This window comes from Poecilia mexicana, unplaced genomic scaffold, assembly GCF_051168715.1.
Source record: "Poecilia mexicana isolate PSO_F unplaced genomic scaffold, ASM5116871v1 scaffold_2, whole genome shotgun sequence".
In the NCBI taxonomy this organism is placed as follows: Eukaryota; Metazoa; Chordata; class Actinopteri; order Cyprinodontiformes; family Poeciliidae; genus Poecilia; species Poecilia mexicana.
The window spans coordinates 36,602,597-36,733,030 of record NW_028263371.1 but is presented as its reverse complement, the minus strand read 5'-3'; the positions used below and the strand labels follow the sequence as shown (position 1 = coordinate 36,733,030).

The following is a 130,434-nucleotide window of genomic DNA, read 5'->3' as shown; positions in this document are numbered from 1 at the left end:
AGACACTCCATATGTAAAAAACAAACAAACATACAAAACAAGATGGCCGCATCCAGGTCACACGCTCCACTAAAATATATTCTAACTCAACCAGGATCCTGCCCTCATTTTATTTTTCATGTTTTACAGACAAAACCAACAAATGTAACAGAAAAATTCTGCCATGCATCCAACTTAAAATGTTCTCCTCAGATTAGTAAAATACACATTCATTTGTAAATAAAATCAGAATACAGAGGACAGTAAAGAACAAAGTGGTCCTCATCTTCCACAATAGTAAAGTCACAACAGACAGACTGGTTCTGGTTCTGGTTCAGTTCGTGTGAATCCAACCCAGTCATGCAGGCAGATTCAGTCCAGTTCATCTTCAACGTTAAGACATTCAGCCTCGCTTTATCTCTGCATATTTAACGTGTATGTAATGCCTGAAAACTAGAGCCCACCTTTGTACCACCTTATTGTAAATTACAAGCATAGAGCAATTATCCATGAGTCTTAAAAGATCCGACACTGAGCTGTCCTCCGTGTTCAATTTGGTTTAACAAGAGCAATAAAACCATCCAATAAAACAGATGAAAACAACTTCCAGCAGAAGATACTGCAGACCTGAGTCATTACAGACTTTTGTCAACCTTTGACTTCTGTCAACAAGGGAAGAACACGTCTTAACCAAACGAGTGAATCACATTGCTGAGCATTAAGTGTTCACTGTGGGAAACGGTTTCTTAAAGCTGTGTTGCCATTAGATAATAAACATAATAGAAAATACATAATATAATATTAGAAAGTTTTTTTTTGTCATGACTCCAGTGGTTCACATAATATTCATTTAGCCTTTTTGTTTTTCTATTTTCATAGTTCAGTTTTTTATTCTGTCCTCCATCTTTGATGGAAAGCATTCCAACCTCTGACTGACTGGTGATGGAAACGGTTGAGTCCATCAACACATGTATAAATGAAACATTGCATTATTTGTGCTTTTAAATATAACCACAGAGAAACAAAGAAAAAATGCCTTCTCGATTACCGTACTGAGCATTAAGTGTGACTTGATTGCAGTGTGACAGTGCTGCTGTTACAGGATTGGAATGTAGCATTTAATGAAATGCATGTCTGAAACTAAGCTTTGTGTTCAATAAAAAAGTCTGTTTCTGCCTGCTTTATGAGAGATTAAAGTCTCCGTGTTCTGTTCGGACATCTAGAGGCCTTTTGACCAATTGTTGATGTTAATATTCCCGAACCAGATGAAGTTGCCACACTAATTTCACACTATAACCAGAGAGTTTAATCAAAAAGATAAAAATGAGTGCAGCTGATTTGTATTCACCCTCCCCAACCTGATACCTCAACATAACACACAAGGAGGAAGATGCTCTGTTTTTCTCCTTTCGAGAGTAAACTTCCCAGATGAATAATACTACAGAGCTCCACCATCTAAAATATGAAGCCAGAGAATTTCTGTGGTGGAATGAGGCTTTGAGAAGAGAGAGAGAAAAAGCTGAACACGTGTCGGTGTCGCCGTGCCAGCACCCTACTGGGGTTTTGAAGCATTAAGAAAAACAAATTTCTTAGTGGACGATAGAACAAATAGTTGAATAACATGTTCAACATCCAGCCCGTTGGCCTAACACCAAACAGTATTAGGATGATCAATCTTCTCATTTAAAACAACAGTAGAATGGAGCAGAAGTTCCAGCAAAATTAAAAACAAGTCAGGAAAATGCTTTGTACGGAAAACAAAAGAAAACGTTTCAAACAAACTGATATGCCAGCATTAATTTCAATGAATGTATCAGGAAACAAAAGGTCGCATTTTTGTGACCTTTGGTAAATTGTTATAGAAATAGGAGGATATGACAATGTTCTTGTTACTTCTATTGGTTTTACATTTTCTCTTTTCAGTTGAAATCTTATCAGTGGCTGCATGTGTAAATTAGCTTTTGGAGCTTTAATCTGGTGTAAAGCATGTTTCCCTTTTAGATTAATGCACCATGTGCATTATGGTCCCCATTTAATAAACTAAAAAAAGCAAACAAATAAATAAAACAACATTCCAGTTCTCATTAATTATAATAGAAATTGTATGTTTTTATTTATTCTGTCACTAACGTAGTGTGCCTGTTGTGTAAAATATTCCTCAGGAATAATAACTTACAAAGTCTCTAATGAATTATAATCACCTTTCTAATTGCATGCCACCATTATGTTTGAAGTAATCTTAAATTTTACCAACATTTTTTTTCTTGCATGAAGCATTACTGCTTTAGAAAGAGTGTGGAGCACACTAAGGATTCGGGTGATGGCAAAATCAAACTGCTTCGTTGAATTGAAAATAGTTTAAATCTAAATCTAACAAGAGTGTGACTAATTTTGGTCCCAACGGTGGAAGAGAACATGGTAGATGCTGAAAGCGATTTGAGATTGAGGTTCACTAATGATTAAAACAATAACTTCTAACACATGAAATGGTTTAGAAAAGCAGATTCATGTGTAAGACTGGCCCAGTCAAAGTCCACAGAGAGTGAACACGTTGTCATAACTACAGATTTGTCTTCAAGACAAACTAGAGCAGCTATTTCAGATATTACACTTGTTTGGTTATCCATCTGAAATAAACGTGTACAGTCAGACTCGGTTAATGATTATTAAGCTCAAATCAGGGGGAAGGCGACTTTGTCAAATAGACAAGTTTTGTTAAAGAAAAAAAAACAGATTCACAAAGCTTTACCTCTTTAATATTTGAAAAAACAATCATACGTTTTATGGCTACGACAACATACACACAGCACATTCCCATCAGTATAAAGATTATGAATCAGATCAGATGGAAATGTACTTTTCCTTCCTTTTTAAATACTTCCCCAGACACACACACACAACTTAGATTCCAGATGGCTTTTTGAAGAACTATTCGTCCTAGTTACTAAAGGAGATCAGTGGAAGAATGAAGGTTAAACATCACTTCAGTTTGACTAGGGTTGGGATTCAGCGTTTTTGTCTAAATTGGGACGCAGAGCATAAAGCACGCTCTCCAACGTCCACAACTAATTGCACTAAACACAGAGCTTTTGCGTTCAGTGTTTGCTTTTAGATTACTAAAAATGGGCACAATGAAACTTAATGTGGCTGAAAAGTACAAAATTGTTTGGAAAACTAAACATTAGAAGCACAGCCCCTGCAGCTCCAAAAGGCATTACCTGAGGCTGGCCGTGTGTTTTCAGCAGCTGGAAACTATTTTAATGGGAAACACAGGGATGAGCAATAATGAAAAAAAAAAAAAAACAAGAGTTAAGAGCTACAACTTCCCTCCTCTCCAAGTCCAATTAGGTGGTGGCCTGTTTCTGTCTTTCAGCAGGTTCCCACTGATTCATGGTTCATCACTGCAGCAATACCACCTCTCCACTAAGCAGAGAAACCTCGTCAGGTCGGCCTTCAGGAACTGACACTTTGTGTTTGACGCGACATGCCAGCTGGTGGTGAGCAGAAGCATTATGGTTTAAATTGCAGAATAATGTGCTCGTTTGTAGCTAATGAAATGCGGCGAGGCATTAAGTCGACGGTTGGAGACGTGGCTCTGACTCGACTGCAGCTGCACGTGCAACGTATCCGCCGTGTGCTGAGGACGCTTCCGGGCTCGTGCAGGTTGAAGTTTGGGCCCCGTGGCAAAAAAAAAAAAAAATCACGGATGTGTATCACTTGTGTTTATTTCCTCCTGACAATAATTCACGGAAGACGAGGACTGTCTGATTGGATCCATAGGAACAAGGCCCGAAAGAGGAACGCTGCCGATAAACACTGGTTACTGTGAAACAGATGTGCGAGCGAACTTGTCTGTCTTTTAATTTACTGCGCGTGAGTCATGCAGCTTCTGCATTAAAGGATCAATCCCTCTTCTGCGGCTTAGTTTGACTACCTTCGCACCAGGAGCACCTGTTTCTCCGGCTGTGGTTTTCCCCGTTTTTGTTTATTTTTTTTAAGTTGGATGTCAGGATCTGGGTTAAAATAGATTTAAGGGTTGGCCTATTTCTGGAGCGTCACCAGGTAAAAGGTTGTTTTTGATTGAAAGCGTCACACAGAAATTTGTTCTGTTTTTTTTTTTTTTTTTTTAATCTCGCTGGAATCCGAGGTGGTTTAGAAAATAGAATAGTTTTTTTTTTTTATCTTATTGTTCCTCGGCTATGGGGCCTTCTCCGTTCAATGGCTTGTGGTAACTTACCGACAGGATTTCTTCAAATAATGACTTTTCTTTCACAGGTTTGTGGAGTGCTCAAAAGAAAATAGTTGTACTGTCAACAGATTCTCCCACCCAAGCTTTCTCTGCTCTACCTCATGTCTTTATATATCGAAATTGAGCCATATTCTTTCCTTTTTTCCCCATGATGGGTTGAACAGCGAGATGTTTCAAAGCTCGCCATACGACATGCAAACCTTGTTTCAAACAAGGTGGTTAAATGGCGACATGTACACGGTTAAAACTGCACAAGCGTGGAGCTTTCGTCATTAAAGCCTCTTGGAATTCATGAGCATGACTAACTATTTCCACAGACATTCATTTGCATTTTTAAAAAAAAAAGAATTCCTGCAAGTACTTGATGGTTCTCATTAATCATAACTTTGAACATTTTCCAGTTTCTGTTGTTTTGCAGAACAGTTTTCCTTTTTCTTTTTTGTAAGTCTCCCCAGCAGAGCAGAGTTTCCTTCTCACTGTGAATGACTCAGTCCTGTTGTGATCAGGATAGACGGGAAACATGGTAAACAACTGCTGGCCAAGTTATCCTGAGTCTTCCTGCCTCCTTGGTCCAATAGTACTCTGACGCTGATCGCTGTCCTAGAACAAGAGTTTGACGCTTAAGAACAAGACAACCTCTTTGAAGACCTGTGCTTCATGATGACTGTAAGCAAACGCCGTTGTTGGATCTAAACATGTGTACAGTAGAAATAGCCGAGATATGTGCATTACACAGCAGTCGCCCAGAACTGGGATCGCTGAGCCACTCAAATACAAATCTGAGTCACTAAACAAGCATCAGATTTTCACCAACTTGGACCTCATAAATTTCAGTTTCAAGTGAACATTAAATTGCTGCAATGTAGTCAGCATCATATTTGCGTCAGACAGACATTAATTATGTCACTGCATGTGGTTAAACAAAGAACACAGCGTTCTTCGCACAGCTCTGTCTTGTAACACCTAAACAAATATCTTTTGAATCGGTCTGAATATCTGAGTGATTTATTCTTTCATTGTGTGAGTAGCTTCTACGTCAGATTTCCTCATATCTCTCTTTATTTCTCTATGGGACCCAGGTGTAATCTGAAATTGCGTAATCATAAAGTTCCCTAAATGCCCACCAAAACACTATTACGAGCACGTCTCGCAGTTTTATGGTGTTTAACAATTATGGGCTTTAAGTAAATGATGGTCCAGCAGCATCACTTCTCTGCACGTCTGCGACTGTAGCACCAGTGGGTTTATCGGATGCTGCTGAGATATCGGATGTGTTGGAAATTCTGTGGAGTGTTGCAGCATCGAGACACTGAAAGTAAGCATAGATTGCCATTTACAAAGCACAACCTAAAGCTTCTCCTAATGGAGTATGTTTGTTTTTATTATGTTTCTTAAAAAGACAGAGGCAAATTTCAAGGTGTCAAATTGCAAAGTGAAATTTCTTAAGTCATCTCTGATATGCACAGCGTTTTTATAACCACCGAAGGTAACATAGTTACTTGATTGTGCTATAAAATGGCGCTGTGTGCCTGGAAAACACATAATCCCGCCCCTTTAAGAGCCTCTGTGGACGGCGTAAATAGCCACAGGTGGCTCCGGAGCTGCAGCTTGCATACCGCTGGTGTTGAGGATTGATGTCTGAGCTCAGATGGCTTGGTGATACTTAAGACTGAAATGTTCTCCTGCTACAGCAGCTGCAGCAGCAGCAGCACACGGCAAACTTTACACTCCACACCGAAAGGTGTATGCTCCATGCAAAATGGGAACACATCAAAAGCAACTTTCATATCTAAAAATGTATTTTTGAGATTAATTTCTTTATGTTCAGACTCGGGTCATTTGGTGGGCTGTATTCGTTATAATAAATGTTAATACACAATAACCTACAAATTTTATTCTGATTGTGCAAGGCTGTATTTATGCTTGTAGTTCCTTCAAAAGTCATATTATTTATAGTTTTGCTTTACTTTCCCATGATTTATGAATAAATAAACAGTCCCTGCTCCTGCGGCGGCCTTCCATCTGCAGACGAAAAGACAGACAGATGAACCTCTTTGGACACCTGGTTAGAGTTAGATTCATAAATATATCTCTTACGAGGTGAAACAAGGACTGCTCACTAAGCTGAAACAGCTTAGTGTCTTTTTGTCATCTATCACATACTGATTTACTCTGGATGCTGTCCATGGAAATTCTCCATTGTTCCAGTTTGACTTCACTTTTAAGCTCGCAAAGGACTGACGGGAAAACGAAAAGCAGAACCGATACAGTATAGTATAGTTAATTTTTACGATTAGGGATAAACTGCATTAAAAGTGTCAAAATCTTTGCTTTTTTTTTTTTAAATCTAAAACCGTTCGTTTTATTCTGTTCAATCCAAGTTGTGTGTCCAGTCATAAAACAATAAATAGCAGAATTTTCTGTAAGAACGTGGGGTGAAATGAACCTTGTTATCAGACTGAACCCACCTAGTTGTTTTTGAGTCATCTCCAAATGTTAAATTATATCCAACTCACACAAATTATCACAATAAATAAAATACTAACATACTCTGTGCACAAAGACATCAAAACAATTGGAGTTTTCTCTGTGTTCATCCTGATCTGCTCTGCAGGACCTGCATACCTGATGCTGCAATACAAGCCTTTATTTCCGTGTGTATCTACAAAATCTGTTTTTCTCAAGTTGAATAGTTTCCAACATGCTGAAGTACAAAAAAAATGATTCTAGCGCAATGATTTGTGATTTTACATAACGTGTGTTATGTAAAGCGTTCCTGTTTTAACCATTGGTAAAGCTGTAGCTTCCTCTTGAATATCCTGTGTTTTGATAGTTAATAGGCTTTTGAATCTGTGGAGAATGTAATGTAAAACATGGATCGCTCTCGGTTTATGTTTGCTTTAACTTACTGTTCCTTGCAAAAGCACTCATGCCACTTAAATGTTTCACATTTTGTCACACATTCAACGTAATTTATTGGGTTTTATGTGGCAGAACAACGCAGTTGTTCATAATTGTAAAGCAGAAGGAAAACGATACATGGTTGTCACTTTTCACTGTAATTACAGCTGCAACTGTAGACTGATTCTCACATTCTTCATTGCACACTAGGAGAGCATTTGTAAACATCTTTTTTTGAAGCCTTATCAAAAACTTTCAGTTTGATTTGGGTGCAGACTTTAACTGGGCCATTATAGCATAATTATGCTCTGATCTAATCTACTCCAGACAATAGCCACATGTCTTGGGGTTTGTGTGTACATAACCAAGTTTTCTAGAAAAAAAAACTTATTTCAGAAGAAGAGTGATGTTTACTGAGGCAAATATAAAGACTCTATTGTGGGCATCTCAAATTCCAGTAGATGGGAATCTGCTTTAAAAGATCTGAACTGTAAAGGACAAAATAATGGCAAACAAAGGTCTTGATTTCCCAACTCCCCAAAACGCCTCTACACAAACGTAATTTGTGTAATTTGATTATTATTATTATGAGGTTTTAAAACTTGAGTGCATGCTGAAGTGCACTCAATTTGATTCAGCCATTTGATTCAGGACATATATGACCAAAGACAAACCTAAAAGTTACTGGACAGCTTTTAGATGGAGGTGTTTGTGACCGCAGCTGTACAGTATTTCACACATTAAAGTTGATGACAGTGCAGTTATAAAATGTCTGAATAGTTGTAGCTTTTTTAGTGGATAAAAAATATTATCTTGGTATTAAATCTATAGCAGTATACCTGGGGGGGAAAAAAATCCCCCGTTTTGCAATAGTTTAGTCAAAGTCCAGACCTCAAGCAGATTAAAATGCTACTAATGGGATCTTTGAGTTTGTGGGTTTATGAATGTAAAGCTGCAAACTTCATTGGACTGAAGCAGTGATGCAGATTAGTCAATCAAGTCATTTTTTAAAACAAATTATACTTGTACGAGAGTTTTTGAAGTCAGGTTTACGTCTGGGTCATCTTGCAGTTCTTGCTTGATTCAGTTTTCAATATTCCATCTTATCCTCCTGTAAAAAGTGACTGCTGTGAGTAAAATTGTGAAGAAGTGATTAACAAGGCAGCTCTTTTTCTGTGTCTCTGCTGAATCACCAACATACTGCAGATAATTCCTAATACTTCAAGAAAAAAGTTGATGTTATCTTTTGAATGTTTATCCCACAGGAAACCCAGAATACTGATGGAGGTTGTTTTTAGAGTTACTTATATCTGCCTAAATTGAGTGGTGACTCACTGTTTGATCAGTGAGTCCTTAGGTAGTGCAACATATAAACTAAACTAGCCATTTCTTGATCACAAATCTTCAGCTATTGCTTTTTTTTTTTGTCTTTGTCAGTTGTTGAAAATATTGTTAGGTGAAACGCAAAACAAATTGTGTAAAAAGTGACACTCATGCGAAGCTGAAAGATGTGTTATGTATTCCTGTGAAATTTACAGATTATTACTTTAATTCTGGGGATTTGTTTGGGATCCTTTAAGCTGTCAGCTTTAAGCCGCTGGCTTCACCCTCCCATTTAATGTGGTAATTTATCTCCCTGAGCTTTCCAGTGTCTAAAATATGTGAACTCTTGCACAGGCACAGAAAGCATGCACATTTCTACAGTCAAGCACACAAAATGAGAACCACATTGGACATTCAGCGTCTCTGTCATGCCCTCTGAGACAGATTTAAAACAGGTTGATATACGATTCCTGCTCTTTTCCTGTCCCGTTGTCTTTCTAAGTGGCCTTGCTTTATCACTTCATCCCCCCTCCCACTGCCTTCCAGAAAATGACTGCTCATTACCACATGGAGGCTGGCAAAAACTCCTTTTTGAGGGGTGCGGTGGGGCTCTTGACAGTAGGGTTGAGGGTCTTGTGTTTTTGAAGGATTTGTGGTTAACACTTTGACCTCATGAGAAGACAGCTTTTGATTTTGGCAGTGTAGACCTTCTGGTGTACAGTCTGAATACATTCTGTCATTTGTCAAGAAGGAATATGTGGTCGTCTTGTGATTCCGAATGTATTTTTTTCCGCTGCATTATCTCATGTCTCTTCTGTTATGATGGACGCTGTTGCTTTGTCCCTGCAACAACTAGTACCCCGTGCAAGCTAATTTTGCTTGCAAAATACAATATGTGGTGGAAAACTAACAGTGTGCACATGTCCTTAAACACGCCATCTTGACAGCAATATGTGACGGTTGCAGCATCATTGTATGGGAATGATTTTCTTTAGCAAGGAAAGTGATGCTAGTCAGAGTTAATGGGAAGATGAATAGAGCTAAACATGAGGCAACAGTGGAGCAAAACCTCAGAGAAGCCACAAAGGACCGAACACTGAGGATGGAGGTTCGCCTTTCAGCTGGACAGTGACCAGAAACATGTAGCCGGAGCTGCAGCTAAACTATTTAGAGCCATGTATATTCATGTGATACTAGTTAACCCTTTTGCTACTAAGCCTCAAAACTCCTTCTGGATATTTTTGCTTATTTTAATTGTAAAAAGTTATTTAAATGTCCTGTTATTTAAATGTCCAGTTGTTTCCAAAACAACTGGAACTTTCAATATCTATTTACAATTTACAGTCTATTAAATTGTCTGAAACCATTCGTAGACAAACTGTACAAGTGGTTTCCAATTGAGAATGTGCTACAAATCTTGAACATTTCTGTTCAGTGATGCTACTTACTCAACCTGAGCTAATTTACAAAGGAAATGATCAAAAACATGTGGCTCAAGTCACCAGTAAACAGGTTTACTTGGGACTAATGACAAACAGGCATGCAGAGAAAGATAAACCTACAAATTACTGATTGTAGGAAAATGAATATAAATTCATTCCAAACTTCCAATTATATTTTTAAAATTAGAAAATCTTTTTCCCTTCCACTTCACTGTTGCTACTTTGTGGTTGTCCATCCTGCTGGAGCAATTATTAATCTTTTTTCCTTATACATCCTCTATCTTGCCACTGCTGCTGTAGAGCACTGGTACCATGCAATGCTTTCACAGTTTTACTTTAAAACAAACAGCACCCTCCGCTGAGTCATCGTCACCAGCAGTTCTTACATTGCTTTGGTGCAGAGAGCTTCAAATAGTTCCTTCAGCTGCTCACATTTTGTCCTGGGACTTAACAAGGAGCATTGAAACGAAACACCTGGGTCATCTGAATGAGACGCTTAAACATCTGTGAACAATTGTGTGATTTCATCTGATTGGGAAATCTGCCCAGCTTGATATAAACATGAACCGTTACACCAATGGGGTATCCTTGAATTAGAACGTTTTTGGAACATTTGTCCATGTATAATGTACAGAACCTATTGACTGTACTTTAATGAGGTTTCATGGGTTTTAACCTGAAAAACAACAAAAGTTGAACACAGTTAAAAGTTCTGTCATTTGTCTCAAAAGTTGATAATGATCCATCAGTGTGACAACAGGAATGTGGTTGACATGGAGAGGCATGATAAAACGAAAAGAGGATCCATATTTTAAAGTCTACAGCAGTTTTCTCTTCAGCTCGTATGGAAACCTGAATCTTACCAAGACAGTCAGTTAATGATCTCATTGTTTCGAAAAGTGAAAAAAAAAAAACAACTCTCCGTATTCAAAGTTACTGTCTGTCCAAATGAAGAATCAAAACTGAGCTGGGAGGAACCTGCTGCTCTTGGCTTCAACCCGACACATTTTCCAGCTTCCTGCACAGACTGAATGCAAACGTTACAGAGTAAAAGTCATGATCCTACAGTTTTACTATGTCTGCTATATAATGGGAATTGATTGGTGAGGTCCCCTTTGACAGATTTTTTTCCATTTTAAGATTGTAGATTGGGATTTTTGGATAAGCCACAGAAAGTCATCCCCTTCATTATTTTCAAACCAAATGCAAAAACATTTGAGTTTGTGGGACCGCTGCCTTTTCCCCCATTTCTGATACAGTTTTTTTGGCTGACTGGTCTACATGTTGGCAGACTCTCATGAGTTTGTGTCAAAAATGTATCCCATGGAGAAAAGGGAGAGCAGATCAGTGATGAGAAAAGCAGAAGGAGAATAACTTCCCCGATCCTTTCTCCTAAAGCCTACTCACACCTGACTACCCATGGACAGAAGTAGAAGAACGAATAGATTTCTAATCAGGTCGTTACCTTAATTGCAAATCACTTATTATGTACACGGCTTAATAAAATGCCAGAGAAAACATCGACCAAATTGAAACCAAACATCAAGTTTTTTACTTTTCTCTATGGTGGGAAAGCTCATGAGAAAATTCCCACAAAGTGGGATAACTAGTGACTTTCTATCTTTTCTTCTTCACATGTACTCAGACGTATCGCTCATGACGATATTTATTTCCCTGACCGAACCTGAGAAATGTATAAAAAGAAGAGATAACACCATAATCACACATTCACAATACACTTTATAAGGTGAAGAGCTGATTTGTCCAGTGAGGATGAGGAAGAGGAGCGTTACCATGGAGCTCTAACGTGACAAACCAAAGTGCTGAATAACCGCGTGCGACAAAAATTAAAATGGTGAAAACTAAAATCGTGGTAGATTTCCGTAGATGTTGTAAATATTCTTTGCGTCACTACTCGCACAAACATTTCCAAAATACCTGTCAGTAGGGAGCCAAGCAGGGATTGCGTGAAATATGACAACAATAAATGGAAGGAGCTGAAAGTCTCACTTTCCAACACACGAGGCAATATTTTTATACGAGGCAATATTTTACGTTACGTTTTTATGAAGCCACAGTCCATCTGTCAGTTTTTATACAACAGGTTGTTTGTTCCAAAATAAAGCTGCACAGTAGACAATAGGGATGAGTTAAAATACTGATGTGTCTGTAGTCAAACACTCATTCATTTGGCTCATACATTGAGCAAAAACAAATTGTAGTTACTGCTATATATATTGAGAAAAATCCATCCGTCCTCTTTGGATGCCTGCCTCCACACATTCCCATTGTGACAGAAAAGTTTGTTTTATTAAAGTAGCCTGCTTCGAAAACAATAAAATAGTTGATTGTGGTTTATTTAAACGCTATCAACATCTTGAGGTTTTCAAACACCGAAATGAGACGAAACATGCCTGTTAGGGTGACTCGGTTCATAATTACGAGCGGCATGCATGTGTTTGTGAATGATGATGTTTCTTGAGTCATGTTATCCTAGACACCAATTATTCATAAATCACCATTACCACGCCTGTCAAAGCGAATTTTTTCATTATGTATGTTTTGGGGCAAGAAAGCTTAGCAGTGGTCTGGGCACGATTCCATCAGGACATCGTCTAAAGATTCAATGTTTACCAGAATGTCATAAAATATTTTTCGCTAATGAAAGATGAAATGATGACTACAATTAACAAAAAAGGATGTAAAAAAAGAGAAGAGGAATTACATCAGGAGAAAAATACAATGAAATATGGATGAAACAAGTAATAGATATGAAAATAAGTTTATTAAATTACAATGTAAAGAGTTTTCTGATAATAAAATGAATGTTTTAATGGTTTGGTTTGATTATTTTCAAATAGCCTATGATTGATGTGTGCAAAAAGCATTCTTTGAATATTTTTTTTAGAATAAAACAAAAAGTCAAATGAGTTTGAGACTCAAAGCGAGACTGTCAAAAAGTTTCAATATTTAAACAAAGCTGACATGGGAAGGCAGTCAACATGGTAACCAAAACAGAAAAGCCCAAAAATCAATGAAACGAAAAATAAAACTGAACAAGAGACTTTCTAAAATGTCCAAGTTCTCCAAAACTAAAAAAAAACTAAATAAATGTCAGAAAAAATATACATGACCATCTAAAAGATTATTTTTTAAATATGGCACAGCAATAACTACGTACTCGAGAACTCGCTAACTTTAAGCCACATTGGCATTTCACTTTTATGTCTCGCTAAGAGACATTTAAAAGCTGCGGTGCATTCATGAGATTTGCTCTAAAAATACAAAACTGTACACTCAACTTCCAAAAAGTTTGAGCTCACTGAATATTTTCTTCTCCAAAGTCTCAGGATCATCACGATGCTTTTTGGGAAATGCGAGACGAGTCGTGGTGGGCCGTTTCCCCCGGCCTGTGTCATATTGTTGAATCATGACACGAAACACTAATTTTAACTGAGGCAAGTGAGGTCTGCAAGGCTTCAGATGTTATCATTGGCACTTTGTTAATGTACTGGGTAAGTCATTGGTGCACTTTAGTAATTTTGACAGGCTGGCTTCTCCTGGGAAGGTTCATCACCTTTGTGGATAATGGCTCTCACTGTGGTTGAGAGGAATCCCAAAGCATTAGAAATGTTATTTTTTTAAACCCTTTCCAGACTCACTGGTTTAAGTGACTTTATATATTACCTGTTTTTGAATTTTACTTTTTATATTAGAGGTTTTGTAGCAAACAGGTTTGAGCATGGAAGCCTGTACATAGCTTCCATATATATATATATATATATATATATAGAGAGAGAGAGAGAGAGATTAAGAAATTAAACTTTGTTTTCTTGGTTTTAGAATTGTGCTTCATATAAACTTACCAGATATAGTTATATATTTGTGCCTGCTACTTAGTGTCATAGTTGGAGAAACAAGCAAACTTTTCAGGGTTTTCAAGACTTCTGGTCCGCTGTAGTACTTGTATTAAACTGCTGACTGTAAAAAAACAAAAGAAATCAGTATTTGCACTGGTGATTTATTCAGGCTTCAGCCTCTCAAGTGACAAACCAGGTTTGGAAAATACCATTTTAACAAACGAATAAACGTTGTCAACCAACGTGACACATTTACTCCAATAGCATGCTTTGCATATATGAATAAAATTACGGCATAAAAGACAAGGAGGTGATTCTGCAGCAGAAATAAACGCTGCTTGTAGGTTAGTTTTGTAGGAATTTTCAAACTGAAACTTTATTTTATCAGGAACTAATTTGTCTGTGTGAAATAATTTTAAAGTCTTTCATCGGTGGAGAAAACATTTGCCGTGTTCCCCCCTCATCTCAAGCAGAACCCAAATCAGTAGTGCAGTCATTGCTTGTCACAAGTGAAACTTTTCATTATTTTCCTTGTGTACAGTGTATGATTCATCTGTAATAATAGACTCTGGCATGATGGAGGCTGGAATACAAACACTCGGTTCAGGGACTTCCCTGGGAAACACACCTCCTTTGGTGGGTGACATCATTTCCTGTCTCGTGTGATAACATGTGAAACACGGTGTGGAAGGGTGGAGATATTAAGCATCCGATGAAACACATATGCAAGCAGATGTGTGTGTCCCTGAGACCTCGCTCAGGGAGAAACTTTTGGCAGACAATAATTAAAACCGCCTCAAGAAAACGATAACACGTCATTTTCACACACAAACGTGACCGGCTGTTAAAGGGGATACATATTAACACTTGGAAGCTGAAGAAAGATCGTGATGCAACGCTGTCATCATGAAACTGCCAGGCACCTACTGATGTCTGGTGCAAAAAGTACTTATTATTTAGTAATGTAATGCATGTGATGTTAGTGTGATTATCATTACTTACTGTGAGGACGAGGAAAAGTAGGCTTCACAGTGTTGCACAGAAAGAAGGTGTTGGGTCTGAATCTCATCGGTGTCTTTTCAGTGTGACGTTTGCGTGAATCTCTCCGGGGTTTTTCTGTTTTTTTTTGGGTCCTCCAGCTTCATCCCATGTTGCAAAAACATACATGATTAAATGATTGGACTGTGTTCTGCACCCGCCTAATCCTCGCAAGTTCAGAGTGGGGTGGATAATGAGTGTGTGTAGAAAAAGGGCCGTCAGATCAATTAGGAAGAGTCCCACGATAATACTGGAGTAGGCCTAGCTGCAGATATCCACAACTCAAGTGGAAGAATCTGTTGTGCACTACAAAACTCAACCTTTCTGGAAGAATGACTAGCCAGCGTTCAATAAATGCCATAAGAGTTTCGTCAACTCGTACAGAAGTTGCTTTGCCGTGAGCCAAAACAGGAAACAGCAAATGTATCAGAAGCTGCTCTGTTCAGATGAATAAAAAATATGATTTTCATCTTACGAAATGAATCTGTGTTTGGTGAAAAGCTAACAAAGACATTTAAAACATCATTTGGTGACACATGGAGTTGGTAGCATCATGCTGAGGTAAAACAACAGTTTCTAGATTTTCATCCATAGGTGTTTTGAAAACCATCTACAGTTTTCTTCCATGTCAAGATTGTGTTGGCCTTTCAGAATGAAGTTTGAGTTTGCAGTGTGACAAAATGAGAAAAACGTATTCATGGATGGATACTTTTTTGGACGTTGTTGGAAGCAGGTCGTGAGGAGTTGCTCAGTTTATAGAAACAGAGGTGGCAAACTATAGTGTCAGGATTCTGCCTTATAAATGCACAAATGTGACACAACTACTGATGTACTGAGCAGCATGCACAATGATAAACCAGCTTTCTCAACTTCCAGTAATCACAATCAGAATCGAAGAACTGTAACCGTAGATGGCACATGATGTGTGGCAAGCAAGAAAATGAAAAAGAAAAGAGGGAGAAAAGAGGAGATAAGAGTTGTGAGGACAGAGGGTGTGTCTTGTTTTGCACGTTCCCTCCCTCCATCACAGAGTTATAGATGGAGCAGAAGCAGCCTGCAGCATCCACACCTCCTGGTCCTGACAGCGCCACTCGTACCGAGAGCATCCAAAGAACTCAGAAAAGCCACCTGGATTCCTGCGGCTGAAGCGTAAACTTCCCACAGCGCCTGTCTTTTGGAGTCAACCCCTGATCTCATTCGCATCGCCGCAGGCCGTTTCCACCAGAGACTGATAAAGATGCCGCGGCAGCACTCACACTGCTTTCTGCTCCTTTTCCTCACGGCTTTCCTCATCGGGACGGCTCTGTCTCTTCCATCAACTTCCCACAGGCGCAGGGGTGAGTGAGAGCCGCACTGGCTTCGTCATGTGACTCATCTGCATCGGGGGACGCACATGATGTGATGAATTTGATGTGTTTGTCTTGGTTCTCATGAACTTCTTGAGCAGTAAATGTCCATCTGCTGCCTAAGACGAATGCATAAGGAATCTGTTTTTCTCGTGAGTGGTTTGGTAACATACCTGCACCACTTAAGAAGATTTAAGACTGCATAAGATGTAAATATAGTAGGATAAGCTGGGAAAATAGCACAACTTAAATATGCAGAAAAATTGATGATGTTTCCAAACACTGAAGGTATGTACAGAGAAATAAACGATAATTTCAATGTAAATATTACATGTATATTTAGGTGAGCAAAAACAAAGATGATCTGTTTGTAAGTCATGCATAGTTGTTTGATTGTCTTCTTCCCAAAACAAAACAAAAAAGTGGATTTGATTCAGTTTTTTTGATTCTCTTAAATGTTGCCAAACTCAATTTCCGAAGGAGAAACTCTATTTAAAGTTAACCCACTTTGATGAAAGTATTATTACAGTATATTTTGGACAGTTGAATCTAATTTATCCACTTTCTTTTTTCGCACATTGAAATCAGAGTGAAATAGTTTCCATGTTAGTGGTCAATTGACATGTGAAACAAACTAGTTTGATTGCTTTTGTTGGAACAAATCTCACCCACGTTTGCATATTAGGTTTGTTTTGTTTCCTAATAATTTTGAAAACTGTAATCTTTATTGTGAGCTAATTTTTCTATAATGAAATAAACAAATAGTTTTAACAAAGTAAAAATAAGCATGACTGAGCGATTTTTAACACATCCATTTGAAGTTGATCAGTGTGTATGAACTTGTATTAAGTTTCCCAGGATTACAAATAAAAGGTGTCATGGTGGGCTGCACAGTGGCGCAGTTGGTAGAGCTGTTGCCTTGCAGCAAGAAGGTTCTGGGTTCGATTCCCAGCCCCGGTCTTTCTGCATGGAGTTTGCATGTTCTCCCTGTGCATGTGTGGGTTTTCTCTGGGTACTCTGGTTTCCTCCCACAATCCAAAAACATGGCTGTCAGGTTAATTGGCCTCTCCAAATTGCCCCTAGGTGTGAGTGTGTGTCCTGTCCAGGGTGTACCCCACCTCTCGCCCAGAACGTTAGCTGGAGATAGGCACCAGCAACCCTCCTGACCCCACTGAGGGACAAGGGAGCAAAGAAAATGGATGGAGGTGTCATGGCCTCTTTTCAAAATGAGAAAGACAATAGAACATACAATACACATAAAGTGTGTTGATCTTCATAAAATCAAGACATTTCCACAAAAATGTACCTGCTTGACTGAACTCCCCTGATTAGTTACAGCACCAATTAAAAACCTTAAAACAAGGGAGATTCAATTTTATGGCAACAAATACTGAAGTCGGGTCTGGCAAGAAACAAAGACTAAATAAAGGCTACTGCTACACATGGTGGATGATCTGTAACGCTGTGGGTTTTGTTTCTTTGCTAAAAGCTATGCAATGCTACACAGAGTGGTTTGAAACATCATGAGACTTTTAGACAGAAATCTTGTGTCCTCTTCTAGAAAACAGGTAAAACTGGTCAGAGGATCAAAACAGCAGTAGATCACCAGACACACACCCATCACTGCCATCTCGGTCCCAGAGCTAAAAGTTGGAGAAATCCTCTGAAGCGAGTTGAAGAGAGGAGAGCATAAAACAGGATGAGGAGTCTGCATGATTTAGCAAGATTGTGCAAAGAGGAATAATCAAACGTCCTCCTGTCTGTACACTCCCACCTCGACAAGCATTATAGAGGAAGACTAAGTGCTAGCTGTCCTGCTGGGAAGAGGGAGTCATAGAAGATATGGGTGCTAATAATTCACACTTGTAAATAAATGTGGCCAAACTACTGGCTGATCTCAGAGGTGTTAGTATTTTTGGAAGGCAACGACATAGCTATGGGTAAATATGATTAAACTTTCAGTCTGTGTTTGACAGCTAAAGGCTTTCCCGGCTTTTATGTTCAATTTCTTGTACTTTATTTTACATGCTAGTAATTTAAGTAAGTTAAAATGTTGTTCTTTTTTTGTTTTTGTTTTTTTCGGTAGTTGGAAAAGGAACCCAAGCATGAAACATAAGAACATCAAAAGTGCATTACAGCTTATTAAACCTCCTCAGCCTGATTAGGATTCTTGCTACATTCTTGGAAAGGAGATGAAGTTTCCACAAATGTTTTCCATATTGTCTCATTGTCCTCTTACTGTAGTTTTTGGGCTCTCACATGTGAATTCTTGTGATAATGATTTCCATTTCCAGCTCTGTTCTCTGCAGCCCTTTAAAGGCATTATTGGCAGTAAGACTGATTCTAGCTGAGGTGGTACAAAGCAGTCAGAACAGCTGACTAAAGTTTGCTGGTGTTTTTTCTGGCTGCTGAACTCAAGAAGCTTTTTTTTGTGTTGCTGCGCTCTGACCAGAGTCAAATGTCTTTGTCTTTGAATCTAACAGTAAAAAAAGAACATTATTGTTAAAGTATTGTGAATTTTGGGATGCATAGCACTGGTGCCTTGCAGCAAGGCGGTCCTGGGTTTGAATCTCAGCCTGCTGTCTTTCTGGATGGAGTTTGCTTGTCCTCTCTGTGTGAATTCATCGGTTCTCTCTGGGTACTCCTGCTTCCTCCCACAGTCCAAAAACATGTTAGGTTGACTGGCCTCTCTTTTCCATCTAATCTAAATATACGTGCCAGTTCCAGTACTTAGAATAATAAATTTATTTTTACAAAATAGTGAAACAAACTTGAAGAAACACACTTTAAATCTCACGATCTCACTCAAAGAAATGCAATCAGTTACCACACAACACCTCTGAAGCAGCACTGTGATCTCCATGGCTTTATTTAATTAGCTTAAACACATATCTGCATCTTAATGAGTTTCTTCACCTGTAAAAAGTAAAATGAATACCTCAACATTTGTTGCACCTTGAACTTTTTTAAGCCCAAGGTGCAACAAAACATCAGTCTAGTTGATTAAAACAAGATAATTGTGCAGTTGGGAATTTGTGTCCGTCCCCCTTTACTTTAACACCCCTAAATCAAATCAAATTGGCACCACCTACTTAGTAACATAAGTGCACTTTTTAAGTAATTTAATCCAAGCATAAATAGATCTGTTATAACACTAGGCATCATTTTAAACACACCATGCCTACAGTGAAGCATGGTGGTGGCTGCATCATGCTGTGGGGTGTATTTCAAAGTGGACTCTCCGTGTCCTATATGATTGAGATGTTGCATAAGGAAGAATGGCTAAATCGTGTCTAAATTTCCTTAAGCTTGCCCTCCACGTCTATGTAAACGAAATCTCAGCAAAATATGTTTAAGGTTGTGGTTTTATGGTGAAAGAATGTAAAAAAATATATATATATTTTTTTGCAGAGTATGACTGACACAGTTTAGCACAAAATACAGTCCACAAACTACAGAGTCATGCCAGACAAAGCAGAATCTCTTGTCATCACCAGACTAATAAAGTGGCGAGTCTGGCATGAGAGGTGAAAGCAAGAGATTCATTATTTGGAAAGTCGAGGCGGGATCAGGTCAAAGGTACGATGACACATGTAGGGCAGCGGAGACGGAGTGAGGAAGGAGAAGGATAAAGCAGCCATACGAGGGAAAGAAGAAACATCTGCTGCTCATACAGCTGAGTCTGACACTGAGGTGGTGATGTAGTGTGAGAGAGGAGAGACCCACATGGGAGCAGCATGACTGCTTGGGGTAAAATATGAAAATCCAAGGCACGACTTTCTGCAGCCAGGATTTTAAGGCGATGCCCGCATCCAGGCCCAGATATGTGATTATTGATGGATGTGGCCAGAGAGACGTGTGCCGAGTTACAGGAGATATTCTTAGTTGCAGAATTACACCCGTCTCCAGTTATTCCCATTAGAGCTTATGTAGGTCAGGTCTCGTGTCGTTAAATCACCCGCTAACTTATTTCAAAACCTCCCCCGTCTGACTGACGTGAGGTTCTGAGGGATTTTCCCTCTTCATTTCCTTAACTGGACGGAACCGCTGCACCAAACAACACAGTCAAACATCTGTCTTTATCTTCACAGCGAGGAGATCCAAGTTTTCCTTCACCTCCTCACTTCCAACACAGAGACCTGAGTCTGTGCGGTGCTGAGCCGCGTCTCTCCATGACTGAACCCTGCGGTTAAATAAAGGCTGGGTACAAATGTGTATCTACAAAATTTTTCATATTTTTCACGTCAACCACAAACATTGACGTATTAAATTGGAATTTTCTGCGGACCAACACAAAATGACATTTGTTTGTAAAGTAAAAAAAATGCGGCCACCATCAGCATAAAGATATTTCCCCATCAGAAATAGCATTTTGCATTTTTAGTATTTAGCACACCTGAGTCAACACAACCCTTTTCTGCAGGTACAGCTGTAGGTTTTATTGAACGTGCCAATAACACATCATACTAAAACTTTTAGGGTTTTGTCCCCCTGACTATAAACAAAAATAGTTCAGTTTGTAGCTTAGGCTCTGTTTATTAAAATATACTAGGCTCAGTGAGATTGGGTAGGTGACATCCTTTAATATTAGCTTTCAAATCTTGCCACAGATCCCCAGTTCTATTTATGTTTGGACTTTAACTGGGCCATTGTAACACGTGAATGCTCTTTGCCAGATCTAACTCTGCTGGGAAATAAACCTCTGCTCCATTTTCCTTAACTTATCTCCATCAATCCTCCCATCAGGTCTGATGAATTTCCTTATCCAATCTCAAAATAAACATTTATACATCATGATACTGCCGCCACCATTTGGTGAGATGATCGTCAATGTTCTCCATTAAACCTCTGAGATTTTCAATACATTATTTTTCCTGCTGCCTCTCAGTTATGCCCCATTTCGTTTAGATCTATTCTTTAAAACATCAGCATGCTATGTTGGCCGAAAGGCGAAACTTTCGACAGGTTGTCATAGGACAGATCCAGTGTGTGTTTCTTCTGGATATCAGAATTAGTTTAAGTTTAGAATTAGCTGGCAGTCTTTTCTCAGTGTGTCAACTGTTTTGAGTCTCTCATCCTAAGAGACAGTCCCTGTTGGGTTTCAATGGAAAAAAAACAACAACAAAAAAGAATTCAGTGTTGATAGGAAACAAACCCTGATGGTGTTTTTCAAATCCAGGGCTTCCCCCTCTCTCGCTGTCAGTGCCTGAGCTGGCGTCCTGCAGCGTCTGGCACCGCCGCTAATGCAAAGTTCCACTATTTCATTCAGAGCTGCAGCCCGAGCCAAGGACATGTGCAGAGGAGAGCACAGCGCGGGTCCTCACCCAGGCAAACACCCCATTGTTTAAAGAGCGGAGGTTTTAGGCAGGCACTTGGGATTTCCACCGCAAAATAATAATAAAACAAGATCAAAACAAATAGAAACAGAAGTGATGGAAATACAATTAACAAAATACCTTTAAGTATAAAACTCACCATTTCACATCCAAGCCTTCCTGCGGGGTTATTGTTTTCCATGCGCCGCAGCCAGCTCTCGGTTATAACTCTCACCCCTTGTCAAATCCAGTTTGTCTCAGTGCTCGGGCTTTCAGCAGCACATCTGGTATGAAATGACAGTTTTTCTATCGCAGACAAAAAAGTGGCAAAGGAGACTTACTTTTTCTCGTTTTGTGCCAGTAATGATGGGGGATTCAGGTCAATTTATTGTGCATACTGAATGGAAGCGTGCACATAATGCTAAGGTGACTGTGCTGTTAGAAGCAACAGTCTGCTACTTGATATTTCTGAATCAGAGTCTGCTTCATGTATTAACAAACATGAACCTGTACATGATGTTTTCAGAAAGGGCTCGTTTCATGCTCGGTCAAAACTTTATCAGCTGCAAACATTCAACCTGTTAGCGTTCCTGTGTCTCCAGAATGTTACCAAAAGCAACGTTTTGTCCCTTGGAGGACGGTAGAGACATTATTGTCCTGCTGCAGTGGGAGTTGGGAGAGGCTGTTCTATAGATTATCAAGGAGGAGTTCTCAGACTTCATGTTCAAAGGTTCAAATCTGATTTCTAGATTGGGTTGTTTTAAAACCTTCCTGCTTGTAGCCATTAGCTTTGCATTCTCTGCTTGATAATGCAACTCATAATTGTTTTGGCATCGGTCCCTGGTCTCCCCTGAGCTACGCCTCAGCTGAGTGGACTGGGCCCAGACTGACTGGCGGTTCCGTAACGATTTGTCTTCCAGACTTTGAGAATCTCTGATGCGCTGTGTGGTGTCTCCTGACTCTGCTTCTTCTGGCACATCTCACCTTCACATGATAGGAAAACACGTGTGGGACGTCTGACAGATTCAGTAGCTTCACCTGGTTTTGTCGCTTCCTCTCGCAGTCCAAAAACATTCATGTTAAAGTAATCGTTCTCCCTAAAGTCATGTGTTCATGGTGATCTGTCAAGTTTATGTCTCTGTAGTTGTATGTCATTACACGAATGCTGAGAAAATGGACGTCCCTTTACGGATTTCTTCAAGCTAATTTCAATAACAGACAGAGATCATCTGAGCGAACACGAAAAGCCAAAAGGGCACTTTGTGAAAATGTAATATGGCCCCCTGCCATTATTTTTCAATGATTATTCTCACCAGCCAAACCCAGTCCTGATTTCTGCCAGACATTAAATATCAAGAAATCACCTATAAAGAACTTGTCTAGCAATGTGTAGCAGGCTAAAACTTGCACATGATGCTCTGATCCAAAGAAATTCAAGATTCAAAGCCACTGTTTCCTGTCAGTCTTGAAAAGTTAAAACAAAAAACATTTGTAATCCTTGAGGACTGAAGTGAACCACAGAAGGAATCTTCAGGGGGAGATGAAGAAGAACTAGAACAGAGCTAAACCTTCCCAGGTGTGGCCAACCCTCCGAAAATTAACCTGGGAGCTTATTGACGGGTTATCCAGCTGGATGAGTCAATGATGCACTGAATCACTCGACTCACTTAAGATTACTGCTTATAGTTGAATAATGCGAAGATTATTGAATGATTCAATGAACAAAAATGACTTCAATCAGAGAGTTTGAGGGGGAAGCGGATACATACCAAAGAGGCCTGCCTCGTTTTTCCCAAATAACACCTCGGTGATCCTCAATATATTTGGGAAAATGTTTTATGTGCTGTTGAGGAAACGTAAATGGAACTTTTTGAAAGGTGTGTATCCTGTTTCATCTGGAATAAAACTATTATTTTTCAAAGATGACGTCATACAGAGACAGTTACTGTTTTCCTGGACAGCTTTCTTTACCTGATGTAACCATCCATTCTGCTCCCCAGAGTACTTATCATTTAATTGCCCTGACAAAGTGAACAAAAAATAAGACCGTAAGATTTTTCGGTTTCCATCCAGCTTAAATCCGTTCTCTAGTTCCTGTCATCGTCTGACATCTGTTAGCATATTCTTCTTATTTGTACTCTTTCTGAACAAGTCATTTCCAGCAGAAATGTGGTGTAATTCTGTTTCTGTCACCTCATGATATTTCATTCAGCTCTACATGAGAGTAACGCTTCTACTCTCACCTCATATTTTAAAAGCAAGTGTTTATTTCACCTTCAAGAAGATTTCATCGCACCAGTTTTACTCCCAAGCTCATCATCTGCATGTCTCAAGTTGTGATGGTGAAATCAGGATGATTTGATTTTAAAGTGAACATCCTTATTTATCTCTACACGCAGCAGGAATGATTGTCTTACTCTCTGAGGAATCTGGCAACATGAGCTCTTATTTCTCATGTACTTGCAGCTGCTTTCACTGTAAGTGATAAAATGCAGAAGAATTTAAGTTATAAGAATATAACTTGAAAGCAGCTTCCTTCTCCCACATTCTTAAAGTTATAGTTTATTGTTCTTGGTATTTATGTGTGCAGATTATTTGTGTGTGTTGTGATTTTGGAAAATGCCCTGCCAGTTTGTGGAACAATAAACCCTGTTAAAGTTAGCTAATAGTACATCTATCTGGAAAGTTAATGGAAAGTTCCAGAAAAGGTCATGGAAAGTTTTGGAAAATGCATATTGCTGAAAAGCAATTTGTAAATTTTGAAACTTATTTGTACCTTTAGGAAAGTACCTAGTAGGAAATTCTTAGTTCTTGACTAAGTCAGAGAAAGTATCTGTTACCCTCTGGAAAGTATCCGGTAAATGTCTGAAATCTGTAAATTCAAGAAATGCACAGGGAGTATTGGTGGAATTTATATTCTGTCATGATATGTTGTTTTTATTGCTCATTCAATAGTTTTCAGTGTAAGAAAAGGTTTGTCTTAAAGTGTTTATTGTCGATCTGATCAGTGGTTCCCCTCCTGCTTCAATAGTGAGACGTCAGAATATGAAAGTCCGCATCAGCGCCTCGGGAGACACCATTGTGATGAAGTTCCTGCATCCTAACACCGACACCAAGCTTGAGGGCTACATCCTGGGATACGGCAGCAGCATGTTCTCCAAACAGTTCATCCAGTTGCCTGAAAATGGACAGCCATATGAGACTGAGTTTGGTAAGACTGGAGGGGTGTTTGTCCACAATCAAGTAATCTGCCTGGATTGTTTGACTGTAAGCTAAAAGAGTGAATTATGAGAGCACATTCACACCCAAACTCATATTTTCCTTGTGGTTAGATGCTGAACCAAAGTACCTTGTAGCTGTCCAGCCAATCCCAGCCAATGAGGTGAAAAAGCAGTGCAAAGGTTTGTGTTTAAAAAAAAAAAGTAAAGAATCATCACCAAAACTACACAGCAAGATATTTTAGTGATTTAAGTATAAAAGTAAAATCCTGCTTTGTTTTTACAGGTAAAGTGGAACTGCAAAAGCCTCTGCATTTGGTCATCGGGTCTGTGACGCCCACCTCTGTCCTCCTCTCCTGGGGGATGCTGCTGAAAACACCCTTTGAAGGGAATGTCATGAACGACTGCCTAGAAGATGGGTGAGTGTAGATAAAGTTTATTTTCTAAAACGCACCGTGACACTCAGACGCCCGTTCATAAACAGACGCACACAACACATAAATCCAACCAAAATTGGTCATCTTTTATATATTTTTTATAAAAAAATAATGCAGCAGTCTCTAAGGAAAAATTGATTTCTACAAAGTAGTGACAATTAAATAAAAATATTTAACATAAGTGACTGCACACATCACCTCCTATGTTTTTATTTTTTTGTAAAATTTTGTCAAGAGGGTGAATGTTTTTTTATAAGCACAGGAAACGGTTTAAAATCGACACTGTCCCAGCCATGTGGCTTCTAGAAAACCGGGCAGATAACTCTTAAATTGCATACCTCATGTGAGAGTTGTCCCTTTTTTCAAGGAAGAGGGAAAATAAATGTCTGCATATCTTCTACATCTTGACTTTCCCTTGGAATACTTTACCTGAACTTTATAAGTAATTTGGATGTGTTTGAGTGAAAACAATCCACGGTAAGTGTGATGGAGATGTCCTGGCCAGTTACAGTAAAAGACTCCCTGACGTCTCTCGGGTTACCTAGCATTGGATCCAGAGCAGCTGGGTGTTTGAGAGAGGAGTCCTCCCACACGACATGCAGCATGCGTAAAATATTTAGTCTAAAATTGGAAAAAGAAAACTGTACAGGTGTCATTCGCCTAGTAATATTTTCACATTCAAACGGAGGAAAGAATTAAAGGAAAAGTCTCTCCTTCACAGTCAGAGCGTAGCATGGCGTCACTAAGCAGCACAGAAAAGAATCTGTTCAAAAATGTTAGTTTTAGTTCGTTCTTCATCAATTTAAACTTCTTACTCCACACGTTTACGAGTTCTGCTCTGTTCTCCTCTCAGACACTATACGGTTCGTTACCGCGAGAAGAACAGGAAGTGGAACTACCAGACCTGCCCAACGAGCGACACGGTCATTGACAACCTGAAGCCCCATGCCGTCTACGAGTTTGGAGTCCAGCCTAATTCCAAGGACGGCGCCGGAGCCTGGAGCAAACCCGTGCTTCACAACGTCAGCACTGCAGGCGTCCAGGGTATGTAGGATTTCTTTGTGTTGCTCAAGTACCTCAAAGTTAATCAGTTTTCAATAATCATTCAATTCTTTTTTTTTTTCTCAGTACAGAAACAAAGACTCACCTGTGAGTCATGTAGGCATCTAGAGGATCCTGAACTCAATGGATGAACCGATGTTGTGTCGACTAGTTTTATGTTTACCTTAGGTTGTTTGTTAGTCTGTTACAATAACCATTGTTGATCCATTTGATTTGTTTGCGTTTTTTTTAAGTTAACGATTCTAGTGTTGGACAATGTAGGATGGTGTCTCGCAGCAACATGACATAATGTGGACTGAATAACTGTTATCTTAGCACTGCTCTAGCTCATTACTTTGAGTTTTTGTAAAGTAGCAGGAGAAATTTTCTGATTCGAATCTTTTTGTCAGTGTTTGCTCTTTTATCTCTACTTGTCAGTCTCACATTCCAAAATGTGAGACTTTAAGTGTCTTGAGTTGGGGACACTGGTCCCATAACGTAGAGGGGGATCCCAACATTTCTACTTGTCACATTTTTTTTTCTTTTTTTTTTTGTTAGGTTTTTCTTTAATTTAATTTGATGAGGATATCAGAAAATACATGGTGTAGTCATGGTAATTACAGGTGCAAATGGGTTATGCACAGACTCAGTCTATAAATTCAAAATATTACTGAAAAGCCCATTTATTTCAGGAACTTTTTCAATAAGTGAAACACATTATATAGATTAATTACACACAGATGGTTGTTTGAAAGCCTTTACTTCTGTTAATTATGATGATTTTTCACTTAAAGGTAATGAAAATGTGACATTTAAATTAGGATATTACATCATCATCAGACCAGTGAAGAACATATTTAATGCAGACATGTGGGCTTAATTAAAAGTATGTTTATTACCTGCCTGCTAAAGGTTATTTTCAAAAAGTGCTTTTAATCTGACAAATGGGCGTCATCTGAGTGCATATTCTGGAGATGACTGCTAATTATTAGATTAAATAAAGTAATTTTTGCTTCATGAAGTTGCAGTGTTATTACTGAATTGACTTCTTTTCTTTTTTGTGATTTTAGAAAAGGTCATCAGAAGAATCTTAAAGTATCCCATCAGCCCTGTGGTATGTAATAAACACGTTTTATACTCCCCCCAAAAAACAAATATTTTACCATTTTCTTTTTAATATAGCCTTTACTGGCTATTCTGAACTGATGCCAAATGCAGAAAAAAAAAAGAAAACAAATGGAGTTAGAAATCAGACTCACCTCGTCTTCTGCAAATATTAAACAAATAAATGACATTTGAAAACTGGGTGTGTATGCTGAGCAGATGTTCTCGCTGTGGAGTCCGTGTTATAAACTTTAGTGAGCCCATGCTATTCTTGGGCTTGTTGGCTTGTTGATTTTCCATGGAACTGCTAAATGGAAATGACATCAGTGCAGCCACGACTAGCCAAGCCACAGAGCATGGTCTGTATCTCACTCTGCAGTACAAAGAGAGGAAATCAGCAGATAGGTCTAAGAGGACCACATAGTACTTTCTGTCATGTTGTGTGACCGGGCTGAGTGAGAGACCTTTGAACACCCTGCCTCTCTCCGGGGACTCGGAGTCTTGATAAGCTATGCACTGCAGACAAAGAGACAGTTGACCATAAATACTCACATACTGGTGTCTTTAAAAAAAACAAATAGCCTCTTCTGTCCTTTCTTTTCCTCAGAAAACCTTCACTCCTGCTCCTCCGTCCTTCCAGTTTCCTCTTCAGCACGGTAAGCCAAGAGAAAAAAGTAGTGTTCTTACGGTCTAAAGCACTGCATGTTTAATTAATTGATGGTGTATCCTCTTTTATACATTTCTGCTTCGGGCCTTCTCCGTTTCCCTTTGTTTCTAGGCTGAGCTCTGATATGTGATTTGTTGTGTTGCGGACCAGATCATTTCCTCACAAATTACTTTTTCACATGTGCTCTTTGCAGCAGATGGCTGCTAGATATTCCAAAGCATCATTAGGATGTTGACACACCTCTGTGTGGATTTTGGATGCTTTTAAGGTTTAATGTCTCATCGGACATTCTCAAACCGATTCAATGACTCAAGTTCAACGACCTGTGAGAGCCGGACCATCTGTTGCAAGTTATAGAATAACTTTGGCGAGTGATCATTTGTCAATAAGATGTAAATATACATTTAAAGAATAAACTCAACTCTTTTGACATGGCTTGTTTGCTTCAGTTAATCAGTCATGTCTATCATTGTTTTAGAGCAGCCTTAATTAGCATTTCTTCCTCTAGAAACATTTTAAGACAGAGTGGGCTTGAGCTGCTGTGAGGTTCTCGTTGCTCCTAGTCGCTCCTAGTAGCAATAAAAAATCTGGCATGATGTAATTGCTTGTCTTTTGAAAATGGGAAAGCGGCAATTATTCCTTCTGCTGCAAGAGATAATATAATATATTGATGGATTACTTATGAGAAAAGTATATGGATGTTTTGATTTTGATTAGCAGGTTTATGCACAAATGCACAATGAACACCCACTACACTGAGCAGTAGTCTTCAACTGATTATTGCAGAAAATGTGATTATAATGTACAAAATAGTGGATATTTTTCTGATTTTTGAACATTTTCATCTTGACTAATTGCTTTCCTAAAAGTTTCTGCAACAAGGCAAGTGTAAACCCATCTGAACCGGTCTTTCTTGCATATGACAGAATAGCTAGGAGCCAGCTGACTGGCAGTGTGCACCACTGGGGAGGAGAAGAGTCCTCTTGTGCTCCTTTTTACTTCAAGAATCTAGTGAAAAGTCTCCGTACGGTTAGAGAAAAGGACTTTTTAGCATCTCATCAAAAGGGTTTTAAATCTGAGGAATGCTATGATGATAAATCATTGCGTTTTTGAAATCCTAATTTTTTAAAACCTTCGCATACCTCGATAGTAACCACCAGATCTTTCTTCATGGACATGAGTGATTGCTGGCGCTTGTATATTTGTTTGCATGAAAAGGCATAAACATTGGGGCCAAAATTTGTAAAATTTGACACAGTTGAAGCAAAAGGCGAGGCGTATCGTCCAGATACCTTCGTACCAGCAGCATTTTTAGCTAGATGAAGGCTGCTGCTTTTATTCGAGGACCTCAAACCTCAAACTTCAAACCTAAGCAGCTGACCGCCAGTGTCTCGATAGGAAAAGCTGAACTTGATTTAGTGACTCAAAGGATTTTCCAGATACTTTAGCATATGATGATTCAAGCAGACGTTTGCGGTCACCAAGCCTGGCAGCATTTTAGTTGCAGTGTTTCAATTTTGTAGCATTAAACAATTTTGAAAATATATTTGTCAGAATGTGCTTTACTACTCCACAGTTTATGCAAAGTAATTATGATGCAGTATTTTGCTGGTTTGGACTAATTAAATGTCGCTCAGCTCCTTAACGTAATACATTCTTTTCTCCTCCTGATTAACCATGTTCTGTGCTGTTTCTTTTTGTCCCTGTCAGCTTTTAAAAACAGGACGAGGACCAGAGTGTTCACCTCCAGAATCAAAACCCCACAAACAACCCCTGGTAAAGACTTTTCTGGACCGATTCAGTGGTCAGAGACAACCCTGAGCATTTGAACCGACAATTTTACTTGAATTCTGCATATTTCTTTGCAGGAAATCCTAACTCACTGTTTGCTCTTCGTGCAGGGCATAACAAATATGTTTTTACGCAGGTCTACTAACGCTCACTGTATTTCTCAGCTCCTACAACAGCTGCTAAACAGAAAATTCTGCCAACACCTGGACCAAAACTACCTGTGATCAACAAGCAGCCTATCGGTAAAAAGCTCTTGTTGTTTTTTTCATATATTTCATTCTCGCTGTTATGGGCAATCATAGGAATGATAACAGGCAAGATATTGGAGGCTTAAGGATGCTTTTGCTTTTGAAACAGTTGCTTGAACTGTCCTGTGGATCCAATATGACTCTACTGAGTCATTTCAGCTGTGTGACAAAAAAAAATTACAGCATAAGCAAACTTTTGGGGTTGCTCTTCAATAATTTACTTTGTATACTGATTTACATAACTTAAATTAAAAGCCATAATCTAAGCCTGCAAACCAGGTTTTTAACAATAACTGATAAAGAATGGGAGCTGCTTTCTTTCTGCATTTCCCGTATTCTTTTTGTTCTGTCCTAACTTATATCTCAATGTTTCTTGTCCATTTTTTTTAGGATCTACAGTTTAATGTTTGCAACTGATTTGTTTTCCTTTAGTAATTTGCAAGCAGTGGCTGTTTAATTTATGCACAGTCAAAAAAACTTCTCAATTTCTTTTGCCTCTAATACAGATGTTTTTTTTATCTCATCAAAGGGATAATTAGACTGTCATCATAAACTACTTTTTCAACAGCCACTATTACTTGGTGCAATAAGCATGCACTAAAAGCGACAACAATTGTACAGATTTTGCTCTGGAATGAAACAATTAATAACTGTGGGCACATGGTGAAAAAGTAAAATAAAACTTGAGCAATTATTCATCTATAAACCATCTAAAGTGGGCATCTGTGTCATTGTTTTTAAAGGTTTCTCCGTATATATTTAGGCCACAAGCAATTTTTAAAACAAAACTTTGGAAAGATTTCTTTTTACAGTCTTACCTTAAGATCCACTTTGTGTTTCTTTGCCCTCCCTTCTTTCAACAAGGCCTACATCTCACCAGATGGAGTTACCAAGAAGTGATCAGTCAGAAATTATTACTACCTCATATGTCACAGCATTTCAGGGCCATAGCTAATGGATTTCAATGGCGATCACTCATCAGCAACCAGGCCTCTTGCTGAATATATGTGTAATAGCATGGCTCTTAGACTTCAAATACCTTCAAATGGTTTGCTTATAATCTTGGAACTGGACCAATCAAGTTTTTGTGTTTCTGTGTGACGTGTCAGACCAAAGGTTGACATTTGAGCTTAATTAATTAATTGCAACTACCTTTGTTGTTATTTTATTTTATTTTATTTTTTTACTAGGCCATCTCTGCCAGTGATCTTGTCTTACGTGTTTCAGCATGATAGCTTCATGGCTATATTTTCTCTCCCAGTCACACACAAACCAGGAAGAGAGGAACTATCCAGACCTGTCTTTACTCCTTTCGCAGAGGCTCCTATGGCTCCGAAGGGCCACCCCGAAGGACTAGGTGAAGTTACCATAGCATCTGTGCCAGTATACCAAGGCAAACTGGAATACCACGAAGACCATCCAAAAGAAATCCCCCCTCCTGAACTTAAAACACAGACTGAACCAAACTCAAAGCACCTGCAGCACCCACCCCAACCAACAGCCAAACTTCTCCAGATTACACCGAAACCACTTGATGAAAGCATGTCACAGCCACATACAACATCCCCGAGTGACTTCCACACCAAACTAGAACCTCAAGTTACAATTCAGCCTGTGCAACAGACTGACTTAATTTCACAACCTAATAAAGAATCAAATTTCCAATCAGTTCCTTGGACAACACCAATGATTCGCTCTGAACCAAAGCCACGACCATCAGTCAAGACCAAACCACAGAACGAGCAGCTAATCCAACTGCAAACAAAGACCCAGACCAAACTGCAAGCGCAACTTCAAACAACCACGCTTCCCCTCCTGGTGACGCATCATGAAACCACGCAGTCAGCGCCTCTGTCCGTGCAGCATGAAGAACCGGCACCGACAGAGGTCCATCCTGAACGTCCACCTCACACACAAACCCCATCACCACATTCACCAACGACACCTCAGACACAACCTCAATTAATCCAACCAACGCAGAAGCCAAAGGCAATACTTCACCAGTCCAAGGCCACCCCACAACATCAGCCCAAGAATCTGGGAAAAAAGCAACAGAAACCTACAAAAAAGCCCAGAATTAAGAACCAACGTGGTGTGGCAAACCTTCAATCACGCCCTCAGACACAGTTTCCAAAAAAGGATCCATTTCAACCCAAAGATCTACCAAAGGAGCATCAGCCAGGATTTCAGACTCAGCCACAGACCAGGACCAAGACTGATCACTCCAAGGGTTCGTCAAGGAAGACAATTCATAGGGGTAAAGACCCATCGACAGCACAAATACTTCGTTAAAAAATAACACAATGAAGGGGGCATGCCAATCTATATTTGTGATTATTATATCTGATTAGAATTGTAACATCTCCAGCTCATATGGACAAGACAAGATGAGATTTTAGCTATTCTAAGTCAAGATTTTTAACAACTCAAAGATGTAGCTGCTAGGTTAGGAAGAGCTGAAGCAAACCAAGTCAGTAGCTAACTATTAGCCAGTCAGAGCATTCTTGATGTGCTAACAAATTCTTTGTAGATCATTTATCACTCTGTGTATCAAGTGTCAAAAAATCCTGCAACATAAACGCATGCTGTTAGCCAGCCTGACAAGAAGTCTTTGCAGGGTGTTTGCAATAGCATGTCAGATAACTTCTCTTCTGGAGGACATGCAGACAAGAGCAGTAACCAGACACTGCTACTTGTGAGGTTTTAGAACATCTTCAACAGTGCTTGGGCTAGATCTAGGCTTTTCTAGTACTTCTGTAGACTTGAACTGGGCTTCTACTTTTCAAAAATAGTTTCATAGTCAATGTACATACATTTGCAAAGCAAAACTCTAAGCCAGGGGATTTTATATTTGGGCCTTTAGGGCTGGTGTTCTGCATCTTTTAAATGTGTTCCTTCTTCAACAATCCTGAGTCAAATAATTAGTTCATTAGCAGGACTCTGGATAGCTTGACTGCATACTGAGGAGGCAATTCGGCCCTTTCATTCAGAAGTGTTGGACCATGGGATACATCTAAACGTTGAAGTCCATAAGTTCAGTGTTTCCCAAACCTGCATGCTTTAGATCAGGGGTGCCCAAGTCCAGTCCTCGAGAGCTACCATCCTGCAAGTTTTAGAAGTGTCCTTACTCCAACAGACCGGGATCAGCTCTACAGAGGCCTGATAACGAACCATTCATTTGATTCAGGTGTGTTGAAGCAGGGATGCATCTGAAAGTTGCAGGATGGTAGCTCTTGAGGACTGGACTTCGGCACCCCTGTTTTAGATGTTTCCCTGCTTCAACACATGTCATTCAGATGATTGCAGTTCAGCAGAAGCCTGTTAATCAGCCGTCAATTGAAATAATTTGTTACATATGAGTTGAATATTTTATTTAAATGAAAAACTGATGGATATTAGTATTTTGTCAATAAGAAAAAAAAAAAAAAACTTTTATTTTGCTGGAAACAACAGTCTTGTTTTCCTCTACGTAGTCTACAGACATATTTCTTGCCAAACAGTAAACCGTCGGTCATACGCCACATTGACAACTGCAAATAGTTGCCCAATCCAAACATTTCATGTACTATAATTACTCCTAATTTAGACTGTATTTACTGGTGTGGATCTAGTCAATCTAAAAGTTGGAAATGTCTCCTAAAACCCACCTTTTTTTCCTTTGAGATGTGATTTAAATACTTTATTTCTGTGATGTGTGTTGCCATGGTTAGGCTTGCTCTTTGTCTCCCAAATCGTCTCTTTACAAACACCCAGTCAGGTCACTCTGTCACGAGAACAAGCCGAATCAAGTATCCACACCTCGTTACACACTATGAAACTAACCGTTTGTGGGGGGTTTTTACACAAAGAAACAAAGGGTATGCCCCCTTTAGAATGTGTTGCGATACATACCAATGTGATCCAAGATAAATTAGTACGTTTTCTTTCATACAGCTCCTAGTCATCCAGAAGAGGGCAAACCTCTGTCAGGACCTGGCCTGGCCACAGAGAAGGCTGGTAGTTACAATCTTGATAAAGTGCCATGCCAAGTTCATGTCTCATCACCATTTCAGCTTTTTTTTGTCACGTCGCGGAGCACTGTGTTTTCCCCCGCCTCCATCTCCATCCTGCCAGCCCACACACCCCACCCCATTGTCGTGAATGTTTCCATGTTTGTGTCCATTTGCAGCAAGGTTGTTTCACACTTGACCTCTCTTAACCACACCAGTCTGGCAAGCTTTGGATCTTATCATTTATTTATTTATTTTTTGCCTTTCTGCCATTTCCTCTACTGTCCACAATTTTCACTTTAGCGATTTGAATATCTGTTGGAGTTTCCGTGCTTTAAGGTTGATCCTCTGTAATTTTCTCTCTGATCCTCTAGGTTCTGGCTCCACCCGATCATCCACTGCTGAAGTCCCCCATTCTCCCATTAGCTCATCGGTTCCCACAGGAGGAAGAAATGCCACTGTGATTCGCAACCGTGATCCTTCTCATTCCAGTAATCCTGGTGTCAGATCATTTTCTCCGTCCAAGACAGCCACCACCTCTCGCACTTCCAACACACCTGGCGGTAATGCTCGTTCCCCTTCTCCCCAAGCAGCTTCTTCGTCTACAGCTGAGCACGCAGAGGAAAAACAGTCTCTTTTCCTATTTATTTAGCCGCACGAAACTGCTTTGAACGACTCTCTTCTTGTCTTAATCTCTCCTGCTCCACCTTTTCTCTAAAATATAAGCGCTCCCTACACTCAACATGTGATTGCTATACTTTCCTGAGCTCCTCTAGAACTGTCAGAGAGCTTGTGGTCATTAACATGATTTATGGTTTCTTTTTGTTCAAGTTGGAAGTCTGGCCACCACAACTGGCCTGGCCGCACCACATCTTACAGTCACTATGCCAAGTCCAACACTGTGCAGACATTACAGTTGCCACAGCTCTTACTCCCATCTATTCTTTCGCTCTTTCTCTCTGCAAGTTGTGGGCAATTGAGCAGAGAATGTAAAATTACAAGAACTTCAAGCTTTGACACCTTGGCTTTTCCATTTGTACATCCAGTAAAAAGAGACTGAAAGCACAAATCTATCAAGTTTTTTCTTTTTTTTTTTTCAATTTGCCTTTTAATACCAGTAGAACACAAAGTATTTTCTCCCTTTTTTGACTTTCTTTTCACTTGTTTTTATCATAACCAACATTTCTCTCCCTTCAGCAGCCAATGGGGCACATCATAGGGGCAACGCTCTTCCTAAACCTGACGCATGGTCAAGAGAAAAACCTGGTAAAGATACGCCTTGAAACTTACCAAATGAGACAATCATATTCTGTCAGAGGGCGACGCTGATCTGTGCTTTTGCACCAGCTGTCTCATGCTTTGCTATTTCTCTGTTTGAATCACCACCTATGTTTGTGTAGTCGCTGCCATTTAAACTTGACTGGGACTGAAGCCATTTATAATTTTAACCGAAACCCACTATTTTCATGCACAATCTAAAAAGACTCAAGCTTTTATTTTTGTCATTAAGTCAGATCACAGTTTTCCTTTTTAGTTTAGTAACAATTGCTAAAAGCCAGAATAATGAGAGAGAGAATTTTCACAAGATTTATTTTTACCTATTTGAAATTCAGAAGTTTGCATACATTGATTACTTTGTCTCTAAATAGTTTGTGAAAGACCAGGCCGTGTCCCGTCTTTATAAGCTTCTTATATCTGAGTTAAGTGGAAGCACATCTGGTTTAAGTATTTTTAATGCAATACCACAAATGGACTGCTTTCTTGTGGAACAAAAAAAAAAAAAAAGAAATCAACCAAGATTTTCAAGGTAAAAAATTGTGGACCTCCACAATTTCCAGATACCCAAAAATGAATTAAGTATGTACAATCTGCAATCATGTGATAGTACGCTGGGGAATCAAGCAGATTGGTTCTGTGTTTGTGTTTTAGTGCTAACTGTGTGCAGTAGTCCTAAAATAAAGATTAAAAAAAATCTTGTGAAATTGCTGAAGCTGGTAATAAAAAGAGGAAAAAGAAAGAAGCTTTTTTTTTTACCTTAAATTAAATCTTGGGCACAAATCACTCGCCTTAAGCATAAAAGCAAAACCAGGTTTTGGAGCAACCATCACAGATACCTGATCTTAATCCCCTAATTTGTGAGCACATCTGAGAAGGTGTGTGGGATTCAAACCTGACTCAGCAGCACCGGTTCTGTCAGGGGGAATTGGACAAAACTGCAGCTAAATATTGTGAGAAGTTTAGAAGCTTAGAAAAAGAAAAAGAAAAAAGAAAAAAACACTTCAACATTCAACCCAAGTTACACGGGGTATGTAAACTTCTGACTTTGAAGAAAATGAAAAGACATTTGCTGTAAAAAATCTGTTTAGCAAATGAAAATGAACAATGTAATCCTAACTGGTCTAAAAGAGAAAATGAATACTTGTTTTCAGCTCTGGCCATTTTAGTGTCTTGTCCACCTTTTATGATTATCCTGAAAATATTTTGAAGACGTTTTAGAAAATATAACCCTTTATTTGGCCAATCACATAGTTTCCATTCTGCCAGACAGACTCTGGTAATTAGTTTTGCTGAATTTAGCACATCAGTACAAATTGTGTTAATGGTTACGCCTTACCATTAACACAATTTGGAGCCGCACAGAGAGATTGTGCTTCAGTCCCGGATCGAATCACAGCTGGTGTGTGTTATTGCTGGAAACTTGGACAGTTTCAGAGGTCTTCAAGGAGTCGAAAGGCTCACTGGAAGCAGCTCTACAGAAAGAAAAGTTTTTTTTTGTTTTGTTTTTTTTCCCCCTGCAAGTCCTACACATGCAAGCGACTGTTTACGCACTAAAAGTCTGGGCACCCAGCTTCTTTAATATTAAAAGCAAACGTGTTCATCTTTTCAATTGAAGAGTTAAAGATTTCTAAGACTTGCATTTAGAAACTCGTGCTTTTGGGAAGTTAGTAGCTTGCTTTGGATTCTTTAGGTTTTGCTTTAGTTTGTTTATTTCAGTTTTTTTTAATATCTTTGAGTCCTCTTGGATCTACTGTGCTTCAGTCCTGTTTGGGAAATGTATTCTGGTGTTGAAGCTTTTATCGTCTAGTCTAGAGCTTTTTTGTGTTTTGTTTCTTAAAGTTTTCAGTAAAATTGTTGATTGTGTTCGTCCGTGCATCAGTGCTTTGCCATCTTTGCTCCCCAGACTGACAGCATTACACACAAGTTACCAAAAACTTAATGTTTTTTTTCTGATAGTTGCTACACAATGATTCTTAATGTGTCCAAATAAAATACATACAGCAACATGTTAATGTCTTTTCATGCCAAAGACAATTGATATGTACAACAACCACCCCAAATATTATTTTAATACCATAATTGTCCATATGAAGTGATTTTAAAGGCAATATTGCTTTAAATTTATTCAAAACTCTCTCCTTATTTTTGTGTATTGGTGTGTTTCATACCCAGAAGAATATGCTAAAAATCTCTGTGTTTGGACTGAATATGTGTTTTAGAGCGAACCAGAAAATGAGTAGATCTTCTGAGAGAAACCAGTGCTCCCATCATCGCTGCTGTTTTAGCTCTGAACTTAAAGTCTTTGACGCTTCACATGTCCAGTCCACTCATTCAGGGCCACCGCAAACCAAATACCGTTTGCTGCAGAAACTGTATACCAGTTGTTGCCACATACTATGGAGCTGTGTCACTGGCGTCACATTTTCTGCACCGCAGAGGCTACATTTTACCAGACTGATCATGCCATCGCACACCGAGATGCTCTTTGGACTGTGTTGGTTTTTGTTTGCTTCTGGGCTGGAGTTTAAATCGCTGCATCCAGACCGTACGACTGGACGTCACATGCAAGCAGATGGTTGCCGTCAGCTGAGAGCTGGCAAACTGCTTGCTCAGTTTTCGTCGACGTTATCAAACCTTTTGTCCTGGCAGTCGGCTGCAGAGAAGATAAAACAGATCCAAGAAAAATATGTAACCGGCCTCGCTACATATTTTCGTATCTTGTCAACTTCCTGACATTTAATGAATCTCCAAGATATGAAATGATAAGTTATGAAAGGAGTGCATGCTCTTGAAGCAAATGTTCTCTTTGACTAATTTAGAACATGTAACATGTCAAGCACCCTTGTGGCTTTATGCCTCTTATGGGGTTCTGCACTTATTTGGTATAATTTTTCTCTTAAAAAAAAAAAAAAAAAACTACTCACTGACTTTAATGAGGCCAACATTTTTATTGTTGTACGTTTTCTGTGAAACCGGGGCTATTATTCATTTCTTGTTTGTTCTTCTGAGTCATGGTGAAAATGTGTTTACATTCTGTTTTATGGTTTTATAGCTTAAGGTAATTTTAATGACTCAAAGGTTACGGTGGTGCTTTGTTATTATTTAATGCAAAATAGCTTTCAACGTGCGTTGTGCCCGGTTGCTTCCCTGTTGCTTCTTGTGTGCACTTGTTTTTTTCCAGCTCAGAGTCCTTCTGAAGACTTCTGCCTTTCTAAACACCCTCCTCTTTCCCTTCTTTAATCATCGTTGCACTTTTTAGACTTTAACAACACTTCTTTTCAGATTCTTTGCGTTGGCCATCTGTTACTCTGCTTCCTTTGTGAGTTTAGCCTCAAACAAGCTCTTGTTTCCCACAATTTCCCGCAGTTCAGAGACCCCCTGTTCCTGGCAACAAGAGACCAAACCTGGTGGGAAAAACAAGTGATCACGGTGAGGACTTTAAAAAAAAAAAGAAAGTGTTTTTTCATTTTGTTTTGTTCAAGCTCAAACCCCCCATGGATCGGGTTCAGAAAGGGACAGAAAGCGAAAAGCCTTACTGACTCTGTCCACAGTTCCTGTGATTTAACAACATGCAAAAATGACGAACAATGCACACAGTTGTGTTTGACAATGTGTTGAACTTATGTTGCAGTGATATAAAAAAATCCCTGCCCACTGGAATGAGATCTGTAGACGTGTAAGTTGTAGTTGCATGAGCACCGAAGCTTTAAAGAGTGTCTTACGAAAGCATTTAATGCGATTTGAACGTTTCCACATTTTTTTTACTGTTCAGCTACTAACTTCAGTGTATTACAATTTCACCAACATACAGTATCCTATAGTTATAAAGTGGAAGTGAAACAATACATTTCTTACCACCAAAAAATTTTAAAGTTTGCGTTTGCCAACCGGAAGCCGTAGTTTGTAGAACAGTTATAGGTTTGCACATCGAACTCAAACGTTTCCACTTTAGATGTCTTCTTGGCTTAACATCTAGAGATCAATAAGAATAGATTAGGAGCAGAGGCGCAAAAAGTGGGTATGCAGCGTATGCAACGCATAGGGGCGCAGCACCAGAGGGGGCGCCAAAACCCCGTCTGGAGGGGGCGACGCACCGATTATCTTTTCCCATACACTTCAGCGCTACTCACGCTCATTCACCTCTCGCACATAACGAGGTAAATGTAGCAATTTTTACACTTCACGTAGCGTCGCCTCGGGAGGGGGAATTTATGTTTTCGCATCCACCTGAATAATGTGTAGTTGCGCCACTGATTAGGAGAGTCAATTGCTATTCGTTCTCTGTTGAATTCAAGCCCAGACTTTGACTGGGCCATTTAAACATGCTTTGATCTAAACCATTCCCTTGTAGCTCAGGCTTTATGTTTAGGGACACTCTTCTGCAGAAAGGTGAACTCCTTCCCAGCCTCTAACAGGTCTTCTTTCAAATTTGCCATATATTTTTGCTCCACCCATCTTCCCTCCAACTGTGATCAGCTTCTTTTCCCAAGGCAAAGAAAATCATCTCCACAGCATGATGTTGCCACCTCCATATTACAGACGCTGCAAGTCTTTAATTTACTTCAGTGTGCCGTGAGAGAGACGTGTCTTCCACATGACTCCTCTTTGGTCTTTGAGATGTTCCTGTAAGGAACGCTGAGCAGATATTGGGATCAGATGAGTAACAGGCTGCTTGTAAGGGGTCAGAACATCTCGACCTTTAAGGTGTGCAACCAGAGCAAAGCAGTGTGTTGTTGAAAAGTGCCATACTTGAGCTGGTCTGAAAATGTATCAGTGTCAGCAGAAAAGAGAAAGAAGTTACTGTAAAGCAAAGCCCTGGAAGAGAACTGTATTTAAAACAAGAGGCGGGTAGAATAGTCCAGCTTTGAACTCAAGTAAGAGTAGCATTACTTCACCATATTTTTACTCAAGTAAAGGTAAAAAGTAACTGTGCAAGAAGTCACTTCAGTAAAAAAAAAAAACAATTGGTAAAAAGGCTACTTAGATACTAAGCGATCAAAACACCAATCATTTAATATTGGTATTTCAAAGATCAAAATTTAAGTAATTCATATAAATGACATAATTACAAAATAATATCAGGAAAAAGGGGGGGAAAAATCCAATTCAGTTTCTTTCAATATAAAACTAAGATTGCAGATGTGTGTCTGTGTCAGGTGGATTTTTGGCCAAAACAAACTTCTTGTTCTTTCTGTGAAGTTACTCACTGGGTTGAGTATCGAGAAATTTTACTCAAGTAAGAGTAGCGATACTTGTGTTTACTCAAGTAAAAGTATTAAGTGCAGCATAGTAAAAAAATACTCCCAGAAGTACTTTTTTTTAATCAAAAGGTTATTCAAGTAAATGTAACTAGTTACTGCCCAACTCTGTTTAAAACCAAGAGCTACTTAACTTGATATTACTGAAAACACTTGCTGTAGTTTAGAGATTAAGATGTCCTCCTGAAAGTTGGAGAGGTTATGTAGCAGATCATAAAAAGTTTAAATGCTGGTGTGTGAATGCTGTTATTCATGTATTTGGGAACCATATCAAGAAGTGTGAGGCTTGTTTCCTCTAAGAATCGCCTCGCCTTACGGGCAAACAGAAGTCAGTCCAGTTTGTCTGACATCAGGCCCGATACACAATATTCTCTCGCCACATTTGGAAAGCATAGTCAATATAGCCACTGATCTGTAATCTCTCGGGTCCTACGCAGGACACTTCACTTATTTTTGGGTGAAGTCTTTCTATTATCAGACATACTTCACTCTTGCTCTTGGAAGCAAGAGTCCAAAAGGCGATGGAACAGCCTGGTGACGACTCCACCTACCTGAGTGGAGCAGAGATTGGCTCTGTGCGAGATGGCAGTCACCAGCTGTTCATGGATAGTGAGAACCTGGAGATTGGAGATTGAGTTGGAGGAGTCTGGGTGGTTGGTTGATGTGTTGCCAGTATCAAAAGTTTTAACCCCTCTGTGAGAGAGAAACGTAGGTTTTATGGCTGTCCTCTTGTCTTGTCCTTTGATTTTGCTCTTAGTCCTCCAGGTAGAAAAATCTGTATTTTCAGTCTTTTCTTGAAGATACTGGCTGAACTTAAATTACAATCAGCCTCAGTTGCTAACGGCAGTTATTCCCACTGACATTCACTCCTTAAATGACCCAAACTTCAGATTTTTACCGGAGTCCAAACCACAGTATCTCTCTAAATGCTGCTCAGTTTGAAACTACCCTCTCTTGAAGTAGTTTTCAAATAAGTGTTAGCTGATGGAAAAAAGGCATTTATCTTCAAATCACAGTTCCTGTTGGCCATTTTGCTATGCCTATGGGGCAACACAGCAAGTGTAACTGGGTTTGTATTAATCGATCTACGCACGCTTTGTTTCAGAAGAAAATTTCAACCAGGTATCTTCCTTCAAGGCGTCCGAGGGGCCATGACTCAACACTTTATCTTTTCATCCCAGGAACAGGCGGCTGACTGGCTCACCGAGGGCGGCCAGAGCAGATGGATCACAACTGTGCATGGCTGCGAGTTGCATGACGTGGGAGAAAAACCGATCTGTTTTCCTCTCCCTGCTCTCTGTCCTCAGATAAACCTATGGATCTGAAGCAAAGAGACAAGGAGTCCACCTTAAAGTCATTCCTGCCAGTCACGCCGAAGCCAAAGCCCAAACACCAGCAGCAGCAGACGACCACAGTGGTCCCAGTAGTTAACAGTAAGCGCTACGTCGTTTTTTAAACGATTCGCATGAGCCGTAGCATGTACAAAACACGATCCAGAGAGTTTCATGTTTGCCCATTTAAACATAGCCGTGAGCGACAGAAAAAAAAAGAGCCACATTTGAATTTCGGAGATCTGAGTGTAGACCATAGCAGGTGTTGTGCTGGGTGGTTGCAGACAAAGGCCAAGGCTGTAAAATAGGAGGACACAAAGAGCTGCCAGGGACTGCTGGCTGACCCCAGCTAACCCCACCTCCCATCTGTTGTTGCCTTTCTAGGCAGTCGTTATGATCTAAATGAAAACTCCTCCATATTCAGCTCCATGCCTGCATCAGAGGTAGACATCATGGGCAAGAAGCGCTTTATAGGTAAGGTTTTTATTGGGACTGTTTTGCAGCTTTACCGGCATTAAAAAAGGAAAACCAATACTCTCCCTGTTCCTGTTCACAGCTCCTCATGTCATCTACAAGACGGACAAGAAGCCAGATGAGCCGTGCTCCATCACCTCCTCCATGGCTTATTTCCCTGATGAGGAAGGCAGCGATGTGAACGTCACCGGTCCTCCTCGCACACCGCCGTCCAACCTCACCGTGGTCACTGTGGAGGGCTGCCCGTCCTTCGTCATTCTGGACTGGGAGAAATCTGATAACGAAACCAGAGGTACACAGAAGGAACTGTCTTGGGTATTGAGTTGAATTTAGTGACAATGTGAAATATGGAAAGTAACAGGCAAAGTGTTCAGCCCCGTTGAGTGAGTACATTCCTGGAACCATCTTTCACAGCAGTCAAAGCTCTAAGTTACAAGATACATGTACACCAGCAAAAATAGAGACTGAAAAGGGCCCTAATTATTCTTCCTAAAATAGTCCAGGATCAAAGATAATTTAGTTGGATTTACTTCTGGACTTTGACTTGGCCATTCTAATACATGCTTCAATTCCATTGTAACTCTGGCTCTACTTTTAGGGTCGTTGACCATCATTAGACAGCCTTATTTCCCTTGCTGAAGAAATGTAACCCATAGAATGATGCTGCCATTACCTTGTTTTACTCTAAAGATGGGGCGAGATGTTCAGTGTCTCTTTACGTCCAAGTAGGTTTTCATATTCTCACATTTCAACAACACGGTTCTGTTCTGGAGACGACAACGGAGCCACTGGAGACGATATCGGAAAGAAGAATTTCACATAAAATGAAGAAAATTACGGCCAACCTTGACCGTCCTCGTCACGAGACTGAAAAACTTCACCTTCAGTCAGAGGCTTCTTCATATTTGCCTCGACTTTGAAGAATCTTGAGTTACAACATTTAATTTCCATTTGGGATCAATGAAGTATTTTTGAATTGAATTGGATTTGAATGTAGGCCAGGATGTTCTGTTCCTCTCATCTGGCCAGTGTGTGTATTTCCACGTGTTTACTTCATCCTCAACGTGGGGTTGTGGCAGACTATAAATTTGACTTATTTCTTTCTCATAGTTAGTCTTTGCTATATTTAGACAAAACAGGAACCCAAGATTCATATTCGAGAAAGGATGAAGAAATCAACTCGTTGAGACAAATGTTGAATCAGTAAACGCAGTCGTTTGAGTTTGAGGTTTGACTTGTGACAAGTTATTAAAGGTTGCCAAACAATCCCAACTATTTCTAACTGGTTAAAAGCGATTTCTGTCTTACTTGAATACGCATTTTGATATGTAAGGATCTTTTAATAATAAGAATAAATGAATCACTTCATCAAGTGAAGGAAATGTTTGTATGCGTGTGAGAAATTCATTCTTTGATTCAGACCCTCACACCTTTTTCTATCCTCCTTCAAATACTTGGTTAAAATTAACAACGTCTGACATGTCGAAAATGTTTCTTTGACTTGTTTATCAGAGTACGAGGTGGTATCAACAACCACCGGACCGAATGGACAGGAAGTGTCCATCCTGACGACCAATCAGACTCACACAGCCGTTGAGAATCTCACGCCAGACAGCAGGTACGGCACAGACACTTCCTGCATTGTCCATCCTACGTCAGGTCAGTTTTAAATCCAGTCAGGAATTACACTGACTAGGCTCGATGTCGACTGTAACTCAAAAGAAATCCAAATGCTTTGTTTTTTGCATTGAAACATATTTGGTCTGCACACAGACCAAATATGTTCTCAGTCACACCAAAGCCGAAGAAACATGTGGCGATAAAGTGGGTCGCTGATTTTTAAACTAGATCCTAGAATCTCTGGCCGCTCACCAGAACCCGTCTGGGTTGGGTTAGTTTGGCAGGTCGTTGCCAACACATCTGAACGCAGCATGTGGAATAACCCACCGTGAGTGTGTGTGTGAGTGCGTGAGTGTGTGTGTGTGTGTTGGTTAAAGAGTAAACTCATACTCATCTGTCGAAGGCATTAAAACCTGCTACCTCCCAGCTCAGGAGACGGATTGGTTTCAGATGAGAGAAGACTCGCAGTTTAGATTAGGCTGTTTAATTCTTTTTATCTGTGTAGATGACTGATTTATTTCATTTTTTTATTTTTGCTCCATTCCAGCTATGAATTCACAGTTACACCAAAAAATGAGCTTGGAGTTGGACCATCTAGTGATCCTGTCACTTTTAACACAGAATCAGGTAAGTTCTAAAAAAAACATTTGATTTTATTGTCACATAAGAGGGACAACTTTTTTTTTAAAATAATTTTGAGCTGTTGTATTATAGTTTTGTGATGTTTCAGTCATCAGCACTCAAGTCTTTGTAAACTCAGCAGCTATTTAGAGCCTGCTTTCCAAATGTCTGGAGTTTTGCTGCACGTTTTATTACCGCACTTTGACTTGCGCTCCATCTTGTTTGCAGCCGATCCACGCGTAAGCGAGCAGGCATCAGGTGAATGTTTCGTTCCTTTCTTCAGAGTGTTTCGGTTCTCTTCGTACAGTGTGTTGAAGCCTTGCATCTTGTCACAGGGAAAGATGCCATCTGGACTCAGTTCCCATTTAAATCCGATGCCTACTCTGAATGCAACGGGAAGCAGTACATAAAAAGGACCTGGTACAGGAAGTTCGTGGGAATCCAGCTCTGCAACTCCTTGAGATACAAGATCTACTTGAGCGACTCCCTCAATGGTATTTATGCATAATATGAACAATTGCTTAAAAAAAAATACAAAAACAAGCTCCAAATTTAAATTAGAACTGATCTGAGAAAGCAGAACAGCCTTACTGTTGCAAACAAATGGTAACTCTTCCAACTCCAGGGAAGTTTTACAACATCGGGGATCAGACGGGGTATGGAGAAGACCACTGTCAGTTTGTGGATTCCTTCCTGGACGGTCGAACTGGAACCCAAATGTTGGCTGACCAGCTACCAACCAGGCAAGGTACGGTTCAGAAGCACGAACGTTTTACTCATTTTCTGCTTCTGATGATGTATTTCAGCTGTGGTTCTTCTTGTGCACAGATTTGCAACTATTTTAAAATGAGACAAAAATTATTCCACGATGAGTTCAAACTTGCACACCAAGTACTGTTTTCATTAATCATTCAAGCTGTCTGTTTGACCATAATTTCACACAGAATAAAGAAGCGCTGACATAAATCAATAAAAAAAATAGATGAATTAACACAAACTGATGTTTTAAAGCCTTTGTTTTTTGTTAAATATGTTGATTTTCTGCTCGCAGTACATTAAAGTCTAAAATTTAACATAACAGCAGAAAAGCCCTGAACATTTTCAATACAGAAATGTGGTCTTAAAGAAAAGACTGCTTAATTTCTGCTTAAAGGTTTCTATTACTCTAATTCACTGAATATGATTCAGAACATATGACAGGAGCTACATTTTGCTCACCCGTTACCAGTTTGTCTGTCGTCTCCTTTGACAGGGTTCTTCAGAGCGTTGAGACAGGAACCGGTCAGCTTTGGACAGATCGGAGGAAAGTCTCATGTGACGTACGTTGGCTGGTATGAGTGTGGCACACCCATACCTGGAAAGTGGTAAAAAAAAAAAAAAATTCCCCTGACTGCTCTGGATGATAACTTTATCAGCGGTGAGAAGGAAGACCTCACCGGACTTAAACCCCGTCTTCTTGGACCGCAATATCTGTTTGATTTTTTTCCCTCCAACCTTTCAGGTGTGAACTTTTAAAGGACTATTGGGGTCACATACATTAAAACCTAACTAGATTTCTATATTTATGGGAGAAAAAAACAAAAAAAACAAACAAATCTCACAATGGATGACAGAACCAAAATAACATACAGCATTCATAAAGATACTGCTGGGAAGCTGGCTCCCACACAGTATTAACTTGTGTAATAATATTTATCGAAGGGTTATTAATGAACAGTCTGTATGCAGTCAAACGTTTGAGATGTTGAAGGAGAAAACACTTCTCTGTCAGAGAGCACGTACTGTGGTCAAAGGTGTACAGAAAATACTGCTTTCACGGTACATGTACAGTGCAAATACATAGACATGCAGAACTGAGCTTCTGCAGCCACTAAGGGACTAAAATCAGTTGCAGATTGCACAATGTTAAACTTCTGTTCATATATGTATATGGTGTCAAAAATGATATGCTTCTCTGCTTTAATACATTTCACAAATCTTAACCTTTAAATGTAGGGCAGCCAAAAGTTTAGAAGCAGCATTTGAGATTTTTTTGTTTTGTTTTAAAGGCAAGTACACGTCAAATTTATATATATCTAAAACATATTTGTTTTTTTTTAAATCATTATGCAAAATGTAAATAACTTGATATTGCTCATAATTTTCTTTCCTGATTTTACTTTATTGTGCAATTTATAATTCCAGCAATAAATTTTGTTTTTATACTTGGTGTGCCGTTTTCTTTATTGTGAAAGCATTGGGGCAGGTTTAGGTACAGATTTCCAAACTTCTAAGACTTTTAGTACCAATAGGAGCGACTTGTTCCCCCCATCTGTCAGCTGAGTTTACAAGTGTTACAAATCTGATTTATGTATAGCATAAATAAGCTTCGACAAATATTACTTTTATTTTGATTTCTGAAGAAGACCTCAAGACTTTGTACTCTTTGATTTGCAGCACTCAGCAGAGCCTTGATCCCTGGTTTGGTCAAATGAAGTTGTATCACTGACTTTTTAAGTTGTAATACTGGGACATTCTCTGGAATTACATCACTTATGGCCCCAGTATTTCTGGAGTAGCTCTGTTACATTAGTTATAACTTGTTCTAATAATATTTTTTGGTTTAAGAATTGCTTTTTCAGACAACCACTCCCTCTGGTTTTGGATGGTGTGCAGCTAGAAGGATTTCTTCTCTCACTACTCAGCCTTTGGAGACAGACAAGCTGTTTACCAACTTCATACTCATTTTACCCGTTTACTTACATTTTAAATAAAAGTGACTGATACATGTATTTCAGCTCCAAACTAGCAGACATGAAAAAAAACTAAGAGTTATTGTTTCTTGTATTTATCAGAGGATCTGTGAATGTAGATTTAAAGGGAAGGAAACAGACAATGGTGTGAAAAAGTGCTTGCCCACTTCCAAATTTCCTTCATTTCTTTTTTGTTAGGTTTCTCACACTCAAGTGTTTCAGAGCATCAAGACTCTGGGATGGCCTAGTCAAAGTCCTAACCTGAATCTAATTGAGATTAAAAGGTTGTTCATCCCAAACCACCATGTTTTAGACTGTTTATAATTTAGAAACGCAACATTACAATTAGAATGGGCTTATTAGAAAATGCTTCAGGTGTTTTTTTTTTTTTGCTAATGTCTCCAGGGTAAAACAGGCTACAGCAATATCAGCTAAGATCAGAAAAATAGTTAATTTAATATTTTTAATAGTTGCCCTTTACACTTCAGGGTTCATCAGAACTTCTGAAGGTTATGATAAAGATTTAAATGTGTAACAAAATAGCAAAAATAGGTGTGTAGAGAAAGCACGCCAAGTTGAAGAACTTTGCATTTTTTTCAGTGCGTGACGGAGCACATGAAGGATGCTCAGCTAGCAGCTGCTAAGAGATTTCAACGCTTACGCTTTACCAAATTATTAATAACTTTGTGTATTCAGATGGTTTCACGTGGTAGACCAAACCACATATTCCCATGTCACAAGTCCCAGCCAAGCACAACCCACAGGCAGGAAAAACAAAGCAGAAATAAGCAGCATTACTGCAGTTTTTCCAAAGCAGGGTGAGGAGAGGGAACGGTCCAAACCATACTTAACAGACATGAACTCAGAAACCACAGTAAAAGATTAAGAAAAACACTGAATAAAAAGCTGCAAAACATTAAGAAAAGACAGACAACTCAAACTGGGTCTCAATTCTTTATTAGATTCAAGAAAAAAAAAAAGAAGAGTTAACATTTATACATAAACAACTAATCTCATTTGAGAGAGGAATTTGATTTGATATACATTAGTAAAAACCAGTGAGAAGAAAAGAAAGGAACACAAGCTGTGCTGGAGGTGACCGACGGTATGAAACTAAACAACAGAAGCCTTCATTACCTAAACCTGTAGCTATAGTGTTCCCAACATGGGGCAGACACATTATTAATACCAACATGGTGGTGAAGTTAATCAAAAAAAAAAAAAAAAAAAACAGGGCTAACTTTTGTCGTAGTGTCCTACACAGAGTAAACTCAAAGCTGTTGAAGAATTTTATCACAAATTCTGATCCCACTCGCAAAACAACACCTCATCATGAAAAGGACGAAGAACAGTTTGTGCAACAGCATGTTTTGGTCTCCCAGGTGTGCGCGTACAGACTGGGTCCGTTGTTACGACGACAGACACAGGAGGGCAGAACAGCCGGTGGAGGTGGCAGGAGAACAGATGGGGGGGTGGGGGAGGGGGGTAAATAAGGTGAGGAGCAAACATCAGGACCAGAACAGAGAGAGGTGTGTACGAACACTAACCATCAGACAGGGAGGGAGGGGTTGCCTGTTTTTCTTATATTTGGACTTGATATTTGTAGAGCAGTAGACCTTTTTTCCTGCACACACCTTAAACAGTTGGAGCCACATAATGGGGGGTAAAGGGGGGCATGGGGCGAGGAATTATTACCTCCTGCTACTGCCCTCTTTTACCGGTACCCAGGTCCCGGCTGAGTGTAGCCCTGACCATAATGGGGGCGGTTGCGGGCGTAGGGATTAGCGGCGCCGGGTGGAGGAGTGACGGCAGTGCCTGGCGGCGGGGTGAAGCCCGGGCGGGGTTGAAACCCTGAGCCAGGCTGGGAGCTCGGTGGCATGCTGTAGTTGGCAGGCTGGGAGCCCTGGGAGGTATAGTTTTGGGGAGGGAAGGCTCCGGGTGGATACTGCTGAGCTCCCTGAGGCTGATGAGGCGGCTGCTGCTGCTGCTGCTGCTGGCCGGTCTGGAAGCCAGGAGTTGGGGCCGAACCGGGGCCAGGAGCCTGGGAGGAGGGCGGAGGGTAGTTCTGAAACTGCTGCTGAGGCTGTGGAGGGCCAGGCTGAGGGGCTCCAGGCTGAGAACTGTATCCAGCTGAGAAGTAGGAGGACATCTTGTGAATTTTCTTTAATGATTAAATGTGAATTTATCGGTCAACATCAAAACAACCATGGAAATATGACAGGCTTAGCCTGGCAGGAGGATGGTAAGAGAAAGAAAAACAATTGACACACACATGGATGAACACATGATTAATCATTTGTGCAAATTAGCAATTATAAAAAAGGAAATCACATCCCCAAAAAAAAAACAAAAAAAAAAACATTTTTAAATGGAATTCTGGACAAGAAAAACCTTAGTTTTAGAAAAACAAAAACATGGAACTCCCCTCCATCTGTTTCAAATGTAACAATTGCCAGAGCATTCAGCCTGAGCCCTGTTTAATTATTTTATTACATAAAGTGTTAAAATTGTACATTTATTAATCAATATGCTATGCCACTAATGTTATATTAAGTGTGAATATTTGTTGTTTATTTTTATGATGAGGGCCCCAGGAAGAGTAGTCGTCACGGCAACGGCTAGTAGGGATCCAAATATACAAAAAAAAAACATTTGCTAATACAAATATATTAATTTAAAAACATGAATGCATTTTTGATTATTTAGAAGCTGATGTTTGAAAGATTTTTCTAAAACAAATTTTCCTGAATGATATTTTGCAATCCCTTCATACTAGCTGCTCTTGTTATTTGTTATATTTGATTGTAATTATAGTTGAACAGTCTTTTAAAGGTGGTTCCTGCTCTCCAGGAAAAAGCTCCTCACACAATAGATTATGTGAGGAAGAATTGTAGCATTTGAGCAGAAACTTGAAGCTTCTGCTGCCAGATTATTTCTAAATTAAATGAATACAGAAGCATTTTCCCCTATAATCCTGCCCAGTTTCCGTCTTACCGGGATACGGCATGGTGTACTGCTGCTGCGGTGGCGCACCTGGCTGCTGAGGAGGGTATCCACCTGGAGCCTGGTACTGCTGATACACCTGACCTGAGGAGGCAGTGAAAAGCAGTATCGTTAGAAACACTCCAAATATAAAACTACTACTTCTCCATAACAGCACTATTACCTAATCTATACACCAGATAGGCTAAACATGGCATAAATCTATAAATCATGCCCTACATTTTTGAAGCCAAACCAGAAGTCTAGCTTCATTTTCAGGTTTCTTCTTGCAAAGCCGTCTCAGTTCCTCCTCAGAGCTCGTTATTCGAGATGGAAACGCAGCACTTCAGTCAACAATTAAAATCTAATTAGCACGATTAGTGGGCCAACAACCCTCCATAAAACAACGAGTGCGGCGCATAAATTACATTTATGGACGACAGGGCGAGAAAGGTTTTATAGGCCCTGCTTGTTCCAGCTCATCCCCACAGATCAGTCAGCTTGTATAACGACTAATTTCTGATGGTGTCACAGCTTTCGGTGAAATTACAGTTAACCGAGCTTCTCCAATTAAGAAGCTCATTACCAAATACATCAGAGACAGATTTACAACTTCTTGACATTGTGGGGTTTTTTTGGCTCCCTTACATTTTTTTTTTTTTAAAAGATCAGACGGTGTTAGGTTTGTCTGTATAACGTCTGTAGACGTGTGCTCAAATCGTCATGGAAACAGTCTGATTCTCAGTAAGTGAGCAGAACGCAGGTGCGCAAGTAGTTAAAACTGCAGAAAGACAGCACCTTTCCTCTGCCTCACAGCAAATAAACAGCTTTGGTTTGCAAATATCATATGAGCAAAGCGACTTCTTCTTCAAACTGAGACTTCATTGTTTGGCATCATCACATCCTGAAGAGACCCGAATATTTCTCAAGAGGCATCTGACTTTCTAATACATTTATCTTTTTTTTTTCCTTTTTTTTTTTTTTTTTGCAAAAAGAACAGAAATATATAATTTATTGCTTAACCACAACACAGCTGCATGATTTTATGCTAAGATTAAAAAAAAAAAAAAAAAAAACGCACACAATACATTTTTCTTTTTCATCAGGTTTTCCATCAAAGGTTCAAGTGTGGAACACACAAGCAGAGACTTGGCAAGTCAGTGTTTTCCCTAAACAAGGTCACAATTTTACTTCCAGATCTCACACTGGGTATATACGAGTATGGTGACGGCACAAGCAGCTAGAGAGCACAGCACCGGTTGGAAAAAAAAAAAAAAAAGCTAGACGCTGATCGGAGATTTTATGGCTCGTTTCTTACCAATAGAGCAGAAAAGGAGATTCAGATTTTACTCCATTCCTCTTTAGGTTCTGTGAGTAAAATATATTTTCTACAATCAAATGTTGATAGCTTCAAAACCTGCCCAAAATTACAGAGCTACGCAGTACGCTCCTCTTGGTCATGACGCATAAGTAAACCCCAATAAAATCCATCAAAAACAATAATAGCATAGCTCATTTACTCTTGTACTGCAAAAACTATTTAACAACTGACACCACAGAAGCATCACAAATTATTCATCTTTGTCCAATAAAATCCATTCAGAAATAAAAGCTGGCAAAGAAATTCAGAGAAAAAATCTCAACTATAAAAACTGAGCCTGTCTGTCACGATCCTGCCTATTTGTGGATTTGTTTTGTGTGTGTGGGTCGTTACTCCACACACACAAAACACTTTATCCGTTTGCGATAAATTTGGTTATTTGTGGATTGTTTCATAAATCATATCGAAAGTATTTGGAAAAAAAATGCAGCTTGGGAAGAACTTGACTCGCTACTGGCTGTGCAAAGGAACCAATCCTGGAGCGCCATTCCTTTTCCTTGGCACTGATTGGCTGTACACAAAAAAGAGCGAAAATACGGAAGTTAGGTTCTGCGGTGGCGCCAAGACGGTTGCCACTGTAATAATGCATATTAAGACAAATATGGTGTTTCAACTAGTAAAATAGGCAATTATTTATCAGCGTACCCTCCACAATAACTTCCAATAAGACCAAGTAAGTACGGTGCATTCACTGAGTGGATATTTAGTTTCTGATTGGCCAATTACTGGACAAAAACAGTGCTCAATTAAAAGCAACAGATTTTTCTTGTTGATGCATCTCTAACATGTTAAAGATGATCCATAATTCAATAGGTCCAGTGTTTTTTCATGCATGTCATTTAAGCCAAGTCTTCACTTATAACTTCTCACAATGCTCTGCATTAGAAACACCTCAACGAAATACTTGGCTGAACGGATCCTGTCGCCACATGAACATCCACACAGTGGTCTTTACTGTAAGAGGAGCCATGTGTGTGAAATTGTTTCTTTTTTTCCTTGTGTTGCCATCATCTGTTGTCCATTATGAGCACTGTTATGTAAAATTGATGGGCAGATCTGAATGTTGATTTCACCGAAACTTAACATTTTCTCTTTAATCACAGGAACTCGTTAAAACTGATACTATGGGAGTCATCAAAACAAAATCCTGTTTTGCAACGAGTATTTTACACAAATAAGACAACTGTAGATTTGATCAATACATGTCTAGTTCTTTTACTTTTGGGAGGAAGTGGGGGTGGTTGTACAGATTGAAATTATTACCACAGTTCAATGAGAGTCAGAAAAAAAATAAAAAACGGCAAATTTTTTACCATTTGTTCACAAATTGTTTTAGCAGCATTCTTAAGTTAACAAGCAGTCTAAGGCTCCATTAAAAGATGACTTCTGGCTAACACAAGTGCTCTGTTGGCATTCAAACTCTCATATTTTACTATATAAAATATTGTGCGCAGACTGGCTGGTCTGATTTGCCTCAAGGCTGTCAGACTGCAACCACAGAAAGTAGTAAGAGGGTGAAGAGTGAAGAAACCACAATGTAAAAGAGCAGTCTGTACAGGGGCGGGTTTATGGTCTCTGTGTGCCAACCATCTGCAGCCTTGGAAGTGAGGAGAATAAAACCATGGGACAGATATGAAGACAAAATACTTGGTACCATATTGGACATAAGAGATGTATTTATAAAAGTAATAAGAAAAAAAAAATCACATCTGCCAATGAATCATAGGAAAACAATGGTTCTGTACTGACTTATAGGGGAAAATGCAGTACTTAAATCACCAGGACCTTTAATTTTACCCTACTTTTTTGTCTGTGGCACGCAGAATGGGACGTCGTCACAAATTACATCTACCGACGCCGACAGGGCCGTCGCGTTCGGAGAACAGCGATCCATACAACAGCATTGACGTTATTTTCAGTTTTTTTCCCCCCACAGCTAAGTAATTCCATAATTTACAGAAATGTTGAAATATATAGAATTTTAAATAAGCTGTGCTGAAAAAAAGGGAAAGAGTTCCACTTTTTTTTTTAAAAGTTGTGGTTTTAAAGGTGTAGTCCGGCGATGGCACCATACTGCCTTTGTAGCATCACTTCCAACCGCTTGGAAACGTGTAACCAAAACAAACTTTACATAACTTTCTCCATCTTGTTTACTTGCCTATAAAAATAAGAGAGAGCTTCTTGGTCACAAATAGTTTGTATTGCTCCACAGATTTCTAATAAATAAGACCTGTGCCACCCATACCAAGAGAACACTGACCACATAAAGCAGCAGCTGCAGCCAGTCTGCTTCTTTCAAACTCGGTGAACAAAACCTGCACCTTATGATTTGTCGCAATGTGCATCTTAGAACATAAACACCTGAAGACTTTCTAACGATTAAAGCTGAAATCCCTAAAAATGGCTTTGAAGAGAGCAGATATAAAAACAAAACATCATTTGATTGATATTCCCACAACGTTTGGCTGCTTCTAGTCACATAATTGAAAGTAATAAAGACTATTCCTGTTTTATTACTTAAAGTTAGCAAAATATGGACCGCAGAGATGATTGAAATAAATGTGAATAGAGTAACACTTCAGCAGAACCGCACACAAAGTTAAAAACTAACTTTGTTTTTTGTTTTGTTTTTTTCTCTAGCAAAGATGTACAATCCCTCATGAGCCTATCTGAATCAGGCTTTTGGCTTGGGCCAAACATGTAGGAGTCTCAGGTTACACACTGAGAAGAGTAATGGCAAGACCTCTGATTAGTGAGATAACCTCCTTGGATACTTTTGTTTTTATTTTGTTCAGGATTGCAGTGGTGATTTTTCATTCAAAAACACTCATGACATCATAAATGTGAGTTCCAAAGAAAAAGAAAACAAGTCTAGGAAGTACGAAGTTGTGAGTAAGGGAGAAACAAAAGCATGTCGATGTGAACCAGAATGAATATAGCGCACCTTAAATTTGCTATAAATTTCAGTTACTTTTTCCCTGATGAGGTTCATTCAGTTTCCCAAATCTAAACTATTATTGATCAGAGACAATCTGTTTCTGCAGCTAAAAGCAAATATACCTACACCCATAAAAATTTATCAACAGACTATAAACACTCATCCAACAAAATCCTATATTCCCCAGCAATTTTAATTGCATCACATTAACCAAGCATTTGGTTTCTAGTTTTTAGCTCTGGTGCAATCTCTCTCAAACTGTGGTCACCAGACCACTGGTGGTCAACAGGCGCCCCCTAGTGGTTCGTAAGGTACTGCATCTAAACAACCATTTATATGCAGCTCAGCTCACAGTGTGATATGTACAGTTAGCTTGTCAAAGGCTTGTGGTTAAAAACAATAATGAGTAAGTGGCCTAAAACCAGCTGCTGTAATTTTTATTTAATTTAGAAATGATTTATCAGTGAATAATTACAATAGATAAAAACAGCTCATAGAAATGGGTGAATAATTTTTGGTGCAGAAGAGCATTTTTGTTTCTGCCAAAGCAACTCAAATCTATTTTTTTCTTTTATTGTGCTTCTAAATTACAAATAGCCCTAAAATGATGTTAATGCACACAACACTTGTAGTGAATTGGAATTTGTAAATAACTCGACATGCTTATGCTTTTCACATGTCTAAAACAGCACCACTTCTCATTAGTTAAGAGACTAATACTGTCATTTCAGGCTGGATATATTTAGATGATACATTTACATGTTGCGTTATTGCAGGGGCACTTTTAAGTTAGGTGGCCTTGGAGAGTTTGTTTAATGGGTTAAGTGATCCTCAGCCTGAAAAGTTTGAGAAACACTGCTCTAGAGTAGCTTCTACAAACGCTAGCAAAAATTCCCATTAGGACTACAAAAAAAAGATTTCTCAAGCTACACAACCTGAAGGTAGTGTTTGTAAGGCTAAGTTGCTGCTAACTTTGAAATAATGCACCGTCGCAGCTGTAAAACAAAGCATCGCTCTTCTTTCTCTATCGGGATGTGTCTTACCATCCTCATGAAGTATGTCTTTTTTCCCTTCTATTAATCCAGGGGATCTTTGTGGGTCAGTTTCTTACCATCAACTCCAGCGGGGGGTCCCTGTTGTACGCCAACATAAGGAGACTGTGGCTGAGGGGGCACTCCTGGCTGAGGCGCTGCAGAAGAGGAGGAAGCAATGCTGTCAGGGGTCCCTGAGCGATCCTCTGTTGCAGCAGCAGGGGGAGCAACTGCATTTTTTTTTTTTTTTTTTTTTTTTTTTTTAAAAAGAGAGAAGCACGTTAGAGACAAAACTGAACGCTTTCCAGGGGAAGACGTCCCAGTTGGGCAGTGTGGTGTGCCGTACCTGGGGCCTGGTCCTCGCTCAGGCCAAAAGCAGAAATGACATTCTTGTTGACCTCGTCCTGGTTTTTCAAAGGGTCAAAGGCCGACATGCTGGCTGCGCTGACCGGAGGAGCCTGTTTCACTGTCGAGTCTGCCGTCAGTACTTTGCCTTCACGCCCATCCAACGATTCTAGAAGAAAACGAATTTAAGACGGAACATTTTTAAGTCCTTAAATGCAAGTAACAGACGGCATTTAGAAGCGTCAAGAGAGAATTACAAAAATAGTCAGAGAATAGACTCGCACAAAATATTTGCTCACTGCTCTGATGTGGTAAGAACCCATTTCTGCTCTTACACGGCTTCGGTCGAAATGAATTGTGCATAAGACGTTCAGAGAGCTGCTGCTCGCAAATATCCTGCTAAAACAATCAAATGTGTGTTTTAATAGAGACTTGAATAAACTGCCTCAGTCTGGTGTCAGAGTCTAAGACACATTTCCTTCAGTTCTCCTTATGAAATATAACGATCTGCTACTTTTGGGGAGTTCCTCCGAACTATTCTGGGAAGTCCTAACAGGAAGGGAGAAACAAAGATAGAAGTTTCTCTTGTGTTAGTTGAAGGCGCATCAAGTTAAGGCGAGTTGCTGCTCACCGTTTTCAGGCGCCGTGGAAGTCATTCCAGGCTCTGAGGGCGGCTCCAGGCTGTCAAGGAGGTTGTTGACTTTATTCCTGAGCTCAATCAGCTCCCTGCGCAGGTACTTCACTTGACTGGATTCCAAAGGCCGCGGCTGACCATTCACTGCAAATAAAAACAATTACAACATTAAAAAAATGATGAAAGAATCAGTCATAAACTGGCAGGATTATGTGCAGAATCCTGCACCTAACCCAATGTTTCTTTTCACAACAACTATCTTCAACCCTCGTCTCCCCACTCTGAATCGACAGAGAAAATTAGGAAAGAATAAATAGGAGTAGACATTTCTTTTTCCATGTCGGTTCCTCGTATCGGCTTCCCGGTGTTTGTGGAAACGGCTCAGGGCGCAACGCCCCGGTTCAAGATGTTGGCCGTTCTGAGATCACAGGCATGATCTACGCCTTCCAAACTTGGCACAAGTTCAAGGCAGTAATCTCCAGATGAGGTCATAGCATCTGATCCAAAGCTCGGGCTTGTACCGATTCGCCCTCGTTTCAAAGAAGAAAAACATCTTCCAGTTGTTGCACTAACGCGTGGTTCGTACGCTTTTCCCACAGCAAAATTCAAGCACTTTCCAAAAAGTTTGAAAAGTTTTACAGCACCACACTTTGGAGTTAAAAGCAATACAAATGAACTAAAGACGACATTTTTAATACACGATTACATGATATGATTTATAAATAATGTCTTGTGATGGTGTTGTACAAAGCAGGGACAAACTAAAATGTAACAGTTTATGTTTTGTAAGCTCTCTCACACACCCTGTCCATCTGACAGGTCTGAGAACAAAACACTAATGTAAAGAAAAAAACATCCTCCAATTTCAATCATTTTAACATATGAAATATAAGATCTCCTTTATCTCAATTACACAGATCATTAAGCTATTAGGTATAATAAATATTATATTGAACAAAAAGTGTTAAGGTAAATGAACCTCCTGCTCACATTATGCTTATAAATAATCACCTGTAAAGAGTCTTTTCTCATCAAACTGTGCAGGTGGAATATCGAGCACCTTCAAGGACTTTATATAGAAATCGAACACTTTTCAAAAAAGAAACTTACAATTACTAAAAACTACTGACAGTTAGAAGCCTTGACCGACATGACAGGGCGAAATAGAAACACTTCCAAGAGCTACGGCTAAAGTGAACAGGGCTAGTACGCAATTTAAATTAGGCTTTATAACCCGGTCTAACTGCCACGACTGGGTTTTGTGATAAATCTGACCATCACTTGTCGTTATTTGTTTGCTCATCCAATGCTAGGAGACACAGTGAAATTCCACAGACACCGAGTCACAGAGCAGAGCATGGAGAAAACAAAAGCTCCACTGCTCTCCAGTGACTGGCTGGCGGAACAGCGTAAAGAAAGAAAATTTGTTATCTTTTTGTAAAAATGTGAGAGAGAAAAAAAAGAAACAGCTTACCAAATAATGTCAATTTGAGTATTCTACTGCACTGGATTGCAAAGGAGAGGTCAGAGCTGTCAAAAATGGTGATGAGGTCATCATCTGGAAACAGAAAAGACAAAAGGAAAAAAAAAAAACGTGCTGAAGTTATACGATGCAACAGAGGTAGACGCGCCTTGCATTCGGTTCAGAAGAGGGGAAGACTCACCTTCATCTTTGTATTTAATGGTAACTTCATCGTTACTCTGCAGCTTGCCTCTGAAGACGCGCTGCATCATCAGCACCAGCTCGTCGTATGTGATGTCTTCATTGTGGATAGGGATGCGTCGAATGTCGTCACCCAGCTGGGCTTTGATGATCAGCTTGCCGCTCAGGTCCAGCTGGCCGTTCATGGTGTCGTCTGATCTCTGCTGCTCCCACTGCCTTACCGAGGAACAAGAGGGGCACGTTCAAAAACACTTCATCTCCCCTTATTTTACAGCTCACAATTCAAGTTCAAACTTTTAAAAACACCTGAAATAAGAATTCTAAAAACGGTCTTATGTAAATGTGTTAACTTTTTTTTAAATCAATTTCTATGTTAAGATTGACACTTACTATATATTAAACCACTGAGGTAAAGCAAGGTAGCAGCAACAAGGCAGTTCAAAGTTATTTACATGAATTAGAAGGAAATACAAACAAAACAAAACCAAACGAAAGACAAACAGATAAAAGTATGAAGCTACATATTGGTTCCCCATGTTTCATAAGAATAAGTAGTTTGTAATTTATAAACTACTATTGTAATTTATAAACTAATTAATTTATAAACTAGTAGGGGTTTTTCTTGATTCTTCTTCTGATGAAACTGAATGTTGGTTCCAGTTGTTCTGGGTTGAGTTCTAGATTTGTACAATATAAAGCTAAATGTTAGCACTGAGGCTAGTGAACACAATTATTAGACAACTCAAAACAAAAAACCGGGTAAGACAGTGGGTGTGTGTGTGTTGTAAATGGGTCATTATGTTTAGGTCATGAGCATGAATAGACTTGCTGTTTATTCTGCCACTACACAGTGACACAGAAAATATGCCTCTGTGCATCAACTGGTAGCAAAAGTAGAGTCCCAGTGAAGTATGTCATCTTATGTAAAGCCCCAACTACACTGCTTCACAATATCACTATTGGCAAATATTTTAAATTGACTGTGACATTTTGCAAAAATTATCCCTTCTGAATTGAGCTGATCATATGCCTGGAGAAAAAAAAAAAAAAAAAAGGAAAAAACACGAGCTGTCAGGCTCTACCCTGGCGACCGTCCCAGTTGATGAACATCACTTTCTCTCTGCGAGGCAATTTTACAAAAATCTGTGAGATGCCAGTCATGAGCCCAACAAAATCAAGCAGGAATTCCTCAAAAGTATGTCAGCAGATCAGGTCAGGTGGGTGGCTGCAGTGATAAGCGTGTAGGACTAAAATATGTTACAGCAAAAACGATGTATTTAACAGTTCTTTATTAAGCCATCTTAAGCTGATTATATTTTACTTTGAGGAGTTCCAGGTGGGCTCTGATTATCTGAAAAGCCTACCAAAATAATAACATCAGAGATTCAATGAACAGAAGAGTCTAAGGGTCAAACGTCAGCCTGTGAAGTGGCAAAGACAGCCTTCATGTTGACTTTGACCAGAACGCTCAGTCTTCTTGATAAGAATAGTCTTTCACCTTAATTTAACATTAACCACGACAATTTACTGCAATCATCAGGATTTCTTTTATGTTTTATCTAAACCTCTCTACATTCCCATTCCTTCTTCACCAGATTTTAGTTAATTTAATTACCAGCCTCTCCATTCCTGGTTGTGTTTTATATGATTAGATTTTGATTACCTGTATGTATATTAAAGAAATAACTTAGGTTTAGATTTCAACAGAAAAAAATTAATCTCAGAGTAGACTCAAAACAACAGAGTGGAAAAAACGGCTACATTTTCTTTTGTCAGTAATGAGCTCAAATCAATTTTAATTATAATCAGATTTTTGGGGGAAAACAAGCTGGTAACATACACAATTTATTTGACAAGGCAGAAAAGCAAAACAAAAGCAAAACTCATCTTATTTTTCCACATTAACATTACAGATGGGGTACGATCATTATTAACACTGTGGGAGGGGGGGGGGATTAAAGAGAGGTAATGATAAACTACAACTGATGATGTTTGCAAACATCACCCAAAAAGTGAAAGTATCATTTATGAATAGTGAATCATCGATTAGTGTTACTGTTGTAGCGAAGTAACCTTTTGTGATAAGGTTTAGGTTGCATTTTCAGAGCAGCATTTATATTTGTATGGCTTCATCCAGCCTCAAAACTCTGTATGCAAATTTTATTTAAATAAAAAAAGAGAGAGAAGGATTTATCAAACATTCTTCAGTGTGACTTCTGACACATTAAATACTACAAAATACTGTGATTAAGTCAATCTTTTGCCCATCCCCAGTTAACATCAGCCGCGATCTAACATGTCAGTTATTATCTTCCCATAGATTCAGTATCTGAGAGGTTTATGCCAAACAAAGCCCCGCTGTGGATTTATTTGCAGAAATCCTACTGCTTTGGCAGTCCTGGCCAGATGAGTAATTGGCTAGATGCTAAGGATTGTGTTGTTGCTAACCTTTAGCACACAAGCAGATCAAATGGCGACACCGAGAAACTCTGCGATTTCATGGAGCAAAAATCTCTGGAATTTAATGAATACAATAATGATGCATGCCAACTTTGCGTTTAGCGGCCGCAAAAAAAGAGCCGCCCAACTTTGTTTATCACATTAACAACAACGCAGTGTGACTGGTTAAGTTTGACAATCCAGGCCTTTTCAGTACTAGATACATGGGCTACACAAGCCGAACATAATAAACAATCACTTTAGAAAATATATGTACAACAGTATGCAAATGTAATAAACGATTTAGTTCAATTTCAGGTTACCCCAAAGGTCAGTAAGAATCGACTTAGACGTGTTTCTACAATTAACAAGCACATACAGCTAGATAAAAGTTTACTTTATAATCCAACAGCGTATTGAGGCAATACACTGTTGGATTATAAATAATAGCATGTATGGGAAACTGAAAACTGAAATTCTGCTGAATCAGTCTCTGGGTGAACCAACGCACCGTTAGCTATATAGTTAGCAAACGAAACATTAGCCGGATACCGCTAAGTAGTAGCAGCTAACAGACAGTGATGACATAGAATCTACTGAGTGATTACAGCTAAACATCCAAACCAATGAGGTATTTTACCTGAATCAGACGACTTCACCACGCTGTGTGTTCACAGGTTTCCCCGAACCGTGAAGTTCTAGTTTGTTAGCTGGCCTAGCTAAGTCCAGGAACCAGCATCAGGAAGTGTCATCCAGTCTGTCAACGTCAACCAGTACGTGGCATTCTCTCCGCGCAGCCGCAGAGCGTCTGGAACAAAGTGTGTTAGGACTACTCCCCTCTAAATTGAATAGATGAACAGGATTAAATTTCTTCTATAGTCAATATCTTGAATAGCTTGAAACCCAACCCATTGCACTGCACAAAGAGGTATCTAAAACTGATATTCGTATTTACTGATAAACAATAATTAGAATATCACTGTTTGGGATTCCGTCCTGTTTAAAAGAGATGGACCCACCGATGTTAATATCTACAAGCCCATATTTAAACAGGATATTTAAGTAAGTAAAAAGCCTGCGACCAACTAAAGTACTCCCGGGACAAAATGTAACATTTTTCAAGCATCTATAAAAATGTATAAAACACAGCATATTAACTGGTGCTGTTTCTGTAAATGACAGAATTATTGTTGATTTCAGAATTTGTCAAAAGCTTGTAACCATGGGCGTAGGTTTGGGTAGGGACGGTAGGGACATGTCCCGACCAATATTCACGGGATATGAAAAAGTCCCGACCAATTTTTGCCATATTGGCTCAAAGAACGTGGATCTACGATCTTTGATTAGCAGCAACAGGCGGTGCGCGGAACGGAAGCTTCTTAGTTTGACATTTATTATGAGCCTCCGAGACCGTGTCGGAACGGTGCTGTCGGGGGGGTGGGGGGAGGGGGAGTCAGTTGAATCGTCGGACGTTCTTTGATTAGCTGCAAAAGGCGGCGGCTAGCTGGGCACACGCGTCTCCTTCTGAGTCTCCGAGACCATGTCGCCACCAAAAAAGAAAAGGACAGACATTAGAAGTTATTTCGCTACGTCGGCTGTAAGTACAGTGAGTGGACCCATAAGTTAGATATCTATCACGCAACGCATTTGTTGTAAAGTCCGGTGTTTAGTAAGGTCAGCACTGAATGTGAGGTAGAATAGGTCTGTTAATTATGTAATATTTTTTCACATAGGATGCTCAGACAGCAGGACAAGGGGCAGAGCAGAACGATGGAGAGGTGGCTGGAGCTTCAGGGCTCCAGGTGAGGTGTTAGTTCTCAGATATGAAATATACTGTGAAATTATCTCAGTAAATATGGCATTTGAAGTGTTAGTCTTAAATTAAGTTAAGCTAGTGTGAATACAAACCAGGTTACGCTTTGTTTGCTCTATAGGAGGCTGTCAGTGTGAGTGCCAGTGACCAGGGAGTATCCAGAGGATATTTCTTTTGATCTTACTTGTAACGTTTGCTGAATTTTGTAAAGGAAAAAGTAAAGTGTTCTTGAACTGATCTGCTGAGTATGACTGTATCTGGTTGTATACACAAGATGTATGATATGGTTATGGTTGGGGGGAGGGGGTTATTAAGCCAATGTGGTTTCCCCCCCCTTCTCAAAAATGTTCGGTGCTCTTCGGCATTTCACTGTGCTGGAGGGGGAGGGGGGGGTGTCAAGGTCCCCACCAAAACTTAGACCAAACCTACGCCCTTGCTTGTAACACAGTTGAACAAAATTTTGTGATAAACACACATCGCACTGCTAGTTTGCAAGTCCTTTGAGTTGGATTTCAAATGAATTGTGAGCTCAGCCGATGCAGTAGACACCGATCACGCAAGCTTAAGGTGACAAAATATTCTCACCTTAACAGATTTAGATGCTTTTTATTTATAGCAAGCATATTTTGTATTTTAAGTTAAGCCAACTGTACTATATTGATGCACTGTGCTACATTTATTTTGTTTAGTTTTAATACCATAGTTTTGGAGACAAACTAAATGTAATCAAGAAAACATACAATACATATTTTTTGTTTCTACAAGTCAAAATGAAGTAGCGTCATTACGGTGCTTAGAATGACCAAGCAGACAGAGGTTGTGATGGTTTTATTTCTTCTTTAATGTTTTTTTTCTCACTAAAAATAGAGATATAATCATAATTTACATAACATAATCGAATGAGACCAAAATAAATCACCTAATATGAACAAACACTGGGAGTTTAGAAGCTAAATGTACACACTGACACAATTTGTGTGTTTGTTGTTGTGTAAGCATGAGCAAAATGAAATCACTGTAACCTGAGTTCTGTGTAGAGAAAAACAGAAGCCTGCTTATTATTGAAGAAGGTGCAAAGATTGCATTGGTTACTGCAAATACAAGATGCAAGCTAACCTGCTGCTTATTACTGTTCTAGGATCTATGCTGTGGGATTTTTGTCTGACCAAATAAATGCAACTGAATGAAACTTGCAACATAAACATACATTTTCCAGAAGCAATCCTTTTTTCATGCATTCATTTCTTCTTCTTTTCCTGAGTGGCATCAAACCATGAATCTAAAAGTTTCTTCATGTAGTATATCTGCCACGCATGCACTTGAACTGCAACCACCATGATGAGGTACATAACAGTCACAGCAGAGAAGCCAAAGATGAAGCGGTACGCTTTTCCGTGGCGATAGAGCTGCTGAGCTACGGGAAACATCTCCATGCCACCATAAATGAGAGGCGCCACAGAGAAAAGCCCTGCACTGATCATGGATATAACCAGGTAGCTGATGTTATTGTTTGGGAGTGACAGGCTGCTGCAGAGCAGGGGGATGAGGCTGAGCAGGTAGGGGTACTCCCACTGGTACGGTACGGACACTGTGTCGTGTGACACCAGGTCAAAGTGGCTCACAATCACTTGCGCAGCCACTAGCAACCAGATCAGAAGGTGGACCCAGTTCAGCTTCCGCACCTCTGACTTCAGGGAAGCGCTGCAATATAGAAAGTCAACATTCAGATTGATGTTTGGATATTAAAAAAAAAAAAAAAAGGTAAATATTATCAATAGGAACTGTATTTTTTGTAACTTGCCTCATCTGGTAACGTGGGGCCACCTTTTCTCTGGGTTTGAAGTCAGTTCCATTTGTACTGGCTGTTCTGGGGCCAACACGGGATGTCATGTTCGGGCGATCCTGTTCCACACAAAATACACAACTTTACACAAAATAAGCTGCAAATATTTCTATTTATTGTTTAGATAGAAAATATAAAAAGGTCAAACCCAGATAATTACCTCCTACAATAATAATAACTTTAGGTGTTAGATTTTTAAAAAGTCAGTGTGTTGTGCAGTGCCTTACAAAAGCATTGTTGTATAATTGTAAAGTGGAAGTCAAAAAAATAAAAATAAAAAATACAGTATATACAACATTTGTTGACCTGCTTAAAGGCAAACCTTTACAGGTTTTCTTCTAGGAAGGTCCTATATGTCACTGTTTGCATTGGGCCACAAACTCTGACTATAGCTTCTCTCCCACAGCATGATGCTGCCAATGCTGTCATCATCACATAATATTGAGAATGGTGTGTTCAGAGTGTGTTAGATTTTCTCCAAATGTAGTGACTTTCATGTTGAGCTTAAAGTTCTGTTTAAGTTTTAATCCAGTTTAGATCCAAGCAGATTCTTCTTGAATCTGGATGATTGATTGATTGATCAGAGCTCTGCAAGATCTTCAAAGGTTAGGATATATACATATACATATATATTTTTAAACCTGAACCTTTCAATAATCTATTGATGTGTGTTCGTGAATGAAAACAAGCCAGAGGCCGTCGCAGAACAGCTGTATTTAGATTAAGATTATAATAGAATATTAAATAACCTACCGACGTCAAGTCGAGGCGCTACCTTCTCAAGACCTCAGTGAATTTATGTTTAGTAACTAAATGTTATTTAGTAAAGGGAAATGAATACCAATGAATGCCAAACTGGGCTGCACAGTGGAGCAGTTGGTAGAGCTGTTGCCTTGCAACAAGAAAGTTCCCGGTCTGATTCCCGGCCCCAGTCTTTTCTTTCTGCATGGAGTTTGCATGTTCTGCCTGTGTATGCGTGGGTTCTCTCCGGGTACTCTGGTTTCCTCCCACAGTCCAAAAACATGACTGTCAGGTTAATTGGGCTCTCCAAATTGCCCCTAGGTGTGTGTACATGGTTGTTTGTCCTGTCTGTCACTGTGTTGCCCTGCGACATACTGGCGACCTGTCCAGGGTGAACCCCGCCTCTCGCCCGGAACGTTAGCTGGAGATAGGCACCAGCACCCCTCCCGACCCCACTAGGGAAAAGGGTGTAAAGAAAATGGATGGATGGATGGATGGATGGATGGATGGATGGATGGATGCCAAACTTTCACAAAAAATGAAAGCAATTTTATTTCCGAGCTGCAGTGATGTAAAAAACTTTTTGCTGGTTTATAACATTCCAATAAAATCCGCTGAGGTTTTTGCATCATGACAAAATGAGAAAAGGGTTACTAAGTGTAAATACTCTGCTGCATTTATACAACGGTGTAAACAGTTGTTTAGATACAAGCCGAAAACTTGACCGAGAATAACGACGATGGCGGAAAGCAGGGAGCGCGTTAGCTGCTGAGCCCGACTATTTCCTGTATTTGCTTAATTTGAGCAGGTGCGTATTAAATACCGGACTGGTTTCGAGTTAATGTCAAAATTGTCCTCAACGATGCTTAAATATCAAATCAAGTTATGATTCATTATGCCGCTGAGTATTTACTTACCTCTGGACAAGCTCGATGGTTGACTGCGTTGTACAGTAACACAAAAGATGTGATGAAATACAGGACATGGCAACGCGCATGCGCACAGTCGGATCGCAGCATCAGCATCCCCCTCTCTGACCTCATCCTGCTAAAGATTTGACAAATGTTCTGATGAGTGGCTCTAATAAAGCCAGGCGCAGTTACAAGGATTTCAGTAATTTCAAAGATACGTATGACATGAACTAGGTTGGAGATTGCATTTCACATTTGATCTCCAATTCATATAAAATCAATTATGTTCTATTCAGTTATTTTACCCCCAGAATCCCTAGTGGAAATTAGATAAGCAAATAAATAAATAAATAAATAAATAAATAAAAACAGTGTTATTTCAAACGTTTTGTCTTACATTTTGTTTTGATTGAATTCAACAGAGAGTTTGGAAAAATATTTATTGATAATTCAGCCATTGAACAAAGAAGGCAAACTTCTTCACCAGTCCAAAGTTTCTTATTATAAAGTTTTTGTTATCTTTCAATCCCCTTTTTAAGGCTATCTTCTCAGTTTTTCTTTTTTCTTATGGCATTCTCTATTCCCTGATTTTCTTCTATTTCCCTTTCAACTAAACATATTGACGTTCTTGGTGGAAAATAGTTTCTATTCTTTTTGGAGCAAAAAAAAAAACAACCTCTATAGTCTATTCCTAAACAACTGTGTCCTCTGTGTTGCTGCACACAGGGGACATAGTTGCCCAGGACATGTTGGAAAAAGGTATATAAACACAAATTTTGAGATTTCTTTCCAAACAATTCACCAGTGTCAATTGGGTATGTTATTCCTGCTAATACTTAAGCAGGTTAAGGACCTTGATTGTATTTCCTGTAATAAACTGTCACAAGAAGAGCTGCTTCTTTTATAAATGCTGCCCTGAGTAAATAGATATAAACAACAAGCTGCGAGTATGCATAACACTATCCATGCAGCTTACCATAAAAAGAAAGAATCATTCAGGTACAATTTTAATAAACATTTATTTTTTTAAAATAAATTGTCACGACAAAGTTTAAACACCAACACAATTCGATTACAGGGACGATATCAATATCATCACTCTTTTTTTTAAACTAGTCATACTTTATTTTTTTCATCATAATCCATTACGTGGGAAATGGATTGTGAATGATGCGCTTCTAATATGAAATTGTGTCCTACATCTTAGTTTTGAAACAGTGAATTTTAAATTAAACCTGTTAAATAAAAAGAATTACAAAGAAACATTAACTTCAGTCAAACAAAATTAAATAGCCCAAATAGTTATTTCCAAAAGAGATAGAGAGACAATTAAAAACGTCACTTTTTTAAAGAATTAATGTTCTTTAAAACACTGAATGAATGCCATTCCTCACTAAAAGTTGCTTGCAAACAAGATTAGTATACTTGTATGATTCTTGTAACAATATTTTATGTCATTGCTATCCATTGTGGTGAAATGGTCTATTGTAGTCTGTTGAGTGGCTTTGTAGTTCAGAGCAATAATGTGTCTAGACTTTATGGGTTTTTCACAGCAGCAGATTCACAAAATAATCAGCAAACGATTCAAAATAAAAATAACATTACATTGTTTTTCTAATCTCCTCCATAAAAGCTCAATATTCCTTGTAAAGCTGTCATGTTGGTTTTTTACCATCTAAGATTTGTGTTCTTCTACACAAGAGTAGAATAATCAACATACACCTCAGTTCCTTCATGCATATCGTTTTACAGTCACGTAGTTAGTTAGCCCTTGTGTTCTTCTCACTGAATTTTGCTATTCAATTTCCCCCCCCAGAACTGACACATTTTCAGCCTGCATAATAATACATGCTAACTTTAATAACAGACAGAAATGAAATAATTTTAAAAAACATCGATGTCAATTTTTGCATTAATACCCCAAGAGGCAGGAAGTACAAATGTAGAAATAAATAACAATTTACTGTCAAAATTGGTCCACATTGTTATGTTTGTTTGTTTTTTTCCACATTACCTGCTGGATGCCAATTTTGATGCTGTGCACTTTGACTCTGCTGTAACAGTGTAATGAACAGAGAGAAGTTAATCTTACTATCTTGTTAATACACTCCATAAACTCCTTTATGTTTATATATAAAAAAAAACAAGTCTTAGGTCTCCCACTTGAATTGATTTTCAGGTTATACAGTACAGATTCTGTGCTTTCATCTCAGTCTAAGATAATTTATAATAAGATCATTCATTATTCAGCGAAAAGCTTCCTCCTTTCCTTGCTCATAAAGTATGAGACTTTACATTGGATAGAGCAAATACCCAGTAAAGGAGGACTCCACATACTCTCCAGCATAAAGTCCTGAGGCTTGATCTGATGGCATCTGAATATACACAGTGTCCCCGGGTTGGAGAGGCAGGACTGCACTTCCAGAGGCTTGGTCTAAGGAACCTTTTTTGTATTCATCGTATGTATACATCACAGGCTCATTGTTTCTCATCAAAGCCACCCACACGTTCTCTCCCTTACAATGAATGTGGTAGGCAAAGTAGTAAATGCCGGGGATGTCGCAGGTGAAGATTCCTGTCTGAGGATTGTAGTTTTGACGGCCGTTGTACAACAGCTTATCAAAAACAACCGGACTCCCCACAGGTGGGAAGGGAGTGGACGCTACAGCCGTAAATGCTGGCATTTCAAGCCCACTGGAACCCATTACTTCAGCCCCGCCTCCACCGTATTTGCTCTTTTTGCCATAACTTCCGGCTTTAACACCATCTAGTCCTGGTCCCATCTCAGAGAGAACCCCAGCCATTTCTGGAGAGAAAACAGGTTCACCAGGTGGTCCTGGTGGTCCAGGTGGACCAGGTTGACCTGGCTGTCCTGGGAGTCCAGATGGTCCCTCTCTTCCTTGGGGTCCTGCAGGACCAGGCAGGCCTGGACTCCCAATGACTGCAGTGCCTGGTGGACCAGGAAGTCCATTTTCTCCTTTAGGTCCTGTGGGACCTGGAGATCCCATTGGTCCAGCTGTACCATCTATTCCAGGGATTCCTTGAGGTCCTTGAATACCCTTTTCACCTGGTAATCCAGCCACTCCTCTTAAACCAGGAGTACCCGGGGGACCAGCTATACCAGGTAGACCTTTATACCCATCAGCACCTTTAGGACCACTTGGTCCAGGTGGACCTCTAGGACCTGGTTCCCCAAGGTCCCCAGTTAGACCAGTCTTACCAGGAAGCCCTGGAGGACCAATGTCACCTTTGGCCCCATCAAGTCCTTTAGGTCCTCCGTCTCCACAGTCTCCTTTAGGACCAGGTGCACCTACACTTCCAGGTCGTCCGATCGGTCCTGGGGGACCTGGTGGACCACTTGGTCCAGGAGGTCCAAGCATTCCAGGTAATCCACCATAGCCCTTATCTCCTTTGAGTCCTGGAGGCCCAGGTGGTCCATTCATTCCTTTATCACCTTTTGGTCCTGAAAGTCCTTGTTTACCAAATCCTGGAAGTCCTGGTTTTCCTGGCAATCCTGGTGGTCCTGTAGGGCCCTTTTCACCTGTCCTTCCTGGTTCTCCAGGCAGACCATTTTGACCTGGCTTTCCTTGACCAGGTAGACCTGGAGGGCCAGGTGGTCCTCCTTTCCCAGCTGGCCCAGGAAGCCCCGATTCTCCAGGATGTCCTTTATGTCCTGGTGGTCCTTGTGGACCTGGCAAACCATTCAACCCTGGTTTTCCAAAACCTGGAAGCCCTCTTGGGCCAACTGGTCCAGGAGGCCCAGGAAGTCCTTTGTGACCAGGCTGTCCTGGGAGGCCCATTCCTTTGTCTCCTTTTGGTCCCGGTAATCCCGGCAGTCCTGGCAGGCCCTTGTGACCTGGTTCTCCTTTGCCACCTGGTTGTCCTGGTAATCCCTGCATCCCTGGTTTACCTATTCCAGGAAGCCCAGGTGGGCCCAAGGGCCCCTGAGGACCTGGTTGACCAGTGGGGCCTTCTTCACCTCTCGGTCCCATTTTTCCCTGAGGCCCAGGCTCACCAATTACACCTGGTTTTCCTGGCACTCCAGGCAAGCCTAGTTTCCCTATTCCAGGCAATCCTGGTGGACCTGGAGGTCCCAGTTGGCCTTCAGGACCAGGCAGACCGTCTCCTGGAGGCCCAGGAGGTCCTGGAGGTCCTGGAGGTCCCTCTGGTCCAGGCAGTCCAGCAGGGCCTTGTTCTCCCAGGGCAGCTCCTTCCACTGCACTAGGAATTGTTAGACCTGTGACCAAAATGCATAGATGTTAAATACAGACAGTGCATACTTACAAAAATATAGAAACGCATTTAGTCCCAAAGTTATCACCTGTAACAGCACATTCCTCCACAAACAGTGATTCAGTCTGACCTCCAATAACATTATGATCAACCCGTTAAGCCTTCTAGTGTGGCCAAAAATATTTATGACCAATCAGGGAATAAACAGTGAACACATAAAGCTGTCCAGAGACATTTGGTTCTGAGACATCAGCAAAAATAATCTCTGTTCTCAGTGGACTGTGCTAAATACTCTCTAGATTGGGATCCATATAGAGTAACGACCTGTATGTACTTCACAAAAACAGAGAAATGTGTATCTGAGGTTGAAAGAATGAGACCAAAGTTATTTCAATCAAGGGCATTTCAAATGTAAAGAAGAAATCAAGTCCAGAACTACTGGAAATTCTCACGTTGGTCAGTGCATAAACCATGGCCATTGCAAGTTCCTGATATATTTTGGACAACACACAAGCAAAAGTTCTGTCTCCCAGGCCTGACACATTTGTTTATGTGTCATAAACAAACAACAGGAACTCCCAAACCAAAAATGAAAGAACAGGAATTGCATCATCAATCTGTAATTTCACCCCTGGCAGAGAGAGCAAATCTCTTTGTTCCTTAAATTCTTATCAGTTTTTTAGGGGACCTCAACTGTCCTGCTGAAGGGGACTGTCAAAGTGTTTCATGAAAAGTTGTGGGACTGGTTTACTAAATAGGCATTTAGGAAAGGGGAGGCATTACCATTTAGTCTGCAGTAATTCTCAAATTAACAGTTTTTCCAAGAATTAGGAATATTCCACAATCAACTTCTCAGGGGCATTATCACTAGGTTAATCGTGTGAAAAAAACACTTCTAAAAAATATGTTTAACTATGCAACTTGAACTTTACCATACTGCGAAGAACAATAAGTATTTATATTTTTCACATTTCTGTAGATTTGCTATGTATTTGTCAACATACGGTCAATGTGTTGCTGTGTTCAGAAGGATTTCTAACCTTTGTTTTTGCCAGCATTGTAGTTTCCCCCTTTCCGAGGATTTTCTTTGCCTTTGAGCAGAGGCATCTGGGGCAGCTCCTTCCTGTAGTGTGGAAACTGCATGTAGGGCACTTCTTTGCCAAGGTACTGTTGCTGAGGAAAACCTCCTTTGCCCATGTTAATGTGCTGAAGGTGGTGCATTGGCTGGTACGGCTGAGGGTGTTGTGTGTGTCCGTAGTATGCACCACCAGTCACAGATATGAAGACGACAAGCTGGAGCAGAACAGTGGCGAGTGGCCCAAGAAGGGGAGGCATGACCAAAGCCTGTGGAGAGAGTGAATAATTAATAATGTGATTTATCTCTTGCAGCTGAACATCGCATTTCTAATGTTTTATCTTCAGACAGGAAGCAACAACCACACTCTGTCTCCCTCTCCTGGACATTTATAACAATTACACCTGTCATTTGCTACTGAGATAATGGGAATTTGGGAATTAGTTATGTTAATATCCTATAAATAGGTAATATCAAGGAATAAATAACTTTTTGGCACTTGGGATTTAATTTTGATTTTTTTTTTTACACAGCTTTACTTCACACAGGAAAGCTGTATGTGGCCTTCATTTTCTATGCCTCAAAAGTTGATTATCCTAGAAACTGAAGTGGCAAGTGCAACACAGACCAAGACCAAGGCCCCACTGTGTCAAGCCATTATTCTTTACCCTCCAGAAAAACCTAATCTGGGAGAGACTCAGCCACTGCATAACTATTTATAACCTTTTCACAGGACTTTGAAAAAGTCACTCAATGATTGTGTTTAGTTCTTGCAAAAAAAAAATAAATAAATAAAAAAATCTCAGAGCTTTTTGTGACAAAAATAATTTCTACACACATTGTAGAAAATAAAGGTCACCCATCATAAACTAAACAAGCTGTTTTTGGATTTGAAAAAGGTAGAAAGGTAAAAGGAAATTACATAACCAAACTAATATGTACATGCATATGATATACAATAAATGTAAACATGAAAAGACAGAAAAAGAAGCTTTTTTTAGTCAAACAAAGTGGGATTCTGAGAAAGTTACCAAGGACAAATTTCTGGTATGTGTGAACGTACTTGGCAATGAAAGCTTGATTCTGATTCTGAGAGAGATAGCTCAGAGTCTGGGCTAAGGCAACTTTCATTTGAAATCCACACTATTCATCAATTTCTATGTTTATACAGTTTAAGACTGGAGTGCAGATAGGAGTAGGTTGGTTGGGTGTTACAGAATATTCCACTTCATAATATTTGGTTGAGTTTATATTGTAACACTTCACAGTCAAAGTCTACCCGCGGTTCTTTGCATTAAGACAATCAGGCTAAATTCAAATCCTGTTTCATACAGTGAGAATTAGTCTATTCAATACCAGCAATTCCCATCCAGCTGTCATGATAACAGAAACCACCACTTTTCTATTTGAAAGAGATGTTGTTGACTCTGTTTATTATTGCTGTGCTTGGTATGCCTGGACTCTAAAGGCACCAAAAGCAGCATCAGTCCTTCAAAGGCTGCCTCTCATCGAAACAGACAGTGGCACGGCTGTGTCAAAATTACCAGAAACATGAGAAAAGCTCAAAGTAGGAGAAAAAGCTCAATATCTCCTAATGGGAATGATAAAGTTTGGAATTTAAATCAGGCAATTCTACATTTCTTGTGAATACTGCAAAAAATAATTCTGAAATTTAGTTTTATCAGCATTTTAGGATTATTGAGCCTTTAATGTCCTTCAGAGTCAATAGATCCACCCTTTGACTAAGAGTAGAGTTGGTTGGTTGAACAGCAGATTAATTTAAGATCTGTGAGAACTCTGCAGCTGGAGCATAATCAATGTGTTTATGCTGACTTAGTCTTGTAGTTGTAGGCCATAAAGATTGCATGGGTGTCTCTTTGTGTGTAAATGTTTTCAAAGTACTTAGACAAATTTTGCAGCTACAAACTGGTAGGTCCATAAAACAAAAAAAATACATCAGATGTCAGTAACAATCTAAATAAAAAAAACACAAATGTAAAGAAATCAAATGACGTCAGTCCACAGATTAAGTTACTTGCAAAAAAGTGGAACAACAAGGGGAATAATGTGGTTTACAGTACGGAACAGTTAATTAACATCGCAAAAGCAAAGCTGAAATACTACCACAACTAAAGTCACAAATCCAATGGAAGTTGGAAAAGATTTGTTGTGAATCCAAAGCAGGAGCAAAGATGATCAAACCATCTCTTCTATCAATTATAAAGGGCAAAGTGAGATTGTTGGCTAACAAGTTGGATGAACTCCAGGCCCTTACAAGGACTCAGGCAGAGAATCGGAAATGTATGTGTTTTACTGAGACATGTCTGCAGGATCGTATCCCCAACTCTGGCATCTCTCTGCCCGGCTTCCCAACTATACGAGCAGAGGGAGATTAAAAGAGGAGCAGGAAAAGAGAAGAAGATGGATTAGAAGTGCTTGTCAACAACAGATGGTGTCATCCAGGAGATGGCACTGTGAAGTGTCATCTCTGCTGTCCAGTTAATAAACTCTTAGCAGTAAGTTTTCATCCTTATTATTAAGCAAGAGAGTTCACCAGTGTTATTTTGGCAACCGCTTATATTCAGCTTACACTCAGTTGTTGCAGATAACGCATGCAATGTTATCAGCTCAGTTGCTGCTAAACAGACTCAGCTCCCCAATGCATTTGTGGCAATATTTTAATCATGTCTCACTCTCTGTTACACTGCTTTTCAACAGATTGCCGGCTACTCTACCAGAGAAAACAAGATGTTGAATTTGTTTTATTTTCCAAAGCCAGAAGTCCTCTCAAAAAATAAGATGAGCAGCTCTGTGGGATTCCACAGCTCTTCAAACTTAGCTTGACTCAAGAAAAGGTTTTTTTTGTTGTGGAAATCATCCTGCCTGGTTCTGTTACTGAAGAAAACTCACCCATCAGTCATCAGCATCTATTAACTTGTTGCCCTGACATCCCACATCATGAAGATCCCAGAGAGACTCCTGGGAGATATATATATATATATATATATATATATATATATATATATATATATATATATATATATATATATATATAATACACACATCAGTCCATATACACACACACACACACACAGACAACCCTGGCCATGCTCTTCCAGACAGAGCTTTTGATTAATAATTTCTAAATGTATTTCATATATAATGTGCATTTAGCCTTTATGAATTAACTGAAAAGTTGAAAATATTAAAGGAAATCAGATTTAAAAAAAAAAAAAAAAAAACCTTTGGAATAACTCTGTTGCATTAATCTCAACACCCTAAGCATTAATTTGTATTTTTTCTGTATCTTTAGTCTCTTAAACCCACAAACCAAAAAAATAAAATAGTAACCAATCAAAATTTTATTCAGGTGTGTTGGTAGCTCTTGTAAACTGATCCTGGCACCCCTTATGTAGGTCTTACATGCTTACATTTTCTTTAAGCCTTGCACAGCAAATCTTGGGAAATTTTAGACACCCACTCCAGAGAAAACTGAAAACTGCTTTAAACATTTTTGACTAGAGAATAATCTTCCTCACAGCAGAACGATGGACTTCAAAATCTTTGAGTATGGCCTTTCTAACCCTTCATAATTTAATTGACAGCAACAATTGCTTGCCTTGTCATTGTATTAATACGCACTTGAATACTGGAAATTAGCCAAATGAATAAATGTTAGCTTCCATTGCTATTTATTAGTTAACCAAGCTTATTTTCAGAGCAGCATGTGAGGAAGCTAATTATATTTATCCACTCCAACGTTTTCCCTGTTTATAAATCAGTTCATGTAGATTTAAGTTGGATTCTGTGATCAACATTCAGCAAACAATGAAGGTTAACGTTCAGATACTCTGTTCCAAATATTGATACTGCAAGAATATATTCTCTTGAATCACTAAAACAGTTAAAAATGTAGCTCAGAGGTTGAAGCTTCAGCAAAATATCGCATATTTTCTATGTCACATGAATGTGCTGTGGGTGAACAGAAAGAAGGGAGGGAAAGTAAGAAATGATGCTTATTAAATCACTAGCAGCTCAGCAGAACCATAATGATTCATGACCTTGTGACTAAATGGTCAATATGGAAATGCAAGCAACCAATTTAAGCAACCAAGACAGATGTTTCCTTCAAAAACAGTAATGTTTGAAAAAAAAATTCCCATGTGAAATGTTTCTCTCTTTCCATCACGTAACTTTGCACAGCGCAGGTTTATTTTTTCAGGTTTGGTATGTAAATTTTCTCAAATGAGCATTTGTAGCTAAAATAATTGATAGGCTTCATTCCTCATCACTCAGCTCTTAGCATGACACACTGAAAATATCAATTTATATCGAATTAAAGTGTTTCACATCAGATCTCAGCGGATGAATGTGGCAGTCATGTTCACACAAGACAGTGGAGTTCAACAAGGGAAATATATATTAATCCCAGATTCCATTTGTCTCCAGAAACCCTGTCCCATTGTGAGACAGACTGTTCTCCCTGTCTCTGTGTTTCCCGTGTGCTAGCTCAGAGTTGCAAATGTCCGGTTCTTGCCCTCCGTGGCCTTTTTTTGCTTTAAAAAAATCCTCTGGATAAGTTACTAACTCACAGATGGCAAAGGAGGTCACAGGACAGCTCGGTTCGCAAACAGACGAGGAAAATGTCTCAAAAATCCAGAGGTGATGAAATGTGAGCACAGAAATGCTTTCTAAATTTATTATTTAATATATGTAACCTAAGTTAAATATAGACAAAGATTAAAATCTATACAGGTCAGGGTCTTTGTGGCTCTTTGTAGATTAGTAAATTACTCTTGGTGTCTTCCTTTAGCTCAGATTCAGAAGGGATGGTCCTGGTAGATGAAGCTAACATGTTGACAAACAGAGGGGCAAGACTGAAGCAGACTTTTAACATCTTAATACAACTTCAATTTAACAAACCACCACGGTTCTTCCAAAGATCTCCCCAAAGCAAATGAGGTTGGAGCCTCTGTGCTCCAAACTCAGATGGAGAAAACAATAATCAATAATCAGCCACCTTCATGTGTGAAACATGTACTGAAAACAGGACATATAAAGTTTTTCTGGTCAGACTAAGTGGCCAACAACAACATAACAGTTTCAGTAAATGTTTTTATATAAATTTTTACTCTATCTTGTCTTTTTGCTCTGAAAGAAAACACTTGACATGTTCTGTTCTCAATAGATGTTTCAAACAGGAAGCTTATTGGTGATGCACCACCTCCAACCTCCATTTCCTTTGAAAATGATCATTGTCTTCTTTCTACAAAGAAAGAAATGTAAACCTGATGAGGATCTCTAGATTAATAGAATAGTGTCTGCCAATGCTTCTGGTCAGAGTAAATACCTAATTGAAATGTAAGGCGATGTAAAAAATGAATAAAATAACACTTTGCTTTTCTGCTTGGTGAAAGGAAAAATGGTTTGTTTTCTAGTACAGGTGAAATATCAAATCCTCTTGACTTTTTAACAAAACCTCACTTCAAAAGTGCTGTGATATCCCTTATCCGTATCATCCAAAGCACCACGATGTCCTCTCTGCACCAACAACTATTTGTCATGTTTTTGTTTTTCTTTTGCTAAAACTCTTAATCTCAAGTGGCCTTTAGTTGTGGTTTCTTGGTGAGAGGATAAAAAAACAAAACATTTGTAGCCCCTTATCTTCCTGAACGCAGCGTTTAGCACAGAGTACCTCGTAAAATTAACACATGCCCAAGTCACGTCAGAAACTTTCTGACTCAAACAAATACTACGCGCATACTATTGGAACGCAGCTCCTCCAAACACGCTGTCACAGCTGTGCAGCTAAATTAGCTAAATGTTTGCCTCCCTTTCTCCCCCCTATCCTTTCCCTGCCATCAGTCTTGCTCTTCATGGCATTCCTTAGGCCCTTTGTGCGTTTCTGGTTGTTACTGAATAATGCAAACATGGGGGTTGCAATGTTGTACAAGCAAATAATCAGTTTCAAAGGTTATGTGTTCTTGAAGAGAAGCAGCAAAACAATTTAAGGTCTTAATCCCTGCAGGACGGTTCATATATTCAGATTAATACACACATCAGTCCATAATACGCAGATGTGAATCAAAGCAAGACGAGTAAAGAAAGACAAGAACAAAAACCATTAATGTGAAATTACCAAAATGGATTTTAGAGGATAATTTAAGACTATGTTTTCTGTATAACTCTTCCACGCATCAAGAAGTATACAGGAGCACCTAAATAACTTAAAATGTTATTGAAATGTTAATTTATCCCAGTAATTTGTCTAAAAAGTGAAACTTACATATTGAATAGATTCATTACACACAGAGAGATCTTCAAACATGAATGGAAAAAAAAGTTGTCGCATAAAAAGTTCATGCTTTTGAAACAGAATAACAATAGAAAGCATCAGTTTCAATACAGAAATGACATAGCCAGTTATGCCAGGCAATTTCCTCCCATTATCAAAACAATACAGTTATAAAAATCCTTAGATACTAACTGAAGCCACCAATACCTACTCATTTTATTTATTTACTTATTTTTTACATTCAAGGTTGTCATACTGCAGCAGGAGAGACACTGCATTTCTGGCTGATGGCCAGGCAGCCATGTGGGTTTGAAGAAATTTTTCATAAATGTGGTCGGGTTGGCCAGTAGGTGGCAGACCCATTCTCTGTTAGGACAGGTTTCCAATCAAAGTATGTGTATTTTAACTATCCCAAAAACTGGATCAGAGCACCATCAGCGCTTAGGTCTCAGTTGGTGCGTTCTGTCTTAAATCGGAAGCCTTCAATAGGACTCTAACCCCGTCATGAAGGATTTGGGAAGCTGCGACTGACGACAAAGTAAGACATGCCAGAGAAAGAGAACATTATACAGCATATCGGTTGGAAGAGACAGAGATCCTGCAGGTTAGCGGCGCTGTTTACTCTGCAGTTTTTCTCACCAAACTGCTGCTCTCGCCCCCGTCGCATTCATCTGTCAGTTTGGCTTCAACTTTCTGCACACATGCACGCATTCGACGGAACTGAATGAATATTTGCCTTCAAGCACATCCTCCCTCTCTCTCTCTCTGACACACAGACATGGATGCATATAGTTGTTTGTGTCATGCAGCAGCCTGAAAGACTCCAGTCTGGGTTATGAGATGTTCTGCCTTGGTTTCTGCAAGATGATGTGGAGACTTACTGCTGCACAGCTAAAGATCAAATTTCTAAAGTCTTTCAGAGCTTTTTGTTTTGAAAATAGACCAAATAGCAGGAGTAAATTCTTAAAAGTTGTTAATTTTGATGTAGCTATATCAAGTGGATTATTCCTCTTTAGAAAGATAAAGTGAATGTAGCAGTATTAAAGATTCAACCTTCATCGGTTAATGAAAGATGATTCCAAAGAATATACATTTAAATAAGAAAAAAAATAATTTAAACTGTGATTAAATATGGAACCGACATGTAGTTATAATAGATCTGAAAGTTAAATGTATTAAAGCCAACATTCATGCAGCCCAATTAAATACGGCAAAAATTAAAAAAATTAAAAAATCAGAACAAACAAAAGATGAGCTGAATAAGGTGCAGAGCCTACCTTCTGAGGAACCAGTTTATGGGGAAATAATCACTCCAATCACACTAAGAGAGAAAACAGCAGCCAGAGAGAGCCTCTCCTGGCGGATGTGCCAATAAGAAACCCTCACCTTGTGGATAGAGCTTTTATCTGCTGCAGGGTGGAGTCTCTGGGGTGGGTGGGAGATCGGACAGATCGGACAAGAGTAAATACAATATCCCCAAAAATATGCTGGACCATAATTTATGGCGACAAAACATGTTCACATCTGCTTGGTAAGCAAACACAGAGGACGACGATGATGAATCATGAGTATTTTCTTGTTAACTATGTAATAAGTTGAACACTGAATGCAGTGGAAGAAAAGTCTAGAAAAGCTGGGGAGAAAAACATAAAGAAAAACAAAAACACAAGTAGCAGAAGAATTGCATAATTCAAAAATACTTTATTGAGCCCAAAGGGAGATTAAATGTTGCTGTAACTCATTTAATTAAAGAACTATTGTATTACAATGACTATGAAACATATCCTTTAAGTTACAAATAGTATAACTTAAATAATTAATTTGATCATAATTACACCTTATGATCAAAGCTGTAATTAATCATTTATAACAATAAAGGATGATTCCAACAAACTATTTACATGCTATTCTCATTAAGTATAGCATTTTTGTTGTTTTGCATCTTTGACTTTTTGTTCCATTATTGCAAGACTGTAACTCTACATTAAAACGGGAGTAATTTAAAGAAAAGAATAAAGAAAGCCATTTTTGATTGGATGAGATCTGTAAGACGTTTCAATCACATCGACATAAAAATAAGAATAAGTCAATGGGAAACTTATGTTCTTGTGTGGAAAAAAAAAAGCCAATCAGCTTCATCTCGGTGGAACGTTCAGCCTCAGACTGAAAATATACTTCTCCTCTGAGGGTCTTTGTCATCCTCTGACGACAGAGTCTTTCCAGGGCAGGCTTTAACACCCGGGTACAACAGCTTCCTTTTTGACATCTCTCTAACTCTGACGTGTCAGACAGACTAAATATATACAGTCTGAATGTGCGTGAGGTGCGGCTCATGCGCTGCTTTTCTGTTTCACGTACAATAAACACTCTTATTTCAACACTGTTTAAGAGATGGCGTCTTTGTCTTAATTCTGATGACTAACTTAATGTCCTGGTTGTGTCTCGGTGTGTGTGTGAATACAAGAGGCTCCAAACTCACACCAGGGTGTGAAAGGGCGACTGTCTGATTGCATCACCAAAAACCAGCCACCAGCTTAGTCAGAGGAACTGATTTAGGCCCGATTTGGAAGTTAATGGATGCTAACGTAACGGGCCATTTTATTGGTAAACATTTTTCTTCTTCTTGATGGAAAAAGCAAAAAACAATTGTGTGGAAGTGATTGGTTTGGCTTTAATTGCTCCAACAGCATGGATTGTGTACTTTTTTTTTTTTTTTTAGTCAAAGAATCAAGTTTCCATATGCCGCTAAGTGGAGCAGTGCAGTTCTTATTTCGGTTCTACCTGCAAACACGAAGCTCAAAGAAATACTATAAATGCACTTCTGTGAGACACTTTGCTGACGTACATTTTGAGGTGCTGTGTGAAAGGAACACGGCAGACAGGGGGTAATGAGCTGTGTGTGTGTTTGTCCTCGTGCTTCAGTCCTCTTCCTGTTCTCCTAATGAAGCCTCAATGGGCCTAAAAACAGCCTCACGCCATCCGTCCTGCAGCACATGAAAGAAAACCCGAACCAGTTCGGATCATGCGACTTCCTGAGGCTTGAGTCTTCATACGTCTGCACATTTCAACGGTGGTGATTAACAGGCTTTGTCCCCTACGCAAGAATTTTAGCAGAACAAAAGAAAAAGGTTCTTAAATAAGTAATAAATATCTTGCATCTTCCCCAACACTGAACAGTTTATTTCCAATAGGAAGAATGAAACTTATTATACTATTGCTTTGTTAACCTTGTTTTACCAAGTCAGACATGTCTTGTTGTTTCCACCTGTGCTACCTATTTTCATCACAAAGCCTAAAATGAAACTATAAGTTGGAAAAACATCAATTAGCCTATTAGCATTTTCAGATCAGTCATCACCATTTAAACAAAGGAATAAAATGTCTAGAAATTTAGACTTTCTCATATACATATGGATAAATCTGTTTGTCAATTTGTTTTATTTATTTATTTATTTATTTATTTTGCAAAAACAAAATTGTAAGGCTTATTGCTAAAACTGGTATTTAAGCGGTTAATTATTTTTGAAAACTCCTAAGTATTTGTAAGGACTGGAGTTAATTGGTGTTATTTAAGAAAACTGTGAAAAGATATGTCAGGCAGTCTTTACAAGTTTCATTTTGCGCTCTATCTGGGAGCCACAATAGTGCAAAATGTGTGACAATAGTACAAGGCAATAATAAATGCAATTTCTTCTGAAATATTTACATGGATCTAACGTGTTCAGTCCTCAGTAACATTCACAGTTATTTATGTGGACCCGCCCAGGCAGCTGCCCAATCCTAAGCGGACAAACAGTGTCTTAAAGGTTACTTTTCTGACACTTAAGGAAGCATGAAATATGCTCTCATGTTCTTTGGAGTTGTTTTGTGTTTTGATTTATTGATTTTAGTTTCGTTATTATTCTGTGTTCCTTAGTTTCTCTTTTTAAGCGGACCAGCCGTGTTTCCTTGCTGGTTCCTCATGTTAAATCCAGTTACTTCCCTGCTGACTTTTTGCTCCTGGATTCCTGTTTTTGTTCATTGTTTTTCCTTAAACATTCTTCATCTACTTGCTCTCTCTGCATTTGAGTCACCACACCTCATCATGGCATTTTTACACGATCACCTTGTTATACAGGCAAATACAAAACCTCAACGGTACAAGCCCTAAAACTGTCATAGTTAAGGGCAAGGGATCTATGGATATTAGGCGATATGATGCAGTGTGCCGTGAAATTTATTTTTGAAGACGCAAAAGTGTTCATTCGACCCACTGCTTTACTACTCAACCTATAGTAAAGCAACGCTGAGTTTTTTCATAGCAGTTTATGAGTTGCCGAACCATAGCTTGGTCACATTTTCAGATGAGTTTATGTTGAGGAGCTGGTAAGGCTCCAGCATTCCTTGCTCCGCTCCTCTTTACCATGAGCCAATGCTGGAATTTGCCTGGCAAACAGAAGCAAACATCTAAAAGTGTCTGTGTCGCCTCATCTTCAGGCACAGAGTTGTGGAATTTAGACGTCCTACAATAGTTGTGAATGATCCACCTTATCAGCCTGGATCATTAGCCATTTCTTTATATGCTCTGTGATGAAACACGAGTTTATCTTTTCAAAAGAGTGAGCTGTTATTTAGCTCTGAATGATGTCACTCAGCCAGTAGAGAACATTTGCCAAGAACAAGTACATCGTTGGGGTCGTATTATGCTTTTCAACTCCAGTATAATCAGTTCCTTTCTTGTTACACTTTTTGTATTTTAACCTGTTGCGCCTTTGCAAAGCTACAATGAAAATTTCAAGACATTCAATTTATATAATGTAATATATTAATATCCTCTTTTTTTTTAGAGAGACATGGCCAGGAAGGCAACAAGACATCCCTCTAATATCTTTAATTACTGGAAGAAAAGAAGTCTCATTATAGTGGACACTGTATGTTCATTCTGGTAAATCATTTGAGGACCAACTTACTTACAGTCTAATGCATTGTAATCTGCTTACCAAAACAATGACGTCTGTTGTGCCAAAAGATTTTGACAGACCAAGAAATTAGCAAATTAGCTTTAAAAATCTGGTATATGAATAATAATATTCACCGCGCTAAGAGCAGCCATGTACTACATGCTGCATATTCTCAGAATGTGGGAGATCCTGATACTTGTGTTTCTAATTCACCTGTTGCCATATAATAAGTATTAATACTCTGACCTCATGATTACCATAGTAACATTTTCAGTAGAGTGCCAAACGATGGAGGAAATAGTAAGGTTGGACAATCAGATGAAAAATGTTATAAGAAATCAGCGACAGATGTTTTGGGCTTCTTAAAGGCAGTGAAGGCATGCATGTCCAAGGGCAGCGGGGAATAATAATATAGAATATATTTTACAGTTCCACTGCTGTAAGCTGGTCTCGTTTGTTGGTGAGAGTTGGACTCCGTCAGGTTATCTATTGCTACCAATTCTGTTGATAATCTTTATGGACAGAATTTCTAGGCACAGCCTGTTGACTAGATCCATCTTGGTGGCCTCAGGATCGCCTCTCTGCATTTTGAAGATGATGTGATCCTATTGGCTTCATCAGATTGTGATCTTGCCATATTTAGTTTCACGTCTTTGGAGTGTGGGACAGAGCCAGAGTGCCCACAGAGAATCCTGTCAATGCAATGGGAGAACGCAAAAACTTCGTGCAGAAAGAATGGACCGTGTTGCTCCAAGGCATCAAGGTCCATTCCAACCGTGATGCCTGAACAACTGTGACTCAAGGACTGTGCACGGTGAAGGCGTGCGATCCATATAAAGAGGCCTTGGCAGGTTCAAGTCCCGGCTTGTTGACCTTTGCCACATGTCTTATGACTGATTCTACTCAAAACCTCAAACAAAAACTTTCGTAATTCTCAGGGTGTGAAAAACTTTATTGAGGGCAAGTTTTGAAAGAGCCAAAAATATGTTCTAATACTCTTCTTCTATTTTGAGGTACATGGTATCCATACATTTGCATTTCCATGTTGTTTAATCTAGCTATTTTTACACGATTCTTAAGTCATTTACTACAATTTCCATTTCTTCACTGACTGGGGTGACTTCACCGCCAACCTGTTATGTGCTGCAAGGATATTTCTTATTCTTTGGTCTTCGGTATGTTTAACAGACATAACATTTCCTCAAAGACTCTCCTGTGTCATGTAAAAATGTCCATCTCAACGTCAAAAAGGCCAGAGGTTTGTTGCTCCATTTTTTTAAGAAAACAGTTGTTGCCGCTCACACTACTGGGCTCCCAGGACTGGTACCACAGTGTCCCTCCCTCTTGCAGACCTGCACACCATCTGCGGGAGGCATTCCATTGAGGTCAGCATCCCAAGACCCTCAATTTTCCCCTTGAAGACCAAACATGCAGCAAATATTACCCAGTTTTCACTTTAAATGGGCATCATGCATCACACCAGCCTTTCAATTGCATTTAATTTAGCAAACTCTGCTTCAACTTCAAACAACAGTTCAGACATAAAATCTCCCTTAGAGACAGACACGTTGAGCAGGGAAGTCTCCTCTTAGTCCGCCGAGCCTGGCGACACAAACGCTCAAATGAGGGTCATAATGCACATGCATGCGTGTCTCTGTGTGTAAAAGCCGTGTTTAGCTCTGAAAGTTTGCTCTTCGTGGACGGGGGTGCACTTTCCCCACTCACAGATAGTCTGAACTGAGACGAGTCTTCACACAGTAGTGGCACACAAAACCTTGCACACATTCAGTGCAGCACACCACCTCATGTTCAAACATGTTCGGCGTGTCTCCTCCGTGAACTCTCCACTTTCCATACCATATGTGGCACCTGGCTAGCAATCCTTCACAGTCATTCAGCAGCCTGTAACATTACTGTCTGACCGTGGGCTGCACGGTTATGATGTCAGTGGGTTTGCACGGTACGAGGAGGAGTTTAGGGTCGTGATTCATTGAAAAGACTCATTATCTGGAGGACCATATGCCTAACCAAATAAAATCCAAAAAATATTGTAATTGCAGAAAACGCATAACCTAGTCTTCCTATTCTCAGCAGCAAGCAGTGGCTGCTTGTTCAGTATGCAGTCAACTCCCATTGACTGCACATATATAAAGAAATAGAAAACCTGTTTGGAAAGTAACTATCACATGTTATATTTAATTATCTGGCATTCATTACTGGGCCAAAGAGAAATCAGACGGCAATCACGGCAAAAGTCAAATGGCACGACTTTCCGAGAAAATAGTGGACACTGCTTGAAATTTGACATTGGGTGTCTTTGGTTGTGGGAGCTAAATCAGCAGGTGCTGTTGCTCTCAACCTGAAAGACCACAAACCTCTGAATCAAGCTGGCGACCAGGGACTCTCTTTCACGACAAAAAGATTTTGCCCACGATGATGGCAGATGATCACACAGTGTAAAATGAGTACTGTGAAGATCTTCTTAAAAAGCTAATTCTGCCATCTGACCACCAGAGAGTGACTATTCTGAGTTCTCCAGTCCTTGAAATGATATTCCTATTTGTTCTCATCTCTTTATTACCAATAGACATGTTGGTCAGATACCCCACCAAAAGATACTGTAGTAACAATAATGTGCATCCATCTTACTACCTTTTCTTTCTATGCATGACTGCCTTGTCTTGCTTTTCCCAGCATTTGTAGCTCAGGAAAAAGCATTCTGTGAGGGATATATGCCAAACGGAGGCAGACATTCTGTCGATTCCTGTCACCTGTGATTTATGTACTTATTTTTGTCGGATTTTTGGTAAGTGGAAGAAACAAGTGACTGGCAGGCGAACTTATCTGAGTTTGTTGCAGAGGGTTGAGGAGGAGTGACAAGGTCGCACAGAAAGACAAACAGAACCAAGTGCATTTTCTTTAAATGTGGTGGTTTTTTATTCTCTCTTACCCCTTCCTCTAATCCAAATCAAAGTTGCTGTATCGTATGTGTGACTTTAAACAGCCGGTTTCGTTTTGAAATACTGAAGCGATCATGAATATGTTTATGATCACATAGAAGGAGACCTCGTATTCTCATCTCCTACAAATAAAAAGCTTATTATCTGGTGCTACAGCTGCAAATTAACCAGGGTCACGACACAGGTGAACCAGACACGAGCACAAACAAAAACACAAATGGACTTCACACAGACATTTTTCCTGCTGGCATTGTGTGATTAATAGTTCTCGTAGCTTTGTGTCAATTCTTGCACATTGTTTTCAGCTCCAACAACCCACATGTTGACATTGTGTCTGCTTGAGTTTGAGTCTACTGTCTATATGATGAGTCTAAAGACAAGATGATGTTGCATGTCTGAGTCGCGAAAGAACAATATTTATCTGCATGTCGTGTTGGTCGTAAAACGTGACGGACAACATATCATGTTTATTACGTATCGCACCATAATAAAAGAGACAGAATAAATAGTTTTTTGCTGTGTGGGTGGTATTTAAGTATTTATCTATTTAGTCACGGCACACTACTGCTGTCTAAAAATAATTGCATTGATCCTATATACGAATTAGCATGATGCAAAAAAAAAAAAAAAAAAAGACTTACCATTTCAGTTTTGCAGATCTTGGTACAGCTGAAGAAACCACCTCATCGTAGTGCAAAAACCTTTTATGGGAAAAAAAAAAGGGGGGGGCTCTTTTCTTTTAATCACATGAATTTGTTTTTGCAATTCCAATTTGTGCAATTTTATAGTCAATAGAAACGCAGGCATATAGACACATTAGACAAACAACCATGCACACACACTCCTAGGGGTAATTTAGAGTATTCAGTTAGTATAACAGTTGTGTTTTTGTAAAATGGGAGGAAGCCAGAGTAGCTGGAGAAAAGTCAGGGAGAACTTGCAAACTTTGTACAAAAAGACCCCAGGCTGGTATTTAAAACCATCGTCCTCTTGCCACAAGACAACAGAGCTATAAACTGTACCACCGTGCAGCCACACACACAGAACTCCTAGATCTAAATCATATCGACCGGTGGTTTCTCGTAATTTGGAAACTCCAATTTGGAGGAGCGTGTTCTGGATAACTCTCTTGGGTTAGCAACTACGGTTTTGAAAAGTGTTGGTGTCTCTACATTTTCAGCTTAAGAATAGTGGATTTTGTTCTCTGAAAGTATTTAAAGATAAACGTAGAATGTGTTGGAGAATCAAAATAGCTTATTTTCCAGAAGATCTTAGCGATAAAGCTACAAACTCCATCTTGGATAAATAGTTCCTTATGCCAAAGTTCTTATTGCTTTTTAGCCATATTATTAGCAAAGCTGCTTAAATATCTGAGTTGGGAGGTATTGTATGAACCATTGTAATACAGTTGCCTTTTGTTGTGCGTTATGGGTAGGGTCTTCTGCAGGAACGTGATAGTATGTGTGGAATGCTGATGGGATTCTTTGTTGACCTGGGGCAAACAGAGAGCATTCTGGTGATTTACACATCCAAAGATGTGTAAATCCCTTTCCCTTCCCCATTTCTGGAATTACAAGCAATTTATAACTTGCCTCACTTTATAAATACATCTGTAATTAGACCATGTCTTCCAGTCAACAACTTAATATATACTGGAAATGGTGACAAAAAGTTATTTTAATGTCTTAGTGACACCATGTGTTTGTACTCTTAACAGCTGGGAAAATAATAAATATACAGTCCACAGCTCAAAATGTACCAAATACAGTAATAGACATTCAATATCTAATTTTGTACAGCACAAAAAAATAAAATAAAATGTCCCAAATTCAATGGAAATAGTTCACTTTAAACACCTGATTTCACAAATATGTCAGAATTTTAAAAACGTCAGAAAATATTCAATCGATAATCAACATGACAAATATTAAAATGCAGCTGCAGAGATGTTATATTCACATTCAGCTGTGTGAAACATGCCGAGACAGATGAATCCGTGTAAGCCAGAGTCTCAATACTAAGAGTCTGAATGCATCATTAGACAGCAGCTTTAAAGTCAAAGCTAACAGCCATAAAATAACCCAGATTTAAGGGCCATCAAAACCTTGGACCTTAATGGTTATGCCATGTTATAGCAAAGGTTTGGCTCTAAAACCTTCCAGAACTTAAGACAGAATCAAGTGTTGCTCCAGTTTAAAAGATTTATTCATGTTAAACAGTGACCCCAGAGGATGGCACGTTGTGAGAGGCGTCGGTCCATAGCACCAGTACTTCCACTTTATTGGTTTCCCACTTTGTGTAAATAAATGTTAAGAGCTAGTCAACTGAGATTGAAATGAAATCTTGGGAATGCAAATTTCAGAAATGACTTTTTACATTAGGGGCAATCATATTACGTGGTTCTCACACCTAGTATTTGGGACCTATAATCCTTGTCCCTCATTTGGACTCGACCGAATGTGGTCGAGTCCGAGATGAGACCATCACAAAGGCTCTCGAGTACTGCAACACTGTGCTAAAGGTTGTATCTTCAAAATTTTCATGAGGTTTTGCCAAGCAAAGCCGCATCTGCAACATGAAGGATATTGGGCCAATTCTTCAGAACCAGTTTGTCAAAGCAGTCATTTTCATAGCAAGCAACTATTTTAGAAAACCCCCATTTACCTTCTTTTGCACGGTGCTGCGACATGGGATCCATTGGGAGGAAGGGAGGAAACACTCTTCATGTAATTTACCGAGACTGACGGCATAAAGACACCTTAGTACTGTAAACTTCACAAGTTGTTGCATTGAGTTTTTCTTTCACACTTAGCTCACAGCTGGTCCATTGGTCATTAGATCCCCTGCTTATGTCCTCAATGGGAAAACCTAACCCTGCAAACAGGAAACTGCATTCAGAACAGTTTTTTGTTCATCACAACCATGGAAGCCTTTGTTTAGCAGAACTGCCACCAAACTTAAAACCCACAACCACACCACCTCCCATGATGCCTTCCACAACCTGAAGCCACAACCTGAAGCCACAACCAGATCCTGAGGTTTAAGTGATGCAGCTGCAGCTCATAGACTCTAATTGTCTCTCCTCTCAGAAAGTCCCTCAGTCTGTATACTTACTCAGCCAGAAGCCTTCCTGAATAAATTTAATGAAGCAAATGTTTTCTCTCTCTCTCTCTCTCTCTCTCTCTCTCTCTCTCTCTCTCTCTCTCTCTCTCGCTTTTCACTACGGCTCTGCAGTACAAGAGGAATTTATTAAAACGCTTTCCACAGATTGTTACCAAGAAGTAAATAATTGGGACACCTGCGACTTTGTTAAAGCTTCAAAACCACTTTTCAATGGTAGGTTTTCTTCACCATTGAATAAATGTGCTTAATTTTTTTTTCAAAGTTTTTGCAGTGAAACATTTTTGTGCTGCAATAAATTGTATTTAATTTGTTCATTGACAGATACTGCCTGTAGCTTCACAGATTACACCTAACTCTGAGTGTCTTTAAGCCTAAGTTTACTCTGGAATCGCGTAGATTTATTTATACATTAACAAGTTTGTTTCTTTAAATTAGCTTATTATATTATATTACTTATAACAATGTAATATTACATTCTAATGCAACCATGGCGTAATATTTGGCTTTTCTGTTGCTTTTCCGATCTATCACGTCTCTGTGAATACCTGCATGTAATTTGAAAATCAACCAGTTGATGGTGCTGTTGTCCCTATAACAACCACAATTAAAATCAGGGTAAAAAAAAAAAAAGTATATCTCTTTGCTTATACGTTTTAATATAATATGCTTTTTTTTTGCAAAGGTTGAATTTAACAACCGTCTTTAAAGGGTCAAAACTTTAAATTGATATGTTACAACTTTGAACTTCTTGAAACAGACATTCAGATCATGTAGCTGCAAGAATAAAACCAAAGTAACTGAAAACACAATGGCTGAAAATGTTCTTCTCACTAGCTGTCCAGCAGCTGTGGGAGCTAACAGACAGCACTCAGCTGAAATGTTTGATGCCGTGTCTAGATTTCTCTTTCTGTTTTGTTGTTGTTTATCAGACGAAATACATGAGCCAGGTGTCTGGTTCTGTCTCCTTCGTAGAAGGGGCTTTTGACTGAGTTACAGCTGCTAATATTGTAATGTTATCTCTGATTTTTGTCATATAGGAAAGAATTGAATCAATAATTGTGTCTTTGACCTTGTTGCTTTCCCACAGAGAGCGATTGAAGGAGCTACTGCTATGTGTAGTCTCAGTTCTTCCTCTCAAAGATGAATTGTCCAGTTTCTGCAACTCAGGCTTTCAAATAGAAAATATTTGCAGGCTGTAAAGTTTTTTATTTATTTATTTTTTTAATTAAAAACACAAAAAACAATTTTAGAAAATCATTCCAATGTAGCCTTTGCCTTTCTGGCATTGAAAAAAGTAATGAAAATAAACTCTTTTTGTTTTCTGTCGACTCTGAAATTATTGTCTAGAGTCTAGACATTCAGATATTGGCACCAGGATAGGAACCACCATCCAGCTTGAGGATGGCAAACAACTGCTGGTCGTCTAGATCTGCACCTGCTGACATAAGGAAGCTCACTTAGAGTTTATTTCTCCTCTTTCTCATTCAAACATTCCTCCAGAATTCAGTATTCAAGTATTGAAAACTCAAACTTTTGCACAAAAACCTTTGTGTTTCATTTTTAGAGAGAGAGAGATATGGTAAAATATTTTTTTCCTATAGTTAGATTGTTTCTAGATTCCATTTTTTCCTATTTTTCCAGTGAGAAAAGCCTGTTGTCAGTATCCCTTATTCAGTGGTCTACTGCCATCTTGTGGGGACATACAAGTTTTCCACTTCTGGCAAAGGCTGCATTGAAAAAAGCAAAAACGATGACTATTTTCTGGTACAGCGCTTTAGTTTTATGTATTTTTGTTTTTAAATTTTAATTGTTGAATAAAAGCAAAGTTGAAACAAAGACGAAAAAGACAACGCAAATCAGAATGCGTTTAGATCAGACCTCAAAGAAAACTAGGAACCTCCATCTGACCGGGCCACCTTTAAATACTTGTTAGATTTTGTATGGATATTAAATTTAGGATCTGTGAGATCTCTGCAGCTCATCACAACTCATCCAAACCAGCACTTTAATTGATGTGCAGAATGCATTTCAGTGAAAGATTTGAACTTCACGTCTCCTAAATGCTGAATCATAACCCTGTGGCAGAAGATGTACGACCGCCAAACTCAGCAATGAGAGTTTCACTTAAACCAACTTCCCTCTTTAACAAACAACAGCAGATTGTTGCAGATTTAAAGACATCCACCTGTTATGGTTTCTGAATAGTCATAATCAAAATGATTAAACTGCATTCTGTTTTTGCTGATACACTTCACACAGTAGTACCTTTTTGTTCCGCTGGAGAAATTAAAGAAAGATTGTTGCACGTGTGCAGCATGTCTCCAAATTTTTTGATGAATACACAGAAGTTTCTCTGAGTTTGGAAACATAAATGTTTCATTATTATTTAAACATGAATATACTCAAAGATTACTACCTATTTTTTTCCTCAAAAATTAAGAAATTTAGAGTTGTGTTTATTTTTTACATATTTTTTTTTAAATATCAAACCTTTTAGAATTACATTATTTTTAATGTGTTTTATTATTCAATTTGCTTTTGTAAGGGAAATGCTCATGAAAAAGTGAAAAATGTGATAGAAAGAGAAGTTAAGACACTATCTACTTATCAAGCTGAGGCTTTTGTCAAGTGACTTTATGTAAAGTGAAACAATAGAGTTGTTGAGATGCAGCTGCGTAAGCTGCAGGTTGGGTTATTTAAAGCTCAAATGTTAATTGGAACTTTAGGCAATGGGAGGTGGTTTTCTGGTTGTTGCAGTTTGGCTTTACAAAGGTTTGCATGCTTTTTGTTTTTTTGTCCTAATTCTTAATTAACCAAGAACATGAGTGAAACTGTGAATTCATGTAAACCTTTTTTTATTATTTGAAATGGAAAATTACTGCATGAGACTTTCAAAGGCCCAGGTAAAAAAAAAATCCTACTGCATTGAGCATGTTTCTAAGTTAAACCTTTGTCAGGAAAGGGCTGTGAAAGGTATTGAGCAGTCTTTTATCTCAAAATAGTCAACACAGGACATGAGAGATTTAAAAACCTCTTTCACAATACAGGTGTAGACAATACACGCTCCTTTGTCTCTTTAAGATGCTATTGTTGGGTCCAAATTAAAGGCTGTTGTAATAAACTTCAACTCTGGAGACTGGATTTTCCGCTATTCTCATTTGTAATTTGTTTGGAGTTGTGTCCACCAGAGGGCGCTTTGAGACCAACAGATTCCGCTTCTCGTCGGAAGAGAGGCGGCAGTGTTCTTTCAAGACCGCGGCAATAACTTGCCAGGCATCCATTTTCCAAGAGGGGGCAGTATAGCACCGCGTTCACACCGCGGTCACATGCTGGGTAATTAGGCATGAAAAGCGGTTTTGACACGCATCACAAGCTGACATCTGAGATTAATGAATGACACAAAAACTGGGAGTTTGGTTCAACTTGCAGTTTGTATATTTATTTTAAAGCAACTTCTTTTGTAAAATATAAATACAAATTATGGGATATTTTAATTACAAAGTTAAAACAAAACAAAAAAAATGAACACGCGAGAAAAAAAAAAAATGACTGTACTGCAGTAGCCTTCCCCGTTATATACAAGCTCTGTGCCACAGGGGGAATATCAACACCATCTTAAAACTTTATTATACAAACAGTTTTGCAGTTTCGAACGTTTAAATTACAGCCTGAAAAAATACTTAAAAGGAAAAAAAAAATTACAACAAAGTAGCCCCTGAGGCTCAAGCGAGCACTAAAGTTTGAGAACTAGGGGGAGGGGAAAAAAATGGACATCATGTGCTTTCTATAAACACAAATATCAGACTGAACAGCACAGCCTCAGAACTATTCTGTACAACGAAACATGCACAGTGCGCTGTACATTCACACACCCCGTTCAGCCGCTGAAAGCACGACTGCTCAATTTAAAAAAAAAAAAAGCTTTGAGGAGCAGTGAGCAACGTCACAAAGGGGGGGGAAAAAAAGCTCTCCATATCATATATACTGTATATATTTATTTATACATATATTAATTTATAAAAATAAGACCATTATTAAGTCTATTGAGTCAGAAATGTGTCGATCCTTAGTTAACGGAGAGAAATGTTTCCGCAGCCCAGTCAGCCGGTTGGGTCAGTCTGTCTGTACAGTGCACCGGTGCTGGTCCGGGACCGGGCCGAAGCCGAGAGAACTAAGGGTCACGCTAAGGCATATCTGTAACCTCTGATTGGTTCTAAAGCAAACGCCGCTCGGTGAGGAACAAGGTCAGGATGAGGCCAGCCTGCCCGCCGCCTTCATTTTGTCCTTGAGTTTGTCCGCCGGGTGCTCCCAGCGGTCGTCCAGGAACTCCAGTGTTGAGCCCAGCAGAGCGGCCAGCTCCGCACTGTCCTCCACCAGGTCCAGCAGGTCCTTGCTGTCCGGGTGGAAGCCCTCCAGCTCCTCCGGGCAGGAGAAGAGCTGCGACAGGGACGCCTGCCGGTAGAACTCGGCCTCGGCCACCGTCACGACCTCCATGTGGGGGAAGGCTTGCCGGAAGGCGCGGGCGGACATGCGCAGGCGCCGGAGCACGTCGGACAGCAGCAGCCAGTTTCTTGGTCTGTAAAAAGGGGGGGGGAGGGAAGAAGTTGAGGAATGAGGGCGGGCGGAGGCTATAAAAAATAAGTAGCGACGTCTGCTCCAGAGATCAAAGCTCACCCCTGGGAGAGGGACACCTGGATGTTGTAGCACGGCAACAGAGGTCGGTCGGAGAACTCAAACTCGAACACCTCCCTTTTCTCGTCCTCGTCCTCGTTGTCTGGGCCGGGGGCGTCTGCCAGGATGTTGTAAACGCCGCCTTCTTCGCCAGATTCTGACACGCAAACAACAACATGAGTTGGCATCGATGTCGTAAAGAAATGGCCTCGATTAGAAGAGGTTTGCTGACGGAGCAAACGGTGCGTTCCTACTGCAAGAACCTTTTCCAGCTCCCACGGTAGTTTCTGGTGATGTTTCTGTTTCTAAATTAAGCACCAAAGAGAATACCAGATTATATTTTTGACTACACTGAACTACAAGTTGAGGGTTTTTTTTTCCAGCAATCTTCCATCTTTTTGTCGAGATTCGTACGTAGTTTCAGTTAACTTTAAAAAAAAATGCTATGGGAGTGATTGCTATTTTTTTTTGTTTGGAAGTGATATTTAAACCCAGAAACTAAGTTTAAACACGAGTTTATGTTAAGATCAGCCAGAAAATATAAATTCAATAAGTTCAATGAGACGACAAGGAGAGTAAACATGAAAGCTACATGTGGTTAATCGCTTCAGGTTTTTAAGAGATTTTACTTCTGTTTCACAGTGTAATTGCTGCTTCTGAATAGATTAATCTTTCGATGAGTTTTAAAGTTACTCCGCATAAGTTGTAGAGTGTAATCACTTTAAAAAATAAGTCAGTTTTAGAGCTGAAAATTGTAGATTTTTTTTATTTCCAAAAACAGAAGCTTCTTTCTTTTGTCTCGTACTCGGTAGTCGAGATCGGGCCGGTTTTAGTTTGAAGTGACTTTACTCAGGTTTTAAACCATAACTGCTGCACATCTGAGATGAAGGCTGGTCTAGTTTCACAGTTTTGGAACAAATCTGAAGCAGCGACATCCCTGCAGACAGAGTGGAAACGCACTCAACCCGAGGCCAAGGGAAGATAAAAGGTTCCTCACGGTAGAACTGTACCGTTTTTAAAGCATTACAGGACAGACAGAGTGCTGATCAGTACTCACCACACACAGCACTGCCATAGAACTCCCAATAAAGCCCTGGGTCGTCATCTGAGCGGCCCTGAAGGTCAGCAAAATAATCTGTGGAGAGAGGAGAAGCCTGTTATTCAAGAGCCGGGCGCCTGGGGACAGGCAACGAGGCAAATACAATTGCCCTTGGAGACTACGGCAGACAAATGGATAAAGAGCACAGTAAAACAGAGGGGGAGAGGGAGCGTCAAGAGAGAGAAAGAAAGAGAGAGAGAGCGAGAGAGAGAGAGAGTGAAAAGAAAAACAAACAGAGAAATGTTTTGAGGTGGTGATGGTCAGAGGCCGGGGGCTGTACGGCGGGGGAGGAGAGCGACTGTCTCTGCTGGGTTAGAGCCGGCTCAGTTCAGAGCGGGGCCACAGACGGCTGCCAGGAATCAAACAAGAACCACACACAGTCGCTCAGAGCGAGAGCGCACACACACAGCAGAGAAAGAGAGAGAGAGAGAGAAACAAACAAGCAGAGGGAGCTGGATAAGCAACGCGGTGTGTATTCAGCACGCGCGCGCACATTTGCAGAGCGAGAGCCGGGCTCCGTGCCAGCGCTGAGGCGTGGGGCGTCTGGCGTGTGTTTGGAGGGATTAACGGCCTCCAGATGAGTGGGACCAGGTGGAGGGAGGGCGGCGCGCAGCTCGCTCCTTCTCCTCCAGCTCTCACGACATCGATCCGTCCCGTCGCCTCAAAACTCAACGCCGACCGCCACCTGTCCGTTTTCTCCCTCGCGCGACGGGTCGTAACTAGTTCGGCGCTCAGGCGGAGAGAGAGGCAGCTGAGCATGATTTCATGTCCCTCTCGTCCCGCACACAGATCCGTGTTGACTCAACTTAACTATAAACATCCAGACGAGCCCTCGCAACACACACACACACACACACACACACACACGCACACACACACACACACACACACACTCCAAACACAGAGCGTGTCAGACTCCGGCGAGGCTGCCGTGCGAAACGACAGGCGCTCTCCAGCCAGAGCGAAGCCTTTTTTTTTTTCCCCCTCCGCACGTACGCCGAGCAAACACAGTGGCCGTTGCTAGGTAACCAGATAGAGGAGCCGAGAGGCGGCAGCAGCACGCACCCCGGCGAGCCGAGAATCCCTGTCTAACAGGTGGCCGAGGGAGGGGAGAGGAGTGCGGAGCGGAGGAGGCGGGCGCCTGAGGGGAGATGAGATGACAGAGATGGACGTGTGGAGCTGCTGCTGCTCCGAGGTGGAAGAGGAGGATTTACAGAGAGGGAGTCCTGCCAGCAGGTTGAGCAGAGGTCAGAGCAGTGAAAGAACAGCAAACAGAGAGAGCAGGCATGGGGGGGGCCACTGGGAACAGGGTTGGTGACCAAGCTTTTAAACCGTTTACCCCCGGCCCTAACCTTGATCGCCACTCTTCTGAGCTTCTTCTCTCAGCAGCTGAAATTCACTATTATTCTCATTTAAATGAAATTAAAGGCGTTTGATATCTGACCCCAGTATGTTCTGAGCAGAGAAAAAGAAAAGTCCGGAAACATTTTTATTTTGGTTAAGTTTCCACTTTCTGAAAAAGTTATGTTTTTGTGCCGATTACGTGCAACTCTCTCTCTCTCTCTCTCTCTGGGTTTGTTGCCACTTGTTCCGCTCAATACCATGAAGTCAGTTTAGAAAAATGTCCACATACACGTTGTGCGCTCCCCTTTTCTCTGAGCCTTAATAACCTTACACTGGAGTTTTGTTTGAAAATGTAAACAACACTCACCGGAGAGGAAACGCTCCATGCTGTCGCTGCGGGTCATTTTCAGCAGGCTGCGGCCAGAATACGTGGCCAGAGTGGGGTCGGCTCCGTACGACAGCAGAACCCGCACCACGTCCAGGTGGTCGTTCTCCACAGCGTCGTGGATGGGTCTAAACACACGCACAATGATGCACAGACGGAGGTTACAGGGGGCTTGGTGAGAAATCACAGCATGTGTCATTAATATTTATGCTCCTTTAATCTGCCTTGCCCCATAACATGCACCTTATTTATTCCAGTTTAAAACTATTTAATATGAAAATTAGAGTTGCTTTTAACAAGCCTCGTCCTTTCCCGCATTTCATCTTTGCCCCACTTTACTCAGATACCCTTAAATATAATGGAGATGCACCAATCCACTTTTTTCACTTCCGATACCGATACGGATATCGGAGGTTTAGAATCGGCCAATACCAATTCGATACAGAAAAACTGCTGAATTTACTTAAAATGTTTCTGTTTTTAAAAACACAGACTTAGATGGACTGCATTACAAATTTACTTGACAACTCTGACCCAGTACAGCACACCTAAATGCACGAATAGCTCCACAAGCTTGATCAACATGTAAAAACAACTTTTATAGAGCAATTAGGAGTATAACAGCCAATGAAAAATATTCTACCGCCCCACCCTCCCAATACTGGGACTGATACAGATATTAATATCGGATCAGCGCATCTCTAAAATGTAACATAGCCATTGACTTCAGATGTCACCAAAAAGTTTTGGCACTATTGGTGAAAAACCAATGCTAAGTTGGGAAATACAGGGCAAAAAACCTGAAGGAGTTAAGACTTTAGAGGACCTTTAATTTGTAGCTATAGCTATATTAATCAAAATGTATGCATCCAATGAAATAGCCCAGTCAAAGTCTAGAACTATATATAATTCTGTGGCAACAATTGAAATTTGTTATATACAAAAGCTCACCATCTACTCTGACAGAGCTACAGCTGTTTTGAATAGAAGAATAGGCACTGAGTGTGTGTGTGAGAGAGAGGGCGTTTCTTTTTTTATTTACCTGGTCCCGTCCTGTGCGCTGCAGTTGATGTCGGCGCCATAATCCAGCAGATGTTGAACGATGCTGAGCCAGCCTCGGGCGCACGCCTCGTGGAGTGCGCAGTAGCCCGCGTAGTCTCTGTGGTTGACCTCGCAGACTCTGTTCTCCAGGCAGTACAGCACCACCTCCTGAGAGAGTCGACAACAAAACAAAACGGTGAGCCGCGCTTTTCGGCGCGAGAGGGTGTTTCTCTACGCGTGATGACAAAGAATACACACAGCCTTTCCCCTTTACGGTTCCTGTGGGAGAGGAATGACGAGAGAGGAAGAACTGAGTGTGCTCTTGCGCCGGACAAACATACGCAGAGGCGCACAAACGCTCCATAATACCGGAGCTGGCGCCAAACGCATCGAGGAGCCCGAGAGTGACTCAACTGCGCTCTGCCTGCCAGATTCTGCTCGCGCATGTACGTGTGCGCGCGCGCACGTGTTTGTGTGTGCAGCGTGATTGGGGCCCGGACGCCGCCGTGGCAGCCAGCTACAATGGCTGGGCTCCGAGCGCGGCATAATGGAAGCGGAACAAAGAGATTTGATGGAGGCGCTTAAGAGCTGGAAGCGTTTTCTCTGGTCTAAGGCTGTGACAGTTGGGCGTCCGGCGCTAAGTAGTCAGAATGGTCTTTATTGGACGGGAGCAGCGTCTGCCGCCATTAGGCAGAGAGGAAGCTGAGAGACAGGAAGCTGCTGGGCAGCGTGTGGATACAAGGTCTGCTTGGGTCAGACGGAGAATTTCTACACTGCTAACGTGCAGCCTGCGGAGTAGCGCATTCTTAAAGTGATTTCAATAAGCAGAAATGTTGTTTTCTTTGTTTTGGATTAGACATGTAAAGTCATACATTTAAACTCCCAAATCAAAGCTGCAAAAAAAAAAAGGAAAAAAATACAAATGTAAGCAGACTTGCATGAATTTTCTATTTTCCATACAATCAAAGATCCTCTCCAATCATTGAACATGCCTACGTCAAACACCAGCGTTTTTTTGTGCACCGTGAAAGCACAACCATTGATTAGCTTAGGAGTTACAAATATGTTAAGATGTTTTTTATGGGGTTTTTCCTGTGAGGCAGAGACGTGCAGCTGAGACTGGTGGTGGGGAAAACAGAACCTCCTGCTGCTGCAGTAACAGCCGAGCTGAGCTGCTTCCTGAACAACTCCCCGCCGACTAAAAGGACAGATCGTTGTTCCTGCGAATTTTCCACTGTGAAATGACAAGTTTCTCATAAGTTTTTACACCCCTCTCATCAAAAACAAAAAAATCGCGATGAGACAACAAGCTGGATTCCTGTTCAGCGGTAGGGTGCAGGGTTATTCCACTGATCTTTGCAGGCATCTGGATCAGCTTAGCTCAGGTCAGTTTGAAAACCCATAACAAACTGTTGGGGTTAAATCTGGAGCGGATTATTCAACAATAAACACAGATTCTTTGAAGCACACTTTGTGATCTGTGACGCCTTTATATTGTTTGTAATAACTTAAAATAGGGGCTTAAGTACTCTGAACTACAGGTTTAGAGTAAAACCCTGATCCAAGAAGGTCTAGAGGCCAAAAGCAGATCAATTACCCTTTTTATTTTTTTAATGAGTGCAAATCTATACGTCTTCTGTCAGTATTTGTAACAATTGATAAAAAGGAAAACAAAACGAAAAGTTATTATGTGAGAAATAAAACAAAGATCTTATCCAGACGTTAATCTTCACAACCAAAAGACTTGGAAAACGATGAGATAAAATTTAAAACAGTTGGTAACAGAACGTTCATCTGACATCATCGATTATAAAATAAAAGTGAGAACTTTTTTATTTAGAGCAGATGAGCAAAAAAACAGCGAATTTAGGGAGGAAAATATCTAGTTTTTCTGTGTTTTTCTTTTAACTCACCTTGGAAATTACATTTTTACATGAAAGTACTAAAAGAAAAGATGCGAAAGATCAACTATTTCTAAATGGCCTCCCCCCTCCCACACCTCCGTCGTGTTTCAGGATCCTAAAAAAAAAAAAAAACGCTCCGTTATTAAATATTTATATATGCATGTGAATGCAAGGCTCGTTTATCCAGATGCATTCAAACTCCGTTCTGCAAGCGGTCCTGTTGCCGTGGGGAGCCAGAGCGGCTCATCTGAACCTGGGTAGACGACACCAAGCCTCCATTTCTATGCTAATTCTGGCCAGCCATCTAAGTCCAAGTGTTTATCACGCTCCCTCCCCACCCTTTCAGCGCTTGGAGAGTGGGAAAAAAAACCCGGCAGTGGAGAGAGAAAACAGGCCGATGGACGGGAGGGACGAGCAGAGGACGGAGGGGACGAGAGGCAGGACAACCCGGCAGATGACAGATGAATGAATCCGTGGAGGAAATCTGCCGGGGCCGTCCTTGGGGCCACAGCTGATAATAACAAGAGATGAAAGGGTGGGGTGTGTATGTGTGAGAGAGAGAGAGGGAGAGAGAGAGAGACAGAGAGAGAGAGGAGTGAAACCAGGGCGGAGAGATGATGCCGAAGAAGAGGAGGTAAAAGTGGAAATCCGGAGTGGGAGAAAATAGTGAGCGAGTGAGAGTGAACGGGGAGAAACGAGGGGAGGGTGGGAAGACGCTCCAACTGGTTTTCTCTCGCTGCCAACACTCTGTTTGCCTGCTGGAGAGAGATTCAGGAGCGCTGTGCCGAAGCTCCCCTCTGGGGGATTCCACTCGCTCTATGCATGTGTTGTGTGTGTGCGTGTGTGTGCGTGTGTATGTGTGTGTGTAAGAGTGAGAGCAAGTGTTAGAGAGACTGACGGCTAGGGAGTGTTGATATGCAGCGTGCCAAAGTGCGTGTGTGTGTGTGTGTGTTCCTGTGCTGCTGACGCGTGTGGCTGTGGAGGAGGCGCAGCGCTAAACCTCCGGAGCCGTGTTTAATATCGCTGGGAGAGAGCGAGGAGCTTAGCACGAAAGCCCCGGCTTCCCGCCAGACGCGAGCACACACACACACACACACACACACACACACACACACAGAGAGAGAGAGAGACACACACACACACTCCTCCGCAGTAAAACGAGACAACCTCCCCCCCACCGCCACCTCCCCTCCGCTCTGCTGCGCTCCTTCCTCTATTCTCTTCTCTCGCTCCGTCCTCTAATCTCCCTCTCTAGAATGCTTCCCCGCGCTCCCCTGCAATCAATGCATCACTCAGACGTTTAACCCCTTCCGGCGCTGCCTGCGTTGGATGCGTGTCACATGTGTAGGTGATGCATGAGCGCATCTGCCAGACTGGAGTTTTCCGGCGAAAAGGAAAGTTGGTGCGTGCTCGGAAAAGTGAAACGTGTGGGCGGGGTGAGGATTCAGTGAGACTGAAGGCGCTGCCGCTGCCGCCGCTGATGATGATCTCACAGTTAATTAATCTAACACTGAGCCACTCAGATTCTATTAACAAAGCTGAGAAGAAAAAAGGGGAGAAACGTGTGTGGATGGGGAGGGGGGGGCACGTGGGGTGGTGGGGGAGAGAGAGAGAAAAGTCACCTCTGGCTGCCGTGATAAATGCCCTCCTTTTCAAGCAGTAATTTGCGCCACGTATTCCCCCTCATCCACATGCAAAACGAGTGATTCAAGGGGCCTAATATGAGTCACTGTCTGTTCTGGTGGCACGTCAGACAGCCACTGAGGCAAAAATAAAACAAAAAAACAAAAAAGAAGTTGGTGAAAGCTCGGGGTGACAGCTTGCTGACTGCTAAACCTGGTTGCTCGCCAACTTTCCAGCTCTCAGGTATAAGCCTGTTTGGACGTTTCCATGTCGACGCTCGGCAGCGACTTCGGGGGTAATGAAAACGAAGCAAACACCAAAGTGGAGAAGAAGAAGAAGAAAAAAATCCATTTAAGTTCTTTGAATGGCCTCTTGAGCCCGGCTCTGAAAACAAATTAATCTGCTGCAGCCTCGTTGTTCAAAGGCTTTGCTTTAGTCCAAATAAAATCATTTGCAGACTAGATTTAAAAAAAAAAATTAAATAAAATAAAAAAAATAAATAAGTCGATTATTAGTACCAGAGTTGTGCTAATATTAAACCCCAGCACGTAAAACTCAGCTGTGGGAATAGAAAAAAAAGTGATGGCAGCAGAAGGCTTTTAAACAATCATTTTGTGGCTATATTGTTAAAAAAAAATCCCCATCAGGAAACATAATTTCCAAAGGGATTCATGTTGTTACAGTCTGTAAAAAAGTACAAAGTTGTAATGAATTATATAATATCATATAGATCTGAGGAAAACACCAGTAAAAAAAAATGCTATCCTACGATCTAAATAGGCGGTGAAAGTGTGTAGAGGTCTTCCCTTATAGCCAATTCCAGCTCTGGTTTATTTGCAGCAGGACTTGCCTTTAATCTGTGCAGTTCAAACATTCACATTTCTGTGTGTACGTAAATAACTTCAAGAGCCAAAGACCAAGCTACACATGCAAACTACAAACGCTGAGGAAAAGGAAACTAGCTAAGCATTGATTTAAAATGGAAAATGATCGTTATGGCTGTTGTCCAACTATAAATAGTCCCAAAATTTAGCAGTGGTTCTGAAGTGCTTATTGCGCCAAATATTGTCCCTTTTGTTGTTATGCTAACCGTAGAGTAACACTTGGAGCATAGAAAGCTGACAGCTTGTCATGGCTGGTTAAATTAGTTGGGCTATCTGCTCAGGGGTCCAGGCTGCTGAACACAAGCTGCTCGTATCGGAAATGGTAATGAGAGGTGCCCTTTAGCTTCCACACACGACTGTACTTTTCACGACCCAAACGCATTCATTTCTATCTAAGCAGCCGGTTTTTCTGCCAGCTGGTCAGCAGTGTGCAGCAACAAGTGGGTGAGGGTCAAAGCTATCTGAGGAAACTCTCATCTATATATACTGGAAATGAGAGGACTGAGTCATATGAATAATATGTTGTTGTTCTTCCCTTTTCCTTTGCAGTTTTTCAGCAGTAGACTTTCACAAAACATAAATTTAGACTGCTTTTCATCAGCTCTTGTGTCAGGACCAAGATAGAGTGGGGGGTTCAAGTCAGCCCTCCTCTGAGCCGCTGAGCAAGTTAGTCACGGTCCCACAACAGTCGACACAGAGGGGGGATGGGTGTAGGCTGAGTAGGCTTCCCGGGCTCAACGCTGCGATGTAGCCATGACAAGCTGTCAGTGAAAGCAGCTGGCAAGGGGGGATTTAGGGCGAAAACAAACTAGGATGACCATGGGTTCTGTCGCGCACACACCATTTCTTGCCATTAACACAAACTAGAAGTTCCGAATTGCTGCAAAACAAGACAGATAGCTGGATTTCAGCAGAGGGTAGTTCCTTCCGTAGAAAACAGAAAACTAATGTGACCGCTGACGTGCTTACGATTTCAAATGAACGACGTTTTACAATTATTTTCTGTTTAGACTATGCAGAGTTTCTCTCTGTGCCTTCTTTGATTTCTGAGAAGTTGGTTTTATCTTTTTTTTTTTTTTTAGCGATCACATGCGTAGCTAGCATGATCCGTGATTTATGAGCGAACAGAAGCAGTTCAGAGACTCGCCTTTGCCATGTCAGCGTTTTTTATGGCCGATTATATATCAGAACAGCAGAATTTGGCTTTCCTGAAAGTGAGGAGAAAGTGCGGTAACATTGGGCGCAGTAACAGGTTGGGGAGGGGCAGAACTGGGTTATCCACACTCCGTTCAGCTAGAAGGAACTTTCTTTAAAAATGCTTAAAATCTTTCCAACAGTAAAGTAGTGTTACTTTATTTTAGATTCTAAAATATTAACTTTTCAAAACCTTCTGATACCTTTAAGCAAGGGCGTAGGAACGAGTCTGTCATTGGGGGGGACGCATATCGGAAACCTGACAGATCAGTAAATAGCTTGAGCAGAAGTGTCAATTATGCCATCAACACGTCAGTAATGCGTTACTCTAATTTGACCCTTGTTTCAGTAACAAGTATTCTAACATGTTACTATTTGCAATCCAATAATCAGATTAAAGTTATGCATAGTATGATGACCGTCATTCCAGGATGAACACTCACTTTAGAATTTGCCTCACAACTAGCAAGATAAATACTCTGGTAGCACACACAGGCTAACAGATTCTGATATATCTTCTTGGTCAAAAGACATTTGATTATTGGTCAAAATGCATTGATATAAATTAACTGGTAATTTAACTGGTTTTACTTCTTTCTAAAACCAAAGTAGAAAACAGCTCATAAAATAGGACTCGGCAGTTTTAAACTTAATACAGCAGTTTGACCTACAAAAATAAAATCTAAAAACAAGTTTTGTTCTTTTTGAACAACTCTACATCAGTGCAACAGTTTGATCTACAAAATAAATAAAAATTATACTTTTTCACATCTAACAGACATCTTAGTTCCTCACTGTTAACTCAGTCCCACTTTCCATCCCTGCATTCAGTAACTTACCATAAAAAACACTGAGGCAAAAAGCCTAAATGTTTTTTTTCCTCCTGTCATTTTCAGCCACATTTAACTAAAATATCTATGGATATGTGTTTCTGTCTCTGCCTCCCTCTGACTCTCTGCAGCCTGATGTTCCTGCATGGATTCATGGATTTACAACAGACACTACAGTGATGTACAGTGTCAGAATGTGTCAGAATGTGAACTAAATTTCATACAGTATGAGAATTTAAACAACTTAATTTTCAGATGTATACATTATTATACATCTCAACTTCATTTACTGTGTAGCAAAAATTTTCACAAATTTATTTTAAACCTCTCCTCAAGCACCTTTCTTATTGTCAATGTCTCCTAATCATTACCCTTATAGTTTGGAAATAATGGAAAAAAATATTGAAACGTTGAAAGAAATCAACCTGACATCAGTCTTCACCTGTTCTCCTTTCTGGTTTTATTGAAATTAATGTAATTTTTATATCTTCACATTCTGAAACTTCACCTGGCTCTCCAATGTCTTCCCTGACCTGCTCCTCTCATAATAAAATAGTTTAGTTTATTTAAAAATTAAAAAGTTAATACATATTTTAATAAACTAAATGAAGACCTCACCAGAGCTTCTTCACCTTTCTTCAACATCATTCCAGCACTGTTGTTCTTCTAAATATCTAAATAATATAATATAATATAATATAATATAATATAATATAATATAATATAAAATACATGTTAAGTGGTCGAGTATGATCAGGTGTTGCTCACTTTAAATAATAAAAAGGCTAATTTTGCTGCTGTTTCAGTCTCAATCTGATTAAATAAATCATTATGGCTAGTAGCTAACTTTTAGACAAAGTAATAATATTGGACATGTGACTATTCCAGAATTAAAACAGCTTAACCAAAAAGATTTAGTTCTATTTATGAAAGTAAACTGACAACAAGATGTTATAACCGAGCGACATTCATGGCAACATTCCTAACAGATCGTTTACCTCCTTCAAACGGAGTTTCTGACTCGTCTGCTGCTGCCTTTACTCTGAGCCATTCAGAGGGGGGAGGGGCAGGAAGCGCTCTGCTGAATGCGCTGTTGTGCGCCTTCAAAATAAAAGCATGCGAGTGGAAGATTTTAAAATTCTTCGCAACTGCGGTGAAATTATTGGGGGGGACGAATGTGGCTCTCTCCAATATTGGGGGGGACATGTCCCCCCCGTCCCCCCCGCTTCCTACGCCCCTGCCTTTAAGGCAGATTGTCCTCAATACTCCTTTGGATCACACCATCTGCCGTCAGTCTGATGACCTTTGAAGTAATTGCGCCTTTCTACGTTAACCAAACCCTGCCACTGCACAGACTTCCCTTCAAAGTTTCACCGTCACAGAAGCCGGTCCAACAGGGCGCTTCAGGTGAAACCGAACTTTTGTCTTCCGCTTGGATCGCATCGATCTGACAGCCGAGCTCAGAAGCGATTCACCGGAGGAGAATAAATGACAGATTGCACCTTTATCTGAGCCTTCAGCGGGCAGAGCTGAGGGGCCCCCGATCAGCGCCGCGAGAGGGATGAAGACATCCGCAGAATCTCTCCTCATTAGCATTTCAAATGCTCAGCGAGCGAGGCAGAGCGAGCGGCGAGAATAAAAGGCGAGCGAGTGAGCGAGGGAGGAAGGAAGGCAGAGAGAGTGGGCTTTCATGTGCAGAGGCACGGATTGCGAAACTAAATGAACATGAAATATGCACGGTGCCGGGGACGGGGGGCCTCGGGAGCTGCACGGAACGCGCTGGGTTGACGCACGCACGCACGCACGCACGCGCGCGCGCGACAATTCTTGCGTTCTGCTGCGTGTACAGGTTTTCACACAAAAGGGACGCCTGAGCCAACAAACCTTGCTTCTCCATCCCCGTTTTTTAGTCCGCGTGCATACGTCTGTGCACGGAGTTATTCTAAACGCGCAGCTCTGTGTGTCTCTGTGTGTGCGTGTGTGTGTGTGTGTGTGTGTGCGCGTGCGAGTTTGTGTGGGTGTGCGACAGCGGCGGCGGCGGTAGCAGCGAGAGCGGAGGAGAAGAGTCGTCTCTCCGTGTAGCATATGGAGAGGAACACGTCAGGGAAGTCTGTGCGTGTGCTTATTGGGTCAGAGCGGGTGTTTCTCTCCGCATATTTCCTTGCATGCTTCATAATCAGCATGTGAGCCGTGTGTGTGTGTATGTGTGTGTGTGTGTGCCTCCGTCTCGCAGGCCCTCGTATCTCTCTGCCTGCGTGTGATAAGCCCGGAGCTCGCGGCGCTAAAACACCAGTGAGAGACAAGCGCTCTGTGCAGCTACAGGCTTGCGTGGCTCTGTGTGTGTGTGTGTGTGTGTGTGTATGTGTGTGTATAGGAGAGACAGAATGCATAAACTGGTGTGTGTCTCTGTATGCGCACTGTCTGTGTGTGTGTGTGTATGCGTGTGCGTGGGAGCCCCAGGGGCCTGCCCCGGGCTTATCTCACACAGGCAGTGAGAGACGAGCTTCCTGAGCGAGGGGGGGAAGAGAAAGAGAGAGAGAGAAAGAGAGAGAAAGGGTGGGAGGAAGGGAAGAGGGGGCGGCGGTGTTTGCGCAGCGGTCAGCGCCTTGTTTGTGTAGTCTCAGGTTTTCTCCTCCCCTCCCCCCCTCCGCCTCTCTCTCCTCTCTTTGCCTGTCCGCACGAGGAGCGCAGAAAGGGAAGAGCGGGAGGAGGAGGAGGTGGAAAGGGGATGGGGGGGGGAGGCAATGAGAAGCGGTAGGGGAGAAAAAAATATAGGAGAGGGAGGGAAAAAAACGTTCGAGAGAGACGCATAAATCAGAGAGACGAGCCAGCTTCACTCGAGCACGGCTGACTGAGCCCTGCTGCTGTTGCTGCGCTGCATCCCGACTGTGTGTGTGTGCGTGTGTGTGTGTGTGTGAGCGCGCGGAAAGCCAGGGAGAAAAACAGCCGCCGCCGCTGCTAACCACAGTCACCACGGCACATTAGAGGGCCATTAGAACGCGATTATACTCCCAGTGCTTACCTCTCATTCACACTCCTGCTCTCTCCCATTCAGCCTCACACACATAATCACCCGCACACACTTCCCTCATCACCATAAATGTGTCCAACTAACATGCGCAACTATAAAGCAAGGCAGGAACGAGCGTGGCACGAAGATACCGGTTTCCACAGTTCCCTCCCCCCCCACCCCCCACCCAAAAAAAAGAACTAACGCACGCAAACACACATGGGAGCAGATGAGGTCGATATGGCTCACTGCCCAGGGCGTCACAGACCTGAGGGGCTGGCTGAGCACTTGACAATTATGTTTTAAATAGTATCTCAATTGTGCCCTGAGCAAGTTTTCTATTGCTTCTTTGCATGTCCTGTCGACGCTAACGTGCAGCGCTGTGCTTCAGTGAAATTTAATTAGCTTGCAATTTATAAAGCACATAGACGTTATTGTAAATATTAACTCCTGTTATGTATATATATGTTCTGCCACCTTCAGAACGCCTCATGGTCAGTTTTTTTTATTTATTCTGCCATTTTGTGAGGAAGCATAGTCAGTTGAGATGAAATCCATCTCAACGTCCATCTCTTTTGTTCCACCTACCCCCCCCACCCCCCACTCTTTCTTCACGTGTAATCCAACACCGGCGTTTGCTTTTGTTTTGCACGGCTGCAGGAACACGTTGGAGCCGTACTCCAGAGCTCTACGGCAAATTCAGGAAGCATATGGCAGAGGTTTGTGAAAGGGATCGCGGTAGAGAATCCATATAAGATCTGTCAAAATGAGCTAGCCTCGTGTCTTTTCTGCCAGTGCAGCCAATCAGATCAATTTGCCTCTTGTGATGTCACTGATTCAAATACACACAACAACGCAGGGTTAACTATCTTGCTCTTTATATTCTGTAAAAATCGCACAGTGAAAATTTAGTCGTCGTTGCTGGGCTCGGTTCATATCATCAGCGTGCATTTGTTGGCGATAAGAAGTTGCTATCCAGTGGTTTCCTTAAGAAATCTGCATCTAAAACCCAAATCTGGACTGGATCAATTTACACTTCACAGTTGTTCTAAAAAAACAAACAAAAACAAACAAACCAACCACACAGACTGCGGTCGGGCACCATTAAAACAAAGTAGAGGAACGACATGAGCTGCATCAATTTATAAGACCTGCCAACACCGGCGATGTGCCAAGAACTCTCAAATTAGACGAGGAACATCCAAAAACTCACACATTCCCCTATTTTCTTTACAACGTGCAGAGAACAAGTGGGAAAGTGAGAAAGTTTTAACACAGGTGACCAGATCGGGAGAGATGGGGTGGGGTGGCACATGAAAAAAAAACACAACAATGCTCTCGATGAATGTCGCAACTCACTTAAACGGATATTGGCCTTAAATTCGTATTTACATGCGACGATATACGCAGAAGAATCCCCCTTGGCCCCCCTGGTGGCGCCGCTGGAATAAGAATGATCGGCAGCTCCGCACAAAGACGGAGGAATAACCTCCCCGATGCCGGAGAGAGAGAGAGAGAGAGAGAGAGAGAGAGAGCGAAGCTGGCGAGCATCCGTCTCCGTATAACGATCCCTCATGCTGCCTGCGCTCATTCGCGTGTGCCTGTGCGCGTGCGTGCCTGTGTGTGTGTGTGTGTGTGTGTGTGTGTGTGTGTGTATGTGTGTGTCACACTTCGCCTCGCGGAGAATTAATGAGATGTGAGAGCGGTGCGAGGCGAGAGGAGGGGAGGCGGCGGTGTGTTTGTGTGTGAGCGAGTGCACATGTGAGGAGGAGGAGAAGAGGGAGGGAGGAAGGGGAAGGGGGGTGCCAACGACAATCTGAGTCACAAAGAGAGGAAGAGAAAGAGAGCGCCGAGAGGAAAGGAAGGGGGGAGGGAGAGAGGGAGACGGTGGAAACCTGAGAGAGAGGAGAGTAGCAGGCGAGGAGAGTAATAAGATGGAGCATGTGAGGAAGAAAATGTGAGTAAAGGTGAGATGAGAGAAAAAAAGCAAATGAAAAAAGAAGCTAGAAAGAGGTAGTATAGGAGATGTGTGAGAGAGGAAGGATTCGCAAAAAAAAAAAAAAAATGCCAGAGTAGCGTCTGCCAGAGTCGCAGAAAGGAACAGTCGGGGAAGAAAATGAGTTCAATTTAAGAAAAGAGGGCCGAGATTCGGGGGAGATGAAGTGTAAGAGCGTAAAACGTGGAAGAAGAAAAAAAAGAGAGCGAGAGAGATAAGGAGGGAGGATGAGCCAAGTGAAGCGTGTTACCTCGTATCCGAGCCGCGCCGCTCTCTGAAGCAGAGTCTCGCCGGCATTCTTGTTGACGATCAGCCGCCGGGCCTCCGGCGGGATGGGGCGCACGGCGGAGGGCTCCAGAGGGGGGGTCCTGTGCAGCCCCGGCGACACCTCCGGCGGAGCTCTGACGTTCGCCTGGGGCAGCAGGGCGGGCGGGCAGAGAGCGGCGGGGGAGCAGGGCTTCAGCGGAGAGCAGGGATAGTGATTAGGAGAGGCGGCTCTCTTCCTCGGAGCGCTGCGCTGCTCGGCCGGCTGACGCGAGACGAGAAGAGGGAAAGTGTGAGGGACACTCAAGGGCACGCGGATGAAACCACAGAAATGTAAAGAGAATTATGCATACGTGTGCATAAATACATAAAAAAATAGCCACAGCATGACACTTTTATTTAAAAAAAACAAACAAAAAAACTACAGGTTTTGTAGCCCCAACCTCTGAAGCTTTCAAGACTTTTCTAAATTGCGTTTGGAGGTTACACCGTCCATTAATGAGAAAGAGAGGGGGGGGAAAAAAGACATCTTTCACAGCGACCGTTCACACCCTGAACGCTAAAGGCCGCCATGCCCCTTTCCTTTAATCGCAGAGCCCTCACAGAGCAGTGGGAGCTGCCTGCCCGTTCTTGTGTGAGTGCGTGCGAGCGGCGCGTCGCCCTCTCAGTGGAATTCCATGTCGGAGCAGCTGTCAGCCTGAGGAGGAGCAGGGGGGACGGAAGCAGCACAGGCGGAAAAAAAAGAGCCTAGACTCCTCTTTTTTTCCCTCGATTTTCCCCTCTGCTCCCTCCTTCTCCTCCTCCTCGTCTTCCTCCTCCTTATGAGCGTCATGTGCTCCACCATGGCTGCCACATTCCTCACGCTCACTCAGGACGCAGCGAGATGCATAATTGCTCCGGGGTTTTGTTGTCAGGAATGCTCACCAACACGCAGGACACTCACATCGCTGGCTCACACGCAAAAAGAACCAAAAAAACACACACACACACACACACAAAAAAAAATAGCCCCGATGACACACGCTCGATAATTAAGGCCAGAGAGAAGCACTTGCGCACACGCGCGCACACGCGCACACACACACACACACACACACACACACACACACACACACACACACACACACACACACAAACACAAGCGAGCGAGCGGGGCCTCCTCAGGGAGTCGCAAAGGGCACGGGGAGGTCAAAGCTCCAGCAGCCCTCTAAACATTGTAAACATACTTCCTTCCTCTGTCCCTCCCTCCCTTCCCCAGCTGCATAATGAGAGGCGCCGACAGGCATACAGAAACACACTCCGCTGCTGCAAAACATCCAGACGGCCGCATCGCAGCCCGACTCCCCCTATCAGCGCTCACCTTGTCGTCCTCGGCTGATCCCAGATCAGGCGCCGAGCGCTGGCCGGGGCTGGTGGGCGCGGCCTCTTTCCTCTTCTCCCGCTCCCTCTCTCTGTCTCTGTCTCGCTGGCCCGTGTGCTTGGTCTTGCACGGCCGCTTGCCCTTGGGTTTGTCCGTGTCACTATGGCGACGGGGTTTGAGGGGAGGGACGCCTCCCACGCAGAGCTCCGGGGCCGGCGATGGGGGCCCCCTCTTCGGCTCCTTAAGGCCGCGGTCACCTGAGAAGAGGCTCGGCTGGAGTGGCCTGTCCTTCGGCTGGCTGGGGGGAAGGGCGGGAGCAGCTACTCCTGGAACGGGAGCAGAGGGAGAACAGGGAGTAAGAGCTGGTAGAGGAGGAGGAGGACAGAAAGGTACTGCAAGGCCGTCTCCGACACGCTGCTGGTTTATTAATGAGCACTGTGAGCTGTCTGGGAGCACACGAGTCTACCCAGCCAAGAAAAAAAATATACCAATTACAAAAAAAAAGAACACAGAAAGAAATTATTCACATCCTTTTCATTTTTACTTTAATGACGTTACAACAAACTTAAATGTACTTCATAAGGATTTTCCATGACGAACCGACACAAAGCAGTAGTCGGTGTTCTGCAAGTCCCTTTTGCAGTAAAACAGTTTCTTGGTGGAGATTTCTCTAACAACTTTCAACATCTAGCCACTGACATTTTTGTCCCTTCTCCGTCGTAAAATACAGCGAGATGAAGAAAATCTGGAGATCAATTCAAGTTAAGCTGCAAATTTGCAGTTGAATTTAACTCACGAGGCTGTGCTTTGACCCAAACCAGGGGTGTCAAAACGTTTTGGAGTGGGCGTCAAAAATCACTAAGTTGAACCACTCAGAAGCCGTGTTTTCTCAAATCAAAAATGCTACACTTAGTTGTAATTTTTTTGTGTGTGTGTGATGTAAACATGCAATATTTTCATGAGACAAAGTTACAAAAAAAGAACAAATTATTACTGCAGGTCCTAAAAAAACGGTCTCGGATGTTTTCCTTAATGACAGAAAGATGTGCAAGTTTTCTAACTTTTTCGGTTGAATGCTTTCCGTTTTACTGATTTAGGAAACGGAAACAGACATTAAAAGCTCCTTCTAAAGTCCTTTCTGTTTTTAGCAGAGTTTAATGACTGGGCGTTCATGTCTGTTGGGTAAAAAGTTGCTGGATGTTTGTGGCCTGACTTCAATGATATTAAAATCAAAGTAAAAAAAACAAAAAAAAACATGGCTAATAAAGAAAAAGAAATACTGTGTTGTACCAAACATTTCCCCCACAGCATGACACTGCCACCACTATGTTTCACATTGGTTTTACCACTTTGTACAAGCTACTTTGTGTTGCTGTATCACGGAAAATCAAAACTTAGTCCCAGTGAAATCACAAAGCAACATAAGCACCTATTTCCTGCAGCAAGGACACGTCTGGCTATTCAACAAACTTTGCAAGTGCGAACACAAAAATTCAAAAGCCTTGAAACATTTTAATCAGAAAGACAAACTATTATCAGTGTCTGCAGTCTGCGGTCTGATTCATGCCGCCGCGCAGCTTTTATTCGGCAAGTTTTAAATTCCACCAAATCCTTCATTTGTAGATAAAGTTTGAGAAAAGCTCACATGGAGAAATTCTTTGCATCTCATCCACGCTAGAAGAAAAAAAAACTTGTGTAGTCAGATCATTAATGACAGTTTAAATAGTTTAACAGTGTTGGGTTTCTTATGGTAAAGAAATGCACACCCACACGCTTGGCGTTAAACCCATTTGTTGCCAGGGAGACGATATCTAAAAATGTTCAACAAAAATGACATGTCAGCGGCCAATCAAGGCTTACGGGCTGTTTTTGTGTTAAGCTTTTTTTGAATAAGGGAAAACCCTCCGTTTTCATCAGAACAGCCATCCCCTTCAACAGCACGCACCAATAAATCCCCCATTCAGTGCTCCTTGTGACTGGTCTCGAGAGGAAAAAGAAAAAAAAATCACTGATCACACATTAGTCACAGCGCACCTGCGCATCTCCGCCGACCACTTCCTCCCTTTCATCCTCCTCACGGAGCTTGACGCAGACCAGTTGAACATTTAATAAAAAGTGTGTGAAGTGTGTGGTGTGTGTGGGGGGGAGAGGGGGGGACGTGGCTTGTACGTTTCAGCCTGTGGTTCTGGCTGGCAGGAGGAAGAGTCCCCCAAGCCGTTTCCTCTGCCCCACCGCTCCCCCCCCCCCCCTCGCCTCTCTGACTGCTCTCGGGAAATCCCCTAAAGACAGCCTGCTCAACAAGAAAGTGAAACGTGAGCCAAAGATAGATTTCCGTTACCCTAGCTGAACTCGGAGAATAAAAGGCGGCGGTTAGCGCGTCTGGTGGTTCGCTCTTACCATTAGGTAGCTTCTCGCAGCCCCACTTCCTGTTGATGTCGTTCCTCTGCGCCGCGGCCCGGTCCTCGGGCTCTGCCGCCCGGATCTTGCGCTCCCGCTGAGTTTGCGCCGGGTTTCCCGGCCGAGGCAGGGGCCAGGGCCTCTCCTGCTTGAACTGGGAGCCGTCGGGTGACGCGGCGCCCGCCGCGGGCTTGCTGAGTCGCAGCCCCTTGAGCTCAATGCGGACTTTGAGCTTTCGCACCTCGTCATCGTCGTCATCTTCGTCGGGACTGGCCTGCTCGCACTCATCTGCCGACAAGTGAAACGCGCGTTGTTCAGTCTCGCGTTTCAGTGCCTGAACAGTGCTGCACGCGAGCTCGAGAGCGCCAAAAAACAGCATCAATGACAACGTCTGAGCCGCACGCTTAATATTCATGCAGGAAGGAAGGGAGGGAGGAAGGACGACTCCACAGTGGAGGAAAGAAATGAGGGAGAAACAAACCAATAAAGACCAAAGAAGCCGAGACTGGCTGCTCCAATCCGAAATACACAAGGGATGGGTGTTTGACTTGCCTGCCAGTGCCGAGGAGAGCAAGCACGATACTGCATGCCAGACGAAAAAGAAAAAAAAGGAAACCCAAACAGATGAGGCAAAAAAAATAGAGAGATGAAAAGAGAAGGGAAAAAAAGAGCAGCTTTGAAGAGGGCGGGTAAGCACAGCGGAGGAACAGCAGAGCTGAAAGAGAAGCGAGAAAGAATGGCTGTCCCTCTTCCTCGCTTCTCTTGCGCGGTCTGCGCTCAAAGGGAAGGATTAAACGCCCCTCGGAGCTGGCTGCCACACAGAGCGGAGCGCATGACAGTGAGTGGGAAGCGGAGGAGGCGGGTGGTGGTGCTGGGGTTAAAGACAGCATCCAGTGGTCTGTTTTTTTTTTTGTTGCTGTTGTTTGTTTGTTTTTTCCCCACCAACAAACATACAATGACTTTAAAAATGCAGAATAATAAAAAAGTTTTGGATTCCATTGTAAGATTTTACAAAGAACAAAACTTTTAGGTGGTGGTGGGGGGGGGATCCCCAGGTAACTCAGCTGTGTTTACTTGGGTGTCGATTGCATCACAAGAGGCACAGCAATCAAGCTGTTCAGATGGCATTTGTAAAAACTTTGACGGAGGGGGAACTTTTGAGACATTTTGACAAATTTATTTGACTTCCATCCCAAACTGCCCGGAAATTTTTTTCTCAAATTGCAAATTTTTTTACATTCACGGGGGACGGTCACATTCGCTTTAAATGTTTTGTTTACAAAAAAATTGGCAAGACAAAAAGTAAGCAGGCCAACCGCGATTGTTCAATATTTGACAGACAACAAGACTTTGATTAATTATACACATAGGCTCCAGATTTGGAAAAAAATAAAAATAAAAACTTAGACAGCTGTTTACTGAAACACAGAATTAGAAGATGCAAACCAGACAGGAACTTAACACAATGCTAACAAAGTGCATACACAAGTAGAGGGTGCAGGGTCGCTTTTTATAGAGAGAACATGCAAGTAAGCATTGGGAACCTAACTGACAACTTAAAAAAAAAAAAATTTATTAAATTGCTTTTGAGCACTCAGTCGCCCCTAAAGTCATGCTGCCCTGGGCAATGAGCCATATCGCCCATTTCAGAAACCACCGCTGATTTTGTGTTTCTTAAGGGTATTGACAAAGGATTCTCCACATGCTTATCGTTACTCTGTGCTCCTCTTGTGACTTCTTTAATTGAACTTGTGAGTCTGACACATTTCTTTATTTCACTGAAGAGCCCCGGAGACTGTGCCACCCTGGGCAGAGAGCCATATCATAAGGAAAACAAACAGAAAAAACTGACTATGACAAGTAGGTGACAGACTCTGCATCTAATGTGACTTTGATTGAATTTACAGAAAAGTCTGCCTGGTAGCTTCAAGGCAGGGTTGATTTATAGAAAATAATTATGAGTTGTTTTTTTTTTTTTTTTTCAAACGAACAGGAATAAACCCTGGAGTATCAAAGTTGCAGCAAAAGGAGATAAAAAGAGGTGGGAGGTGGAAGTGCGAGTGAAACGGCACGTTTGTGAAGTTCTCACCCGTAGAAAGCTTGGCTCTCTTCTCCCGCTCCCCGTCCTCCGAGTCGTCCTGCTCTTCCTTGATGAGCGGGCGTTTTCTGGCAGCTCCGAAGCCCAGGCCGACCTTTTCCTCCAGGAACTCCTTTGATGGCGTCAGAGTGGGAGGCATACACAGTCCCTCCTCAGACTCTCTCGTCGCCACTTTCCTGGCTCCGTCTTGAGCCAGGTGACCCGGGGACACGAGGTCCCTCGGCGCCACGCACCTCTGGAGAACCGGAACCCTGTTGTTGGCGTACAGCGGACGGACACCTGAACAGAGCCATAGCGGGATGGAAGAACGGGGTCAGAAGTGTGGGGGGGGGGGTGGGGGGGGGAAGAAAGAAAAGATGAAAGGGGACCCCAGGAATGCAGACAGACCACAAACCAGACAGACCGAGAGCGGGCAGGGGAAACCGACGGGTGGGGCGGGAAAATGTGAGGGATCGACGAGCGGGAGAGTGGCGGTTAAACACCAGCCAGCTTTTATTCTGCTTTAAAGACAGGCAGTAAAACTTTGATGGGGTAAAGACTTTTTAATCTGATGCGAGCGGAGCGGAGCAGAGCCAGCGGGGCCTGATGGTTCCTTGCACTTCCAGCACAGAGGAAAAGACATCCCCTCTCTCTCTCTTTCTCTCTCTCTCTCTGTCTGTCTTCCCCCACGGCATGACCGAGCCACGCCCTTCTCACACAGAGCGTGACTCTATCCCCCCACCCCACTCCACCCCACCTCCATTTCTCCTCGACTCCCTCTCTCCGTCTCCCTCTCCGTGCCATAATTAGGCTCACACGTCAGCCGCGGCCTTGCTCCAACACACAGCTGGGCTCCTGGCCAACGTAACTACCCTCCCTCACCTCTCCACCCCCGCCAGCTCCCTCCCCCCTCGCCTCCTCTTTCCGTTGCGCTCTCCCATCCGCTTTCACCCGCTAACTCCCCCCGCTTTCACTCACGCAATCTCTGCCCCTCCTTCTCCTCTCTTGCCCTCCTCTCTCTCTCTCTCTTTCTCTCTCTGCGCAGATAAGCACAAAAGGCTTCTTGAAAATAAAAACTCCCCCCTCGCCGTTTCCCTTCCGCACGCCCGGTTTATGCAGAGTTGCTGCGTGTTTTTGCAGGAGAGAATTTCTTTTCTTTTTTCTTTTTTTTTTAAGAGTGACCCCAGTTTTGCCTCAGCTTTTGCTGCAAGTGTGCACGCGTACCTATTGTTTGCATGAGTCCCTTTATGAGTGTGTCTTGTCCTCTTATAAATACATGTGAGTGTGCGCGCGCGCGCGTGTGTGTGTGTGTGTGTGTGTGTGTGTGTGTGTGTGTGTGTGTGTGTGTGTGTGTGTGCATTACTCACCCTCCCTCTCTGCCTGCCTGGTGGTGTGCTGGCAGTGCTCCAGCGCTCTCTCTCTGCGCTGGCCGTCTGCCAACTCTCGTCCTGCTGCCGCTACCGAGGCAGAAACGCACAAACCGCCGCCGCCGCCGCCCTCCTTCTCCTTCAGCTCCAGCTCGGAGAACCGCATCATTGCCCGCTGTGCGCACACAAACATACAACAAAACAAAAAAGGAAAAAAAAAAGGAGGAAAAGAAGCAGAGAAAACCCATGAAAACCACTCATCTGCCCACGTCACAAACACACACACCTCTCTAAGCCTCAATCTGGCCTCAACAGCTATAGAAGCAAATATTGCGTCAGCAATTACTTTGTCTTAATATGAAAGAAAATGCCAAAGAAATAAATTAAACCCACGTACGCACACAAACACACACAAAGACAAAAAAGGGGGGAAGACAGATAAATCACAAGCATGGCATCAAGACACAGGTTAGACTACTGCAGCCACTGTGAGTCCATGCGCTCTGGGCCTTAAAGTCCTGGCATCTCCCTTTCCTGAAACATAAACATGGCTTGGAAACATATACATCTAAGCCCTGAGGCAGAGAGAGGAGATGAGAGGGGGGTGGGGGGGAAGAGAGAGGAAAGAAGGGAGGCAAAAAGAAGGAGTGTGCAGCGGTACAGAGTACAAAAGGAGACAGAGCCTGTCAGAGACAGATGTGATAAGAAATGTAAAGAACTGACCTCCCAGTTAGCTGCAGGTTGGCTTATATTACTCTCCTCTCGTGATAAGACTTCCATCTAAGCAATTAGAATGGGGGGCTCAATATATCTGTCCAGCATTTCATCTTTTTTTTAATTTTATTCTTAAATGAATTTGTTTCTCCACATAATTCTTCACACATAAATAAGCAGCCACAGTCCCACATAATGACACAAAGTAAAGTGACTCAACAGGTCAATCAAATGTGCATCAAAGCCATCAGGTCATTTCTGAAGCAAACTGGTAACAAATTAGAGAGAGAGAGAGAAAAAAAAATAGAGATGCACCAATCGGACTTTTCTAAGCCCGTACCGATTTTCAGGTTTCCTGAAGGTCTGACCTGCTGAAGAAGAACACTGCAACCCCTTTGTCAAGGCACCGGTCTTAGATTCAAGTGCAAATTTAAAGTGCCTCGCAAAAGGAGTGCTACCCCATTGTGTCACATTATTAAGTTCTCTAATTTGATTTAGGTCTGGACCATTGCAAACACACAAACATGCTCCGATATCTCATAGTTCTGGCCGTACGTTCAGGGTCATCGTTTCACTGGAAGATTAACCTCAAACAGATTTTCGTCCAGTAATTAGTTCCATCCATCCTCCCATTAACTCTAACCAGTTTTCCAGTGCCAGTCAGAAACAGCCTCCTACACCATGATGCTGCTGCCATCATATTTCACCACAAGGATGACGAGTTCAGGGTTAGTTTGCTCTAATCGAGTTTTGCCCGTCATCTGACCAGAGCACCTTCCTCAACACGTTAAACCGAAAATTGATGTAAAACCCAGGAAGATGCAGATCAGTTTATAGTTGTAGCCGTTAAAAAATCATAAAAAAGTTTAAGAGTTTGGGATGCTCTGATGGCAAATTAGTGCCATCAATTTGATTTGTGCTAAGCCTGAAAAAGCGCATCAAAGTGACCAATTGATTGGTGCATCTCTAGATAGAATATTGCCACATTTGGGAACACAAAAATCAGTTTTGCCCTCACTTTGTTTTCACATTCCCAGAAATGCAAAGTCTGATAGCTTTGTTGCAGTTGTGAATTAAAAAGCATGACACAGACAAAACCACGTTTTCTCGAATGCATTCGTGACATAGACAGACATGAGCAACCTATTGCGATATCTGCCTCAGAGCCAGTGGATAATAACAAAAAAAAAAATCTTTGTGTTTCTGAGCACATGAAACCCCAGAGACAACTGCTTGCAACATGAAACTTAATCTGTGCGCCTAGATGATAGAGGATGAGAGTAGTTGCAATTTTACTTTTATAGAGGTCATATGATGCGTGTTAGGAGACTAGGCATGTCAACCAGTGGGGTGAGGAGGATTATGACCTTGGAGAGACCAGGCAGGGCAGCTCAGGCCAACGAGAAGGTGGGATTAGGGGGGAGGGCTGTGATTGGCAGACAGGGGGCATGCAGACAGCTTTAGAGCAGTGGTTCTCAAGCTTTTTATTTTAAGTACCACTTCAGTAAATATGAAGTTTTCCCAATTATCATGATACCGATGGGCATTTTTAAACTGCATTCCAATCGACATTTCATTTTTGCTCAGAAGTTCTAACATCCCAATTTGTAGTTAGACAAATACATAGAAAAGTCCCTAGACATGGTGAAAGTCAAGTTTCTCACCTACCCAAACTGCTCATTTTAATAAGGCCGTCCGGCATACAGACCTTTGTTTATTTGTACTTTTGAGTATTTGTAGCTCTTTCTCACGATCTGTACTGTTTCTTTTTTTTTTTTTTTGGTGAGCATATTGCTACAATATTTGAAAGAGCAAAATCGCTGCTCCTGTACTACTAATATCAGTTATCCTGATCACTGGCAAATCAATTAGTAAATCATCAAAGGTTCCAGGTTTTGACTTCAGAGGTAAATGAAACTGTATAAGAAGCCGGTTTGTTCATATTTACTAAACTTACTATTTACTATTAAATGAATACTAATATAATTTTTTTTTATCTGAGAACCATCAAATGCAGCTCTGTGATTTCCACTTAGGCTACAGTTTGAGAACCACGGCTTTAAACGAGCCTCAAAAATGGCAGCTGTTGGTTGTTAAGCATCCTGCAAGGACCCTATGTCTCCTAAACTTGGGGTTAAGCACAGCCAAAGGCGATGTGATCTTTGAGGTTGTCACGGTCATGCTCTGAATCCACTGTCTAGAGCACAGTCAGCACTACATGCTTTAGCCTGAAGGCAGTCACACAAGGAGAGGCACGTACGGAGTCACAAACACACACAGAGTAACCTTTACGATGGCTGCTCGGTAATCAACATACAAAAATGGCGGTCCTGTTTAAACTTTGAACCGACAATCCCTGAAAGAGTGCCTGAAATCAAGCCAATGATAAACTAAAGGGAAGATCAAACCAATGGCCAAGACAGTAGCATGACTATTTATTCTCTACAGGGCCGTAAATGCAAAGTTTGCAAAGTTCATGCAAGGTTTGCTCAACAGGCAAAGGGAGTAAAGGCAGTGGCCCGTGGATGTTTATTCTCTGTGGTTACACATTTAAGTCTGAAATGTCTGGTCATGACATGACAACAACCCAATACAATATGTGGTGTAAAGATAAACTTGTGGACTTACCTGCAATGCTCTCTGCTCGCGGCTCAGTTTGCTAGAGTCAGCATACAGCTCTGTGGTGACGCATTTAAAGCGGTCGCCAACGTAGCCAGAGGAGTTTGCGATCCGTTTGGCCAAGCTGGACCTACGAGAGTTTTTAGATGAAGCCTGGGTACCTTCGTCCTCCTCCTCTTCATCATCTCCCTCTGCTTGGGACTCCCCAAGATCAACAATATTGTCCTCTTTTTCAGCCTCCCTCTCGCACTCCTTTACTGCATTTGTATTGTGCTGTGCAAGAGGAGCGCAGCTGCCCCCATCTTTTTTGTCCTTACCAGAGCTACGCTCCCCCGAGGTGCGGGCACAGCGTAAAGTGCTCTGATCTTGATCCCCAGGGTCTGGGCTGGGGCTACTTTCCTCTGTGCTCTCTTCTGCGTCGGAGAGCTCTGGTCTAGTCTGGGATGTCCTTGATACCTCGACAAGGCAGGGTGTTTCCTGGGGAATCTTTCCTTTCCCAAATAAAGTTTCTTGTTGCCCATCAGTGTTGTTCACCTTCAGGTTGGGGGTCTGTCCAGAGTGGCTTAGATGTGCTTGGTGTTTAGTCTCACTGTCAGTGTTTGTCAGGTTTTGACTGCTATGACATTCATTTTGGTTCCCCTTGTTGCTAGTCTCAGCAGAAGGCTGTTTGTAGACTGCTGGGGTAGACTCGATATCTGTGTCTGAGTGTACAAGGTCAATGCAGACAATCTTTTCTCTGGACGCCGCAGATGAGTGGAGGTTTTTGCTTTGACTGCCACCCTGTCCTTGCACGCCTACCTCCCTATCATGCTTCATTTGGTTGCCTTCGCCTGTCTCTTTCCCAGCACTGTGATCTCTGTGGCTCCCGCCTTCTTCGACAGTTCCCCGTGGTCTGTCCTGTCCCCGGGGTTTTAGTGTTGCATCTGCCCTGTCTGTCAGCTTGCTGTCAGAGAGTGTCTGCATCAGCGGATGGGCCATCTCCTGTGAGTTATAAGTGAGGTATTCTGTGCCCGGACCAGCTGGGAGATTTGGGTAGGTTAAAGGGTGTTTTCCAGCCAAGTGGGCTGAGTAAAGGCCGTTGTTGCCAAGCAGAACGGGGTTAGGGTACACCGGGCCTTTCCCTGAAATTGGGACGGAGTGTAGCGCCAAGCCATCAGGGATGGGGTACTGCAGATATCTGTTAGCATAAGCCAAGCTGTGGTTCAAATAAGCTTCACTTTGAGAAAGAAAAAGGTGGGGAGGAGGGTGACCATTCTCCAAACATGGCCTCTTGTATGATGACAGGTCTGGAGTTGGTTCACTTCTCTTATTCATCTGGGCGGACTTCTCTGTTCCCTCTCTGTGATGCGCTGACTGGCTGGGGCTGTGCTTCACCCATTCACCGTTAGGTTTCGGGGAAAGAGCCCTGGAGCTGACCAAAGAGCAGCCAGAATGTTGAGAGGAGGGAACACTGAGGTTGGGCTCTCCAATCCTTGGACAGGACGAGCTTCGCTGCTGAGGGAGAACCCTCTCTAGGCCCTTGTTCTTGATGACAGAGGGCGAGGCGCCTTTGGCTTGTGAAAGGCCCAGGTCTGCATTTGACCTCGGAGAGGGTGGCAAACCTGACGTGTGCTGTGCATGTGAGGGAGATGGGCTTGGTACAACCCACGATGAGTGTAAAGTGCTGATCATTTCTGGTCTCTCTGAGACCTTTGAAGAAGTGCTGCAGACCACAGAATGAGGATGGGAGGAAGGGGAGAGGGATACATTTTCATTTAGAAGCTCTCGACCGGAGGGAAGTCCATAACGGGTGCCAGATGACACAGAGTCCATCTTAACTGAGAAACCATTGGCAGGCAGCCCATACTCAATCATTCTTCCTGACAAATCCAGAGGCTTCTCTGCAGAGTCTTTGGTTGGTTGAGATTGGTTAGCTGGCCTCTCAAAATTGACTAATGAAGGGGACCTGCTGCGTACTTTTTCCACTCCTGCACCTCTGTTCTCAGAGGCCCCGTCTCGTGACCTGGGTTTATGGGGGCTGGGTCTGCCAGAGGAGGCCTGCTCTGATGCCATGCTGCTAATAGAAAAAGGGTGAGCAATGGACTGCGTAGAGGCAGAGGATGCAGATATTGAAGCCGCAGAAGAGGCGGATGGTTGTCCTATTCTGGCAACTGGTCTTTGCAAATCCAGTGCTTTGTCAAGGAGAGCAGGCAGAGGGGGAGGCTGGGGGAGGCGGGAGGACATGTGGGAAGAATCAGCAGGCAGACTATTATTCCCGACAGTGGTGCCACTGGTGCTGGTACTACTGGTGCTATTGTTGGTTGTGCCCTTCCTGGACGGAGGTCTGCTTGGTCTGCTGCTCCTGCTTGGAGAACGGTCTCGTTCCATGGCTGCCTGATGGTGCTGAGGATGAGGAGAGGGTTGATGAAGCTGCTGTGAAAACGGAGATGTAACACCGAGCCCTTTGTCTTGGCAGTGTACCAGCGAAGGGGTCACTGTGACCGCAGGAATCCTCATGGGAGGGGCCACCAGAGGAGAAGAAATGGGAGATGGAGGGTAGGGAGGGATATAGTAGAGCCTCTCAGCAGCAGAAACAGCTGCAGCAGATGTAACATTGGCCCCCTGGGCTGCACACAAGGGTGGGTAGGCCAGGTGCTGGGGAAGGTAGGGGCTGGGCTGGGTGAGCAGGGAGGCTTTGTATATGTTCAAAGCAGCATACTTGGATGTGTCCATAAAGGGATACATGCCTGCTTCCGGGTATGGGCTCAGCAGAGGCATGCGGAGGTAGCTGCCACCTGCCCCAGCCAGCCCCAGCTCTGACACTTTTTCTCCGGGCCCTACTCGCCGTTCCAAGCCAAGGCCCTCAGCTCCAGCAACCAGCACAGGCTTGTGAAGGCTTGGGTGGGTGCCCTTGTAGAGGCTCTGGTAACCATTTGCAGGCTTACGACTGTCCAGAGGGCTGTCGGGTTTGTAAATTAGCTCTGGGAGACCATCCCTACTGTATGCGAGTGGGAGGGTGGGTGTCTCTCTGCTTTTCTCCGTTTGGAGGGTTCTGATCCCTGGGTATACGACCCCACCATGGAGACGGAGGCTGTCGTGTATCAGAGTGCTTCGGTCAAGCCCCATCGCAGCCAGGGGCGTCAACCTTGCATCCACCTGGAAAAAAGAAAGGGAAAAGAAATGCATTTAGTTGTGCTTAATCACTTACAGATACTATTTAATGACATGACATAAACATATGAAGTCAATGCAATGCTCTGCCGAAAAGCTCAAATGTTTTCCTGTGGCTGTATAGTAAACACCTCAGAGTGAAATAATGTGATTAAAAACACAAATAAGGAAGAAAAACAAGAAAAAATTGGGATGTCGGAAATGAACTCTGATGAGATTCTTTATGCCTTTTGTGGTGTCAACAAAGGCATGTGCTTGTTTCTATGAGGGCAGAATTTACATTATAACAAATAGAGGAACTAACTATGACAGGTTTTATAAATGACTTACTATTTTTAACATAAATCTGATTGATTTAATTAGGAAGTCTGGCTAGTACCTTTAAATATAAAAAAGGCTTAAAATATGACAGTTGATTTTTTTTTTTTTTTACATACGGTCCATTCAGACTTTAACCAACCAACCTTAACCACGTATTTTGTTCTCAAAGTGACAAATGACAACCACGGGAACTTGCCATATTTTGTGTGATGTCGTTTCCTCGTCTTAGTGCCAGGTTAGTTTGTGTCTCAGCATCGACATCACGAAACAGATGTTGCCCTGTGGAGATGAGCAAACAGTTAGCAGTCAGCGCCTTGGCTCTGCCACATGAACACACTGCCAACGCAATTCCATGACACCGCCACTTACATTTCACAAAATCTCAAACAGACAGTGTGTTGTTACTTGAGCTTCATTCCAAAAACAGTCAAACATGACGGGGTGAAAATGCAAAGCGGACAGCCACAATAGCTCTGCCCCCTCTCATCCATCAACACCCCTTCATCCTTATAGCGCCTCCTCACCCCACCCCAACCCCCCACCCACCTCCTCCCACCGGCCCCCAAGCGGGGCTTGCTAGCTGAGCCCTGTGGGGCCACGTCTATTCAGTCACGTCCCCTCACACACACACCGGTTCCTCTGTGCCCTCTTTGACCTGCTCTCTCGGCTGCCTCAGCCAGCAGAGCGAGGGAAGATTATGCATCGCAGAGCACTTCGGCGGGAGCCCATTTACCACCCGCCAACACAGAGCCTCAGATCAACAATACCCTCGCACCAGAACACGCATGGAGGTAGAGCGTGTAGGAGAAAAGAAGCCACATATAGAGGGGAATAAACTCAGGCTGAAACAGCAAAGCAAGAAAACAGGTGGAGATTTAAGTGAAAAGACTTTTGTTAAAAAAATAAATAAATAAAAATTGAAGGAAAAAAAAAAGAAACCCATCAAGGCACAAATAAATGTCCCTGAATCCTGAAGTGTTTGTATAAGTTTGAATTTCTTGTCAGACACTTCAGTGTATGAGTCTTATTATATGTTCTGAAATAAGTCCAGAGAAAATCGATTAGATATTTCTACATATTTCTGAAATAAGTTCCACAACTGGCTCCCCGAACCTGTGATTTCACTCACACAGTTTAGATTTGTACACACCGAAGAGGTTGCAGTGGACAGATTCCCTTTTCCTCATCTGTATTCGCATTGATGTGGTAATATAAACGAACACTTGCTAAAAGATGTCCTTGTACGTTGATTAAAAGATGACACGTCCTCATGGGAGAGCAAACCGGAGATCGGGGGTTGGGTCAGATCAGTGGCTGTTCTCTACTCAAACCTCAGTCCATTTTTACTCACTATGCCTCCAACATTTGTGCACTTTAGCAATGCACCAATCAAGCTTCCACTGGCCAATACTAACTTCCATGCTATTTGGGGCTCTGACCTGAAGGATCCGATTTTCACTTGAAGAACTATAAGAGATAAGAGATTGGGGAAATATGTTGAAGTTAGCTTCGAAACTAACCAAAATGACGCAATTCCAAGATGTTGCTGTTGGTTGATGCGTTAATAGAGTGAACTTTGTGGGAGGCCTTAGTTTCAATGGATTCAATAAATGGGAACAAAGAATAAGTTCAAAAGATTTCACCATTTTATCTGGCCTACTGGTCTGTGCACCTTTAATTAGATCTGTTAAGAAAAAAACAAGTATACATTTGTTCAGGTTAATCTCAGCAGCTAAATCTGTTGCCGCCCTGGGCAGTGAGCCATGCTTCCAACTTTAAAAAAAGAAGAAGAAAAAAGCCACCAGTGGAAAAGACAGCAATTAGTTACTCATAAATCTGCTAAGTGACAAAACCGCAGGATTACTGAACAGTTATGAGCCTTTAAGTGACATCTTCACACCCTCAGTGGTTCGCCAAATTTCTACAGGCTTCATCAAAACAGCAGCGAGGAGATCGGAAAGTACAGCTCGCCCTGAGCTAAAAGTCTGAACGCTACCTTCAGTATGTGGGTATTTCTGCAAGGCAGTCCGGTTGGAAGAGCCTGCACGGGAGCAAAGTGAGAGGCAGCAATTGCTTTAAATAGCAAGAGTGAGCCTTCCGCGGAGCTCTCCGGAGCTGAGAGCAGTAGAGAAGCTCGGCTCCTCGATCATCGCGGTGAAACGCCTCGCCGCCGCGCCGCTGGCACACCACTTTTTTTTTATTGCGGTGACCCGGAGCACATTAATCAGCCTGCCGAGAGAGAGAGAAAGAGAGAGAGAGAGAGAGAGAGAGAGAGAGAGAGAGAGACCCCTCCTTCTCCTCCTCCGCTTCTACATTCCCACCCCCTACTTCTCCTCACCCAGCAGCTCTGGTCGGTCCGTTCTGCTTCAACAACATCCGCATCTGACGGAACCGAAACGGAGCTGTGCGTGCGGGCGTGCGTGAGTTTTTCTGGCGCGGGATGAACGTGTGCGCGGGGCCACGTGTGCGTTTCGGCTCCGTTCCGAAAGCGCAGACGCTGTTGAGAATTCACCTCCCTCTCTCTCTCTCTCTCTCTCTCTCTCTCTCTCTCGTTTCCTGTGCTGCGTGCGTGAAGCGTCACATGCACACAATTTCTCTGTGTGTCTGAGTCTGGCAGGCAACGGCTCCTCATGCGCTGACAAGTCTGCGCAGAACACCAGGAATCATCAAAAAATCTAAACTAAACCTTAAGCCATTCACTTATTCTGTTCCTTCTGTCGTTTTAGACAAACTGTGATTTAAAATAATAATAATAATAATTAAAAGCACAGAACAATAAAAATATGAATTAAGAGGACGGAAAAACTTTCTGGTTTCATCTGTTTCCGACTGTAACTTTCTACGTCTCCTGATTTGAGAAATGATGATGAAACTTCTATAATGTGTAAATGTACATGGTTTCGAAATGGAAAGCTGTAGGCACGAGGGCTTTGGGTCAGTTTGTTCCTTTCGTACCAGACACTTACCGTGTCAAGCCTGTAAACTAACTGCGTTGCCGTGTAACCTTTGCATATCGGTCCTACTTCCAATTTTTACCTGTAAACAAACTTGGACCATAGCATTTCTATGAAATATTCATTTCAATTGAGTATTTCCTCGAACTCTTGACATAAATTATCATAAAAATGCTCAAACCTCGCGCATAATTCAATGTAACTGTATAACAGCTACTTAATAACCTGCCAGATGACTTTTATTACCCTCATCAAACTAAAATAACTAGTCCTCTTATTGGAGCCTATTATTTATTGGAGTCGTGGCGACATTTCTTACTTTGAACTAAAAAATTTACATAAGTCTCATATGATTAACTACAAAGAAAAATTAAGTAATCTTAAATAATGTCCTGTTTAACCCAAACTTTGAGTAAATAACAAATTTAACAGAGCATGCGCAAAACAAGTGTTTTTTTTAATTAATCACCAAGCTGAAATGTAAGCCTTTTTTTATTTAAAATGTCCAACTTATTTGTCGATAATTTGAGCAACACTGTTTTTGTAGGGAAATATTGACCCTCAAACATTCACGTCAATAATGTGGAGCCTGTGAAGGCAGCGAAAGAGAGGGAGCCGCGGGCCTGCAGAGGGTGTCAAATATCAAACGGGCCTGCAGCTAGAAGCCAGTGAGTCTGGTGGCTGAGGATTTTTCTGGGTCCAAATCCGAACATAATACCGCGCCACGAGGGGAGCGGACGGGGAGGAAGGAGAGACCTGAGATGAAGGGGTAGGGGGGGAGGAGAGGGGGGTGAAGAGGGAGGAAAAGGGAGCGCGTCGACGCCCATCCCTGCGAGCTAAGAATAGTTTGGGGCAACAAACAACTCCCGAGGGCCAACCAATCCGTCACTGCACGGCCGGCAGCAGCAGCAGCAGCGGGAGGAGGAGGCGGCGGTTTGAAGGAAGTAACAGCAGAGGGGGGCTGCAGCATTCACCAGCCTTTATGGACGTAATTAGGTTTGGATTTCTGCGCTGATTCTCGTTAAAAACGATAAGTCCAAAACTGACAGATTAAAAGAAAGAAAGAAAGAAAGAAAGAAAGAAAGAAAGAAAGAAAGAAAGAAAGAAAGAAAGAAAGAAAGAAAAAACACAATGCTTATTTTTCTTTGTCTCTTCCACCTGGTGACAGCGCCTTGAACTCTCAGTGACCCGCGGTGTGGAAACAAAAAACAAACACCGGGCTCCGCTTATCATCTCCTCCTGCATGGCTGAGGCCCTTTGTGTGTCCCCTGCGCAGCGCGCGCGCATGCAGCTCATGCATGCGATCCACAATTTAGAGCCTTATTTATCTTTATACTGGCGGATCTGATCGCCAAGTGGAATGCATAAGCGGAGTAAAATAAGCAGCAAACGAGCAGCGTTTGCCGTGTCCTGTTTTAAAGCTCGTTAGAATAACGGCAGACCGGGGAATGTAGGTCTAACTGCGCGCGCCCTCTCGCTCTTTGTCCTTGGAGCGCTGCCAGCAGGCTCTCTGAAGCGCAGAGCTCCGATCAGCTATGAAAAAAAAAAAAAAAAAAAAAAAAAAAAGCACTGTGACGCAGGATAATCTCCGCAGCGACGAGGGTGGGGTGAGGATAAACATGGATTAAACGCGAGCACGACCGCGCGCGCACACACACACGCGCGCGCCCAGACATACACACACACGAGAGAGAAAAGGGAAACTCGCGCACACCGCTGCAGGTGAACAAAACGGAAAGCGGTGGGAACAAATCTGAGAAAGAAAAAAAAAAAACAACAACAACGCGAGCGAGGAGCAAAAGTGCTGCCTGGCTGCAAACTACCCTCCGCCTCGGGCCACACTCACCAGCACCGACACCCAGCATCATAATGAGCAAAAAGCTCAGGCGCACAGAACGCCGGCACAATTTTAATTGTTATTGATTATCAGGCTGACGCGTGCCAAATGGTCCGACTGATCGTCACAATGAAGACCCTGTGAAAAGTTGACAAGCTGTTTCTCATTTTAGATGGGAGCTCAGAGGGGCCAAAAGTGGGGGCGGGGAAGGGGGGGCGGGCGGGGGGCTGGAGCGCGTCCACACTCACTCACACGCCCGCGCGCGCACCACGCACGGAGGGGGGCGGAGAAGCTGGATGGAGATGGCGGCTCTTCAGCTGTCACATTATTAGCGAGCGAGTTGTAAACAAGTGAGGGGGGCCGCTTGCATGCGTCCTCCCCGGAGCCCGCTACACAGCCGCATGCAAGTCGGTGCTCGGTTCAATCCATGCCCCTCGGCGTCACGGTCGACAACAACGGAGACATTGTGCGCACCCCCGTCGCACCGCCTCCACCCCTGGTGCTGTCACAGGGGCCCGGGTGGCGGCCACTGAACTGGCTCTATTCATCGCGGGCCAAATGGGGGACTAAATGGCTCTTTATGCCACCAAAGGACACGATTGTAACAGAGATGCGCATGCACAAGTCGTCCGGCATTTACCGGAGCTTGTTTGACGCTTTTTTCAGAAGCTGGCCTCGCTGTCATGATGTGCTATAGGAACAATACTAACCATATGACATCCGACATATATTAAACAAGGTGGCAGATGAATGCGTTCTAAACTAGAAGGGCCAATCTATTCTTCAGGAACCAGACTAGTTTTCTGGGTCCTTTTCAGTACAGGAAACGGTTATAAACGTCATTATCAGGGCAAAACACTCCTTGATGAAAACAACCAAATAGGAAGATAGTTGTCCCTTTAATTACCCCCCTCCCCTCCCCAACCTTTTCTGGAGAAGTTTTGTCACGGGAGGTGGCCAGACCTTTCTAATAGGGAGGGACATTTCCCCCAACGTTGTATCGCCAGTCATTACAGAAGTAATTTACATAAGTAGCTCGGTTGTTCAAAACGTGAACATCAAACAGCCGGGGTAAAATATCTTCATTCATAGCTCAGGGCAAATACATTCAAAAAGTACGACCTCTCTGACAGAGCTGTTTTCAAAGGTTTTCTACCCTGGTTATCTGATTTAGCCCTGGTTCCTGTAGCGGAAACAACAGGGCAAAAAAAAACAACCCTGCCCTATATTATGGAAAACGTTCCTGCGGTGGACACGCACCTTAAAAGGTTTGGGGTGATTAGGATCAGAAAGGGAGAACAGTTCAGGGTAGCTTTACTGTTGGTTGAAATAACAAATTAACCCCCCCCCCGCACACCGTATTTCTGATGCTCAAGCCAAACCCAGGTATACTTTATCAATTCCGAAGTGAACCCTATAGGTAGCCTATTGACTCGGTGGTATAAAAAAAAGGCCCCAGAACGGCAGGTCAAAAGCTTTGCAGCCAACATGAACCCCAGCCAAACGGCAGATAGCACATTCCTGCTTTGAAGGCTACGTGGTGCAATAAACTCCTCTGGCTACCTCCCCACTGCGCTGCCAAAAAAAAAAAAAAAAAAAAAAAAATCCGTGGGGTTTCGTCAGCGATGCCCGAGGCACCGAGGTCTAAAAACAAACCAGGAGCCTTGATCAAGACTGTGCCTGCACGGGCTTCAGAGGAGGGGAGGTATGCATGTCATCAGCGCTCTCCTGCCAAATCAATCTTCCGATAGGCCACAGCGAGGCCGGTGAAGCCGAGCGCAATCTTAGGGGGAGGTTTTAGGTTTTCTCTTTACAGCCTTTGTAGTCTCCTCACATCCAATCCCTGCAGCTGGCATTTCCCAACAACAACAACAAAATCTTCCTTCTGGTGCTTGGATTAAGAAGGGGAGAACTTAACATTTTGAAGGTCGACTTAAATTGACGGACTCGGACAGATTTGTTGGCAGTGGCGCCTTTGATAAACGTGTTGAAGTTGAAAATCCAACCTTTAATTCAAGCAGGTTCACTCATTTAAGAAGCAGCTGGCTTTTTAACAAAGGTGGCACAAAACAATCTCTTTAAATATAAGCTTAACCAAAATTTTGCATTGCACGTTTAATCTTTTGAGTTGAGTTTCTTCTAACTTCTTCTGATTAGTAATCAAGTAGCTTGTTGCTACTTTGGGGTATAAAGTAATGGCACTGCTTATGGGGCGCAGTAGCAAGAAGAGAGGTAGAAAACATCTCCAAAGCTCCAATGCTAGAGGATTGCTGGCATGTCCAGGGTCACCAAGTCTCCATAGGAACCATAAAACCTAATCCATCCACATAGACAGCAGTTTGAAGAGGCCTTTATTTTGTCCTACCATCACAAACGCAAACATTCAGTAAGCTGAGCTCAACTTTAACTGCAACCACGTGCTTTAGTAATGAGAGAAATAAGAACAAACAACAAACACTTTTGCACTTTATCAATGCATAAGAGAGGATCTATGATGCTGTGGGATTGCTTCTCTTCCAAAAGCCACTAAGAACCTTGTTGGAGTGCAAAGCACCAAGAACTCTGTGAAGCACCGGGACATTTACAAATACAAACCAGAAGGCCTCTGCTAGAAAAGTGAAAATAGGTTTCACTGGGTCACTGTGATCCTAAGAAGATAAAATGGGTCAGATTGTACAGAATCAGCCTTCCTCCATCTCCACCACAAACCCAAACCCTAAATCCTTTAGACCCTGTGAGGTGAGGTGCGGGTGTGTGTGTGTGGGGGGGGGGGGTGGTGCGGTT

General features: G+C 41.6%; 5 protein-coding genes and 1 long non-coding RNA gene across 11 annotated transcripts; 1 reads left to right on the top strand and 5 right to left on the bottom strand.

The window, feature by feature from the left end:
• Window positions 1-15,775: 15,775 nt before the first annotated feature.
• On the top strand, window positions 15,776-46,734 carry abi3bpa (ABI family member 3 binding protein a). 4 transcript variants are annotated; one of them, XM_014997248.2, is made up of 23 exons: window positions 15,776-16,129; window positions 24,485-24,664; window positions 24,786-24,854; window positions 24,958-25,090; window positions 25,962-26,152; window positions 27,220-27,263; window positions 27,861-27,909; window positions 29,631-29,696; window positions 29,876-29,953; window positions 31,221-32,216; window positions 33,893-33,955; window positions 34,323-34,511; window positions 35,146-35,214; window positions 38,593-38,655; window positions 41,792-41,917; window positions 42,200-42,289; window positions 42,372-42,581; window positions 43,802-43,907; window positions 44,457-44,536; window positions 44,759-44,788; window positions 44,866-45,024; window positions 45,156-45,278; window positions 45,783-46,734. In XM_014997248.2, exons 1-23 carry the CDS (start codon window positions 16,030-16,032, stop codon window positions 45,896-45,898), a joined length of 3,330 nt encoding a protein of 1,109 aa, XP_014852734.2. In that variant the 5' UTR covers window positions 15,776-16,029; the 3' UTR covers window positions 45,899-46,734. The 4 variants fall into 4 exon arrangements, with proteins under 4 accessions (XP_014852734.2, XP_087871539.1, XP_087871543.1 ...); XM_088015413.1 differs by having other exon boundaries at window positions 15,777-16,129; window positions 31,278-32,216; XM_088015417.1 differs by lacking the exon at window positions 35,146-35,214 and having other exon boundaries at window positions 15,777-16,129.
• Window positions 46,735-48,203: 1,469 nt separating this feature from the next.
• On the bottom strand, window positions 48,204-61,476 carry tfg (trafficking from ER to golgi regulator). 3 transcript variants are annotated; one of them, XM_088015435.1, is made up of 8 exons: window positions 61,316-61,476; window positions 58,238-58,448; window positions 58,048-58,131; window positions 56,571-56,717; window positions 55,942-56,108; window positions 55,675-55,828; window positions 50,257-50,349; window positions 48,204-49,392 (listed from the first exon to the last, which is right to left on the bottom strand). In XM_088015435.1, exons 2-8 carry the CDS (start codon window positions 58,419-58,421, stop codon window positions 48,977-48,979), a joined length of 1,245 nt encoding a protein of 414 aa, XP_087871561.1. In that variant the 5' UTR covers window positions 58,422-58,448; window positions 61,316-61,476; the 3' UTR covers window positions 48,204-48,976. The 3 variants fall into 3 exon arrangements, with proteins under 3 accessions (XP_087871561.1, XP_087871555.1, XP_087871562.1); XM_088015429.1 differs by having other exon boundaries at window positions 58,238-58,452; window positions 61,316-61,475; XM_088015436.1 differs by having other exon boundaries at window positions 55,675-55,824; window positions 55,941-56,108; window positions 58,238-58,452; window positions 61,316-61,474.
• A 1,829-nt stretch (window positions 61,477-63,305) lies between these two features.
• LOC106923881 (protein jagunal homolog 1-A-like) lies at window positions 63,306-64,412 on the bottom strand. Its single transcript, XM_014997256.2, has 2 exons — window positions 64,290-64,412; window positions 63,306-64,189 (listed from the first exon to the last, which is right to left on the bottom strand). Exons 1-2 carry the CDS (start codon window positions 64,376-64,378, stop codon window positions 63,727-63,729), a joined length of 552 nt encoding a protein of 183 aa, XP_014852742.2. The 5' UTR covers window positions 64,379-64,412; the 3' UTR covers window positions 63,306-63,726.
• A 3,793-nt stretch (window positions 64,413-68,205) lies between these two features.
• col8a1a (collagen, type VIII, alpha 1a) lies at window positions 68,206-72,150 on the bottom strand. The gene is made up of 2 exons (XM_014997258.2): window positions 71,257-72,150; window positions 68,206-70,220 (listed from the first exon to the last, which is right to left on the bottom strand). Exons 1-2 carry the CDS (start codon window positions 71,549-71,551, stop codon window positions 68,275-68,277), a joined length of 2,241 nt encoding a protein of 746 aa, XP_014852744.2. The 5' UTR covers window positions 71,552-72,150; the 3' UTR covers window positions 68,206-68,274.
• Window positions 72,151-92,021: 19,871 nt separating this feature from the next.
• Window positions 92,022-125,009, bottom strand: bcor (BCL6 corepressor). The gene is given in 15 exon segments (XM_088008252.1): window positions 92,022-93,185; window positions 93,284-93,437; window positions 94,338-94,415; window positions 96,091-96,236; window positions 97,151-97,317; window positions 108,841-109,119; window positions 110,215-110,540; window positions 112,612-112,899; window positions 114,701-114,988; window positions 116,056-116,230; window positions 116,779-116,835; window positions 119,398-122,523; window positions 123,056-123,124; window positions 123,126-123,138; window positions 124,954-125,009. Coding segments are annotated over 15 exon segments (5,553 nt in total). The 3' UTR covers window positions 92,022-92,854.
• On the bottom strand, window positions 102,619-106,763 carry LOC148160851 (uncharacterized). The gene is made up of 2 exons (XR_015766042.1): window positions 104,826-106,763; window positions 102,619-102,957 (listed from the first exon to the last, which is right to left on the bottom strand). It is a non-coding gene; the product is annotated as an uncharacterized LOC148160851 (long non-coding RNA).
• Window positions 125,010-130,434: the final 5,425 nt, after the last annotated feature.

Coding starts and splice junctions, on each gene's coding strand:
- col8a1a (XM_014997258.2), bottom strand. CDS start 71,551: ATGCCTCCCCTTCTTGGGCCACTCGCCACTGTTCTGCTCCAGCTTGTC. Junction 70,221..71,256: donor CAATGCTGGCAAAAACAAAG/GTTAGAAATCCT, acceptor TTTTGGTCACAG/GTCTAACAATTCCTAGTGCA.
- abi3bpa (XM_014997248.2), top strand. CDS start 16,030: ATGCCGCGGCAGCACTCACACTGCTTTCTGCTCCTTTTCCTCACGGCT. Junction 27,910..29,630: donor CCAGTTTCCTCTTCAGCACG/GTAAGCCAAGAG, acceptor TGTCCCTGTCAG/CTTTTAAAAACAGGACGAGG. Junction 34,512..35,145: donor CACTTCCAACACACCTGGCG/GTAATGCTCGTT, acceptor CTCTCCCTTCAG/CAGCCAATGGGGCACATCAT.
- LOC106923881 (XM_014997256.2), bottom strand. CDS start 64,378: ATGACATCCCGTGTTGGCCCCAGAACAGCCAGTACAAATGGAACTGAC. Junction 64,190..64,289: donor GCCCCACGTTACCAGATGAG/GCAAGTTACAAA, acceptor TCTATATTGCAG/CGCTTCCCTGAAGTCAGAGG.
- tfg (XM_088015435.1), bottom strand. CDS start 58,421: ATGAACGGCCAGCTGGACCTGAGCGGCAAGCTGATCATCAAAGCCCAG. Junction 56,718..58,047: donor ACTCAAATTGACATTATTTG/GTAAGCTGTTTC, acceptor TTTTATTTGCAG/TGAATGGTCAGCCGCGGCCT. Junction 55,829..55,941: donor TGAGCGAGGACCAGGCCCCA/GGTACGGCACAC, acceptor AAAAAAAAAAAT/GCAGTTGCTCCCCCTGCTGC.